This window comes from Melospiza georgiana, chromosome 2, assembly GCF_028018845.1.
Source record: "Melospiza georgiana isolate bMelGeo1 chromosome 2, bMelGeo1.pri, whole genome shotgun sequence".
Taxonomy (NCBI): domain Eukaryota; kingdom Metazoa; phylum Chordata; class Aves; order Passeriformes; family Passerellidae; genus Melospiza; species Melospiza georgiana.
The window spans coordinates 91,350,180-91,494,358 of NC_080431.1; the positions used below are offsets into that span (position 1 = coordinate 91,350,180).

Here is a 144,179-nt window from a genome sequence, read left to right on the forward strand (position 1 = left end):
GTGTTTTAATGAGTTAAAAGCAGCAGGGACCTAACTTAGGATCATCTGAGATGCTGGCCACCTTTTTTACTGCCAGGGCCACAAAACAATATAAACAAGACAAAAACCACCTACACTTCTAGAAGGACAACCTGGACCCCTCCTCACACAGCTCAGAATTTTGTGCACACTCATGTTGTCTCCACTCGTAGTTTTGCATGTAACATGCAGGGCTGTCAATATTTCTCCTCCAGAGTATTCGTTACACACTGAACTCATCACATGGTTGGGATCCTGTTCAAGACATCAAATCTTGGAGCTTGCCTCAGCCTCATAATTTCTCAAATTTCTTTCTCATAATAGTTTAAAGAATATATTTAACTCCAATTTCTCTTTGGGGGTGGATGTGAGGAGGTGAGGACATGACACATAACTGTATGTATATGATTTCAAATTAGTTAGAGATATTGCATTTTTCAATGGGTCTTCATACTACCCTGCATTTTCAGTGCAGCCCATCTCATGATGATTACAAAGAACTCCCAGACACAATCATAAGAGAAGCACTAAGAAGTGCTTTGCATTTGTAATGAATCCTAAGGGAGGAAACACGATTCATTCTGTAAAACACTGAACACATGGCAATAGTCACATGCTTGATCCCAAAGGACAAGGCATAGTTAGAAGCACCCAGCTCATAAGTGATATTCTTTACAGAATTATTTTTGGAGTTATTCCAAGGAGTAAAACAGTGGTCGTAAAAATCAAATTTTAAATAAAATGTTCTTATTGAAGTCCTGGTTGCTTTTTGATGGATAGACACTCATCTATATTGGAATAAAAACACTTTAGTCAGAACATTGTCTTTTATTTCTTTGTTCTTTGAATAGCTCCTGCTGGACACTGGAACAGTTTTTCCCAGCGCAGCAGCTCTGCCCGCACAGAGGAGAGGATCTGGAGAGCATGTGCATTTTGCTGTGCATTCAGTCTTATTTTAACACAGCCAAGTAAACATGCAAATTCCAGTTCTCTTTAAGCAATGTACATTACCAGTGTCTGCTATGAGCAACTTCCCACTAATGTGAATAAAGATCTGCCTTCCCTCATTCCCAGCCAAGGTGACAGGACTTGCACCTTCACTTGCTCTATATAGATTTAAATTAGAAGTATTAACTGAGCTTATACAAACATTGACCAAAGGAACAACTAAAATTCAAGGCCCCTGGTGACCTTTGATGACAGAAGGGGTGGTATTGATGACATTAAATATGAGTGGTTTATGTTTCCATTTGTAGAGGTCATTCATCTCCGTCTTCTCCCAAATGAGGGAGATACTCCTTTTTCTATAGGAATAGCTGGTTACCTTCCACTGTAGTCTTTTGTTCCCAAGAATTTTATTCTGTCTATATTTTTCTGGGTTTTGTGAGTTATATTTTTCTGTATTTTATTGCTTATTTCAAGTCTGCTCACAGGAAAGACAGCTTTAAACCCATTTATTCTTCCAATTTTTTCTAATTTGCATTTTTTTCCCTAAAGACCTACCACCTATACAAAACAGGCAAGTTAGCAGCAGGTAGGTTTATTTGCTATCAGACTTCATCTGCTCCCCTTTTCAGAGTTAAGCAAGGTACCCAGAAGTGGGAAGAAAACCAATAGCAACAAAAAAACCCTCTCTTGTTTGCTCTGCCCATTAGAAGGTGTTGTATTCCTCAGCCCCAGCTAGGCCAGCCATGACCACTGCAGTTCAGTTCCCTGCAAGCTTTGCTGACCATACAGCACTCTGTAAGGGCTCCCATCTCACCACCATGACACAGCAAGCAAACAAATAAATCCAGCTGTTTCCATTCCACATCTTCTCATATTCTAAAAATATCACTGAAATGTTTTGAAGTTTAAAGCGTGCTAACTGTCTCTGCTGGCCTTGATCACGTGTTATACCTACAATACAATTTAACTAACTATCATTTTACAGTTGTTCTCTCAAATACAAAGCTAAAATGCCCCTTTCATTTCAAAATCACTATGAAGAATGTAACAGTTTCTGAAATTCATTGTGTTTAAAACTAAAGATTCATTCTAGATGTAGATTAAGGTTTATGATTCATCCCATTATAGCTAGTACAGAGCCTCTTAAAGGAAGAAAACAATGTTCTGAACTAAAACATCCTTCCTTTATCCCTCTTGCTTTTGTAAGAGCCAGCATTTACACTGAGCTGAAGGCAAGAGCATCACTGTTCTTGCAGTTAAGTGCTCCCTGGGCCCCTTTATCTCCAGATAATAATCCAATTTGCCTGGATGTACTTGACTCCAGTAGGAGTGCAATTCACAGGGCAACTGCAGAAGGTAGTTCTTAAGGGAGTAATCATATTACTCAGAGACAGGCATTTTAAATTAGGAACATGTTCTGTCAGAGTGAGGTACACTCATGAAGCCTGCTTCAGTGACATGGCAGTACTATGACTTGCTTTATTTCACAACTCCCAGTTAAAAAGCAAGCAGCAAAAAAACTGTTTAATCATTCATGGATTAATTTTACAGAATGCAGAGGGTGTAAACAGTAATTTTGTTTTTCGATTCTCATCCTACACCAAGTATAAAGTGAAAAAGACAGAGGTAATAAAAAAAATAGCCACATCACAAAAATGATTTAAAAGCATCACTCTCTTTTTTCTACTTTGATTCAATGGGCTACAGGTGTCTCACATCCAGAAAGCACAGAAATACACCACAACAACAATCACTTTCACATAATGCTTCTCTTCATATTCTTTCTTGAAAGGCTATGGAAAAGCATGACTTATTAATGCATAACCCTTCCTGTTATGAACAAAAACTCGGTTAATATTTTTTTATGAGAAAAAGTTTCAAAAAGGCAGCCAGACCACTGGCCCTGCCCAAGTTCTATGTGTTTTGTTATTGTAATCACGGGTCGTTGTCGTTAATGGTTGTTTTTGTATTAGTAAAAGCCCTGGCTGGGGCGAGGTAATGGCCCTTCTCCCGGGTGGGGACCTTGCCCGAAGCTAAGTTGTACCTTTCCCAGAATAGTGAAGACACCTGAGAAGGTGGGGGGGGTTATGCAAAGTGACTCCCAAGACCAGAATGCTTTGTGGGACCCCCATCTCCAAACTCATGGAGAAACCCCAAAAACAACGAGCCACCTAAGAGTTGAGAGACTGGAGTGATGTCTGGACGTGAGGAACCGAGTGCTGAGCCTGCAGAGACGCGGAACACCTTCGGACCCTCTCGCCCTGACCACGGGAGTTGACCCCGGAGCTGAGACCAGGCCGACTGAGTGGGAGGGGCAACATCTGACGACACCATCTTATGGGATCAGGAGACCCAAAAGGCTCCCAAGAGGATCTGATCCCCAGCTCTGCCCCTGGTGGACAGAGCTGCGCATATCCTCCTCCTCTGAGTCACCCTGGGAGACGACGGACGCTGCAGACCCGTCGAGCCGCCCAATCCTGAGCTGATCACTTTTTAATAAAGGCATTACACAGGAGAAGAAGTCTCCTGGCCCTGTTTATTTCAGCTGGGGGCTCTCGTCCGGAATAGCCACGCCGCAAGAGGACTCAGGACTGGCCATCTTGGATCTTCAGAGGACAGCTGGCTACCAGGACCAGAGGGACCGGCTCAGGACAGCGACACAGACGAGCACCGGAGCACCGGACTGGTGAGAAACTCGGTGGCGGGAGCGGGAGACGTGCGCATGTGTGTGTGAGTGAGACGAGGGCCGGCAGCCGGACCTTCGAAGCGAGAGTGGACCCCTCATTACTGCGGTTCCGTCTTTTCGCGAGAAAAGCGGCCAGGAACAGGGGGACGCAAGTGCAATTAGTGTGAGTGAGTCGTCTCCCAAGGGGGAATAAAGGGCCCCCCCACTCCGGGCGTGCGGAGTGAATTACTGTGTATGAGTGGCACGCACCCCAAAGTCCTGACAAAGGGAGGTCAGGCACTTTTGTAAGTCTCGAGAAGGATTCGAGTAAGATTTGTCAGTCCCAAGAAGGATTCGGGTGGTTCACAAGCCCTGCAGGCAAAGTAAGTCCTGACAAAGGGAGGTCAGGCACTTTTGTAAGTCTCGAGAAGGATTCGAGTAAGATTTGTCAGTCCCGAGAAGGATTCGGGTGGTTCACAAGCCCTGCAGGCAAAGTAAGTCCTGACAAAGGAGTCAGGCACAAACCCCAGCGAAGGAGGCTGCGGTTTGCTTTTAAGTCCTGATACGGTGAAGCCTAAAAATTGTCAGGTTAGGCAAACTAAAAATCAGGCAGTTGTTTCTCCTGACTGAGGGTGTCAGACACGACCCGGATTCTTGGCCGTGGCTTCGTGTGTTTAAGTCCCGATAGATGTAAGACCTGACGCTGGGAAGTTGGGCAATCAAGAGATTGGGCAGTTGTTTCAGTATAAAGTCCTGAGCATCAGGCAGTAAATTTGAAGTTCAGTGGAGGAGGCTGGAGCTCCTCAAGGAAGGTTTTTTTTGAAATTCCCGGTCAGTAGAGGCACCTTCGGGATTTTTTTATTGAGACTTGAAAAATGGGAGGTTGTAGTAGTAAAAAGACTGGCAAGAGACTGAGGGATATACCTCCTAGTAGTCCCTTAGGAGAACTGTTAGTAAAATGGGATTCTATAGAGGCCACGAAGGGATTAGATAAAGTGAAAATGATCCATTATTGTATGGAAGCGTGGCCAGAATTAGAGCTGCAAGGAGGATGGCCTTGGTGTGGGACAAAGGATAAGTGGATGTGCCAACAATTAAATAATTATCTGACAGCTCGAGGGGATACTGATCCTGAGCAATTATTGTATGTGGCTTGCTGGTTAAAAAGTGCTGTTGGGGATGAAGGGGTGCGAATTTGTAAGGTACAGAGGAAGAAAGAGGGGAATGAAGGAGGGGATGATAGAACTAGTAAAAGATGGGACCCCCTGGATTATTTGCCTCCTTCTGCCCCTCCACCTTATAATCCTCTTCTTCAAGCACCTCAAATGGCAGGTCCGGTTCCTCCCCCGGCTGCCATCTCATTACCACCTGCTCAAACTCCTCCTTCTACCTCTTCAGCTTCTGCTATGATGAACCCAGTATCTCCTCCAGTTCCTTCTGCACCACCACAAGTGCCTACTCCACCTGCTGCATTCTCCACCCCTTCTCCAGCTCCGCTTAATATCTACTCAGGCTCTTCTCCCCCTCCTATTGCTGTCCCTTTACCTCCTTCTACCTGGGACACAAATGCCTCCTCGCCCGATAGACAGCTATCAGCAAATACACCTGCTGATGGGCAGAACATTCAGGGTAACCCAGAAAACCCTCAAAGTAGTTTGGCATCTGAAGATGGGCCATACTGTAGCACCAGATCCAAGACCTCCAAGGCAGAGAGACTCTTTCCCCTCAGAGAGGTTCCTATGGGAGGAGTGGCGGGAGGTGTTGGCTTTGTGAATGCTCCCCTAACTGCTTCTGAGGTGAGGGGATTCAAGAAAGAGTTGGGGCATTTAGTTGAGGACCCAGTGGGCATAGCCAACCAAGTGGATCAATTTCTAGGTCCAAATATCTACACTTGGGGGGAAATGAATTCCATCCTGAGTATATTATTTTCCCCAGAAGAGGTCCAGATGATAAGGGTGGCGGGCATAAAAATTTGGGAGAAAGATAACAGTCCAGGACCCCAGGTGCCATCAGGTGAACAGAAATTGCCACTAACGGAGCCCAACTGGAACCCTAATCAGGAGGAGGGTAGGAAGGCCATGAGGGAATATAGGTCTTTGATAATACAGGGGATCAAAGAGTCAGTTCCCAAAGGAACTAATACCCAATTGGCATTTGAGGGTGCACAGGAGAAAGATGAAGCTCCTGCTGCCTGGCTTAATCGCCTAAGGCGGAACTTTCAGTTGTACTCTAGAATAGACCCAGACACCCTGGAAGGTCAAATGCTACTAAAAGTCCAATTTGTTACCAAATCTTGGCCTGATATACGGAGAAAACTGGAAAAGATGGAAGATTGGCAAGAGAAGGACATTAATGAGTTATTAAAAGAGGCACTGAAGGTGTATTTAAGGAGGGAGGAAGATAAAGCAAAGGCCAAGGCTAAGATCATGGTTGCTGTAGCTAGAGAAAGTGCAGGGGGGGCGGGTCCACCACCAGGAGGAGGCAAGGATAGGTCAGTACTGTCAGGTGCAAGAGGGATGGAGACACCTCAAAGCCCTTTGAGAGAGCGACATTGCTCTTACTGTGGAAAGGCAGGACACGTCAGGAGGTTTTGTAGAAAACTCAGTCTTGATGAGGCAATAGCCAGGGAACAAGATAATTTAGGGAAGATCCTTAAAGGTGACGATTAGAGGGTCAGGGGCTTTACACTATAGGGGACCTGATGTAACATCTAGAAGAGCCCCTGGTAAACTTTGAAGTGGGACCCTAAATGAAGAAAATTAGAATTTTTGAGTAGATACAGGAGCAGATAAGTCCTGTCTCAACAAAGTACTAAGAAGTATAGTATAGTATAGTATAGTATAGTATAGTATAGTATAGTATAGTGAAAAACATCTGAAGTTAGAAAAAAACAGCTAGGTAGAAAGGATATCCAATAGCACCAAAAACTGGCCAGTAATACTTAACTTGTAATAAGTGATGTGAAAGTAAAAGGTACCTTATTGTTGTCTTGTTGTGTGCGTGAGAGTGAGTCACAAGCAAAGTCAGCCTCAACTTCCCGGGCACGTGGGAAGGGGGCAGTGGAAGTGTGTGTATGTGTGACCTGCAAACCAGGCTTGTGTCCCCCAGGTGGGTGGGGGCTGTGGCCAAAGAGTGTGTGTGACCTGCAAACCAGACTAGTGCTCCTCAGGTGTGTGAGGGAGCCGTAGCTGTGAGAGCGTGAGTGACACGCAGACAGCCTCACAGGTGAATGTGCACCAGAGGCAACCAGAGCCAGGGCCCTTCCAGGAGGCCCAGAGATGCTGAGACCTGTGGGCCAACCCCAAGGTGAGGGGAGCCACAGTGATTTTCTAGCAATAATGATCCAGTTTGTGTCTTGAGGGTGTGAAGGAATGTGTGAGAATAAATATAGACAAATTAGAATAGAGGTAATGTAGATTGTGCATTATAAGTTTTACCACATCTCCTTAGAGGGAAGTGTATTGTGTAGAAGAATGGCGTAAGAAAAAAAAAAAGAGAAAAAAATTCAAGTGTAAGGGGTTGAAAGAAGTATTTAAGCTGTAAGTGAAAGTGAGAAACAGAAGCAAGAGATAAATAGATAAGATCTTGAAAAATAGAACAGAAAAACTAGTGAATTAAATACACAGAAAAATAGGGGAATAAAAATACTTTGGGAGTTAAGTAAGCTGAGAAATACAACTCCTTGCAAAATACAGAGTATGTAGAAGTTGATGAGAGAAACATGCAAGCTATGGAAAAAGAGAAATTAACCAATAACATTAAACAGAGAAACTGAGTTTTAATAAAATCATTAAATTGCAGACCATTAATGCCTGTGTTTGAAAGCCCGTTTCAGGTACTCTTCATTACTAATTCGACTGTGCAGACCAAAAGAAAAAGGTTGGACTCACATCACTCTCACCTCCTGGCATTGGACCAGGATTCAACACCAGTTTTTTTTTCCCTCTGGCATTGGACCAGAGTCCACATCACTCTAACCCCCCCGGCGCTGGACAAGATTCATCTGCTTCACAAGTTAATACACCTGAGTATACTGTGATTTAAAGATGACTCTCAGAAGGAAGAGTCAAAAAGACTGAACTGTGTCGAAAAAAAAAATGGTATCAGAGTTCTAATATTGCTTAAAATGTTTTAAGACTGTTCTGTGTAAATTATGTTGGTAAAAAGTTTAGGACTGTAAATAAGTAATTCTGGTTAAGTTCCCCAATTTATTTCTAAAGACTCCAGGTTAATCCTCTACAGAACACTCCCCTGGGAGGGGAAACCAAAATTGGTAGGGAACAGACCAAGAGAGGTTTAACCAGAGAAACGGGTAGAAGGGACTCTAAAGAGCTTGGAAGCTTGTCCTCAGTAAAGTTCCCCAAGAGGCAAGGCCGGGTGGGCAGGCTGTGTGAGATGACCCATACCGGACTCTTGGGAAGGGTAGTGCTGATGGCTCTGATTGCTGGTGGTGCTCTGGGGAGCCCAGCTGAGCCGTGCAATGAATGCTACCAAGCCCGCTGTGAGGGGGAAGTGAGCTCCTTGTCGAGAGTCCACATCAGTTCTAACCCTGATTGTGTTAACCTCTCCCAATTGGTCTTTTATCAAAAAAATAAGAGAGTGTATTGGATAATATACAATACTGCCACTTTTAGGCAGCCACTCCTAGGAGAGTGCCCTATAGGGGAAGCCTGGTTGTGCTTTAAATGGGATGCTGCTGAAAGAAGCTCAGCAGATATAGTAAAAAGCAAAGAAATGGTGAAAATGGTAAGAAAAATTGTTTGTTACAAGTATTTATATGAGTGTACTGGAAAAGAGATAAACCCCTTTAGGAACACATTTCAGGGGAGCCTTAAACCCCTGGATTTGATCTCATCTGGCAGCTGCACCGCTAGAGTGATAAAACCAATTTTCTTGTTGCCCAAAGAAACTGGATCAAGTTTGGGAGTTCCTATATATAATGATTTGGGAGAAATTAAACAGAACAGGCACAGTGAAATAGAAATTGAGAAAATCCAAAATTGTAAAAGCCAAATTCGGATCCCAATATCTATGTTAAACAAAGTTATCCGGCTCCAGGCAGTATTAAAAATTAAGAATTCAATTATTAGGAACATTTCAAACGAAATAAAAAGGTTAGCATGTGTAAATAATGAAGATCAAACTCCTACACTTGATCCCAGTGGGTGGGAGAACCTGGAGATTTTCAAAAAGGATGTGTGGGTAAAGGTAGTTTTTCTCGCTGTGTGTGCACTTGGAGGATTGCTCTTTTTACTATGCTTATTTATCTGTTTCAGTAAAATAGTGTTTGCCGTGAAGACAAACCTGAAGAAACCAAGGAAAGTAACAAGGTTAAGTAACCGTGATTACCAAAGTGCACAAGAGATTTATAGTAGATTCAAAACAAAAATCGGGAGTTGATGCGAGCTTAGAGTTTAAGCTCGATCAAAGAAAAAGAGGGGGGACTGTTATGAACAAAAACTCGGTTAATATTTTTTTATGAGAAAAAGTTTCAAAAAGGCAGCCAGACCACTGGCCCTGCCCAAGTTCTATGTGTTTTGTTATTGTAATCACGGGTCGTTGTCGTTAATGGTTGTTTTTGTATTAGTAAAAGCCCTGGCTGGGGCGAGGTAATGGCCCTTCTCCCGGGTGGGGACCTTGCCCGAAGCTAAGTTGTACCTTTCCCAGAATAGTGAAGACACCTGAGAAGGTGGGGGGGGTTATGCAAAGTGACTCCCAAGACCAGAATGCTTTGTGGGACCCCCATCTCCAAACTCATGGAGAAACCCCAAAAACAACGAGCCACCTAAGAGTTGAGAGACTGGAATGATGTCTGGACGTGAGGAACCGAGTGCTGAGCCTGCAGAGACGCGGAACACCTTCGGACCCTCTCGCCCTGACCACGGGAGTCGACCCCGGCGGTGAGACCAGGCCGACTGAGTGGGAGGGGCAACATCTGACGACACCATCTTATGGGATCAGGAGACCCAAAAGGCTCCCAAGAGGATCTGATCCCCAGCTCTGCCCCTGGTGGACAGAGCTGTGCATATCCTCCTCCTCTGAGTCGCCCTGGGAGACGACAGACGCTGCAGACCCGTCGAGCCGCCCAATCCTGAGCTGATCACTTTTTAATAAAGGCATTACACAGGAGAAGAAGTCTCCTGGCCCTGTTTATTTCACTTCCCACAACCACCACCACAAAAATAAACAAACAAACAAAATCTTTCTGTTCTAGCCATTGTATTTGGCACCTCATTATCCAGCTCCCATTATGGCAATGCTTCTGGGGGAAGGATTTACATAATTAAACATGTCATAACACGAAAAGATTTATGCTTTTAAGCAAGACCTCAAGAGCCAAGTAAATTTCTTACAAAACACAGTAAGATTTCTGTGGATTTTTGGGACCCCAGCAGAAATGCTTTTTAATTGTAGTAAGAAGCCCTAAAGAGATCTCCAAGTAAAAAGGTAGAGAACGAAACTGAATGCGTAAGAGCCCCAAGAAAAAAATTCCCAGTACTCAGAAAATGCAGGTCTGGTCCCTAAAACTCACTGCACTGACCTTCATGGTGACAGGCTAGCACTGTGAGCAGGCTGGCCTGGTGCAAGGGAGCCAGCTCGGCCCTCAGGACTGACCCCTGGCACAGTCATCTGCAGGGCTCACCTTCAGCTGTGCTACTGCCCTGCTTAACAACAGCCCCATCGACATCCTGCTACAAACCACACTTGGTAACAAACAGCCAGGGAGGATTAGCAGCTGCTTTCTACAGTCCCAGCAGTGCCTGCCCCTGCTGAGCCCTTCTAGAGTTCCCTAGAGCAAAATTCCCCACAAAGTTCACTCCAGCTTACACACACGAGGCTGGGTGTTTACCTCACCTTCTCTCTGCTCAGGAAGGGCTGAACCTTCCACTGCAGGTCTTTCATGCACTCCAGCTACCAAATTCCCCTGGCTACAGCTCAAGCTCTTGCTTTTCAGTAGCAGAACCTTCTTCAGCTACAATTTGTGTGGGGACCCAGCTGTAGTTCATCTTCACAGAATCATACAATCATTTAGGTTGGAAAATACCCTAATATTGAAAATTTTAATGGAGTCTGACTACTATCTGTGTTCCAAAATACACTTCTGAGGTAGGAAAATTTAAGAAATACTACTTTGATTTAACACCACTGTCAGAGCTGTCATGGCAGATCTGGGGAAAAGGTCTTTTTAAGAATGCCAGGAGATGATGAACATTCTTGCCACATGCACAGAGTCCCTTGATCTCCCACTTGCACCTTCCAAACCAGATTTTTCCTCCTTGAATCAAAAGGTTTTGCTATTCTCCTGGAAAACTAATACTGCCTGAATTTATGTGACTATTCCTGAAGATGAGGAAGGGGATTTTCCCCCTTTAACCAAGAATGACACCAACAAAGAACACGTCCAGTGCTCAGCAGCCCTGGGAGTGCTGGGGCACACCCATGGGTGCAAGCATTCCACCAGCACATTTGAGAATCTGGTAAACAGTACTTGGGCTGAGTGCTGGAAAGAAGCAGAGTTACCCTTGTATTTACATTATGTGTAGGAGGTAATACAAAGACACTTAAAATGAAGTGTTGACTCATAATGACAGTAATGCAAAACCTGCTCCTAGAAACAAACCCTGTTCATTTTTGCTGGCCTTTCTGTGTCTTGACAAGAAATTAGAGAAACAGAGGATTTCATTGATTCTTGTGCAAACAAAAAAGCTTTCCTCCACCTCACATCTTTGCTGACAAGATAACAATGCATGCTCTTTCTTAAAATTCAGTTTGAAAGCACCCAGCAGTGATGCCTGAAGATTTTTGCTTTTCATATATTTTTCACATACTTGTAGTTTTGTAGACTGTTAATACATAGTCATACAGCTTCTAGTACTTTTCCTGCCCTTTCTCCCACATTTTAGAAAATAAGCTAACCCTGTCTAACTCATTCCTAAAATTCTGTTTAGTCTTATTTTCAATAAGAGGAATTCTAACAAGGACATGGTTTGCATTAGAACTTAGAAGATGTAACAAGAAAAAGGGCAAAGATGTCCCTGGACAACTCCAAGGTGCAGACCCCAAGGGTGGGTTACTGGGGCAACTGGTCTCTTATTGGATGTATCTGCTAGATATACTAATTAATTAACCTTACAAAATTTGTAATAATACAATTGTGCTTGTGTGCAGAGCCGTATTTGTGCATCGGAAAGCTTTCATTAAAGATCTCCTTTTAATATAGGCACTCTTAATATTGTTTGGAAATTTTTGTCTTTGATTTTAGGCAACAGCAGTCACCAGCCCGTCTCAGACATGGGCTGCTGCCAGTCCCCAAAAGCCTGAGGCTGCCTCCTCCTTCCCTCTAGCACTGCCTGTGACCTCACCAGGAAGCTGGGCCCTGCAGATCTCAGGAAAGCAGAACGCTCTCCTGAGTTTCTGGACATCACTTCTTCTGAACCTAGACATAAACATTGAAGCTGCCACATGGTCTGCAGAGCACTGGCTCACTGGAGCATAAGATTTACTGCTGCCCAATAACAGAGTAACACTTCGACCTAAGTGAGTCCTTTAACAGAAATTTCATTAGTGAGAAAGGTCACCTTTCTAATATCCCCTATAAACCCAATAGTATCACAGACAAATCTATTTCTACATCTGAGGAATGGCATTATAACTTCACTTGAATGTCACAGCAACACACACTGGGTGGTAGTGCAAACAATGCAAGTGAAAGCAGAATTTCCTTCAATCCAAGGCAGTGATTTTACCTCTGTAGTAACAGTTAATATTTTTTTGTCCCCCTCTGCCATTTTATCTCATTGTTTTGTACTGCTCAGCCTTAGTTGTAGAACTGTGGTGGTTTTATTTTGGAGATTCATGTGGGCAGAGCAACCTCAGCAAAGTTAAAATAGATACATAGATTTTTTAGGGTGTGGAGTAGTGGCTGCTTCTGAATGTTTTCCTGCTAGTGGCTTGTACTGTCTTCTTGCCGGCCCTTTTTGCAAGATGGCAAGCCCCATAGAAAAGGAAAATAGTTTGTTTCCTGTCATGAGCATACTGTGTGCAAAACTCATGTTGACAAAATTGTCTGTTACTCTGTTTGGTGACAGCCTTAAATTTATGGTGTTGCATATTGTTTCCTTTGGTAGCATGCATTAAAATGATCAGCTTTTATGTTTCTCCTAAAGTTTCTAGAAGACAAAATAGCTGTTTATAGAAGACAAAATAGCTGGAAGGTCTGTGTACACAGGCTTATCTGCAGCCTTGGTAACGCCTTGCTCTATTGCTCAGGACCTACTGCGGCAATCATAGAATCACAGGCTTAGAGTAAGTGACTGAATTTCTTTCCTCTAAACGTGCTCACTTCTCTTCTCAACATATTTAAAGCTTATTTCTAGTTAGGAGATATTACCATAACAGGGATGCTATTAATATCTGAGCTGTTCAAACAACCACTAGTGTTACTATTTCCCATTAGAGGAATGGAGGTAGCCAATCCCAACAATGCAGCCAGAGCCAAATGCAATCAATTGCAGACATATAAGTGAAACTTTTATGTCCTGAATTCTTATCCTTGCTCCTTGGGGGCTCTTTTGGACCTAAGAAGTCAGTAAAACAAGAAAGCTTGGTCTGAATGCATTGTGGCCTGTGAACAGCACACACAGACAGCTCCCAGGTGAAAGGGACGGGGCTGCTGCTGCCTGTTGCTGCAAGGAGCACCTTCCTTCTACTCTCATCCTTGCTGAGTGTGGGAGATGCTGCTTAGCACAGGCATCTTAGAAAGTGATGTTGGGGGCTCATTTACTGGAGAGCAAAGCATCGTCATGGTGTACACCCTCATTAGTTTTTATTTTAAACAGATATTTTTATGTTAGCCTGACAGCCCTCAAACTCCAACTTAATTGAACTGGCTGAACTTCGTACTGACTTTCTGTTCACTGTATTTTCTTTCTGCTCTTCTTATACATGGAGATAAACCTGGATCCCATACTCACATATGCAGTTCTTCCTCCCCCACAAAGCTGTTGAGCATCCTTTCATAGGGCCATTAGATGCCGACTTAATGTTAAAAAGAAGTTATTTAGGAATTGTCCATAATGAGATCATGGTCTCAAAACCTCTATAAAGGCAGATAAATGTCATTTACTTGTCTAGAATTATGGCAAAGTATGAAGCTCAAGGGTGACAGTATTTAAGATGTTTCTGGCCCAGCCTGCTCTGATGAGGCTTTCTCTAGCCATCGAAGGGCATGACATTACAATGTTTTTTATTTTTAATCACAAAAATATTCTATTCTATTCTATTCTATTCTATTCTATTCTATTCTATTCTATTCTATTCTATTCTATTCTATTCTATTCTATTCTATTCTATTCTATTCCTGGGATAGCTCATCAAGTTACAACCAGGCTTTAAACGGGATTATAGGCAGTGTGTGGGGGGTCTTGTTTTAGTTTGTCCTTGCTGTCAAACTGAGTCCAAAGTCTTCAGTGAGATGCTGTTCATCATCTGCAGGGGAAAGTCCCCCTAAGCATTAGAGAGCTAGGAGAGGAAACACAAAAACCCCTCCTCCCAAACACCACTCTGCCCCTCAGTGTTCAATGTATGTCTATATTCTAATGTATATCAAGGCTTTTAACTAGTAACAATACACAAGGTTGCCACATAAATTAAATAGCCTTCTGGGAGCTCTGCATAGGTGCTTTTGATGCAGTAGAACCAAATTTACAATGGCTTATTGCTAATATAAGAGAAGTGATGATGTTTTCTGTTAACTTGGTGGCAACTAACATGGTTTTAACTGTATTGATTTACGTCTTAGCTTAGTATGTTTCTAAACTTAGTAGTAAGGATATTTTAATGGAAGAACATTAGTAGGCCAGAGCATATTAGCATTTAATTAACAGTAACATTATTATTTCTATATCTGCTGTATGGGAATATTAAAGGATAAAGCTAACTCCTAGAATAAAGTATACTTTGCAGCATTGACTTCCAGGTACTAACAGCTAGATTAGTTTGATGGATTAAGGTAATGAAAGAATATGTTATGTTATGTTATGTTATGTTATGTTATGTTATGTTATGTTATGTTATGTTATGTTACATTACGTTACATTATGTTATATGTTATGTTATCTTATGCTATGTTTTGTTATGTTATGTTATGTTATATGTTACGTTACCCTGTGTCTGGAGCTACATGGAATAGATTTTCTTTCCTGGAGCATTTAGCTCTTTTTCCCTAATAAAGTTGGTTGCTTTTTTTTTTTTTTAATATGCAAGCACACAATGTTTCCTATAACTTCAATGAGGTTAGCATCAGAAATAGGGAAAGCAATATATCTTGGGAATTTAATTGTCATGTAGCTCTTAAAAATGGTGTTTTCAGGGAGGACATATAAATGGAAAATGGAATGAAAATTCTGCAGCCAGAGAAGGGAGGCCAAGGTCACCAAATTTGGGATTGATCCTTCAGGCTGTGTCCGCTGTGAGGGTGGTGTGGGGCAGAGGATCAGGTTAGGACCTCTCAGACCTCTTACCTGTCTGAAGGCAGTTTTTCCAGCTCCTCCCATCCAGCCATTTCACCCACTGTGGGTATGACTTTGTAGTTTCTATTAGAGGATGGTGGCTGCTGTTCACATTCACCAAGGTGAAATTTCTGGTGGCAGGCATTTGTCTTGCCATCAGCCCGGATTTCTTTATCAGAAATCAGCTTATTTGCTTTTAGTAAGAAAACCTGCTGGTCTCTTCATGCTACAAGTAATGTCATATCTAGGGGGAAGTTATGTACTATACTTTGCACTGAGCTACTGCCCTACCACGGCTGAAGTGTGAGTTCCTCTGTCTGAGATGCACCCTTTGGAGCTGTCATCTGCTCCTCTGCTGAGCTAATTCCCCTAAGTAACAGAAGAATAGTCCTGAACAGGTAGTAAATACAAACCAGTGTGACAGTAGGACAGTGGAGGAGCCAAGATGCTCTGGCAGCTGCAAGAGGAGGTACAAGTGGGGACAGGACCTTTTCAGTGGCAGATACTGCAGATCCACTCAGCCCCAATGATATAGCATGACCTTCTTATCACTTTCTATGCAGTCTTTGGCTGAAGCAGGGAGATGTTACTCTCTTCTCCTGACAGGAAAGATAGAGGTTCCCACAGGCTGAAGGAACCATCTTTTCAGTTTACTTGGTGGTAGAAATTTTTGAAGCCACACGAACCTGTGTGTGTGGCTGGCCCTAGGGCTACTTAGTAAACACCTAACTGTGTTAGTGCATGTCACTGGGTTCAAAGCCAGACAGAAATCACCCCATCTATATATGTAGGCACTTAGAGAGCTGTCAGAACAGATTAATCTTCATTTGTTATCTGCCTACATATTATGTTTTCAGGCCTTCTTGCAAGATTTTAATGAATTAAAAAGAAAAAAATCCAAAGGACCCATAGGATTCAATTATCATGTTTCCTTTCCCTCTTGCTTGTGGGCAAGAGGTGAATGGGCTTTGTGGGTGAAAGCCCAGAGACAGTCAATAGCAAGGAAACCTGGATAGAAAATAGTGTGCACCCCTCAAGTTTGTGTGGGGCACAGCCCCAAGGCAGTTGTACTGACTGGCTAGTCAAGTATTCAGAGAATGCTCTGGTAGCCTTTGGTGGCCAGGTGACTGTGTCAGCCACTTCTTCTATTGACACTGCAGAAAACTGTCTCCAAATGAACCATTAGCCATGTTTACAGCCCTTCACTGAGCATAACAGATTATTTGAATTTGAACTGTGGGTGTTTTGCAGGTCAGAAGCATTCTGGTACTTTTGTTCTATTTCTTGCTTTGCATTTAAAACACGATTTGTTTTGTGCTTTGCTTGGTATAGTAGCAACTATCACAAGATGAAGCCTGTTCTCACCTCTTTCTGACAGACTGTTCATTCACAGTGGAGAATTCCCTGAGTTTGGAGACCCACCTGCTGGTGGGTGTACCGAGTTTGGCTGAGTGCTGTGCTTTGGACTGGGGACTGAAGAAGTTGATAACTCACCAGTAGTGGCTACTGCTAAACTGCCTGCACAGTGCCAAGGTCTTTTCTCTTTCTCATTCTGTCCCCACAACTGTGAGTGGGCAAGAAGCTGGGAGATGCACAGCTGGAACAGCTGACAGCGCCTGCCCAAAGGATATCCCATACGTATTGTGTCACGGTCAGCGGCAAAAGCTCAGGGAAGAGGAGAAAGATAATGACTGTGGTGACAAGTAACCATCATGCATGCTGAGGCCATGCTTTCTAGGAAGCGGATAAATGTCTACCTGCCAATGGGAAATACTGAATTAATCCTTGCTTTGCTTTGTTTTCACATGTGGCCTTTGCTTTCCCTATAAAACTGATTTTAACTTGCTCCACAAGTTTATGGGCTGCAGATGACCCAGCATACTATGTCAAGAAAAATCTGAGCTAAATTGGCTGTGACTACATGAATCAGACTCAGTGGACAATAAATCTTCTTTTCAGGAAAATACTTTGGGTGTGCCTTTAGACAAACACTAAATTGAACATGTAACACAGACTGTAAACACTATGGCAGGGAGTCACTCAGAGAGCACTCTGGGTTAGAGATAAGAGAGATTGACCATTGAAAATATTTAACTCATCTGCACTGTACCATGTGGTTGTTGGTTTCAGCTTTTACCTCCTTCAAATAATGAGTCTTTGAGGTATCTTTATTTTGTCTTTATTCTTCAGTCAAACAATATCATCACTAATCGAAGAATGAGGTTATTGGTTCAAATACAAGTGCAGTGTGAGACAAATATGGAAGATAACACTTTGCAAATAAATTAATACAGAATAATTGCCTTTGCATAGTTCAGAAGTGAAAAGTAGGAGGCAGCAGAGCGCACGTGCTGTGAACTGACACATACCACCACAAAAACCCAAGTTCCTAGGTGAGCTCTTGCAGCTGCAAAGAAAACAAACCAAACCAAAAATACCCCAAACCTTAGAGAGCCTAACTTTTAAAAACCAGGCAGAAAACGAACTAATAAGCATTTTTTTCTTTTTCTTTTTTTTTTTTCCCTAATGGACCATGTTGCAGAAAGAGTGTTTTCTCCACAGCGAGAGATGCTTTTAGATAATCTGCCTTGGCATCCCATAGCCTGTCATACCCGACTGTGATGCTCCTTTGTTGCTCCCCATCTGAAGGCCTATTACATTCTGTCCCTGCCGAAGCTGCTCCTCTGAAAATCCTCGTCGATTCTGCTGTGCTTTCCTGTCCAGATACACACAAAAAAACCAACATACATACATATCATTCTGTGTAGGATCATGAAATCACAGAGATTGTGATCACGAAAATCAATCTGGAATTGGCTCATATCCCTTGTAATGCATTAAGTCATTTGCCCCATCCCATGTGCTGGACTGTACTGGCTGAGCTAATTGCTTTCCTGCAGAAGTAATGCTCTACTCAAAGCTACAGTACTTTAGACTTTTACTGTCCCTGTTATTGCAGAACCCCAAGGGACTTCCCCAGAAGCTGTCACAGGTAAAATATGTATACAGTTTTGTATATAAAACACAAAATAGGGTTAATTTATGTTGAGCACTATAGCTCTTAACAGCTGTAGTCCATGGGATCTGATCCATAAGACACTTACCTGTGCTGTACTACAAGTCGATACCCATCTAGAGCAACACTAAAAACTGGTGTAACTTAACTCAGTGGATTAAATAAAAGCTGAGTGTACCCAGAACAGCCGTGGGTTGGAGAAGGGACTTAATAATTTTTGCAGAGGGGACATTGGTTGTCAGCAGGACAGAATGTTTGCCTTGTTGCCATTTCCAGATCTCTCACCTCCTAAGCAATAGGCTTTGCCCCTTGAACTTGTGTCTTAACTGTATGACAGTTCTTTATCTTCTGCCAAAACCTACTGACCACTTTGTTCAGTGTCCCTGGTCTCAAAAGCTGTTTGGATCAATGAACCTTTGTTGGAGCATAAAAGAAGCCTTTTTCTCTCTGAAAATAGCACTGAAGGCCAAAGTGGGAGCTAAGCAGAAGGAGCAAAGTTTGCACTCTGCTGCCTCACAAGAAAATGTTCGTCTTGGATTCATCTTTCATTTCTACTAGGTGAGGAAAACAAGCAATTTAGGATGGAGAAGGACCAGGCTGTTGTTATCAAATGAGCCATATGAATCAGCAGAGTCCCAGACTGAGGGACTTCCAGACTCTACTCCCACATGTGTAGAATCTATTTCCCTGCTGTGTCTGTATGTCCTGTGATTAGGTTTCAGGTTACGCAGCAGTATGGCATCCAGTTACAGTTCCCCTTTTCTTTCCTATCCCTCCACTAGATGAGAATACTAGGTTAGATACCTGCTGTGGTTGAAAACCGTCAATATGATCCTCTCTATGAGGGTGAGATCCTGCACTGTGCTGACAACCCTGGCTCAAGTCTGAAAAAGCACTTAAACCCTCTGTTAGGCTCAGGGTGTTCAGGAAATTGCAGGAGATGAACTCACGCCCACGTGAAAGCCCATCAAAGTGGAAGGGGGAGAAAGATCCACAGAACACCAGGGCTGACCAGTCATTTTCCAGAATGAGCCCTCAAGGGGTGAAGTATAGGCTAATAAGAGAGCTTATAGAGGCCCACCACAGATCCCACAGCTCTTGCCAGAAAACTCACTGTTTTGGGGGAGGCACACAGAACTGTGGTGCCTCAGAAAGCAGACCCCTCTCACTGCTGCTTAATTTTTTTTTCCAGAACTCTTACACAGGCAGCAAACTACTGCCAGGATCTTCATGAGAGGATGTTTTTAGAACAACTCCTATTACCTAAGTGAATCTCAGGTTCACTGTGTCTGCCTCTATTTTAATTAAAAGAACAGGAAAGTATTCTACTGTTCTTTTCTCCTTCCTCCTAGAATTTTTTGCTATGTTGATGAGTACTTCCACAGAAAGTCAAAAAGTAATTAAACAGAGAAAAAAATAAGAACTGCAAAGAAGAAATAAAAGGAGAGACTAAAGGATAGCCTGGCTAGACTAATAAAAGTTGATTACATATATGGCTTGGATCATATAGTGTTATTTTTACCATCACAAGCCCCACCTTTAGTATATGATGGTCTTACAGATAACATGTATGAGATTTGTTTTTGGATGAGTGGAAATGGCCCAAACTGAGACTAAGAAAAGAGACGAAGGCAAGTCTACTCACCTTCCATGTCTCACACTATGTCAAGTTCTGTTTTGCCTGTCTGACATCACTCTTACCTAAAACTGAACCCACCAGATCTGTCAAATTTTTGTGCCAACTTTACACTAGTGCTTGTGTTTGCCAAGCCACAGAATAACAAACAGCTGTGGATCCAGGAATCTTGCTATGCAAGGACGGGGACGTCAGTTTGATGGCACTGGGAATGTGAGACACTGGCAATAGAAAGTTAAATGGCTTACCTCAAGTGCGGCATTATCCTAATCACTGTAGATCCCTGCATGGATATTCTTACTCTGTTTGATACTGGTCTCTCAATTGAACTTAAGGCGATTAAAAATCATCCTGAAAGCCCTGAATTATGAGTAATACTGGGTGGCAGTGAGAGGGTTTGGTCTGCTTGAAGGGATAGGGAAACTACTCAGGAAACAGCTCCTGACTGGCAACATGCCGTAACACTGGTTTTCCTTAAGGCAGCAATTATAACATGGTGCTTCACAGGGACTGTAATGGATATGGATTGGCTATCCAAGTAGCATGGGTTGGACAGACAGCTAGAAGAGAAGGGAGGTGATCACATCTTCATCCATGCCAAAAAAAAACTGTTCCCACCCACAATTAAGAGTCCAGATGAAAATTATTTTTTCTATGTGGGACTTCGTTTTAGTTACATAAAACAAATAAGCCTGTCTGGGTCATAGTGATTTCATGTCTGGTTTATATTAAAGAATGTAACTGGATTTGAAGTATATAAATTTTAAACCTAATTATATTCCATAAATATAAATCTATTTGTGCAGTGTATTAAGTTAATGTAACCTGATTTCATAAAATCAGGTTAAAGCAAAACTTACATAGGAGTTTGCATTTATTCACCTGAAATTCAAATCTCAGATTTAAACAGAGTTTAACCAGCTTGGTGTTTAAGAAAAAGTGAAGTTTGCTTTATTTTTGCTGAGCCTCACCTAGACATCAGAAAATTCAAGCAAAGAAAAGACAAGCAGTCAGAAGTCTTTTTGCTAACCTGCCTTCGACATTTCTGTGTAAGAGATACTCTTGGATGGCAGAAACTTATGTCAATAATATGCCTGTGGGAGGATTTCCTTTTCTTCCTGTCCCTGCTTTACAGCCTCCCCAGCCAAAATAAATAGAACTTCAGAACAAATAAACAGCTTTGCCAAGACAGAGACTTCTTCACAGATAAGCAGTGCTCCCCAAGAATTAAGAAGCTTAGGAAATTAAATCATTTTTGTCTGGATGAAAAAAGTATAGAGACTTCATGCTTATCTTTGCTAAGTGAGAGGGTTGCTACTTGAGGGTTTACAGACATCCTCAACAGCCTTGTCTTCCTTAGTCTTTCGGTCTGCTACCTGATGTGAGAGAGCAAACCTGATGACAAATGTACACTTTTCCTGCTTCCCGTCTGTAACCTCCAGAGAGAAAAACCTCACTATTACAAGGAAACTTGGGAAATATTCTTCCCTTCCTTTCTGAATAAATTTCCTGAAAGCCTAAAGGCAGATGATATTACTAGCTTCCCAGGGAAGACAGCTGTGGGCAGCTGAGATCTGGATTTTACCTGTGGAACCAGGACGGATCTCCTTTGTAGCAGCCATCATCCTTGGTGACTGCCAAACTGCCCAAAGCCATTAAGGTTCTCTGCACTGCTGCCATGTCCTTCCCTAGAAAGCCAGACAGTGAAATTAATGTAGGAAATCTTTGCTCAACAAATAGCTTGGCACATTGAAAACCAGTTTTATCTGATGTATTAACTAACTCTCCCAGGTTCCTGAAGATGCGCATTAATAGAATTATAAATGCTATTTTACCATTGCTGAAATGAAAATACTGACATGCAAGAGCTTATTAAAGTCAACAAAGGGATGGAGTTAAAGCAAAACTTACTTTTTCAGGCATTTCTAGATTTCCAAGCCTTTGATTATTTTAATGCCTTCCTCCATACCATTTTAAGTCTATAGAATCACTTCGACAAAATTTTCTCCTAAGGAGAGATTATTCTGGTATGCAAATAATGGTAATATAGTCAGTAAAATGTGGCTGAAGGAGAATAGTGTGTTAAATAGTGTGTGGTGTGTCTCAGTTTATTCAGAGTCAGTTTAATCCCTGTGGTAACAAAGCTCACAGCAGAGATCCTGTGCAGATAAATTCTATAAGTCCTTCCCAAATTAACCATCAAAGCACCTTCCTAAACCTTCCTGCTTACTATGATGCTATTCAGTTTCATACCTTTAATTTTTCCCATTTGGTCCACTATTTTCCCATGTTCTCCCTATGCTATCTTACGTCATTTCTCAGTTCACAAAGTCAGGGCTTGTCTCAGCTTTAGCCAAATAGAAGTTACATAACTCATTACCCAATCCAGACATGCTACCTTTTGGAATACTTTCTAGTGAAAATAAGTTGCAAGCAGGTATTTCCAATTTGTGTGAGGTATTAAGTTATTGGAAATCTGCCTTTTGCCTCTCCCTTATGAAATTCTTCCATAAGCATTTTTTTTACTCCCCTTGCCTCTTTCATTCCAGTTCTTTCTCTTTCCTAAAGTAATGTGTCTAGTTAACAGATCTGATTCTGGCTCTTCACATGTGAAAACAAGCAATTCAGAAAAGAAGAGACACCAGAGGCACGATGATAACAGAATTCAGAAATACCTCCAGTGGAACAATATTAATGGGCATCACTGTAGATGAGTTGGAGTGTAGAGGGAAGGGAGCAGTGAACACTCTGTGTTTCTGTGGTGCATCACCCTTATTACAGGCAGATGTAGTCCAGGGCTCTGTAACACAGTGGCTGAAGTAAGGACAGCACACTAAAGCTGAAAACATCTATCAGCTTCCAACTGTGGCTGTCATACAGACTACTAAAGTTTATAAAAATCCTATCTGCAGGGGACCATTTGTTCATAAAATAAGTTGTCAGCCCTCCAGAACTTATTTATTTTACTGTATTTAAGGCAAACTGCATCAGAAGGGTCCTTGCTGGGGAGGGCAGCCACAGAGCCGACATTCCCCACATGCACATCTGCAGGCGCACCCAGAGGAGCATGAGGCAGGAACCCCGAGAGCTCCCACAGCAGCAGATGTACCATATGCTGTAACAGATGCCACATACAATGTCCTTGGGATCCCTCCTGTATAGCAGGAGAGCAGTGACTGCCTGGGATAAAAAGAGATGTGGAGAAGGATTTAAAAGTGAATCAGCTGAATAATGATGGCAAGCTAAGGAAAAAAGCAAAAAGAACAAAAGACAGGGAGTGACATATGATGATCAGCCTTGCAGAGCCATCTGGCAGCCCCTCCATGCTCTGTGCTCAGCTCTGCTTTATTTGTCACATTTGAAAAGTGGGAGATGCTGCAGGGGGAAAACTGGGTAAATGGGAGCTGAATGACGTGTGACAAAACAAAGCCACAGCTCTGCTCTTCAGAGACTCCTTGCTACATAAGAGGAGTGCTGTGGGTGAGGGAAGACCTGAATCCAAGTGGTCTTGTGTTACTTGCCCTCCTCCAGCAAAGGATACAAAGGGCTTGATGGTCAGCATAATAAAAAAAAAAAAGCAGGGAAAAATTTTAAATTTTCAGTGCAGTTACCTGACAGAAGGGATCATACACCTTCCCTGAAGCCAAGTTCGACTCTGGTATTGCAGCAAATTGTAGTCAGTGCCTTCCCTCAGCTCCAGTACTTGTTTATTGACAGCCATGTGGGCCGCCCACCTAGCTCACAGCTTCAGCCTCTCTTCAGGGACCCACACTGATGACACTCCTGCATCTCAGTGTCCTCTGCAGTGTGCTTTGAATAGCACAGCGTTGTATAGGAATTTGGCACTGTTTTTAAAACAAGGAGGAAGGGGTCTCTGCTCAGTTCTTGCTCCAAGCCTTTCTCTTTAGGCGAAACCTATCTGGAAGGACCTCCTCTCCAAGTCCAGAAAGGAGAAAGTTCAAACAAAGATGGAGAACCGCTCTGCAGAGTACTCCTGAAATGCTTTTTTTGTAAATGTTGAAAAAATACCCAGTGGTTCAACTGCCTGTTTCCTGCCTGGAAGTATATCAAGGAGGGATCTGTAAAAGGCAGCAAACATGTCTTGGGTGTGGATCAGGGAAAGCTGCTCAGCACAGTACATTTATGCAAGATGGGGCCAAAAAAGAGGTGATACTTCCCCTGGATCAAGAAGCCAAAGAGATGAAGAAAAGTGCAACAGATGGACTGAGTGAACTTGAAACAGCCAACAGTAGATCATATCCTAAAATATTTTCATTAATCATTGCTAAGAATTTCAAAGCAAAATCTCATTGGAAACAATTAGTGCCAGGGGAAAGCTGTTTTTCAGTCGCCCACTTTTCTTTCCCTATAAACCTACATTGCCATTTCTCTTTCTAAAGAGATTATGGTGTGAAGTGTAGGAGTGCTGCAATTATGAAACAGTGAAATAGAGATTGTTCTTTCTGCCCAGCTAAGGCATCCCTGTCCAGACAATTCAGCCCTGAAGCAGCACAGATGCCAGAGGTCAGAGTTACATTGAGACACAAAGAGCTCTCCCTACTGGACAGGCATACTATGTCATCCCAGCACTGAAATGAGCAGCAGGAAGGATGAAAAGGGAGTGGGAAAGTGAGGAGTTACAGATTAGGTCTGGGAAGTCTTAAAATAACAGTGAAGAAAAACCTTGTATGTCTTCCTCCTAGGATGCAAGTTCTGTTTTGACTTCCTGTCCTCTAGAAGTTACTATTTTTTCACCTTATGTCTGTTGAGAAAAGGTGATGAGTGAAAGGAAATTAGGAGACAGCCACTAGCAGTAAGAGCATTATGTCTTCAAAACAAGTTCTTTTCCTCATAAGGATCAATGTACCATATTTTCATATGCATGGTGGGAAGCCATTATGAGTTGCAAAAGACTGTAAAGAACATCTGAAATGAGCAATTATCATCCCTTACAAGTTAGGAGCTTCTCTCTCAACAGTCTACTAGGCTGAGGGGTGGGAAGGTGCTACTTCAGAGAAGTGAAAATCCCTTCATTTAAGACATGTAAAGATAGATTGCATAAAACACTAAAGACTAAATTGGAAGAAACAATCCTGCCCTTGTGCCAAGGGTATGGATTTGCCGAGCAAATCTGGCACTCTGAGACATTTACAGATCCCAGTAACGCCATCTGTCAGTATGTCCTTTCCCTCTAACCCATTCATGAAGAGCTCCCTAGTCTTTCATTTCTCCAGCTGTCCTTCAGAGGAATGACCTCTTCCACATGTATTCCAACTGCCTGTGAAAACACACCCCACTTATTTCTCTTGATGTGTACTCCTACACAAACTATGCTGGCCAGCTTTCTCAGTGGATTGTTTTCCTCTTTCCACTGTTTGGTTCTCATGGAAGATTTTTGACCCTTTCATATGTGCCTTTCACTGCTCTGCAGCTGTCTTTGCTCTGAGTGCTTAGCCAAAGCATCGCATCACCCTGTCCAGGGAGATGCAGGATATACAGTGTGTTTGGTTTGAGCACCAGGATGGGATGTACCACCATAAAAGTGAGCAAAACCAGCTCCATGAATGCACAAATGACTCAGCTCTTCAGCAACTAGAAGCAGTTTCCATTTTCAGCCTGGGAGGGAGACTTCACCTGCCTTACTGTAAAACCACAGAAGCACGCCGAGGTTTTTTGCTCTTGCCAGTGACCTCTCCTAAAAGTCTCCTTAGAGAGAGAAGGTCAGCTAACATGGCATTAAGCAGTGAGTTTTGTTTCTCACGAGTCATAAATGAACCCTCATTAGCTTCATAGAGGCACATATGCTCCTGGGAATGCATTTCTTAGCTCCAATTTAAGCTTTGCTTATAATTTGAAGACTGCAATAAAATTTTGTCATCAGAAAATCAGGGTTTTCGATATTCTTATTAGGACCTATTTACTTTAAAATAATTAGCAGAGAGAACATTTTTTTTATTAGGCCTGTGAATTTCTATCAGAATGATGGGGTTTTGGATAACATGTGAGTTTGGAAGGGTTCTGTTATGCCCTCAGGGCAATATAAATCCCTCAGAAGAAATAATGCAGCACTGGAAGAACATGGAAATAAGGTAAGGCAAACAGAAAAAAAAGATAATTACATTAGAGAATATGCCAAGACAAAATGCACATCAAAGCAAAGTAAAATGAAAACTGTAAACTGACTTTCAATTTATTATTTTTACCTTCCCATAAATCCACTGTCTGGAAAATATCTGTTGTTCTTACTCCGTAGATTTCAGCAGCTTTTAAGAACTGAGATATTTGTTCCATCTGCTTGAAAGCCATTTTTGATTCAGAAATCTTTGCAATAGGCTCATTTCCCTTTGGATGCAAACTGTTTATTAACTTGCATAACAGCTGAGAGATAAAGACAGAAACAAAATTAGAAAGCAGGCACCAAACTAGAAGGCAATTTGTGCTTATTAAGTGATGTTGCAAAATGCTTTTGGCCTGGCCAGTTTCTGTTAGGGACATAATTTCTTCAGTTAAAAACAAAAAGTGAATTGATAATAATCAAAGTGTATTAGAAAAGCATTAAAGCTTTCATTAAATGAGGCAAAAGCATAACCATATAAATCCTAATCTGCTAGAAACAGCAAAGCAATCACTGGTAGAGGTTATATAACAACTGACAGAGAAGAAGCCGAATGCCCAAAAAATAAGCAATATCAATTGAAATGTTGTTAAAGTCACTTTGGCAGAGATTCAATGATTAGCATAGTCTTACAGCTGCTGCAAACAGCAGCATCTGCCTGTTGTTCAATAAACCAATGGAATACAATGTTTTAGCTACAGAATTATTCCCAAGAAGACAGTTATGACACAATCCTGTCCTTCAAATTTGCTATATCTCTTTGCCTTTCCTTGTCAACACTGATTATTTCTTTAAGATAAAAGTATACATCTTGTTTAAAAAAAAGATCTCATTTAACTGCATGAGAGAAAAAGCTGAAGGAATGAGTCATACTTATATATAAAACATGCATGACTCATAAGAATCATAAATATTGTACTGATCTCAGTGTACTAGTAGGATAATTTATATTCTGATATTAAGACTCTTGGTCAAAAGGAAATAAATCAGATCCTAAGATGTATATTTCTGCACTGACCATGAGCTCTGATCAATTTATCTAAATGAAGACAGAACACAGGAGCACTGTGCAGATAAAAACATTCAAGTGGGCAATTGGACAAAACACTCACTGTTCCATCCATCAACCAGGTCTGAAAATGTTGCCTTCCAGGAGGAGGGTGCTCTATCTGTTCTCCACACTGTACAATAATCCAGTTCACCAGTCTAGACTCTAATTCCGCGTCGTATTTCTGTTCAATCTTTTCCTGAACTTCTCGGCTTAAGCCATAGCTTGGTCCTCTGTTAGCCATCTCTGGAAACAAGGGAGAACTTACTCAGTGGGCAGAGTCACAGTCCACATCTTTGAAGTATGCACAGGAAAATTAAAGAATAAAAGATTGAGCAGCCTGCCCTAAATGTTAGACAGTTGAACAGATGTTCATCAGCACTGCAAGTAACTGTATATGCACCGGGTTATAGCTCCACAGAACAGGGGAGGGATCAACGAGGGAATGTCCTTTTCCAAAAGCACAAATTAGCTACATCTTTTTTAAAAGGAAGGAGTAAACAGCAGTCCTCCCTACCCAAACACAAAAACAGAAAAAAGCAAGATTTCAAACACAGTAGGTTTTAAAGAGAAGCTTCTACTATGTTTATAGAGAATACAATAGGGTTGTCAGATCAACATTACAGCTGCCTGCAAATCCAAAAGCACTTTAAAATTGCCTACCTAATACTTGCTAATAAGAAGAAGGTTGTGCATGGGAGCTCAAGCAATCCGATTAAAGATGCAGAGTCTTCCTCAGCAGAGATGCAAGGATGGATATCCAGAGATCAGCACACTGAAAAGCGAAGATGAATTTAAGAGATGCAGGCTGTCACAATGCCCTGCTGCTGCTGCAGCATTGTGGTTTGAAGAACAGTATATTGATTTGATTTTCCTCACATATAGGGAGGGTCAGAACAGGGGCGTTGCTAAGAGCCATTAAAGAGACCTGCCTCCTCAGTCACAGCCCAGGGAGCCTGTTTATCTCGCCCATCTGTGGTCTGTTTTCATGCATCTCTCCTCAGCCTTGCACTGCTCACCCCACTGGCTCAGATTTACTCCACCTAGTCTGCATCGACCCAAATTGCATCAAGCATCCCAGTAACAGATAGGCAGAAACACAAATATAGGCACTCTGTTAAATGCATGTGACAGAAATTACCACACATCTAGTTTTTTTTAGCCATAAGCCAGAAACAAACCTTTTTTCTCCCTGTTCTGCACCTCAATAATAGGCTGAGAGTGTGACAAATAATTTTTCCTATTCCCAGTTCAAATGCTGATAAAAAGTTTGAACAAGGGGATAATAGGATGGAAAGTGAAAGAAAAGAAGGCAGGTAGTAGAATATTATTATCGCCCTCTCATCAGTATATATTAGAAGGCTATCAAATAGTGGAATGGTGTCCTGAAAAACAACTCAAACCACTGAAACCAAGGGGAAATCATGGAAAAGTAGCAAACCTACTATAAAGCACAAGGATTTTACTTTCTGCTGCTATGAGTCAGCCTACCTCCAGCGATAGAAAAGCAGCTAGGCCCATGTACAGTCGTTTAAATTTTGATTATATCACTCATACAATGTAGAAGGGGAGAGAAGAGTTAAGATGAGACTTTTCTTGTGGTCTGATTTAATCCTATATTAAATAAAATCACTTTACCTCTTTCTGAGCTCTGCAAGACTGTCAAATATCTTTCATTCATGCTGCATTATCCACTGTAGTAGGAAATAGTTTCCTTTTAGCAAATGAATAATGTTCAGATTGATATGCAAGGAAGTTGATAAGCCCAAGATGGACACATAGTCAGTTTGGCAAACAAAAGTCCTGCTGCTGTATTCAGAAAGGAAAAAAAAGGGAGAAAAGCAATACAGCTCCGTGTATATCTGTTTCATAATGGGCTCTTCATCCATTACTTTCTCATTTTAAGATTCTGAATTCTCAGACATACTGCTTCTGATGCTGCTGGGCTTGAACAGACTCAAAAGATGAAAAATTTAATAGATGATCTAATTCATTGTTGTCCTCCACAGGCATTTCATTTAGTGCTTTCTCTTCTGTGCACTGGTAGCTCTAAACCCCTATGAAGCACTTGATTACATAACTCAGAGCATGCTACGTGACAGGGCCACCGCTTGGGCACTTTCTGTCTCAGTGAACATGGGGCTGAAGGCACAGCGGATGTGCAGGAACTAAGGCTGCAAGCCCAGCCTGGAGATCAGAGAAGGAACAGGCTGCAGCTGTAACAGGAATAGGTAGTATATTAATTTGACATCCTTTCCTTTCAAGCAGCTGTTAAGGGCTGGGCTTCACACCCTTTGGCCAGTGGCACAACCAATAACATTTATTTTGCACTTTCATTTCTTTTTGTGTTTGTCTGTTTAGAAGGGAGCTACTTAGGGTGCCTGGCAGTTTCTGGTCATCTGGTCACACCAGGGGGCTCAGTGCTCCTTGGCAACAAGATTTCGTGAAAGTCACGTACTTTTGCATCAGCCTCTGTTTCCTAACTTCGGGGTAGGGACGAGTAATTTAACTCTCTGAAGATACAGAGCAGAGGTCTCACCCTTCACAGATGTTGGCTGTGCAATCTGTTCTCGAAGGACCATTCCACACTGGGAAAGCTTGAAAACTTGCCCATCAATATCAATTTTTAATAAGCCTTTGAAAAACCCGGAAACAGCAGAGGATTGGAAAAATGCCAGCTCCCCACCAATATTTTCCGAAGTACCACTTAAACAAATCATAAGCCTGCTTTCTGTGCCATCAATCCTGGGGAAAACAATAGATTTTTTTTTTAAGTGATAATGTTGATGCAATTTACTAGATGCTCTAGTAATATATTAATAATATAGTAATAGATGCTCTAGTAATATATTAGAGTTGGCTACTCCATGACATGTTGATTAGGGAACTAAACCAATTCTGAAGCAACATGTCACATTAGAGAGATTAAAGCTGGCTAACTAGTAGATCCTGTAATATGACTGTAACTGAAAAATCATTAATGATGGTGGAAATTTTATTCAGTTTGTACAAGAATATGTTCCCAGGCCTGAATTAGTTAATGTCATTAGAAGTCAATAACCTCCCCCTCCGCCCCACCCCGGGCTCCTAAGAAGATCCCAGCTCATGTGAGTAAGCAAAAAAGATAAACTTCTTTGAAAGCAGTCTATGTGAAAGCAGACAAAAAGTGTTTTATTGCAGCCAAAGTCCAGCCATCATTGAAGAAGTACTTTTAAGAATGCAGCACTCTGTCCTATGACAAAACAGATGTAAAAAAAACGCAGAGGATGATGAAGATGTTGGGTAAGACCCTATGATTGAAGGGCTAGGCTGAATAAAACATGGGAGGTGCACCAACAAAAATGGGAATATCATATCAAGTTCTGACAATTACTTTTCATAAAAAGGAGTGGAAGAGTAAAGTAAATTTAAATAGTGATTGCAGTAACTGGAGGACAGAAAATTAGTTTATCTCACCAAAACCAGAAGTTAAGAAATGGCAAACACATGTTCCTACAAGTTAAAGAACAAATGAAGAATCTCAAGTTCCTCATGTCAGACACAGGCAGATTAAAGCCTGATGGTTAGAAATGTGATGTGGAAAAAAGAGGCAGGTTTACAACATGAAGGTAGTACCATTAGAACACTTCACCGACTGCTTCTAATGGATTTGTCCTCTTACTTTTCTTGGCAACACAACACTAGAATTTATGACTAAAACCTAGGGCTGAAGCTTGAATAATTGAAGAAGCATTTCATGCCTGTAAGCACCATGACTCCCCCCTTATGCTCCCAGATAATCACAATATTATGCTATAAATTGAAAAAAATCTTTGTGTGCCTATAAATAAATGCTGCCAAAACCAACAACTGACATTAACTAGCTCACTACTCACATGTAGATCCAGGGTAACTCAATAGCTTTCAATGTGTTCCAACTAGAATACATACGAAAATGTAAAACCTATCCTACCACAGAGCAATCATTAACCTTTGTCAGATTCACTGTTTGGCAATTAATTCCTTAGAAAGAGCCTGGTATTTCAGCTACCCCAAGCACAATCTCACAAAGTATGGTGGGTTGAATCCCCATCACATAAAGCTGTCCAGCAATAAGAATAACTGTGAAGCCCAGGCTCCATTTCCCTGGTATGCCACTGTACAATAATGGACCTCTCACTATTAAGTTTAAAAAAAATAAAAACAACCAAAACAAAAAGAGGGAGTTTTCCAAAACTTAACTTTTCCAAACCTCCCTTCAAAAGGAAACCCCCAAAGAGCTTTTAAAGACCCTCCCTGCATGAATGTCCATGTGTGATGTCAGGTTTTCTAGAGTTGCGGAGGGCATGCTCAGGCCCAGTACAAGCTCAGTTTAAGTACAGGGCCTTTTTCTGGGAGCTTCAAGGCAGGAAAGTGTTCTGCAGAGCCTTGGTTTTATGCATGGCCTTGCTTTGTCATAAGATAGCTGTAGATGTTCTACACAAAAGAACTAGTCAGACTAGGGGATAAAAGGTAATATTGGAATATTGCCCTCCTTTTAACTGTGCAAAAACAGGTGGCAGTCATCAGAACCAGGGGACAACATTAATTTTAGAAATACTAACTTCCTCATTACTTTGAAATCTACAGTCCAGATGCCCTTGAAGACAAAACATGCTAACTTAAGCAAGTATCTTCCCTTCCACCCACAAAAAGGTTTCTTTGCCAGCTCTGAAGATGTTAGGCTCCAAGCAACAGCATACTTGGAATACCTCAAATTTGGGTTTAAAAGAAAAGTAATTCAGTAAAGAAGGACATTTCTATTTGTCTGACAAAAGAGAATGCACCAATACTCCGGCCTGCAGAACAAGGCAGTTCCTAAGGCTGCGGCCTGCAGAACAAGGCAGTTCCTAAGGCTGCCATGAACAAAAGTGTTTCTGGAATTTTTAAGTCACTGACTGTTGTTGCAGGCCCCCAGACGGGTAATAATTAGCATTGACTCCATGATTGCAAAGGCTGATCAATCGCTTCATTCTACTATATTATACTATACTTCTTATTAAGAAACTTGTCACCCTTACAGACAGTCTGATACAGACTGATCCAATTGGTCAATCAATACAAACACCATCATGAGTGTCCAATTAAGAAACCACCCTCTGGTAAACAAATCTCCATAACACATTCCACATATGTACAACAACAGGTGCAGCAAGTGGACATAATAACTGTTTCTCATTCTTTTCTCTGATCTTCTCACAGCCTTCCCCAGGAAAATGCCTGGAAAATCATGCCATCTGCTCTCTATGAAGAGAGCTGTGGCTACAACTGACCACCTTCCAAGCAGCTCGCCAGCAGAAACAGTTACCACTTAGCACTGGAAACCAATTCCTATGGATATAATTGTCAACATTCCCAGTACTCAAGATGACCTTGGAGGTAAATTGTACATTTGAATTGTCAGGACCTCTTAAGTTTTGTGCTGGATTCTCCTTTGAAAGAAACCCAGAAGGTTTCATATCAATTGCTTATCCCTCCCCAACTAAAACAGTACCTCATGAGAACTACTTTGGTTTGAAAATGATACATTGCAATGTACATTCACAGTAGAACAGAAAGGAAGTAACATCTTCACTGAAATACAGGTCAAAACAGACAGCAGAATTTACAAACAAAAACCCCCTAAAAGATCAAATCCTCTAACTACATAAATGCTGCTTCCTATGGTTAAGGATTTAGCTTTGCTCCAAGGAACTTTTTCAAGAGATACTGTCCCAAGGACTAGCACATTCTGGCACACTTTCTGCTAGCAAGCCATGACCAATTAAGCCCCAAACCCAAGGATTCTTGTACAGTTGAGATTTGATCCTAGGAAGGCTTCAGGGAATGCTTTTCCCAGGCTACAGTCTGGGCAGCTTACTTGCATCACTCCAACCTCTAAGTATACTACTGTTCAGCAGATCTTTGCCACTGACATGAGCACCTGCTTCCATCCCAGCAGGCAGTAGTGACCTTCTCATGTTGCCAAGTGGGAGGCAAGTAGACAGCATGGTGCAGATCAGAAGGCCCAAAAAGAACACAACCTTTCATGTGCTAGCCTAGAAAGATTTCAAATATGTATTTTAATTTCAGAACCAAATGACTTGAAGTTTTAGGAATTGTCATTTGCTTTTCCTTCCAAACATAAATGCAGAGCTAGTTGAAGCTCCTTGCCAGACACAAATCAAGAGATTGTAGCAGGTTGAAAATGTGTCTACCTGTGAGCTGTAATTACTGCATCATAAGGAGGATGCCCATTTCTCTTTAATGGAAAAGAAGCACTGGACCACACAACATACATATGTAGGACTTGAAAGAGAAATACAAGGTCAAGCCTACAACCAGACTGCAGTAAGTCCAGTAAAAAAGTTTAGATTAATGTATTACATGACCAAAACTGTAACGTTTTTCTGTTTTAGGCAAATATATACTGAAGAGAGATGAGGTCACAAAGCAAATGTGAGCTATAAAAACTGACCAACATGCAGTAAGTCTATGAGCAGTGCATTTCTGAACTCTCTTAATTTCTGTCTCTCTTTCCCAACAGTAAAATCTTCCCTTAGAGAATACCTGCCAGAAGCAAAGTGCCATTGACAGGGGCATTAAAACCTCATGCTCAGCAAGCTGGCTGCTATTTAATGTAATGGCTGAGTTCCCTGCTGGGCTTGAGAACAAACTTAGAAGGGTGAGAGTGCACACTGATATTTGGTATTTCTGTCTGCATTCCTTACACAGCTGATGAATTTCCACCAAGCATTGGTGAAATTTTACATTCATACACATCTTAATGAATTTGGTCATCAACACAAAGCAGAGAGGTTGCTCATCTCAAAGACAGGTCAAACACAGAGCCCTCTTCTATCTCCTCAGAAGCCTTAATTATAATGTAACTATTCAGCATTTAAGAAAACCAAAAAAATGTGAAAGGGTAAGGTAGGTCTCTTTGTAACAGCACAACTGAGTAGCTTAGAAAACAAGTTCAAATCTCATTATTCCCCAGGACATGATTTTCCCTCCCATTTGTTTGGGTTTTTTTCCTGCCAGAGAAGAAATTACAAGCACAAACCTAATGTAGAAACTCTGACCACAGCACCAGTTCAGAAAATGTTACAACTCTGTATTGCATCATGACTGGAACACTGAAGATAGTTGAGCAGCTGCAGACAAGTTACCAGTTGAATGTTCCTCTCTAAGCACATTTTAATTTGGTATGAAAAGTATGGTACCATAAATCTTTTAGCCCCATTGAGTAACAGCATGTCCAAGAGAGCACATAACCAAAATTAACATAAAAATAAAACAGCAGGAGGTGGTTCTTCTAAGGCCTATCCAGCCAGGCTTTTGTTGTGAACACTGTCTTTTTTAAATTTAGTGTTGAAGCAAGAGAAAACAGCTTAGCTAAACTGAAACTACATGAAACACTTAACACCAATTAAGTTAAAAAACCCCCCAAAACCAAAAAGCTCAAATCAGATGGTGTGTAATACAAAACCAAACAAGAGGAGAGACAAAACAAGTAGAATATTTAACAAGATAAAAAATGCATGTATCTAAAACTGTGGAAGTACAGCTCAATATAAGCAAAATAAGAGCACTTGTTTATTAGGAAACAAGTTGAGTTAGCTTTAGAAACGGAATATTTCATGTGAATAAAGCTTAATGTACATTGTATGTTCACAAAATGCTTTGCATTTGCCAACAAATAAGCAGTCTGTTAAAAAAAAATCCCAAAACAGAACATAATTAATTACAAATTATTTTTTAAATCTGCATCATGCAGAGCTTTCCAAGTGTGTAACATCCTATTTTAATACAGTATCTCTACAGAGGAATGAAATACTAGTTTTTAAAGCATGATTAATACTGAAAATAATTACTATGTAGGCATCTAACAAAGAAAAAAGCCATGCCCCAGGCATTAATGCAGAAGACAAAACACTACCAATCTGGAATGACACAGTAATATGTGAATGCCACATTATTTGAGATTGTCAAAACTTCTGGTAGGTGAACAGCTGCTCAGAGGTAGGATGTAAATCTCCCTAGTTATCATTATCCCTTCTTTCAGGCACCTGAACATGCAAAGTTACCAACAGTCAAAACTATGGTAATTCCCAGCATGAACACAGGGAAAATGCTTATGTTTGCAAAGATAAATATCAAAGGAATTACTACACCAAAGTCAGAGAAAAAGGTCTGTCTGCATAAGGTCTACCTCTTCATATTTAAGCAAACCTAATTTACAAAAACAAAAAGTGAGCACAGAGAGAAGGACACTAGCATTCCCTGAATTTCAAAACACTACCTGGAATATTGTCTTTATGAAAAAAGTACAATCTCTGCCTTTGCATTTAGACTATATGTAACAAACTTTGGGTGTACCTGTACTGTAAATGCTACCACTGATCTCCATTTAGCCAGCAGAGAAGGAAAACGGGACTTTTCAGTAATGCTGTGGTTTCAGCAACCACTGTTACACTGAATTCTCCCACCTCATGTTATTACAGGAAAATAATGGAGGGGGCAACAACACAAAACACCAACAGCAAACAAGGAAAAAAGCCCTCCTGAAAACTCTTTATACAACTGCTCCACTTCACATTTGCTTTCACCTATCTTGCTCGAAGGCATTGCCACAGACATCTTACCTGTAAAATATCAATTATATAATAAAGGCTAACATGAAACATGAATACAATGCAACTCTTTCAAGACAAATAAACAGCTACAGTTTGTGCAGGCACACAAAGCCTTTACCTTGTCTGAAGTATTAAATTGAGTATTTACAGGTATAATTCCCTATTAAAAAAAAAGCTCAAAACTTTTCAGTCACTGAATTAACTTTAATATATGTGAAGAAAAAGCATACCTATTACAACTGGTAACTCTTGGCATTAATTAAAATTAATTACTTTGGAATTATTGCAGTCCACTTGTTTCAGCCTCTTCTTTCATTATGAGCCAAACTAATCCAAGATGCGAAAAAACTGGATTTAAAAACGTATCATGGCTTAGGGCAAAAAGTTTTAAAATAATTTTGATTTGACTGCATCTTTAAAACCCGCAAAATCTGTATTTTGGGTATTATCAGATGCAAGTCATACAAACACATACAAAGATGACAACTGCTTAACAGTATATAAACATGAACACAGCTCCAACTCCAGGAATGCCATTTGCATTAACTTTCTCAAAAGTTACAAACATATTTCAGAGGTTTCAAAGCTAAAGTGAATTGCATAGTGATACAAACAGAGGAACAGTCTATGCCAGAAATATTTGGGAACAAGATTTCATGAAATGTTCTAATTTCCTCAAGCAATTATCCCAATCTAGATCATCCTGAGCTGGATAGAGACTATTTATAAGAGCATGTTGTGACAGAACAAGGGGAAGAATGGGTTCAAACTTAGAGACTAGGTTTAGATCAGATAATTAGGGAAAAATTCTTTACTGTGAGGCACTGGAACAAGTTGCTCGTAGGAGTTGTGGATGCCCAGTCCCTAGAAGTGTTCAAGGCCAGGTTGGATGGGGCTCTGAGCAACCTGGTCTAGTGGAATATATCCCTGCCCATGGGATGGTGGTTGGAACCAGATGATGTTTAAGGTCCCTTCCAAACCAAATCATTCACTAAGTTAGGGAATTGGTACATTTGAAGTAGAAAATTTGTATCTGAACAAGAGCCATCTTTTTTTACTTATACCAAATTCAGATTTTTTCCATCACAGCTTGTTTTTGCAAGCCTAAACAGAACTGTAGTTCACAGGAACTCATCCAAAATTTTGGTTTTGTTGTTGCTGTGTTTTTGGTTTCTTTTTAATTTAGTTATCTGTTTGTGGTGGTTTTTTTAAATTAAAACCCATTGCCTCAGCAAAGCCCTGTTCAGCACACTTCTACTGACATAGCTAAAACTGGAAATGACAAACTCTCTAGAAATGCCTTACCCCCAGCAGCTCTAGTCTTTTAAGGTAATAATAGTGATGCCATTTACTACTTCAAATAATAAACCCAGAAAGAATTATATGCTTTTGACTGATGTTACACATTAAGGCCAGCCTGAACTATTTCCAGCCTCTCTCTCAAGTGTACGGATGGTACTGTATTTCTGTACAAAACCCAGGTAACAGTCATATTTGCAATTAAATCAATTTCCTAATAAATCCCATGGATTTACATTTTAAGACTTATTCAACTATCAAGTTCCATTTACAGCTTCTCAGGGTTGGACTCATGCAGCTGAAGAAGACACTGTGCCCAGCAATCCTCTCTCAAGTCGTGGGAAAGAGGCAACGGTGCTCTGTGGCACTGTACTCCCTACTTTGAAGAAGTTACTATTAAAGTCATCTTATTGATCCAGTTTCAGTTCACATCAAGATTATTTATTGTTTCCTTAACAGTAGGCCCACAAATGAACGACAAATGGCAGCCTGGAGAAGATCACAGACACCCTCCTGACAAGCACAGATAAAGAGCTCTTAATGCTTTGAGGCCCTGCTTTCTTCGAAGTCAAATTCTTCCCTATGCAGTACCACAAGTACATCATCAGGGTGTGCTTTCCACTTTTTAAAAGCATTTCAGAACAAAATAACTATTTATCTGAAATCTGTTTATTGTGTTTCATGGTACTAACTAGTCTAATAACTAACTTCAGTAAACACTCAAGTTGTAGTTTGCCTTGCACAGATGGTTTAGACATAAGATACAATGATGTTACAGTGGAAAGACAGTAAGAGGTGTCAAAGATGTGAAAATAAAGTTTTACTGTACAGGCCAATAGCAACAAAAAGTAATCAACATGTCAGTACAAAATTATAGGAAATTTGTGAAAAAAAAGTGGGTAAAATGGTGAAGGAGAGGTTCTGAACACAATAGCAGCACCCCTTCACACTTTGGGCTGTGTGCAAATGCAGCAATAATACAATTCCTGTATTTATGAAACAGAGGTAAGGAAACAGCAGATAAAGCTCAGTTCCTACTGTGACAGTCATAAGCTTGCCACCATCTGGGTAAGAACAAGGCTTCTGTTATTCAAGGAAAAGAGTCAGGTGTAGAGTTCATGCACTAATGCTACTCTTCAGCTTATGCTACTGTTGACAGCTTGTCAATTAGATCATCAACAGTATTCACAAGGAGCTTTGTATCCTCCTTGTCACTCATCCGATGCTGGCCGATTTTGCGGAGGATAACATCCACGTCCTTGCTCAAAACACGGTCAGCAACTTGCATAGAGATCTCCCAAGGGACATCCCCATCCTTCATGCCGTGAATAAGGCGTATGGGACATGTCACAGGAATAGGACTATTCAGCACGCAGTGATTTTCTGCTTCTCTGATAAAGTCATAGGTCAAGGAGTAATAGCCTTCTTCATTTTGCTTTGTTTGATACTTCCATTCACCCTTTTCTTCTATTTCTTTTTGTGCCTATATAAAAAGAGAGCAAAGAATGGACAAAACACATGTTAGGAGTGCTTAAGAGTACCTCATCTTATTTCTGTTCTAAAAGCAGTAAGACTCCCCCAAGCATAAAATTTCACCTTGTTGATTTTTATTATCATGGGTGTATTCCTGTTCTCCTCACAGCATCTGAGAGGACAAATCCCCTACCATGTCACAAAATCTCCTCTCCAAACTTGTCCTGCAAATTAACCTTGTTAAAATTCACCAATGAAATTAAGTTTCTTAGCCAGGCTCAATCAGAAAAGAAAAATATGTATTGCCACCATGAACAGTAAATCTCCTTGGCTTCAATCAGTTCACTGATCCACAAACAAGGGGAAATCCTAGGGAAAAGACATTGTCCAGTGATCAGTCTTTGCCACAGTAGGTGTCTCTAAATACTCCATTTCCAGATTCTTATGTATTTTCAGATTCTGAATCCTAAGTAGTAATACTGACACTACAAAGTACCTTAGAAAAAACCCAAATAAATTGGGAAAATATTTTCTTTATTCTAAGGCACACACTTCCTGAAGACTAGATATTATTACCATCAAGGAAGAATCTCAAAAGGGCAGTTCCTACTATCTAAATCTCACAGTCTTTACAAACACACTAATCTGAAGAATTACCTTTCTATGCACACTCTGTGTCATATGCATCTCATCCAGTGAAACCTCAACTACCTCAACTTTAATGGCTACTTCTCCATCCTTCCAAGCACAAGGATCCAATTCCAATGCAAATATAAGATATTCAAAACTGAAATCTAATGAACTGCAAACAGTAGGGATCTGACTTCACATCCTCTAAACCACAGTAATATAAGTACACTCTGGTTAGTGCTCACACTAGTCTCATACTGTAAGCTTACATTGATCAAACACAGAAAACTTACCCTAAAATTTGCAGGAAAAGTACAGTTTAAATAACATCATTTCTTAAATTCTTGGTAAGATTTTTAGACTGCACAAAAGTCAACCATCAACATTTACCTCAATAGGAAGCCTCTTAAAAGTTGTTACAACGTGATCTGCTGCTACAGCAACTCCAACCAGAGCAGCTACTTTATCTGGACGTGCTATTGCAGCATGAAGCATCAGCCATCCACCCATGCTGGAGCCCACGAGAATCTGGAAAACAAAAGTAAAAAAAGAGAAGAAAATATAGTGTTTTACAGGAAATGGCTAATAGATTTTTTTCTTCTTGCACAAAATACCCGTTTTCACTTGGTTTAACTATATAAACCTTGGGCATAATCCTGCTGTCCTTACCCAGGCAGAACTGCTGTCACCTCCAATGGAAATTTTGCCTGAGTAAGCACCACAAGATCTGGTATTTATTATTCTGTTTGTCATGGCTGGTTATTGCTGTCTGAGACTGAAACACTGTAAACAAAATGAGAGTTGAAACAATTCAGTATCATATGCATACTTTTATATTTCCTTCTCAAGATAAATGCACCATGGTAAAGACTCAGTGCAGTGAAAGAAGTAAACAAAAGCAATTCATAATACAAAATTGTTTTGAACACAATATTAGGTATTTCTAGGTTGTAGGAGATTCCAAGTTTCTCACAGCAATTTCTAAAGTAACTGAAGAAATTAAAAAACAGGCAGGAGAAGCAGCATTTGAAGCTATTTGATTACATGGAGCATCTTGTAATCTTCCTGCAAATCCTTTAATGAATGCATCAGCAGGGGACAGTAACACACTTTTTCATTAACAGGGCCACACTGCACAGAAACAATTCCTTGTCTCCTGTCAGGTGGCACCTCCACCATGAGGCTTTCTCAGACTCTCTGGGACAACAGACCCACTCTGAGCAGGAGATTCTAATAAACAGCCTCCAGGAGGTCCTGCCAATGCATGCTTCCATGATTTCATGACCTACCTGCCTGCAAAAGAGCTCCTATGAATGTGACTGCTCAAATGATTCAGCTTGGAAGTGAGCAGGTGTCAGCTGTTCAGCAAAAGCTACTGCTGACCAGAGCTATTATGGCATATTTTTGATGAAGATTCTACCCTGAGGGAAAAACAGCATTCTATATTTAAAAATAAAATATAACCTGTGGTCCATCTGTAAGTTCATCCAGTATAGACAGAACATCTTTTCTCCACTTCCCAATTGTACACTCTTCAAATTTACCATCTGAACTTCCACATCCTGTATAGTCAAATCTGAAAAAATAACCATCAACAGGAAAGTCATAGTACTGTCTATGACTGTGTCTAGCAATACAGACACTAAATAAATACTACTGTATAATCAAATCAGCAGGGAACAAAATACCACAGTGAGTATTTTCTTACTTGGTCCTGTTTATCACTAGGAGCAGAAATCACACAAAGGCAGTCTAAATACAACAAACACAATTAAGTTATGCAATGCAGCATTCTCTATCATTTGATAAAGCATCATAATTTACAAGAATAGGCAAAAAATTTCCCTTACAGACAAAAAAACCCCTCAGACACTTGAATTTTAAAGGTACTTTTAAAATGTACAAACTCTTTCAAACACTGAACCCAAACATGAAGAATTATGACACATTCAGACAGACAGCATTCAACCTCGTCTATCAAAGGACAGCATCACCAAGCAGGGGCATGTTCTTCTAAACCCACAGAAGACACAGGGTACCTTAATCGGACTTGGCACAAAAAGACAGTGCTTATAGTGGTAACTTAAAAAAACAGAACTCCAGGTCCTTAATGTTAAACTTTTAGGCCTACAGCCTGATTGTAACAGGTAGCACTGGTTATACTAAAGAAAATTAGAGAATTTTCTCAGTTACTTTCAGAATACATTCTCCTGATTTACCCCAGTCTCTGTACTGACAGAAATACTACATTTGGAAACAGGAGAAAGAATTCTTGTCTTGTATATGAGCTCCCTTAGCACAGGGAGCACACGAATCCAAATGCCAAAGTTTATGTATTTATGCTATAAGCCTTCCCACAACTCATGAGACTAGTTTAATTTTCATAGATATTCCTCTGTGTACCTGATGAAGGCATGACCTAACGATTTGCAGAAATCTTCAAGGGCAGTTGCTTTCTGACCGTTCATATTTGAATTGAAGCCTGGAAGGAAAATAACCCCTGGATTTCTTCCTTTTAGTTTCTGATAAGCAATATTTGGTCGATCCGGTCGAGTGAGAAAGCTGACTGATGACTTCAGCCTGCAAACTAGTAAGAGGAGCTATTTAATACAATCATCATGATAACCTAGGCAGAAAAACAAGTTTTTATGAAACCAGGGTTTGGAAAATATGGACACATTATGTGAAAAAAACGTATTTTGGCTCAAGAGAGATGAAAAAAAGCATCTCCTACGTTCTTTAATGACTGACAAGTATTGATGAACCTGAAAAACAAAGTTTATTGCAATTCATTCTCCAATCATTAAATGCCAAAGTGGTTGACTGAAAACAAACTCTCAGGCTTCCTAGACTTCATCAGTCCTCATGTTTCATCTTGAACACATTTACTCGTTTCACCAAAAAATCTTCTCATTTAATATCTGCTTAGTTTAAACTTTTATTTTCAAAAAGCATAATTTTGAGATTAGTGTACTCTGTGCAATGGAAGTTTAAGAGTACAGGAGGTGACAAATTTTTCATTAGAATTAAAACTGAAGGATAAAATTTCACCTTTATCAAAGCCCTGGATCCACACAATATGTGGGGTATAGAGGCAAGTTCATAATCAAGAAATGGGAAAGAATCTTGTGCCTAACTTCTTCATCATGACAAGCATAAAACAACATTAGCATTGTTTAAACCAAATGAAATAAATAACATCAAACAAGGAAATTACCAGAGGAAATGCAAACTAATTAATAATTCTGCTGAATCTCAACAGCTGCTACAGGATTTAATCTAACTTTAGCAGTCAATTGTACCTCTACTGCAGGTGAGGAAAAGTAATTCCTGGAAAGCTATTAAGGAGACTTAATCCACTCTATTATCCAACGCAGCAAGGCAATTTGTTAAACTGAAAGCTTGGTCAAGTATTCTAAGACTTTGACATTCTTAATTCTTAGATTAGAACCTCACAGGCTCTTCAACAGGAGGGCACAGAAATGATGCAACCCAAAATGAAGCGTCAGGTGTGGATAAATAGTACAAAACCCAAGCCCTGACCGTATCACACCACTTAGCTGTCTTGCAGCCTTGAGTTCTGTCACTATCAGAGAGATTACATTCAAGGGGTTTTGGGGGGTTAGCTTGTTGTTAAACTTGGATGTGCATGAGTAAGTGTGGATACATAACAGATACAGGGTGCAGCTAGCATTCAGAACTCTCTTACAGTCCAACAGAAATGGCATCATATGAACTACAGATTTAAACCATTAAATTGCTCCTCAAACAATGAGATAGTTCTTTATCCTACTGAGGAATGAGTTGTTTATAAAGGTGAATGACCTCCACAGTAAAGGTATTCAGATGCATCCACACTGTGGCTTTTGATTTGTGTGTGTCTCTCACTGAGCCAGTCACTTCTTCAGGGCCAGTAGAGTGCAAGTGCCAATAAGAGATGAACTAAGAAGTGCTAAATTTAATAGAAAAATAACTGGGAATATTTTTCTCCCCCTTAAGCCCTGATAGCCATCTCTGAAGCCACTGTCTTCCATGCTACAGCACCCTGGAGGTGTCCTCAAATTACTTTGATATTGGGCAGGGTTCCAACTGCAGCTGCAAGACACAAACACTATCTAAGCGATTTCACAAACTATTCTTCCATTTAACAAATTAATGGAAGCAGCAATTCCAACCCGAATAAACGCAAACCCCAAAAGCAACCACTGCAGCCAACCCAAAAGCAAAACTCAATGCTGTCACCCTCTCAGATTTCTCTTCAGACAAACAAAACCATCAGCAACTACCCAGTAATTTCTCCTCCTGATTTTAGGAAAGACCTTATTAAGAGCAGGGAAACACTTCTCAAGGGTGCAAGGCAGGTATTAGTGTTTATAAATGCAAGTTACAGACAGAAGGTGATAGCTGTAGTAAGACCACAGGACCCTTGCCTGATGGTATCTATGGAATTCTCTTAATATTGGAGTCACTGTGAACTTTTATGAACATCAGAAACTGTGACTGAGACCAGTGTTACATTACGCTTCAAAGCCAAAGAAGTTCCCTGAACTCTGCGAATATTCCTGCACAAAGATCTCCCCACTCCCAGCAGCAGCAGATTAATGTTAATGTGACAGGTAAATGGACTCAACTCCGTCCACACTCGGTTTCATGCAACCATCCACATTCCAGCAGGAACTGCTGCTTGGCCTGGTCCCAGAGCACCTAAAGACACACTCAAATAAACAGATACTCTGAAAATATTACTGTTATAAACACGCAGAAAGGGAGAAGAACACAGAAACAAAATCCCACTGTATTCAAGCTTTTATGAAGCTAGAAAATGTGCACCCGTAGTAGCAATAAAGTTTTACTCATTGAGCAACCTTAGATGAGATCCACCTGTCCAATTAAAGGCAATGAATAAACTCAACAGCTCAGACAAGGACACATAAGGAAGGGACACTGCGTGTTTGGGCAGATCCACCTGTCCAATTAAAGGCAATGAATAAACTCAACAGCTCAGACAAGGACACATAAGGAAGGGACACTGCGTGTTTGGGCAGAGGCCGAGCTCAGTCAGAAGTGGACGCCAGCAAAGCTTTTCAGGTGCCTGACGGAGCTTTACAGGCAGGCACGTTTCACAACCGATCAAGCGCTGGCGCACGATTCCCAGCTCCTCAAAACCCACCGGGGCAAGAGCTTAGAGCCAACCAAACACACGTAAGAAAGCACTTGCCCTGCCCTCTGCACAGTTACCGAGCTCCCCCGCGGGCTAGGTGGGGAGAAGCCTGTCAGGAACCCCGTGCGAAGGGGATCAAGTTTAAGATGCTCATTCCCACCAGAGAGCCGCGCCACGGCCCTTCCCGATGGCGGAGGCCCTGAAGGGGAGGAAAGGGTGCCACCCGCAGCTGCCCAAGAGCCGCACGGTGGCTGTCACAGTCGACACCGAAACAGATCCTCTCCGCTCCGACTGGCAACCCTTCTGCTCCGAGCTCCCCGCGGCCATTCCCTTACCCAGGAATGCCCGAGCTGCCCTCGGCGGTGACAGCGATCCCCGCAGGGCCGAGGCACGGCCGGCCCGCATCAGCACTCCCGCCATGGCCGCCGCGCGCGCACGCGCCGACCGCCTCCCGCGGGAGTGAAGCGACGGCAGGGGCGGGGCGGGAGCGGGTCTGCGGTCAGGGCGGAACCTCCCTGGGAAAGTGCAAAGTTTTATCAATAAAAAGAGCCACAACATTGATCGTGCATTTCACAGCGTGCGTGTTTTCCCCGAGCTAGCTGTGCCTTGTAGCCAAGAAGGCCAAAGGTGTGCATTGGGAAGAGCACTGCCAGCAGGTCGAGGGAGGTGATCCAGCCCCTGTGCTCAGCCCTGGTGAGGCAGCTCTGCAGTCTTGTGTCCAGGTCTTGGCTCCTCAGTACAGGAGGGACACGGAGATCCTGGAGTGGGTTGAGTGGCAGGCTGTGAGGGCGATTGAAGCACCTCTCTTAGGAGGAGAGGCCGAGGGAAAGGCTTGGGCCTGTTTGGCCTCGAGAAGAGACGGCTGAGAAGGGACCTCATTAATGGGTTCACATCTCCTCATCTTCTCTCAGCTTTACATATACGAGCACAGGAGCCAAAACGACATCTTTATGCACATACATCTTTCATATACAGGCCATGGCAGCCACAAAGAAAATAATCATAGAATCTCCAAATAATTTATTTAGATTGGAAACGATCTCAAATATCATTGAGTCCAACTGTTGACAAATACCACCACATCAACTAGACCTGTGGACACACCCAGTCATTTCTTGAATGCCTTCAGGGATGTCCCTCCACAACCTCCGTAGGTAGCCCATTCCTATTCTTGACAAGCCCTCCTGATGTCCAACCTCCCTTGGCGCATGAAAATTAATGCTAGGAAAGGCCAGTGCCTGCCAAGGGAAGGGTGTTTTCTCATTCAAGTACCAGGCCAGCACCTGTAGGTCATGGGACACAGCTGAGGAGGTTTTTAAGACTCAGACTCCACGGTTTGCAATTGCCCGAGAACCTTCAAGGTAAACAGGTATTTGACTCCCAGGCGGATAAGCTTGAAGGACTTCTATGATCAGTGCAGACTGATCATAAAGGGGGTGCCTACCACCATGCTCTATTTACGTTGTCTTGATATACACCCCTAAGAACCCACCCCACATGATGATGATGATGGCAAACTTAGTGAAGACAAGTCAATCATAAAACCACACTTATTTTCATTTCCACGTGAGTTAATCCCATTCAGATCATGTCTAAGTCAAATATTGGAAAAACTGAAATCCTTAAAGTCAAGCAGTTTCTGGTTTGCAGTTAAACAAATAAAATTGTCAATATCCAAAGCTGGTAATAAATTTTTCAAACAGTTTCACAAAAAATAAAAAAGGTATTATATTATGTATATGCAGAAAACAGACTACACTCCTAATTTCACTGACCTCCGAAAGATTATGTTCCATAGCTCTTTTCTGGAAAATACATGGAATAGTTCAATTAAGTGTTACTGAGAAATGCAGTGTTGTTTGCATGACTGTATACAACTATTTAAAAGACAAGAATAAATGTCTCAGGATAATGCAGAAAGAAAATATTTGAAACAAGTGTATTTTTAAAAATGTTTATTGAAATGCCTTCATTGCATCATGCAGGATACAAAAATCAGTATTAGAAAACCTTTATAACTATACTTGGGAATAAAATCAAAAAACATCAGGAAAAATAATAACTGTATAAACAAAAGCAATTTATTTGATAGTGTTTTAAATTATAGATTACAAGCTGTGATCTGCACAGATGAAAACAATTATCTTGCAACAACAGTCTCTTCTATGATTCAAGTAGAAACTGATGTTTGTCATGCCAGAACAACCACATCACCTGTACATACCACAAACCTGTTCATTACAGCTACAGGGTTTAAAAAGTATAACAAAAATATTCTGCCAGCATATTTCTATTCTGGTTTCAGTTTATTTGTTCAATTAAAAGCCATTAACTTTTTCATCAAAGAAAAAAAAGGTGAATGTGCTTTCTTCTAGTACACAAACCACAGAGTGTGTAAGTTTCAATCTTTAAAGTCATAATATGACACTTTCTTGAAGTTAATTTCAATTAAATACTTTATCTTTTTGCAATATTACTCAAGGACTTGGAGGTGATTTTAAAATGGGAGACTGCTGCACCCTCAGTATTTTTGCTGTTTTAGGAATCTCAATCCCTACTACTTCAAACTTTCAGTTTTTTATTCATACACTGCTTAGTGTAAACTCTTGGAACTCACCTCTCCTCTTAATTCTATTTGACAGCATTTTTCTGTGCAGATGTACATTAAACAACAAAACAATTCTCTGGGACTGAAAGCTTGGCTCCAAAGAATTCAGACAGGTAGAGATTTTGGTGCTGGCTTCAAGGCAGACAATATTTGAGAGATTTCAACAGAGCGTTCACTTGGCACTGAGTAACATTAGAAAGATACTGGGACCTTATATATAAAAGAAAAGTGCTGTAGAGTCCAGAATCAGCTTATTCTGTTCAACAGGGAAGATTTTAAAAATCTCTCTTTATGAGGAAGTTAATACATGTGTTTCCATTTCTCATCCTTGTGGAAAAAAATGCATCTTTATAAAGCTATCCCTCTCAGGGTTTTTTTGTTTTTTACTTGTTGAGCTCCATAGATGCGAACTTTAAACAGAGTTGTTGCCACAAAGTGTTTGAACACAAAGAATATAATAATTTAATTACATTAAAAATCATTAAGAGTTTTGGCACTGTCCCTTCACAGAAAGTTAGGTACAAGTAACAATATGAAAATGTAAGGGACTCATGTAACTCTTTGGCTCTGTTGTAACATTTAACTACTAAGGCAAGAACTGTGTGTACCTTAGGGCTTCTTTTTTGTTTGTATTTCTATAAAATACTCGACTAAAGGTTTTAAAAACTCACCTAATCATCTATAAATGTCAAATGTTGTATATTAAAATATATGCTTATTACACCTTTTTGTTTCACTACTAGAATTTTTGCATACCAGTAGGAACACACACACTTGTAAACTGTTCTGTATAAATTTATGAAGACATTCTCTGTATACGAGAATTTGTAGAAACTTATCATTCAACCAAGATTCTGTAATTAAAATTGCCTGATTATCCATTTTGGAGCACTATGATTCTCTCAACAGCTTTAGCTCGTTCATTCCTATAAAGATCAATTACAACAGATAACCCCCCTTTTTCCATGCATTTGTAACCCCCTCTCAATCTGAGTTTTTAGGGTGTACATCATAAGGAGGACATTTCAGGGTATTCACTGGCTTTTCAGCTGTCACTAGCTATGGCTAACTTAATTATTTATGTTATTGCAGGATGCCCTATTGCTCCCTTTTATTATAACATGAAGTGGGTGTAGCCTTCTGCGCCTGTAACAATGACATCCATCCATATCCTCATGGCTTCTGGAGAAGGAGCAACCATGTAGTAGATGCGGTCATGGGTCTTAACACTGAAAGTCAGCAGCGGGTTGGGACTCTCGAATAAAATGCAAAGAAGATATCAGAAGAGTGAAATCAAAGCCATTTATTGGTATCAGAAGTGGATTTGCTTACAGGGATATTTATGAATAGGGTTAATAAGAAAGATAAAGTGCTGTACCACTGAATCTTATATTGCAGCAGAGATGCATTTAAAGTGTTTGTAGCTACCATAAACACCTTTTACAGTATTTTTCCAGTAGACTATTATACAGTACTACAGGGCTCCAAGCTGTTGTTTCATGCCCAAATAAGTAACTCCCCCACTCTGTCCAGTGGCTTCCACAAATTGTTCATAGCTCATTTAAATTAAAAATGAGAGGCAGGGTGTGCCATGAACTGCTGGCACAGTTAACTCCCTTCCTGGGACTGAGGTGTGCAGCCAGCCCTTGACTTGTCCAAGCCACCGATTTCAGTGGTCTTGCCACTGGACTAGGGAACTCCTTGCAGCAAAACTACTTTGCAGGTAGACACTTATCTCTACTTCCATCAGGATAAAAAAAGCCACCAAAACAGTGCTAATCACTGATAAGCTTCCTCTTCCTTTTCCTCCACTCCAGGGTTTCTTTTTAAGTATTTGTTAAGGTTTTTTCCCCTCCAATAATGTTAGTTCTCCCTTTAATTTTACAGCTGCTACATACTTTGGGTACCCTGTGTGATAAATGGTTAAAACAACAATAACAAAGTTTACCTTATATGCATTCTTTAGATGATCATAATAGACTTCTTCAATAGCTTGAAAATATATTACACCTTTTAATTTAGTTTCGTGTTTGTCTAAAACAGAAAAGAGAGAAATTACCTCAGAACTGAAATGACCACTAAGAAGCAAAAGCTTAATTTGCATTTCCATATATATTCAGCTGATAAGTAACTGAATTAACAGTTCTGCTTCTGAAATCCCATGGATACCTTCAAATTTTCTTACTAGTTTGTTGGTTTTATTGAGAGATGCATTTTTGACTTTAATATGTCTTCTTCTTCACCTAGTTTCCAAGGATAAAAGCTTTTGTAATTTCCTCATCTATTTGCAAGTCACTCCCTTCACTGAGTTGGCTAAATGTTATGGAGGGTATTAGCCCACAGAAGGACAAATGTCTCTCAGATATAGCCACTCTTCCAATTCCATGAAAACCAGCCAGAATTCACACAGTTCACAGGCTAAGACCTCCACTTTGCCTTGAAGAGAAAACTGCAATGATAATCAAATTTTCAATACAATCTGACAGCAAAATCTTTATATTAGAACATAGTTTGTGTATGTACTTAAAAAAAATGCTTCTTCGCATGTGAATTCAAGAGTCACCACTAAAATTTTTCACAAGGAAAAGGAGCAGGGCAGGGTAGCATCTTCCTGCCATTTTCACTCCATTTTCCTGCAGTGGAGAGAGAAATTGTTAAGAAGCATCCCAATTGCATGTGGACACTGAAAGGCCAACTTCCTTTTGCTCCCAGCACTTTTGTATTAGGGGAATATAATGTTTTCTGCCCCCAAGTCATAGTATCATCTCAACACTGAACAGTCATGCAAAACATCTTCATCAGTCCCAGGAGGGATTCTGCTGTCATTCAAACACTTGGGGAACTCAGCTTACATCCTATGTGTAGCTGCAAGCAATTCTTAAAGCTTCATATGATGGCAAAATAAAATCCCAGAGAGCAAACAATGCAGCTTTGGGAATCTTCCTGCCAGCCCACAGAGAAGCAGCGCTGAAGCACTGAGATACAGGATTATGAGATCACAGCACACATTATACTGAGATAAACAGAGCACTATACAAAGTGTGCTGTCTGTGCACCACTAGTAAGCAGGGGACCCACTCTCTTTTCAAGCCCCACCTGGGGCCTTGGTTACCAGACTATTTCAGGTACCCACAAGCTCCCATTGAAAGTGTCTTGGTAGAGTTCCCCGAATGCTTCAGTTCAGAAAGTGCAGATGCTTCAGTCACCACACTAAGCTGTCAGACTTCAGGCTAAGTTCTTGGTTCAGTGCACTGGCAGAACTAAAGCATTATCTCAGGACATTCACTCAGAGTTCAAATACTCTGAATTTGCAGCACCAATATTTATTTTGGAAATCTACTATGTATTTAAAGATCTAAAGATCCTCACTCATAAGCAGCATTTTAGTGCAGCTGAGACTCCTCATAAAACTATGCTTGTTGGCTGGAGTCCTTGAGACATTAGCAAAAGTTTTCTTTGGTAATTGAGATTACATTATGGCAACTATGATGAACTCAAAAGTGAAACCATTAAATGTTAACATAACTACTAAAAAAAGACAAAAAAAGATCAGTACCAAATGGGAACACTACTGTATGTTACAAGCCTTCCTAACCAATAAACCAGATGTTTAGAACAAAATAAAGAATGTTTGTTGCATTCCTCACTGTATTACTGCAAACTAGTAATAAATATTCAGTGGGTATGTAATGAATGAATGTAATGAATTCAATTTTATGTTCCTTAGAAGTTGCTGGAAAGGAGTTATGTCAATAAAGTAAATGAAACTGTTTGGTGGTTTTTGTACTTGGTGTTTTCTCCTGCATCTTAGCAATAAGCTGTCCTGCATATGCCTATTTCTGGCCTCTCTGAACAATAAATATTCAGAGTACAATGCTATTTTTGTAGCTTCCTCAGAACTGAAACTTCAAAGTCAAACCACTGCGTATATTTGCACAGCATTTAGAGAAATAAGTATGTTCTTAAATTCCCCATTTCTAGGTTTACCCTAAGATAAGAAAGTAATGCAATGCTTATAATGGCTTGAGATATTGTGTTACACAACTTCATGAACAGAAACACTTTTGGACTATTGCGCATTCTTAATCTGAAATTCCTTACACTTTCAAAATAAGGCAAACTCAAAAAGTCTACCCTTGTATGTTTAATTTCCTGAAAACCTTTTCTTCACATTAAGCACAGGACTGTGAAAACATTCACTTCAATTTTCATGGTAAGTATAAATTATATTCTTGTATGAAGGGTACAAGAAATCATTCAGTCATTGAGGGAAGTATATACTATTTAAAAATAAAATACGTGGAACCATTATTCTGTGTACTTGTAACTTGACCATCTTCCATTTCTTCTCTTGCCCATCTGCATCTCCTCCTTTATTTTGTTTTGTATGCTCAATTCTGCCTCACCTGGCATGAGAATTAAATGCTATAGGCAAGGGTTCACGTGACCTCTAAAGGAATGGATGAAATGGAAATCTAAGTTTTATCTGGATTCCCTACGTGTTCATAACTCAGCTGAGTTTGATAAAAAAATAGAAGAACAGATGTACCCAAGTAGCAATCCTGAAACTTACCTGCATAATAAGTAAAAGTTCTCTTGTTTCTGTCAAAAACAAACCACCGTTTTTTCCATGTTTTAATTTTCCCTCCCATTTTAATCAGAAAGCCTCGGCAGGTTTTCTCAGTGAGAGAAATGTGGTAACAGGTCTCTATGTTGTGCCCAGCTGTTTCAATGTGACTTCGTAGGTCAAAGTCTTCCTTTCTAATGGGCAAATAGCGAGTCAAGGGACGGGCCTAGAGGAAAGAAAAGAAAATCATATTATTTTTAAGAGAAGCCTTATCATCTCCTACTCTTTCTGCTGGGAAGACATAACTGAAAACTGCTTATTAAAGTTTAAGAATAAATGTAAGAAAAATAAAGAGCTTTTACTGCAGCTCTAATTTTCTTGAAAAGAAAAATCCATTAAACTTCTAACTTTACAGTGTTGGACAACTTTGTAAAAGCCAGATATAGTATAGAAGTTTCTTGAAATCAACAGCTGATAAGCCGGTAAAACAGAGGCCAAAGCACAGAAAAGCTGTCACAGAATTAAGACATTAATTAAATGTAAGGGTGTGTCGCTGCCTTAGATGAAGTCCAAGAACTTCATATGTAGGATGTTAATCAAACTCTTTATTTCTCTAAGTACTCACTGCACAGATGTCACTCTTTAAGTTACTGCTACAGGCATTTTTATGCAGAGTATAATATATAAATAAGAACATGCTATTGCAAGAAACATTAATAATAGAAATGAACTGTAATTGCCAGTTAGTTTCACAGAGATTGCAGTGAACAAAAGAGAATTATTTTCTGTTGAACAAATTAACTGTGATAACTAGTTCACACCCCTCTGCAAAAGACAGCAAAGCAGCGCAGAAGACAGTGCCTCCTTCTTGATTGCAGTTCAAGACCCTGCACCAAGCCCGGATAGTGTCAGCTGGGAGAACAAGCAAGAGGAGATAATGATTTAGAAGCTCTGCCAACTGAGGGAATATTCCTGTTTTCTGTGCCGGAAGGGTCTATGCACGATCATTACCCCATCATTTTAAACACAGAAGACAGGTCTCCCAGAGGAGCCTCCTGCTGCAGCTGAGGCAGAGGGTACTTTGGAACAGAAGCTAATTTTAGATGCTTTCAAGGATCTGTGAAAGGACCATCTCCCTCTCTCTCTCCCCCTGGACTCCAGAGAAATCGGTGACCTGAAGAAACTAATCTGCCCCTGCTCCATTCCTCAAGTTAGCCTGTTAAATCCCACTGTGAGTCTTAAATCAAAGGGATTTTCCCTCATTGCATTCTTAAGAGTCCCTTGGTTCAACAGGAGCTGTGTTGCTCACAAGCACCCTTCTAAAATTATGTATGTTCTGTATGATACGAGCTGGCACCGGCTCTGGCAAATGCAGAGATTGCCTTCTTTTCATTTACATTTCTAAGTGTCAAAAGGTGCTGGGGAAAAAATTGGTCTCACTGTACAAAAGAAAGAAAAAATAAAAAAAGTCTGTCATTTTTGACAGATAAGTTTTTGTCTTCCTGCCAATTCAGTCTTCTTCTCTCTGCCAATTAGCAGTAACTGATAGGACATTCTATTACAACACATGCATGCTCTAGTTTGGGTTAAAGATATCAGCATTGCATTGTTGTTTATGCCATACTTGAATTGTCAACAAATTTCTTAGAAAAAAAGGAGAGAAGCAAGTAAAATTTAGCATTCCTGATTACATTTTATATGAAAACAAATGAATGAATATATTTAACTAGAAACAGCTGGTGAAACATCAGCAAAGGCAGCACAGATAAAACCAGAAAGATATTCCAATATGATATGGAATCTTCTGCACTCAAACACGTCTATTAAGATGGAGACATTGTCTTGCTCTGGTATACAAGCAATGACTGCCTAGTCATTTGCTGTACCTTATAGATACTACTGGTTTTGAAGAAATAAACAAATAGTTAAGACACTAAGCCTAAAGAAAACTCAAGGTACCTCTAAGCACAAAGAAGAAGCAAAAATATGTAGGAGGTAACACTTGTTAAATTAAGTAATGTTTCTCATGTTGTACAATCCCATTAACTTCAGAAAAAATAATATTTACTCTGTACTTAGGTGTGGAGCTGAAAAAAACTTCCTTATTTGTCTTTTCTGTCAAATGTTTGAAAGTAATAATTCACATTTCAAGACATTTTATGTATTAAAAGAAAAAGCAGAACAAAAGAACCCCCCTCCCCAACTCCACACCAATGGTTTATAAAATTAACACATTCACAAATTTCTGTTCTGGCCAAAAAATTCTGCTCTGCCTATATTCAGTAACAAACTTTATAGGATTAATATTCATACTTTTTATATAAAATGCTAAATAGATGCCTATGCTGTTATCTAACTTTAAATGAATACTTGGCTCCAAGAGCCCAAATATACTTTTAGCAAAACAATTTCACCTCAGAAATACTAAATCTATCTGTTCAGCTGTTTACCATTGGCAGAAATACACTAAGTCCTTTCCCGTATATGAAGGGGAAGTCTTGCACTTCAAAACCATTTCACATCCCCATATCTGACCTGTGCTCTTTGTTTCTCACGTATTTTGACTTCTTTTTCAATTAATTTTTGCCTCTGGCTCGTTTCTTCCTCCAATCTTTTCTCCAGTTGCTCCCTGCGGCGTTTTTCTTCTTCCAGAGCTCGTTTCTTAGCTTCCATCTCCCGTTCCTAAATACCACAGCACACAGAGAACTTCCATTATATGCAAAACTATAGTGGGCAATGTCATTTCTAAGCTAGGGCTAAATACCTTTTTGTCCCTAAACTAGGCAGAAATATATATCCAGCACACTGGACTGAAATTTGGAATAAGAATTGCAAATAGAAATGAAGTTTCTTCTTAAGCAAGTCCCCCAGAAGGTGTCAAACCAATGCTGAACAAATTTCTGGGGATTTTGCCATCAGCTTGTCCTTTGAGACAGCAGATATTGCATATGGGCTCAAGGCTGTAGTGTGAGGTGAAGCCATGGAGGAGGAAGAGGTGTTTTTTAAGTGTTTATTAGGTGTAAGTGGGGTGGGTTTCTAAGTTGCATTAGGAGGATATTATCCAAACTTACTTGCCTCCTCTTAGTTACTCAAAATTACACTTACTCTGGTCTCAAGCAGCCGAGTCTTTTCAGCATGTGCTTGTTTGAGAAGTCTCTCCATCTCCTCTATTCTTGCAACATTTGAAGTGCTAGCACTGCAAAAGACCCCATTATTTCTTATTTAAAATAATAGCTGGTATTTAAAGAAATATTTCGCAGTCCAACATAATTTAAGAATGGAGTTGACAGTGTTCAGATCCAATTCAGTGCAGTAGCCACTAACAAAAAAAGAGGTATCTTTGGTGAGTTGATAAATGACTATAGCAGTTCTGTTTCTTCTGTACTTTGAGCACCCACCAATTTTATGCATTTCTACAAAAAAGTTTCTCTTGCCTTAAACATGGTAAAATATAACTTATCCATTTTAAATTGGTCAGAACAAAGCATCATAAATTGTTTTCCTTTAAAGTCTGATAAGGCTCGAAAATATGTTCAAACACCATCTAAAACAGTATGAATTAATTTTACTTAAAGGAAATTTTGTCAAGGAAAATTAACTGGCTATCTTCCAGAATTTATCAACAAAATCAGCTCACGCTCTTTTCTTCTTTCACCAAAGTGAAAGAAGAGAAACAGAAAGATCTGTGAGAAACAGAAAGATCTGTTGTAAAGGATCCTTTTATGGTTTTTGTATTGATTCGGGCTATTCTTTTCTTTGTGTTGCTTTCTTTTGTTTTCCTTCTGGCATTGCCTGCAAGAGTCAGAGGGAAGCAGAAGAGCAAACAGTACCAGTGAAATTCAACAGCTCTTGGGGTTTCCCATTCCTGGGCTGGAGCCTGGACTTACAGGATAGTAAGATCAGACACACCATCCTCCTTCCAAATGGTCAGAGCCAGAAGTCAGAGAGAGAAAATTTTCATATCACTGGCACATTAGCTCTATGCACAGAGTTAGTTCCCAGCCTGTCTCCAGCTATCAGAGACTTGTTGATTACCTATTTAAAACAGAAATCCTCAAAACCCAAGTCCTAATGTTTTTCCTTTAAGAAAACCAAAACCAACGTCAACCAATGCAAAAAAGCCCAAGCAAACCAGCCGGCAGAATGACTGCCAGTGGTATTTTCTAAAACTTAACGCTGCAGTGATAATGACATTAAAGGGTAAATCAGGGGCTTCCCAGCCACAGCAAAAAGATGCTAAATAAAACACTACATGCTAGCCAAAAAAGCTGTCCTTGTGTTCACAAAGTATTCATAGTGACAAATCTGTACTTAATCATCAGCCTCTAGTTATGCTTGTGAAACTGCTGGGGCTGGACTGTGAGCAGGAATGGAAGCACTACTAATGTCAGATATAAAAAATGGACTGTCAGGAGAGAATATTTGCACACATTTTTGAGACTCATCTGGATTTTTAACACAGATCATGGAAATTCATTTCGTCTGAGAAATGGTGTCTGAGCTGACAGCCTCTGAAGATGAGTAAAGCAAGCCTTTCAGTGTCATCTCTTCATTTTTACTGACCCAGAAAAGGGAGAGGAAAGGGCAATAAGATTTTTGGAGGAAGCCTGAGTGTTTCAGCTTAAGCACCTAGTTGGTTAACATGCTGGACTCGTGGAACAGTGTAGGTCATCAATGGCACATGTCCCTGAAAAGTTTCCTATCAGAGGAAATTCCTTCCCTGCAGTGATCAGGTGAGGAAGCACTGATTGCTCTTCAGTAAACTTCAGCATTATCACTAAGTTTTGCATAGTTTTATTTTCATCTTTCTATTAACAGGTGAGATGTAGTTAAACCCGATTATGAGGAACTAGACAAATATGATGTCTGTCTAATGACCTTACATTTTCTCAACCAATCAGCAGCATTCACACTATCACAGTGTACATGTACATACTCTCTTTTTTCATATGACCCTATAACAATTGCAGGATCAGGAGGAAAGAAGATTTACCTGGAAATGTTATCTGGTGAGCATGCTGATATGCTTGTCTCCATACTGTCAGAGCTGTCTAAGCTTAACGTGTCAAAGGCATGGTCCTTGTAACTACGATCTGGGTAACGGAAACTGTTCAAGTAGACATTGGATTCTGATGCTGTTCTGCTGTAAAATTCCGGAGACTTCTGCCTTTGGTTTTCACAGATACGCTGATGGTTATACCCTATAAAGTACAGAAGAAACACTGATTTCACACAAAAATAATGTCACAGAAGCATAACTTGTTAGCAGCACAAGCATTTTTAATATCACCTCAGAATTAACTGCACTGTGACCAAGGTACTACAAGATTACAGTTAATTTTACAAGTTAATCACACTGAAATAAAAGCTTTAAATACCTGATTTATCTATGATGGATTCAAATATATGCACATTAGTACAAGTGACTTTTCAATATATGTTCTTCTATGGGTATTATGAAACTCTAATTTGAAAAAATTATATTTACATTTTAAAATAACAATTAGGCCTAATCTGGAAAGTAATGCAGTTAAATCCAGGAATTTAGAAGAAATTGACACTGACTAAATTACAAAAAAAAAAGAAAAAAGTCCTGATATTCAGTATTCAGTATTCTTAAGTACTTGTCTGGTTGACTTTATTTAATATTAATTTTTTTTTTTGTCTCTTTGGGAAACTTTGCCTTCTGGTAACTGCAATAGGACTTTTAGTTCAGCTGAAATAATACAGGCTGCTTCTTACAGAATCATAGTTACTAGTATAGAGGTACTTTACTGGAGTTTTGAAATTGCAGTTCATCCTATGGAATTGAAGCAGATCCTTATAGCTCAATGATTCTGAAGAAAAATAAGGTTCATGCAAAGGTTCTTTTGTTATTTTTCCACAAAAACATTTTTTTCTGAAAAGTCATCCTCCTTGAACACAGAGAACTTTGGCAATGTGTCCTTTAAAAATGTCTCTTCACAATTATTTTTATCTCATGTCTCCATTGCTCTTTAAAGTAATGCAGACTTTGAGAGAGGTTGTTGAGCTTGCCTGATGAGGAAGAGTTGTCATTTTAACTGCTGAAGTATTTTACAGTGCCCTTTAAGATTGTTTCATCTATTGATTACAAATGCAACTGCACTGCTCATCTTTTCCTTCAATGAATGCAAGTAGTGAGACTTTCTAATAGTTCTGATCGTTAGGTTTGTAATATTGTCTGCACATTTCTGACCCAAATTCTGAGCTGCTGGCAGAGCTGGAGATTAAGAAGGATTAACAGACTACACAAAAACCTCACATTCTTACAGGAAGGCAGCCACTGACATTCCACATATTTAAGATAAACAGACATGGAAAAAATGCAGACAAATGTACAAATGCAGCAAGGTCCAGATACAAATTTTTACTAGACACCATTAAGACACTGATGCATGAAATCATGAAGGCATGCTTAAAGTGCAGTGTTCTTCTGCCTCATTCTCATTCCCTATCTGTGCATACCAAGTTACTCTCTGGTATTTTTTGCCAAGCCAGAGCTGGGAGAGTCCCAGTTCAGAGAGCCAACAACTGCAGCTATCTGAAAAGTGTGTCTTCAGCTGAATAATTAAAGCATGTCATTGAAGAAACTGTGCCCTACAAGCATTTCCAAGGTAGTTTTCTCCTCACTTCCCTCTGTACTATACAAGGCTTTCTTGGAGATAGTTAAAGCTGGTTTCTAAGGAAACTAATAAGACTCACTTGCCATTTAAAAGAACTCTGAATTTAAATCAAAAATTCAGTTGCATTGATTAGTAAAAGAGACAAAAGGGACACAAATACACCTCAGCAGTCATAAATAATAACATCACACAACACAGGTGTTACTGATTCACATATGTGGTTTGCTTTTTCCCCCTTATTTTGACAAATGCTTCCGTTATTGCAGATAAGCAATTACTTTTCATACATGAACTTTGGAATGACTAATTGCTCCTGTGAAATGGTTATCAATGATTCATTAATGAAAGAGAGAAAAAAATAAATTACTGAAAAATTTAATTCAAATGCATGTTTTTCTGATGAGCCCTCTACAAATCCTTGCCTACTCAGAAATTTTAATTCCGTATTTTATATTTCACTGCAAAATAAACCCATCTAAAAGACATAGAGCCGCATAGCAATGCTACAAACACTCTACCGCTTAAGATAAAGAACCCATTTTTGAAGAAAACATTTATTAGTCAAATTTATGCAATCATGCAAATATAACTAGACAGTGGAAGAAATCAACATTTCTTAGGTTGCAAAATGAGATGCATTCACAGAAACAAAGCATAATTCAGTGTTCGTCTTTTATCTTCATGCTGTAAGCAGCACGAACCTCAAAGCCGAGGATCAGCTGTGAACCAACACCACAAGGCTTCACAACTGACCTACCTCCATTACAGCCACATGCACATACTAGGCAGCTACAATCTGTTGTTTAAGGAATTTATAGCTGCTCAGGTGCCTCTTCACTCAACATGCACTTAAAAATATTCGACTCCTTGTAAGATCCAGTACTTAACTAAAATTTCCCACAAGCCAAGATTTTATCAGTGAAGTCTAACCTGATACAAGAGCAAAAATATTTGTTGTTGCATTGGTTTTACTATAGAGTTCCACTGCTCTGCAGCAAACCTGTAAACAGTGTTAACCTTAACAATGTTAACAGCCATACCGTTGAGAAAAATATTGCAAAAACCCATAAAGCCGTGTCATCAAAGAAAAATACTCCAAAGAAGTTACTGCAGAATTACAAAATCCAGATATACACCACAAAATTATAGTGAGGGTAGAACTAAAAGTGAAAGCTGTTATTAAAAGTTGCACTGTCAAGTATGTAAAAAACCCACTAGTATTTTATGAAAATGATCCCATTACATTTTTCTTTTATTTTTCTTTTATTCGTATTCTTTCTTCTTTCTCTTTTTTTTCTTCCCATTTGTAAAGACTGACATTAACATGTCAAGATACATTTGTTGTGTGGAAACATGCCAAAGTAGGAAGCTCAAGTCTGTCTACCTTGTCACTGTCACTCACAGAGCTGCAAAGATTTTTGAATTTTCTGCTCTACTTGTGTGGCTATGAGCAAAGAAGCGAAAAATTAGGCCTGTGCAAAGCCATAGCTCTGCAGAAATTAGCATGAGTCAGAAGTTTTTGTTGTGGCAGGTTATTTGACAGCAGGAAAAAAGAATTTTTGAAATGCTGTCATTATTTAACAATTATTTACAAGTTTTTCAAGAGTCTAGGAACTGCTTGATAGTGCTGATGCAACTGGTACTTTTGCAAAAATATCACATGAAGAATACAGCCAGGGAAGGGGATATTTTCATACCTCTTCTGTTTTTTCCTGATTTTGACAAGAAAAAGACTGAAAAACAAACAAAAAAGGCTGACTCCTTTAAAAAGTTTCTAGATTGTTTGTACAAATATCCCTTGCTTGCAGTATATTTTTTTTTTAATACAGAGCTTAGAAAGGACACAAATAATCATCTTATTGGTACGTAAGTTCTCTGTCCCAACAGCTTTGTTCCCAGCACTGTGTCTGGTCTTACACCTTAACTCCCAGCTAACCATTTCTTCTTTCCTTCTGGAGTCCATCCTACAGTCAGGGGGACTGCATTGGCTAACCCTCCCTCCTTGTGCAAGCTTCTGGCACCCAGCACTCCCTGGGAGCTCCAGGCATCCACCTGTGCAGGGTGAGGTCTCGAGTTGGTACCAAACAGCAGTTTCTTCACTCTGTTTTTGCATATGGTTTGGTTACAAAGACATGTCCACAGGAGGTCAGTTTATAAATACAATCTGTCAAAAATACCTCATGAATGACTGCTAAGAAATACCTTTTCCACTAATGATTTACAACAAATATGTGTCCTCTAAAACATTTAAGTTGCCCTTAACTCAGGCTGTGATTACGGACTGTGACTGTTTCTTTCAGTAACAATTCTTGAACTCCTATGACTGAACATGGTTTGGTAATCCTAGAATAAGGACTGTTTATTACTTTGAAATCCATGAAAATGTTTATTACTGCATCCAGCCTAAAATTTATTCATAGATATTGCTTGTTCCTGCATAAAGAAAATGAGAATGAACTCCATGTTAAAACCCAAGAGGCTGTTCTTAATTTCCTGATTTCACTTTTAACTGTCCTTTTTTTTCAGCTCAGACTTTTACAGTTATCTTCTTGGACTGAAATAAGAAAAACCAGAGAAAGCATATTGGAGAAAACTCACTTTGGACCATGACTAGTTTTGTGATAACACTCGGATAATATCTTTAAACCAGCTGAGCTGCTACTGCCTCCAGCCAGCCTTGAATATACTTGTTTTCAGATCTACATGCACACACCAGAACATCTGGTCTAGAAATTTGCTCGATGCTGTTGAGCTCTAAGGAGCACAGGAAGGTACTAACACCACATCTGGAGCACATCATCCTCTTTGGATAGCAGTGTGTGGGTCACTGCTTGATAGCCAGGGCTCCAGACTGAGTGGATAAAGTGGCATTTGTTGTGTGAGACCCTGTCTTCCCACTGAACCCAGTTCCAGTGCACTGGGTGCAGCTCTATGCCCAAGGTATCAGGAAGCCAAGACACCCATGTTGTTTGCAATAGATCACCTTGGAAAACTGACAGAGTGAAAACTGATGGAGTGAAAGACCTGTCAAGTGTGGAAAGAAACACAAGGAAAGCAAGTGCTGACTCACTACACATGACAGGTAGAGAACACTTTTTATCTATTCATCGCCTTTTTTTAGGTGAATAACTAACTTTTGGAGCAGGAAGATTAGAAAGCTCATATTTATCACTATAATCAGTCTCTATACATTTACAAAGTTCCATTGATTTGTCAGCATATCTTCTGAAAAGTATTCAGTTATCCTGAAAAGGCAAACCTGATCTACCTGATCTACAGGACTGCTGACATAGCAGTCTGACTTGATTTTACAGAAGTATTTCCAATTTTAAATACTTGATCTCTTGTTAGAGTTTAGCCAAAACATCCCTCTTGATTTTCAGACTGAAGTAACATCACAATGATGACTCTGAACATAACTGCCAGCTATTCCACCTTCGCACACACATTACATCGAAGACACTTTCCAAGCCGAGCATGAAGCTCCTTTTTTATTGCACCTGAAATATGTAAAGATAAGTTAGCCACAACACTGCAGGTTTCTGTAAGGCCTGCTGCATAGCTAAAGCTCAAAACCAACAAATCACAACAGGATCAGCTCTGAAAAGGAGCATGTCATGATCCTTTTCCAGCTTGCTTGTTCCATCCCTGTGTTGAGTCATCTTTGTGCATATGACTGACCTCAGTCACTGCGACCTTTAACAGCTGCAAGCTCTGACAAGTCCTGTAACAATGAGATGGATCTAGCTCAGCTCAGGCTCAGTTAGTGTAGCTCTACACAAGGACCTCTTGCACTGGTATTGACAATGGTGATGCAGATGCTGGAAAGAAAATAAACTGACAGATGGCACTGAGGAGTGCCTCTTTTCGAAGATGGGATACTTATGAATGATTATGTCTCACTAAAGCAAAAAAAATGTATGTACCAACTCAAGTCAACACACAGCAGACACAGAATCCCATAGCCTACAAGATCATGTTTCAGAGGTGTAGTTTTTTTTGGATCCAGAATTGCTGAGTTCCTATTAACAAACCCAGCCATCTATCAACAACAGAACAGCCCTCTCCCTTTCTGTTTTGTAGCCTAAATATTTAAGATGACTTATAATATCACAGTCACAGCTTCTCAAAGTTATCTCTCTCTGCGGAATTTATCCAGACAAAAACATGTGCCTGTGAAAAACAATTTTTAAGATCCCAACATTAAAAAAAAGGGAAGAATAAGAAAGAACATGTAATATAGTGCTTCAAAATCACTTGCAGAAATTACCCAGTTAACATAATGTGTATTTTCAATATAGTTTTCTTATTTACGAGATTATATTTGGTGACCATGCACTTAAAAACTACACATGTACCTACATCATAATATTAACCTCTTATTATGCCAATATAAAAAAATGAGTTACATTTGGAGCTTGTTTTTGTCACCAAGAAGTAAACTTTTATTTTGCAGACCTGTTGATCATAGCAACACTAGTTTCAGGCTTATTTTTGAAAAATAGAACACTAAGTTTAAAAAGAAATGCAACAATTAAAAGGTCTTACCTTTGTGCATCCTTCTTGACTCTGACTCTTTGGTCATGGTTGCCAGGCAGTGAGGAAGTACACTGCCACAGCTGTTGCTCTGTCCTAATGGTAAATGTCCCTGCAGGAAATTTTGTAAATATGTGCTTAAAATTGTATTTCAAGATTTTTTTTTATCAGCAATGGCAAAATAATGTGCTTTTTCATGGATATTAGTGTCATGTCATATCAATCAGCCAGCTGTGTACAGTGTCTATTAGGCCAAAATGTTTTCAAAGCAGTACCTCCACCCTCCTGTTTGCTGACTGACCACATCAAAAATAAAGAGTATTTCTCCTTTATATATCACTTTATCTTTACCATTTAGAGGCCTTCAGTAGGAAAGAAAACAACAAGTTGTGTCTCTAGAATCAATTTAAACCAGTGAAAAAATATAATCCTTGATATAGAAATTGTGTATTTATGATTAATGTTCTACAGCTCAGCATTTCCAGAGGTCAGAAGAATGGCCGAAAGTACAGATGCTTTCACATACATTCCCATTTGTTAATGACCCTCCAGTCATTTCATAGTCAACTTCAGGTGTGAATTTGGGGGGGTTACATAATGCTTAGGGCGCTACCCAGCCTTCCCTGTAACCCAATGCAGGAGGCTGGAAGGCTGTAAATAGCAGCAGGCACGTACTTTGTTTGCAATGTTGCGTCCCAGCGTGGCGCTGTTGAAGTGGGGAGACATGGATGGGGTTGTTTTCTTGCGGGGCAGAGTATCGCTCAGGTACGTGCCCTCCCTGTGCTGCTTCTTGCGCTCCTCCAGGCTTCTGAAATGCTTAATGGGGAATTTGTTACAGTTTTGATAAAAAGAATTGATGCACTTGCTCAGTTATACTCTATACGGACAATACTGATAGTCTGGAAAAAACAAAATCCAACATACAGAGCATCTCCTGCTTCACAGTGCTTCCCATCACATTAAAATCATACTGATTTTAAAAACGCGTTAAATTCATGTGCACATTGTATGTACATGTCCCTGTACCTTTTCTTTTGTGTTAAATATTCAAGTCTAGTGTACAAGTGGAACCCAATTATAAAGGAAAACTTTTCCTTAGAAGTTATTCTAATGAATTGGTGGCTTAAAAACAATACGACTTTTGAAAGGCATTGTTCAAATGTATATGAAAAATTAATTTAGGATTTCACACATACATTATTGCTGCAAGTCCTCTGAAAGTTACAATGAGTCCTGAATATTAATATTTGCCTCTGCATTATAAGGTGAATTTTTTTCAGACACATTCTATAATAGATCATGTTAATTTTTAAATGAGCAGTCCATCAACTTAGAGTATCACACTAAAGTCCTCATGTATAAATCAAATTTGTGGCCATCATATCAAAAGCAAACAAAAGAAAATAATCACAATTTATCAGCTTTGAATCTGTTACCTGTTGTTCTCTGCAGTGTTTCTTAGCTGGCAGAGGTGGAGGTGTATCAGATAAAGGAATAGGATCTACATGAGTAGCCATGACCTCAGGCCAATGGACTGATGGAAGTTGAGCAATAGAGCGAGGAGAAAGAGAGTGAGGAAATACAAATCCAGAACAGAGAGGTGATCTTAGCTTTATAGAAAAAAGAGAAATTACACACAGAGTTTTCTTTTTGGAATTTTTCAAAAGATATGGCACATAAAAGCTGCAGTTTTAGCACTGTATTTGTTGGACTGTTTAGCAGGAAGGAGGTGTACTCTATTGCAACTGTCATGGCATACTGAGCTACCAGAAGCAGCAAACAAATGCCAAATTCTAAATCAGTTTCTGACTTTTTGCAATGCAAAAGTAAATGGATTTACAATTATAAGGTTATTCCATTCCTTTAAAAGGGGATTTATTTAAAATTTCACAAAGAATGAGGAAGAGAAAGTAAGCTACAAAACAGACTGGACAGACTCCATGGAATAGCTAAAATGGGTTGAAGCTATTAATCTCCCACAACTATTCAAGATATTCTTCTACCACCTTACAGGGGGAAAAGAAAAAGAAGCTACAAAACAAAACAAACACCTGAACACCACTAATCAAGTTGTCATAAGCTTGTCCACAGATGGTTTCCCAAAGGTGCAATACATTGTAGTGTTGGGCAGGCAAAGTTTGTTGCTTACTGCTGCTTGGGTCATAAGAGTTCACGTTTTTTGGCCTTCAGGGTCCCATCTACCTCATCAAAGACGCCTTAAAGCTGGAGCAGTCCTTCAGCTTTACTATTAACCTGTTATCTAACTTGGTAACTTGCAGAGGCAGTTTGCTTTAGGGTCAGTTTGTTACATGTTGAATTACCAAAAAAAAAAAAAAAAAAAAAAAAAAAGGCAGCATGAAAGAACAAAGCAAACAAAGGGAAATGTCTCTCAAACAAACCTCTTTATTTTGTGGCTGGCTCGTCAGCACAGCCGTGGAAGGCTCAGTGGCCACTGCTTCAACATCTGAGGGGGTCTGAGTGGAAGGGGATATATTCGTGGAATTGCCATACAGCTCACTAATTTCACTTACACAGATATAGCCCTAAAAGGAGGAATTCAGAAATTAAAAGCAGCAAAAGCCAAAAAAGACATGCAAGAGTATTAATGTTCCCAGTAAAATGAAAGTTAGTTTAGAGTGATTCAGCCAAATCTTTATTATCATTGAAATACTTAATCATAAATAAAATAAAATTAGCATCAAGATTTTTGAATGTTAAATACTTGGATTCTGAAAATTGTTCTTAATTTAATTCCAGAAACATTTGTCTAATCAAAATGCAAATGAACATTAAATGTCCAAAAGATTTTACTAAAAGGCAAATACCGTTTAGAAATTATATAGCTCTTTCTCAGGAAAGCAGACTGGGTAAAATGGAAGAATAAATCTTAGTCTGAGATCTTAATTTTTTTGTTTCTGATTAAATAACCTGATTTGTTTCTTGCCTAAATATTAGGCTAATTTGAGTAAATCAAATTACTAACAGAATTGAGAAGAACTTCTATAAGGATAAGCTGTTCTCAGAAATTACACTAACACATCTTCCATTTGCATTGCCTGGAAGACACTTCTAACTTTTGTTACCAGAAGAACCAGGTAAGATGCTGTTAGTGTTATCCCACAGCCATCACTATTTGCTATTTTTTTTTTTTTTTAATTAAGCAGTCATACAGAAAGTGATAGACTGAGGCATGGCATGAACATCAGTGTGCTGCTGACTGCTGAGATTTATGCAAGCAGATTTAAGATATGAGGGCGAAATGTGGTTATTGCATGTATTTCGGTGTTAACTGCACAAATGTTTTTTAAAAAGTAAAATATGGATTCTAATCCATTGTGCATAGGATACCAGGTTTTAAAAAGTAAAATGTCCTAATTTCTAATCCATAGAAAACAAGGCTATACAAAAGTAAGAGTAAATCACTCTTGAAGCAATGCCATAAAGGAGAGCTAGAAATATGATTATTTTTAAATCAAGATGTAAAGCTGCTTTCACACTGATAGTGTCTGGCAAGGGCTGTGTTTCTATTACTGCACCAACATATACTTCAGAAATTCTGTAAGAGAAGGCACAGACTGCTATACTACTACTTCTTTTTAGAAATGCCTAAATTTACCAATGATCATAGAAGACAACTTGAAAAGTAATATCAAGATTATCTACGAGCATAATTTTCAATGTATGATATCAGTTAGTTCAGTCATAGAAGACAATCCTGTAAAATTATGTATCATACAGTGAACAAAGCACTCTACAAATAGGAGGCAAATCTTAACTCTCATATTATTTGACGAGCCATTAATTGAGGAAACTGGCTAAGATACTAAAGTTTATCTCTCAAAGCATATGACTACAGTACAGTAAAATAGAATCCAGAATGAATTAACATAAAAATTGCTTAACCATCTTGTAGTGGCAGTTTATCAGTAACCAAAACTCAGCAATTCTGCAATGCAATATTGTGTTAATTATAAAGATATAAACACTTTCACCTTTATATGAAGAGCATTCAGTTCTGACTCACAATGCCAGTGAGGACTTAGAAGGGGAATAAAAATCTAAGTAAGGAACAAATGACTGCGCTTTGCACTAGCTCAGACCCCTGCTACATTTAATTAAATAAATGGTTTCAAGTCAGATTAGTCATCCAAGTAGTTTTTTCAATGCTGAACTTTTAAACAGCATTAATTTTCCTTGCTTATTTAAGTAGTGGGATAAGCATCCTGCTTCTTTACCTAAGGCAGCGTTACTTTTGCTGTGCAGGCTGTGAGCCAGCTCACAATGGATGGCAGAGGCAAATGTCTGCTTTGGTGAAGAGGGCTGGCAAACGTTGGACCACAGACTCAACTGATGCATAGCAACCCTATGGTGAAATGAACTGCTGTTTCAGCAGTCTCTGTAAGCCTGTCTTTGGTGCCTGATTTTCAAAAGTGCCAGCGCAGACAGAGAAGAATTAAACTGGACCAAGACAAACATGACATCTGGCAAAGGTGTTTTTTTGTAGGACAGAGCCTATGGAAACACTGAGAATGAAACAGATAACTCTTGCTGTTCCTTCTCTTATTTGCCTTGGAGTAAGTCCTGACTGACTTCACTGCGGTGATCAGACTGACACCATTAAATTATCCGTTTCTTTTTAAAAAGAGTGTAACCTCACTTAATGTAGTTGCAGTTTGAAGTATGTGAGTAAACAAGCCATGAACTGTGTGTGAGAAAAACCAACCAGACAGCACCCACTCTCTAGTGAGAGAATGGGCAGATCCATCTCAAAAGGAAAAAATTGAAACTTAGACTTGCCAGATGTTCTGGTGGGAGGACAGATGTCCAGGTCAGAACACAACCTAGGACACTGAAAGTCTAAGCAAGAAAGGAAGGGTGCTCAATCCCACTGACAAGTGAAATTGCACACTGGGAACTTGGAGATCATATAAGCAAGACCCCAGTTCCCAGGTACTGAAAGGTTGTGGTTGCTTTAGACTTCGAGAGCCCAACTTCCCAGAGTGGCACCTACATCATTATATGTAGCAGACCTTGGTCAGGGCTTCAAGACAAGCAGATCCAGCAAGTTCAGTCAGAACTCTTAAGAAGAAGTTAATGAAGCAGCCACATATGCCTGACAGTGTATTTTAAATGCTAAATTTTCTGCTTCCTTTAACTGTTCAAAAAAAGTGAAATAAATAGCTCAATACATATCTTAGAACCACAATAGCTAGAAGTCTTCAAATCAATGCTTTTAAAAAGAACAAAATGTACATTTGTCATGCTTTAGTAAAGGGTCTTAGAATGAGGAAGGGAGGCAATAATAAAATCTACAGTGCAAAAATAAGACCAAATTGTATTTGTACTTGAACAGTTATTCCCAGATCTAATTCTTCTTTACTTCAATGAGGTTTGATTGTCTATTTTGAGAAAATTAGACATACACGCACACTCCACACACATAAAACCAATAATTTCTCCACAGCAAGAGATTAAAACGATACCAGTTACATTTGGAAGAATGTCAAGAGAAGCTATTTTTGCTCACTAGTGAATCTATCCTTCTATGAATAAGTGTAAAAAATGGTATGAAATTATTTTGCAAAGATTTGATGACTAGGACTTCACTCAATACTACATACTGAAGTGCTTTTGTATGAGGCATTATTAAAAGTTAGTTATTGTAACGTCAAAAGCAGAGAAGCTCTTTACCTCTTTCAAACTATTGGGACTGACAGGAAATCCTTTTTCTCCAGAAAGTGTGGAATATTTCTTTTCCAGATTACAGAGATTTTCTTTTTCCTGTTAAAACCAGACATTTTATATTAAATAACAAAAGCCAAGTAGTGAAAATAAATGTTAGCCATTTCCTTTACTATGTGAAGAAGCACACTGGGACACAAGACTGAAACTACATAGCACATAGCAGAGCTTCAGCTTCATCCTTTTAGAACAGAACTGAACAAAATTGGAGGTACAGAACAACAAACAAATAAAATGCTTTATTTAACAACCACAGCCAAACCAGGTAAGTGCTCCTTCAACGTTCTGAAAATGATGGTTCTGCTTAGTGAGCTAAACATGGTTTCTCTCATGATTAAAAGCAAAATATAAAATGGACATGAAGGGTTTATGACAGCTTCTTATTAACCAGACGTTAGCTGATGAGCAGTAGCTCATCTCATGGCCTCACAGGGGCTATTAAAGCCAAAAATCTGAGCACTCTGTGCAGAGTCCCACTAGCCACAAAGGGAACACAGGCGTCCAGCTTTAGCATGTGGGCGGGTGCCTCTGCTTGAGTCCTTGGGAAAGAGAGCACCTCTAAAACACTCTTGATTATCAAATAACAGCAGTGTTTCTCTTAAGAACACCTGCTGACTGACTGCAAAAGATTTCCTTTTTTTTTTTGAAGGTGAATGTCTGTCACATTATTACCAACTTGCTGTCTTTTGCACAACTGATGTTCTTCTTCTGCTCTACATTCTTTTATTCTATGAAATGCTCTTTTATTGCCAAAAATGTTTGAAAGACAAAAAATACTTACCCTTTGCAGCATCATTATTAAGTTGTTTTTCTCTTTTACAAAATGATCTTGTTCTCTTTGTGCTTGTTGGACAATATGATTGGCTTGTTTTTTGAGAGCAGAAACCTTTTCCTAATATAAGAAAATCACAAATTACATTATTTATTTTCAAATCTCAAGACAACCTGCAGCAAAAATCCTACTCCTGAAAGTTCACTTCATATGCATGGCTAAGCAGCAGGAAAATAAGTTTGTACAAGACAGCTCACTGCTCTGAAGGAGATAAATAAGAATTAGACAGTAAAGAGAAAACTTATTCAAGAGACAAAGGAATAATTGCATGTATTCTTTGATAATATAGTGACAAGCATCCATATACTGAACAGAACTGGTTATTAATCCAACCTGTGATTTCTGAAAAAAGTGGTATTAATTGATTGAGATAATACCTTTCAAACTGATTTTTAAAATGACTGTCTTTCCTTAATCTGGTGTTCTACTATTATTTTAACAAAACCATTTAACAGAAAAATCATTAACAAGCCTAAAATAACTGCAGTTTCGTCCAGAGAGAACAAATCTCCTTTCTTAAAGACAAAAAAAGAAAAAACCAACGCTTTGGTACTTTTTTTGAGCAAATTAAGGGCTTTGATTTTCATATGAAATATGTAAACAGGGCATGAAATGTTACTTATTTCTTTCTTCTTGGATAAGGATATTATTTGATCTATGTGGGATGCCACTGGGCCATTCTCCGCTTCAAAAATTCATTCAGAGTGGAATGTTTTGCATTATTTCTTGCAGATAGGCAGGTTGTAGATCCCTTTCCTTGCCCTTATGCTCAACAACAAAGAACAAATTAATCCAGTGCTGATGTTGTTACCTTTCTACCGACAATGCTGCGCTGATATTCAGCGACTTCATGCAGGAGCTGTTGTGTCAGATTTTCCTTCTCTTCATCTAACCTGCTTTCATGTTCAAGCTGCTGAAATTCTAAATCTTCAAAGTGTTTGCTTTCTATGTCCAGAATATCAGCATCCTTAAGGAAAAAAAGAAAAAGGTAATATAAAAAAACATAATAATGCTTTTGCTGACACCACAGTAGAGGTACTTACAAACACAAACATCAACCTAAAATTATATTTATCTATTTCCAACAACATGTCTCACCAGGATCTCAATACTTTTAATGACCTTCTTGCATAATAAGAGAATAAACAGGGCTAATTATTGTTTTGATATTGCTTTCTCCATCAACTCCTACTGTGCCTCTTGCTAAGAAGCATCTGCACTATGAGGGAGCTGTTTTGCAGCAGTCAGAGCAAGTGCAGCCTCCCGAGCTGGCTGGGCTCTGCTGTAGCCTGGCTGGGACACCACCAAAGCCTGAACCCACCTGGTGAGGTTGTCAGATGCCAAACTCAGAGGACATCTGCTTTCCAACCAAAAAGGACAAAGTATTGCACCAGTAACCTAGAGAACTGCACATGGAATTAACTGCTGAAAATTGCTCTCTGTGCAATTAGGGACTCTAGTCATCCCCTCTAGCCAATAGGTACAGACAGTACTTCAGAAAATGTACCAGCAAATTTTTACGCATTCCCCTGAACTGATACCATGTGTTGTCAGAAAAAGAAGTCGAATGCTGCAGAAATGAACCAAGAAATAAGAACACACCTGCTTTCCGCTTAGGGATGATGAGATAAAACGCATGGTGCTTTTCAGCACGAGAAATGAATGCTAATCTTCCCTCCTGCAACATCTGTGCATTCATAATATGAATTCCTGCTTACAAGTTTCAGAGTGTTGAAGAAAAGGGTGTATTCAATAATTGCAGCATTAGTAAATGGAAAGGCTCTCTAAAACAGACACATGACTTGCTACACAAGAAAACCTACATCCTGGAAGAATGCAAACTTGTTCCTTTTCTTATTTCAACCTAAGGCAAAGATTAGTGGCCAAGATAAGCTACTACTAAAACAGGTCTCTATAAAAGGAATTCAAAAGCAGATTCCAGTGTAGCAGAGAAAGACACAGGATGCAGAAACTGAAGAATCCAAGTTCATACATGGAATACAAATATTTTCCCCTTACTCTCCAAAGACGTGCTCTTCACTTGTAGGAGATCGTGAAGAGATCAAAAGCAAAGGTGTTGGGTAAAATTTACAGGAAAGCAGTTACCTACAATACAGAACTAACCAGACATCTTCAGCATCCCCAAAAATACCAAAAGGCTTTGCCTGGGCCATGAGAGTCAATAAATTTAGCCTATTGTACACAAGAGTAATTGCTACTAAGGCAATAGAACAGACTTCAGAGAAGGCAACTGATGATGAAAAAGCCAACTGGGGGCCTTTAAAATACACTTCCTGCCCAACAGGGAGAGTATATTTGTGTTTCAGGTACAAGGAAGCAAGAATTCGGAATTCGTTATCTGCCCACTACAACCCCAACTCCAGCCCCACCCTGCAGCCAACTGCTACAGTGAAATTGGCTGCCCACTCCCCCGGGCAAAAATTACTGAAGCCCCAGAGAACCATCAGGGAATTAGTCTCATTCATGCCTTCTTTGTTGTCAGTAAAGTAGCACAACAGAACATGATGCAGACTAAGGTATTTCACATGATGGTTTGGGTTGGAAGGGACTTTAAAGATCACTTCATTCCAAACCCCTGCCATGGGCAGGGAACTTTACATTAGACTAAGTTGCTCAAAGTCCCATCCAAAGTCCTTAACTTTTAACATTTTCACGGATGATGAGCCTACAAGTTTTCTGGCCACCTGTTCCAGAGCCTTACCAACCTCCGTGTAAAAAATTTCTGCCTAACATCTTATATGAGCCTCCCCTCTTTCAGTTTAATGTGATTGGGTTATCACTACCTGCTCTTTTAAAAGGTGCCTCTCCAATTCTGTAGAAGACCCCTCTAGGTACTGGAAGGAGCTGTAAGGACTCCCTGGAGCCTTCCTTTTCCAGGCTGAACGCAGCTCTCTCAGCCATTCCTCACAAGAGCAATGCTCTAGCCCTCTGGTCATCTTTGTGGCCTCCTCTGAACTCACAAAGGTCCATGTCCTTCTTTTGTTGGGCGTCCCAGTTATTTTTCAGGAAGATATTTTCTCTATTTTGGGTAAAATACTTACAATCATTTCACGACTGCTCTCACATTTTGAGATCAGTTTGAAGCTACTGGGCACTAATTCAGTGATAACTTTCACTGCATTGACCACAGCAGCCACAGCAAACTCCCATTGCAACTGGTCTACAACAATATGCAATAGAACTAACTGGACACAACCATACCCCCACATTTCAAGTTTTGTCCCACTTTCAAATCCAAAATCATTATTAAGATGACTTGCAAGGAACAAAAATCATTAAAAAAATAATTTAAAAAATTTAACCAAACAGACTTCTAGAAGCATCTTGGTGGTCAGTAGTGAAAAGAGATTTACTACCATCCCACAGCAACATGACTGTAGCATCTCATGAATCAGTACATTCAAGCATGCGACTTCAGAGGAAAAGCTTCCTTTCCTTTTAATATGTATGAGACATTACATAATACTCTTCCTTTTTTTAAGATAATACACAAAAGTTTTAAGTGTCTCAAAACAAGCAAACTTTCTGTAGCAACTGAGAATTTAACATTGTTCTTTCCAAAGCTGGGCTTTTTTTTTGCTCTTCAAAAAAACAAAATAGAATTCTGTGAATAAAACATCTAAAGAGTATTTCCTATAAAGCAGAAAAAGTCCTTTTTTCATTATTGCTATTACACCCTTTATTCCCAAGACAGAAAAAAAGATTTAACTTTTAGATGGCATCTTGAGCGTCCCATACTGATGCTTCTAAAATTTTCCCCACCTACTAAAGCTAACTATATGTGCTGTATAACCTACTTAAGGCTAATGAATATTAAGACTTTTTCACCGAAACTAAGGGTGCTTTCACTGCCAATATTCTATTTTTTTTGCTTACAAATAATACAAACTAAAATCAAGTTGCAATTAGACTTTATGAAAAGTTAATTTATACCAATGTGAAGCTGTTGAAAATATAGAACAAAATAAAGCTATTTTAGCAAGTGGTAAAATCTTCAAAATTAACTTTTCAAACTACAGTTAAGGCTAACAGCTAAGTTATATATTGAAAAAAAAAGAAGTTATCCATAGCTTCACTGAAATGGTAATTTACTGGCCAATTTTCTTCTTTGCTCACACAGATAAAGAATGATGTTCCACCATCCATCTAAACATCACAACAGTTTCCAAATAACCCAGCAGGCCTAAAGGGCTAATTACAGGCAAGTGATGCAAAGCTTTAGAAACGTTCAACACCAAATAATTTCTAATCCACACATTTGCATGTTACTTGTTTGCAACCACGCGTATAATCTATTACAAGCATTCCACAAAAAATCCACAAGCCATAACCCTCATGACTGTTACAATTCTAAGTTGCAAATATGTTCAGACACTGGATACTTGAAAGAGAAAATGTTACACTTAGCTAAAAAAAAAAAAATTGAAAATCAACAAAATTAAAAAAAAATAGTGCAATCTTGAAACTTGCTACTGACCCTCTTCAGCTGTTGCTGTAAGTGTTCCCTCATGGATTCAGGGCAATTATCAAGCTGCGTCTTCTGCTCGGAGTAAAGCTCCTGAAGCCTCTCTAGTTTTTCCCTCTCAGCATCAAGTTTTAACTTTTCCTGAAGCATGAACCAGAAAATAAAGACAATTACCTTCAAACCCAAGCAGTTGTTAGTGATTTGACAGTGTATGGCAAAACCTTACTAAGCAGTTGAACCATGCAGGTCAGAAACAGAAACCTTGTTAGTTGAAATGCAGTGGTGGGATGCAAAATCAAAGCAAAACATTCATCATTTTAGTGGGGGTGATTATTTCTCTCCCTCATCACTGTGCTGTTAAAGGCCCCTTGCCCAAACACTTGTCTCACTTAATGTAAGAAAAAAAAACAAATAAGGGAACTGTAGCCATGTCAGTGAGGTAACTGATGAAGCTGAGAAAGAGCAGTTTTTAGAAAGCAAAGTAGATGGAAAATGACTGTAGTTTGGTAGTGAGAGAGAAATGGACCTTCCTAGGAGAATCAATTTCATGCCTGTGTGGCTCTGTAGAGATAAATACATTTAGCAGTGACAAGCCAGAATGAGACAGAGCATTATAAAGAAATAACTCTTGGCCAGGAAATCCTGTTGCAGCAGAAATATCAAGTGATTGAGCAAATTTGCTTCAGGATATAGGAACTGCAACCTGTCCATGGGGATCACAGGGGACAGCTTTCCTGGTCTCCTTCAACTAGTTCAACTTTCCTTTTGTTCCACTCAAGCAACAGTACTCAGAACACTGCTTCTCACCCTCCAAAGCCTTTGGCCTTTTAATCTTTGTAATCAAATACTACATGATTTACTGTGCAAAATAGCTCCAAAGACTGGCTGCACATCACTTAAAGCTTGGCTGTAGACTGTTATTTATCTATGGACCAAAGTTTGGGAACCAATAAATCAGAGCACAGAGCATTTTTTCAATGTCTTTCACTAGCTGACATGGCAGATGCATTTTCTCAAATTCAGCAATTAATAACTGAAAAAAACAATTTATGCCTGATATGCCAGGCAAAAATAATCAAGTAAGTTTCTGAAGCCAGGCTCTCTGCTATCTTGTAGCATCGCACCTGTAGAGCTCTCTTTTCCTACTTGTTGTTCGGTGGTAATGCATCTCCTTCCAGATGGTCTCTAGCTCTCCTTAATACTCAAAAATTAGTAGTATTCTGATTACTCCAAGAACAGTTGAGTTCTGTCACAGCATATACTCATTTCCACTCTTTCCAGTCCCAACTATTATTTAATTTTGAAATCAAATGTGTGGTACAGCAGGTACTGTATGATTGGACATTGCACCACCCTTTGCCATAGAGAAGCAATGTCTTTCAGTATACAGCACTTGCCATTTCAAACTGTGGGAAAACTTTCTCTTTGCTATGCCTGACATGTTTATCAAACCCCCATGCATGGCAGAGGTATACAAATAAACATTTATTAGCTGCCTGCTTTCTTTATGGTTTTATCTCTGAGTGGGACCAGGAGCTGGAATTCAGTTCTCCCAGTATATAAAAACAATGGGAAGAATTTTTATACAAGTCCAATATCAACCAGAGTCCCAGCTCAATTATGTTCATTTACACGTGCAGCTTCTCAGTTCATACAATCAGATGAACATTATGCTGAACACAAGTAGATTTTATTAAGCTTGTGAAAACAGCAACTGAGCCAGCATATTTTATGACCTGAACTTCCTGTAGTAGCCTCTGTCTTACAACAGCAGGCATCAGAAATACAGAGGATGTAGCACAAGGGAGCTGCACAATGAGGGAGAAGCATGCAACTCCTGTGATGTCACCTCCAGAGTGCTGTTCCCAAGAAGCCCCATTTGCTGAATCCTCCTTACTTCCAATACAGAAGGAAAGCTATGAATAAACTGATAGTTCCCCTCCTCACAAACTTGACTGTCCATTTAACATTCAGCCCTCAGTCTTCCACCTTGTTTCACACTTGCCTTTTCTGCCCACCTAGCCATCCAAAGCAGCAAGGACTTCTCTGACCTTAGCTGCAGTGCCTCCGAAGCTATAAATAGCTCTCTAAATGTCTATGCACAGCTATAAGCATGCTCATTCATCAACAAGCAAGTCCAACCTCGAGTGTGAGCAGACATCATCAAGGATAAAACTCCCTGAGTATCTCCCTGCCGGAGATACTGTTACATGCCTCAAGAAATTAGAAACTTATTCCTTTGAGATTGAAAGCGATACTCATCTGGTCTATTTATAGCATAGGAAGTGCTAAGATTCCACCAAACTGGCTCCCTTCAAAATGTGCAGTCTTAACAGGAAATATCACTTTCAGCAATGAGAGGCATTACATGTTTTGCAGCTGTGGAGTTAAGTTCACTGATGTCTCAGGCTGTGCAAAGTCCATTTGATTTACAAAAAGCATTTAAATGAGAATGAGAAGAGAGAAGTGAATGAGAAATTTTTCATGCAGTGTTTTCTATAAGTGAATCAAGACAAGTTTGTCTAGAAGGGGAAATATTTGTGACCTTGCAAGCCAAATCTAAGATGCAGCTGAGAAAGGTCTATGGCTGACTCCACATCTGTTTGCTCCAGAGCAACTGGCAGCACAGCTGAAACAGAACCCATGCTCCTGCTGCTCATGCTCATTTAACCGCAGGAGCTGGGACTTGGTTAATACCTCTCTGCAGAAAGCCGCAGTGTGAATGCCAGAGGCGCATCAGCTGTAGTCTGGCTGATGTGATGAATTCTTAACATCCTATTTCCGGAGAAAACAAGTGCAACATCTGGTCTTAGCCTACTGCCCAACTTGGCCTATGGTCTGCCTCTACATGAACATTATGAACAAATGTGGGGTCAGCCCAAATACAAAGCAGGACTGATCAAACTTGGGATTTGATCATGCTTGGAGCAATGCTTGGATCAGTTTTGGAGGACTTCAGGGAATTGTGGAGGATAGCAGTAAAAAGAATTGACGTGTGACACTGTCCCCAAAGGCAGCGATGGGATGTCAGCAGAGGATACACAGTATGAACACCAACCATAGGTGATCAACACAGGTCAGAAAAGGAAACCAATCTTTAGATCTGGTAAAATTGATTTAAGGGCAAAGAAAGAGCAAAAGAACCCAAACTGTATATACACAATACAACTCATAGATGATCATGATGGAGAGGAGAGAAAAGGATGGTATTAAAGGCAATCACAGCCCCTACAGGAATGGGAACAGGAAGAAGGAGAAACAAAATTGCTTGGGTGCTGTCTCCAGTGGTTGACAATACCCTATACCTGATCAATGCTGCTACTTTAAGCCTTAGTGGTTTTCCACACCCTTTCTGCAGAGAGCTGCTGCTATTGCATGCAGGCTGGCTGGCTAAAACCGTAGACCAACATGTGGCTGCACGGACATATTCCCTGTGAACCAACCTTTCTGCATAAACTCATGGAAACTCTGAAGAAATTAAAGTAAATTGGACAAAATAGAGAAAACTTCTTGAAAATCTAGCTAAAAACTGGGCAAAACCTCCCTAAACAAGTAAGAACCCTATCATTTTATCAGCTCACTGTGATATGCATTGTATGGCTAGGTGATTTGAGCTTACTTACCAATGTTCCAAATCTCCCTGTCCTCCAAAATAACAAAAAAAAAAACCCAAGACCCCCCCAAACAAACAAAAAAATCCCCCTCCAAACCCCAAGGTATGTGTTAATTTCAGAGAGAAATTGTAAAGAAGCCTACAAGGCAAATGAAATAAAAATCCCAACAAGCGGAATGATTCATTTTTCATACTTTCCATGATCTAGGTCTGAAATACTCCAGGATCTTCCTCAGTCCAACTCACCTATAAATCATCATGTTTTAAGGTAGCAACATCTCATAAACCACACTAGACTTCAGACATGCACATTCAAGTCCCTCTTACTATGGAATCAGCTAGTCTCACAAGTCTCACAGGTTTCTGAGAAATGTAATTACATATAACTGACCAGAAAACTCCACTGAAATAAAACAGTGTCTCCTGTGCAAACTGTACATGCTCCTTTTCTGTATTTTCTGACTACTCTTTCTTGCATTCCTCCATCTCTTTAAGGACAGATGCATGAAACTTGCCACAATTTTATTCTTTGTCACTAAATTCCAGTCAGTTTCACGGCAAAAGCTATTAAGAGAAGAAAATAACAGCTATGCCAGGCATATGAAAAGGAGCATAAGAAGCAGGTTGATAAGACAGAAGAAGGTGGTTCATAATAATTCTTTTTTCTGTATGAATGGTAACTAACTTATTACATACTGCCCAGCTCAACTCCCTCTTGAGCAAGCTGTGCTCAAAGTAATTTTGTCAAGATCTATAACTAAGCTCTTTCCCAGAGAGCTTCAAGCTGTATCTGTCAAATTGTGTTAGTAAGGACTTATCAGGGCTCTCTATACATAAATGGAACTTGTGATTAATAGCTTAATAGCTGATATTCACATATGTAGGTCATCATCTTTTTCTGTAGAGAAGAAAGGAAGAAGAAAGGAAGCTGTTCTCAAGAAGACCAGACAAGGAGGGAAAGTTGGACTTTTCTCCATATGCTAGCATGTTTTCCAGCACAGCTGAAAGCACAGGCCATGTGAAACAGCTCTGGAAGTAGCTACTCCAGCCAGGACAACTGAGTCCTGACAGCACTGGTAGGTCGTAGATGGGCCAGGTACCACATGAGAACTGTCCCAAGTCCACAGGGGTCCTGAAAGGTTTTGTCATCTTTTAGAAACTCAATCACCCATAGCTCTGATTTTCCAAACCCAAGAAAACCATTACAAGGTGCTTCACTCCTTCTAATGTGTGTGGTGGCAGAATCACAAAGGCAATGGAAAAGATTTCAACTACCCTGAGGGTGTGCACTACATCATCTTCCCCACTCTTTCATTTGTCCTCTTCCCGTATTAGTCCTGCCTCATGATCTGAGAGGGTTGAGCATGGGACTCGGATGAGACCAGCATGCAGCTTAACACATAATGTACAAACCCACTCACAAAATACATCCCTGGTTTACAAGCAAAGGGCTGGGACACAGAGAGATTGCATCACAGCAAAGAGCACACCGACAGCCCAATCCTGAACTCACTCCTGCCTTCTGACTCCCAGTATGTTTTCTAGTCAATTCTTTTTCTTGCAAGGACTAAAAATTGTGGCTTTAATACTCTGAAAAAGTTGTCAAAATTTGTGTTATCACCTAAATGAAACGTGCACAGGCATTAAAAAAAAATCCTAAATAGTTAGGTAGAAGGTAGTATAAGAGCTTCTACAAACAGTTCATTTCAAGTACATAACATGGCCAAAAAATTAGATTGTAGTTTATTATCTCTCTTTTTAAGAATTTCACAGTTTTTCGAACAGGTGTATGGGTAAGGATAAGACTCAAGAAGGCAGGAGTTTCCTGTCAATAGGTGTCAAGATCAGTAGCAAATTTCATGAGATGCTCAAGCTGCTCCAGAGACAAATGTCATCATATACAGCACTGTTGCAGTGCATTTTTATACTCTGTAATACTTTGAAGTAGTTTTGTTTTGTATCCCTATATTTTTCTCAAATGGTTTATCCCAGACTGTACTCCCCTCCCTTTACCTGTGTTATCCCTCTCTCAGGATGAGATCATCTGCAAACCCCCACCCTGGCTCTCTGTCAATCGCTCACCATCCCATCCCTCCATCTAGAAGTTTCAGTCCAGGTCGTCGAGTGATTAGCCAGAGGCTAGGGATCAGGCCCCCAAGCCTTGCCCCATATGCTGTCCTAAATATCTATCCCCCGGTACCCATCTCTTAGGGTCACTTATTGGTCAGTAAAATGTTATCTACTTTTGGTTTCCACCTCCCTTTAAATGTAACCTTTGCACATCTCCTGGGGCTCTTGGCAGGAGGCCCCCTGAGGAGCTCCTTTTTGGACTCCCAATAAATCTTGGATTTACCCCTGCTAAGAGTGGGCCCTTTATCTTCTACCAATGCCTCTAGTGTCTCTGCCCTCAGCTGCAAAGGTGACCAGCCTGGGTGCCCTTGGCTGCAAGGCGAGCAGCCTAGGTGCCCTCGGGGCACAGAGAGTGTCTCCCCACTGTTGGCCGTGTCGGGGCTGCCCCCTCGGTGTCTGCCGACTCGGGACTGGCCAAGGGTTCCTGAGAGGCTCGCAGAGGGACCGAGACACAGCACTAATGCCCCTGCCATCAAATGAACTCTCCCTCTCACCTCCAGATAACGAACACCATGTGGTGTATTCAGATATCACTCCCTTACCCTGGCAGAAATGTAACCACTGTTCAAGATATGGGACCCCAACAGCTTCTTGCCTTGAAGCCCCACCAAAAACCAAGACCCCAGCTATCAGTAGGGGTGAAATATTAAGGCAACTAATAGAAACTGTGACCAACCAGTGGACACTGGGACACTTGTTTTAGCAAGACATAACACAAAAAGTACCATCAGCAGAGTGGAAACTCCTGGTCAAAACCCAAGCCTTAATTCTGACCTAAGTATCAAATTATTTCAGCAAAAAAGACTACCTATCACCTCCACCTGAGCTCCCTTTTTGTGGGTGGGGGCTGATTCTGTATTACTGCAGAGCCAAGATGTTGACTATCTTGCAGCAGATCTGCATTGCTTGAACTTCAACATAGATACAACAATCAAGCTTTAAAAAACGCTACTGTTTCAAGCCTGCCAGAACTTTTATTTGTTGACAGGATCAGTGCCATCTGTTTTTCTGGCTGACACTACTTTCCCCAGAACACTTACACTGTCACTTTATACTTTACTCCCTTTGTAGAAGCCCATCTCCCATTTCTATTTTCAACTTTCACTTTTTTTGCAATGCTTCCAGACATATTCCCAAAAAAAAAAAACCAAAAAAAAAAAACCAACTGTGAGTGTATTCCTGCAAAGATAATTTCAGTATTAACTGAGCCATGCTCAGCCATGGCTTGACATTTAGAGCACACACTCACAACTGGGTTTCTTTGTCTGTTTAAAACAAAGAGGAACACAAAAGAAAACACAACTAAATTTTGCAGCTGATCTGAATAGTGCCATGCCTCATACTGAAAAAAATGTTTTGAGTGAACTTGCCTTTTAAACAAAAAGTGCTTTTTATAGGCTGCTTTCCATGTTTCATTTCACCTGAAAATTTAATCTAGACCTGTCATTTGCTACCTACACACTAACAGGTGGCTGCAAGGAAATTTAAATTTTGTCTATATTTTCCAATAACTTCCATTAGTTTAACTGAACTTTCAGGCTACTGGAAAGCCAATACAAAAGATCTCTTGAATTTCCGAACGTGTTATTTATTACCGCTTACCAACTAAAACTTCCAGCAGCATTCTTTTGAAGGGCATCTGGTTGCACACCCTGTCTGCTGATATCCACTTTAAACTCATCTTTCTGCTAAAATCAAGTATGAAACATGTCCCGTAGGCAACTTAAAATGTGACCAGAGGCCACACTGAAAGCTGAAGGATCAGTGAGGGGTACACAAGCACAAAGAAAAGTGCAGACAGGGAAGTTCAGGGAGGTCCAAACTCAAACTGGATGTGCACTGTCCCCACACAGAGTGGAAATGTGGGACCACCATTCTCCTTTTCAAACACAAGCTTGATAAGCAGAGCCAAAAACCAGCAGCCAGGTTCCTGACAGGGCAAGCAGAAATTGAGGACAGAAAGCTCAGAATAAAACAATGCAAGCTATAAAATGTGAATTGAATGGGAACTGTGGACGTGCTAAAAACATGCAGCTTTTCTAAGCAAAAAATGCAGAACTTACAGATATTTCTGGAAAGCTTAAGAAAAGAAGAGAGACTAGCTAGAGCAATTCCACAAGTGACAGGCCTAAATTATGAGGCAGAGGATAAAATTTTAAAAGCAAACAACACTGGCTGAAATCCCTGGAAAAACTTCCTGACCTTGGCGTATTATTGGCCGTGGCAGATCCCCTGTGGAGAAGGGAATTGCATGCCTGAAGAGGCCAGCAAAAAGCCTGCTGGAGGGAACCAGCACTCCCTGCCTTGAGTGATGCAACTTCATCTTGCAGGCCCTTTCCATTTCTGCACTTAAAACTTCTTACCCTGTTATCTTATTTTGGAAATATGTGCCTATCTATTTCTTGTGTAGCTGAGAGTATGTGACTGTATATCAAAACTAATTAATTTCTGAGACTTAATTACAGAGGGAATAGTCTTCAGTACTTAAATTTTCAGTCAGCAAACAAAACAATATAATGACTTTAAAATTACATACTTGATGGATGTCTTATATTATGTATTCTATATGATATTAGATAAAAACTGTCCCCTTTTTCATTTTGCTCGTTTGCTGAGAAAATAATTTTTTTTTTTTCCCTCCAAATTATATAAAGGAGGGAACAGTTCAATTAATACTGTTCTTTTAAACAACAGGTAGCCCAAGTACAAGCCTATATGGGGTGTTTTTATTAATAAAAGTATCTTCACAGTAGGTCAGGTCTTTCTATTTTAGCTTACTATCTTCTGCTTGTCAATCATACCTTGGAAAACAATACTGTGAAAGGGAAATGACAGGGAAAATAAATTTTTCTTCCATATTTATGAAGAAAACTTACTTACAGGCAGTATTTCATCAAATAAGCTCCATTAATATTACCCATATAAAAATATTTTGAAAATCGAGGGTAACAGAGAACACAGCAGGCTACAATAACTGAATTACCTTTGTCTTTTCACCAATAACATTTCTCTCCAGTTCAGCTATTTTCCTGTTTAGATGATCCAATATTTCCTTTTCTTTCAGCAGCTCTGTTGTTTCAGATTTCTGCTCCCCATCCAAAAGGGCACATTCCATATCCAACTAGGAACACAAAACATCTTTCAGAAGCAGTCCAGATTCAGAAGAAATCTCGATACACATTATTTTCAGGAGGAGGGGAATGAGTTGGTTCACAAGAGAGAAATATTTTTTAAAAAGGAGAGGATAAAAAAAAGCATAGGTTTTTCTGGAACAAAAGTTAAGAAGAGGTCACAAATTTGAGAAAAAGTAAAATTGCACATAAAATAGTGCAAAATAAAGTCCAAACCAACTTTAGCTTGAAGATTCTTTTTTCCAAAATTTTTTGTTTTCTAACTCTTCTCTGTGCTATCTCCTGTTATGATACTGTCTCTGTGCCCAGGCTCCATAGGAAACCCTTCTGGAACAGCTGTTTCTTTCCCGTTGCTGATAATTGGAGCAGGCAGAACACAAATGCCTGGCTAGCTTAGTTTGCAACTGTGAGATTCCAGAACTCAACAGGCTGCCAACCTATCCTTGCCACTGTAAAGCTGAGGAGGATTGATAGGAAGTTGTCTCACTTCCTTTTTCTTTAAACAGTCACAGGAGATACCAACGTAAAACTCCCAAGTGACCCAAGGTATTTGGATTAACTGAGTGGCCATTAAATAAGCAAGACTGTTCCAATTCCATTTCAGAGTGTAATGGTTACAGCTGGGAAAAGCTAATCCAAACATTATAAGCATCCCCCCGCTGGAGAAAAAACACCCTTTACAGCAGGAGACTGCCAGGTTTGTGATTCTGGTGAAAAAGCACAGAATATGAAGACTACACACATCCACGAGTTCCCTCATGTTGTACTTGCTGAACCCATCAGACTTCTGCTATGGAAGCACACGTAACAGCCAAGACATTGAAAACCAAAACCATATTTTCATACCTCTCTTGAGGATTCATCCATCTGGTCATTTAAATCTTTGATCTTCTGCTCAAGTTCTTCCAAGTTATTCAGTATTACTATGCGTTCCTCCTCCAGTTGACCAAGCTCCTGCCTTCTCTGCTCTTCACTGGTGCATTCTGGTATCTGCAACTGCACATCATAAGAGGTTCATTAGAAAAAGAGGCAAATGCTGCCTTTTCTGCCCCCTTCCATATGGTTTTCACTTTAGACAAGTATGGCACTGTTGGTTTTGAACCCATTACATATTTCCTATCTACTATATTGCTATTTCTATATTTAGGAGGTGTACAACAGAAACAAACATGATACTTTACTTCCAGGCATTGGAAGTAAATACTATACTTAGCAGTAAATACTATTCATTCTAAAGGAATTACTAAAACTTAACCTTTGAGAATAATTAACATGCTGTGCTATTCAGGTTGTCAAAATCCAATTTTTTCCTTATAAAAAAAAACACAGACAGATGAAGACACTTTTTAGGTAAATTTCAGCTCTTCATTTAATGCAGGCCAGGAGGCAGGATAGGACATTTTTGTAACCAGCCATGAAGATGGGTGGCTTCTGTAAAATAAGGACAAAAGTTGGTCCTATCTCCCCAGGTAGCACTAAGGAAGTAGCACCCTTAATGCTCCACTTTTCATTGATATTTCCTTACTAGATGCCTGTGTCAAGAATTAAACAAGATTAGGAAGAAAATACATGGGATCTTACACCATCCAATACTAAATCAAACAGGACTGAGTTTGAAATGCATTCTTCATGTTCACCTGACCCCAGGGACTTGCAGTCCACTTCCTCTGGGAAGGCTGCTTGTTCATTATCCCCAAGCAGGATTAGAGTTGGGCTGCCTGCAGGTCTTCGCAGTCACCTCTGGGCCACACAGCCTTGCTCAAGAGAGGCTCAGTTCAGCTAATGAATGGCTACTGTGAGAGTAGGCATTTTATCCTGAACAAATCTGAGCTCAGTATTTAAAGATGAGCTGCACATCATTAATGCAATTGCTTGCTGGTGCTTTTCTCAGGGCTTAGCAGAACTCCCTTTACAATGAATGAATGAACACTATTCCTTGATTTAGCAATAGTAGTCCCAGCAGCAAAGCCTCTTTTTGTTCTGTCTCCTGTTTGGATAATGCTGACATAACATCTTTGATTGCAACTTCCTAATAAGGATTTTAAATAGGATCTCTGACTTGCATGAACGAAACAACAAATGGGAAAGAAATAAAAGACCACAACAACTTGTAAGTGACATGTGTTACCATCTTTTCAATGTGGAAAGAGCAAGTCAAGCCATAATAGCATGTTCCTGTTCAACACAATTTTACACCAGAAGATTTGGCAGACAGATTTCCACAGAGATCACCCTTTGGAAATGAAAATCTGTTACTGTCACACCTCTCTCATCTTCTACATACACACTACTGACTCTCAAGTTGTGAGTATAGCAGGGGTTAAATACAATTCACCTGACGCATATAACCACGCTTAAGATCATACTGTGTGTAAATAACAGTAAATAGAAGAGCCAAAGTATTTTGAAGGTGAGAACTTGTTAAACAGAAACCTACTTTTATGGCTTTGCTTGATCTCATTTCACTCCTGACTCCAGCTCTTCAGTCCAGTTATTTAACACACTGCCCGCCGCTGGGATTTGCTACACTGCTGCTCTAGCACAGCTGGGAGGAGGCTGCTGCTGCACGAGCACAGAAATAGTTAGGAATGCTGTTCGCTCCTTTATTAAAGGACAACTTCCTTTTGGTAATGAAACAGCAGTGAGAAGCACACAGGAAAGGAGGTACAGCTTATTAAAGGCAGCAGTTGGGTTGGAGGGGCAGAAGGCTTGCTGCCACTGCATCATTCTCAAGAGACAACAGCTGATCTGGCAAGAGGCTCAGGTCCAACCCCAGGAAAGAGACAGGAAGTAAATTTGGCTCAGGCAACTCATCTTCACTTCCCATGTGAGTGTGAGAAAACATACTCCTCTTACAAGAGCCTCAGGTTGGGAAAAACCAGCAGACTGTCTCTTCCCTCCTACATCTCAGCAGGATGATAAGCAGGGTTCTGGAAACCTTTATTTAAGTAGCTATAATTGTTCAAGCAAATCTTTCTCCCTTGGAAGGTCTTAAAACTCTTCCTGAACAGTACATCCCACGAAACAAACAAACCAACTTCCAGTACCATTAGCTTCCACAAGATACGGAATAATAATTTGCCGGCTGCTATATTTTGCTGGCTATATCTTCTATATTTGATGGCTTATAAAGCTGTACAAGTTCTGAGATTAATTCCCCTACCTAAGCCAGTCTAATTGTGGCCCTTGCCAGGACAGATAACTCCTAGAGGTGGATTTCAAGTCTGGATTACGCTGTCTCCTTCTACAAAGCATTACCTTTGGTGTGATGCTTAGGTAGGATGACTCAGTGGCGTCCTTGAGGAAGCTGTGAGCAGCGAAAGGTGGAGGCTTGGTGCTCTCACTGAAGTGCTCCTCAGCCCTCAGCCCCCTCAAGGGCAGGTAAGCAGCAGTGCCACGGCTGTGGCTGCTCAGCTCTGAGAAATCAGAGTCACTCGCAGATGATTTCAAGTGGCTTCTGAACCTCATTTCCAGATTCATCTGTGAGTCTTCAAACACGGAATCCTCATCAGAAAGTTGAAGTTTTTCGAGCTCTTTGTTAATTTTCTGAACGTCAGCAACTGTAGTGGCTGCAGCAGGATCGCTGTCAGATTTGGAATATTCTGCACACAGATTGAGGATGGTCTCAAGCCGCTGTCGTTCCTGGTTCAGAAAAAGATAATAGCATTGAGTGTCACTTGTGAGCTAAAGTAAAGATGAAGTCAAAATTTGTTTGCTTGTATTTTGTTTTGTTTGGGTTAGTGTTCTGTTTGTTGCTTTGGGTCTTTTTTTTTTTTTTTTTTTTTGGAGTGAAGGATTAAAGTCCATTTACCACTTCTAGATAATAAACTGTAAGAAATAAATTACAGTGCAAGATGAAGAATCAAAATTAATGTGAAAGAAGATTTTAAGAATATTAAAACTTTCTACATTGGAAAGATAAATTAATGTTAGGACATCTTATTTAACTAGCTATTAATTTCTGTGAAATGTGCTTTTAAATTTTTTATTGAGGTGTCTGTGTTTACATCCCATTTGTATGTACACATGTCCAGTGATCTCACTACGTAAATCACTAATTGTTCCATTTCACACTTACGCTATATTCCTACCAAGCTGCAAAATATTGCACAGATTTCCCATGAACTCACGCATTCCTGACTTATTCAGATTTTCCATTTTGTTAACTGTGATTCCTCCTTTTGAGAGAATTAGTCCACATTTTGAAAAACACAGTTTTAGGAGCATTAACAGAAAAAAGAGGCATCACATCTAAAATACAGCATCTGTCAAATGCACAGAAGTGGAGGGAATCTTTATTTACCAGTTTACTCAAATTCTCTATGGATTCATACCAACATTTCAAACTTGAGATTCAGAGTAGCTGTGCCATTTTAACTTGATATGCTTCAGGTTTTGATAAACATTTAATTTCTGAAGAATTTATAGATCTTTATGACACCTTTTATCAACTATTAGCAAGTTATATTTGTTTTATCATACTGTATGCATAGCTTCTGGTAACTTCTATTTAAGACGGATTTTTTTTATACCTTTTCATTTTTACGAGGTAAAACATTTATGTAATTTCATGTTACTTTTGTTAAAGAAAAAAGGAAAAGAAAAATTGCTTACCATAAGTCTATTGAAAATTTTGCTGGAAAAAAGACCACTGTGAGAGTTCCATGCGTGGCATTAGTATCTGCACTAATGATCTAATTTCTGATTTCTAAGAAATCCTTCTACAGTATTATTTAAAAAGATAGCCAAAAAAGCAACATACTCACCCTCCATCCCCAGAAACCACCACAGACAGACTTGCTTTCCCAGCTCTACCTGGCACTACATTTGCAAGCAGAATTTGCACAGCAGCTACTTCTGCCAGCCCCAACACTTCCTATGCCCAACAGCAAGTGATAACGAGGATCAAGCAAAACAGGGCAGGCAACGCACTGCCTCAACTTTCCCTGCAGCAAGCCACTACACTGTATGAAAATGCAACACTGGTTACATGCACCCCAAGTAACCCCAGGGATACTAAGAGATCACCTGGCTGTAGGCACCACACATCCACATCACCTGCAATTCAGACCTCTGAGCAGGAGAACCTGTCTGAACCCACCCCTTTCCAAGCACTACCCAAACAAGACAGCGCTCTTGCCTTTGGGGGGCTTATTCCCAGATTCCCACTGCAGCTTTCCTCAGAATCCTCCTGTATCGAGATGAGCTGCTGAAATAACAGAGAGCCCAGGGCAGCAACTGAAAACTTCTGTTTTCCATTAAATAGGTCCTCTGCTAGTCCATTAATAGCAGATTTTCAGACATCCTTCAACCCCAAATGGTCGACATAATTACAACTCTCCAAAGCCTTCTTCCCTCCAGGCAACTACTGCCAGACCATATAAGCCTCTTACCCTTCCAACACCACTATCCTCCCTCTTACTAAGAGTTTGGCCAGGCAACCCAATTCCTAAAGCCCTGTGCAAGTGCTGGCTGGGACAGTCAGTAATTATGCAGCTCTCCCGTTGTGACGGCATCAGGCCTGTCGTAATGATTATAGACGATTATAGACAGGAAACATGGACATCAGGATATAAGGGAAGTCCCATCCCTCCTGCAAAAACAGGCTGTATCGGGTTACCCCATGCCAAGCTTCCATCCCTTGGGCAATAATAGGAAACAGCAAATTTCAAAGCAGGCCACTGCTCATTCCAGCCTAAGTGCTCAGGTGAGGGGCTCTGGCAGCAAACCAGCCATTTGCCAGCAGTCAGGAAAAAAGGGATTCTTCCCCCTGCCCCCACCCCCTTGTCAAGTCTCAGTTGCTCAGAAGAAGCTTAAAAATTGCAGGAAAGCCAGTCTTCAAAAAATTCCTGATGAGTTTTCAGACACATTACAGAAATACTGATATTTCTCACTTCTATTTTGACATGTGCTGAGAGGCTTATGGACAGGAAGCTCTGTGGTTATTTATACACCCTATTCTCATCATTTCATCTCAGCCAGCTCGTTCCAGTTCCAGCACACCTGCATGTAACTGTTTCCAGAATTAATTTCTCAGTGAAGAAGCAAGCTAGGAAAGCACCCTTGCAATGAAGAACACCGAATGAGTAGGACATGGAAAATCCAGTCAATAATTTTGCAAGAGATACCACACAAGTTATTTGCGACTGAACACAGCAGAGGGGAAAAAACATAGGTACGTCAAGAGCAGGAAATGGATTTAAAATTGGCTCTGGTGGGAGGGGGGAATGTTGAATCAAGCCTTGTAAGCTGGTCAGTGTGTTTCCCTATAAAATGTCTTTTCTAACTGATTTAAACATCTCTGTTTATTTTCTTTTAACATTTAAACATTTCTGTGTAATTCTCTTGCCCACTACAAAAAGGGGTAACAAGTCTTGTGCCGTTTCTGCCTGAGCAGCTTCACTACTCCTGGCTTTGAGAAAGCTACATATCACCTGTGGTTGGCTGCAAATTTAAGTGCTGAGGGACAAGGATAAGGAGCTAATAACCTTCTTCTGCTATTGATTATCAATGACATTAAGAGACATCCCTGGTACCCTGTAAAAAAAATTTCCAAAATAGCAAAGATAAATATCCCACTTTTTTAACAGCAACCATGTGGTGATTCCTAGATTTGTTCATCTGCTACATATCACATTTATGAATTTTACAAATGTGTAGAAGTGCCTGATATCTGGATATCAATGCAAGCCTCTGTTAATTGGCTGTGGCAAACAGGAAGCTTTTCAGGTAAGTGCTACTAGGAACTAGATAACCTCAAATTTCATTAAAAATACATATGCAGTCTATCCCTTGTGACAAAGACTAACATGAAGTATGGCTAGTCCATCCAGCCAGGTTCCCTTTGCCTGGAGAAGCTGTTGCACTTTTCAGCTGCCAAAGAAAAATTTTCCTACAGTTGCTCAGACAAACCACCACTTTCTCAGCAAAAGCTGGGAACAGGAGCAAGTAAAAAAGGATGGTGGGCAGAGAGGCAGAAAGACTGGAGAAGACAGCTGCAGAAAACCCCCAAACTTTCTTTCTCACATGTACATTCACTACCTCATGAAGGAGAGGCTGGAGAAAGCTTTCTTCTTCTGTGCTACATTTCTGAGGAGCTTATTTCAATGATAAACTTGAACTGGGACTGAGAACAATTTGCAAGTGTTCTTTCCCTTCCCTCCAGTTTGCACCATTTTCTCACTCCAGATTAGTTTGTTTTCTCACTGCCAGTCCTTGTTTTGCTATAGCTAGTGCTTCAGCTCCAAAGTTACCAGCAGTAGCACAGCTTTCAGAAGCAGCACCTGTATTTCATGTCCCACTCTCAGAGGCAGCTGTGACAGCAGAGACACCTGCACAGAGAAGCAGTGTGGAGAGGCCCAGGTCACAGCAGAGGAGCAGGTGTGCCTCGTCCTTTCCTTCCCAGATCAGGCACAGGAGAAACGGACTGGTAAAAGCAGGAGAGAGCAGTGGCACAGAGCAGAGACAGCCTGCAGGGAAGAGCTGAGCAGATGACTTTCCAAGAATTAGCTCTTGTACCCAAAGCATGTGTTCTGCTCCTGAGGGAATGCCACTGGCTGCCAAAATAACAGCATTGTTATCCCTTTTGTCACTATAGTACCTATGCAGATGCTCCTTTTCGAACCACACTGAGGGCAGGAGCCTGAAGACCAGAGTTACAGAGCAGTACTTACGTTCTGTAAATGAGAACAGGTCTCCTGTAATTGATTTCTTCCTGGACCTGAGTGTTAATTTACATAATACATATAGCTGCAAAAATTAGGCATATGTAATCCAGATTTTGGCTTATTAAAGACCCCACAGAAATGTTTTATAACACAATTGAAACTGAATGTTCCAGGAAAGTTATGGAGTCATCAATATTAGTTATATTCTGCAGGGGTTTTTATCCTGTTATACAGCACTTATTCAATTACAAAACTAAATGATATTAAGTAGCTATTCTGTAAAACTATAGAGACTGTCAAATACTAGTGGTGGGAAAAATTACCTTGAAGCTACCTTTGTCTACTTGGCTCGGACTCCTTTAAGAGCTTATCACTTACAGTTTTACATACAGCTTGGGTACTTTATGCTTTAAGGGTCTATAGAAAGACACAGTGCCAATATAGATTTATAAAACATGTATATGAGGTTTTCCACAAACCATATGAAGATTTACATAAGCTCCATTAACCATGATTTTAAAGCAGTACCATCTTAAAAACCCCAAAACAGTTTCATTTCATTTTCCCTTTGCATAAGAACATCTTACTAAATTGCAAGGCATCAATGCAAACCAGGCATAGTGATATTCTGTATTATTCCCTACATCTGAATACACTAATGAAATTCAGTGCTCTTCTGACTGTGACAAAGTGGACTATGGAATAAGCCCCTTGAATTTTATTACTGCTCATTCAAGCACTGATAACTTCAAACCTCTCCCAGTACAAATCCTGGGTCTACTAAAACTTCATTAACAATTTTTATGTATGTTCACAGATTCCTATGGACAGCTGGGCTATGGAAGGCATCATGAACCTACTGCACATCTAATTTTTAGGTACCTACCACCATCTAGAGGAAATACACTGTACTGCCTAAAAACCAGTACTGAAAACTTTAGTGCTATTTAAACCAGTAGCTATCAAAGAAACCAGATGACCCTTACTATCTACTAAACTATGTTGCCTGTGCAGTTCCACTCCCAAGCCCCATATCAGCTGAAGAAAAAGAGCCCCTTATAGTTCCAGCAGCTACAACTGGGCTTTCATCTCAGGGAAAAAAAAAAAAGAGTGAGATTTCCTCTTTAAATAATAATAATAATAATTTAAAAAAAAAAAAAAAAAGCTAACTGAATCACATGGAATATTATTAGATCACAGCAGTAACTTTCTCCTTGTTTATAAGGCTCCTGGGCTAGTGTCAGCAATAGCTACTCCAACTTCTACTTGTGTACAGCTCGTATAAACATCCCATGGTGGGACGCAATGTCCGGTCAGCTGGACTGCAGAGGAAGCAGAAGCAGGTCGTAACCCTGCTGGCTGTGCCAGGGGCAGCTGTGGCTGCCCCACCTGCTCCCACAGCCCATCAGCCCCCAGCACCAGCACCAGCGGGGATGGCAGGACTCAGAATGCCAGCTTCCCCTGCTCTTCAAGCCACAAAGGAACAGGCTGGCAAAGCAGAAGGGGCACCAGTCTTCAGCTAATTTATGTGAATCCAGCCACAGACAGCAGATCTAAAGAAACAGATATGGAAAAACACCAAATCCTACACAACTACTTACGTGTCTTTTGTATTTGGTGCACAGAAACAAATTAAAACTTGGACTTTTAAATAATTAAAGAAAAACCAACCTGCATATTTTTACTATTTCTACTTTTTCTTTTTTTTTTTTTTTTTTAATCTTTGGTTATTTATTTGGGCAATGACGGCAGATAATTTGTTTTCGTATGCAGGCTGCAGCAGCAGCTCTAAATGCAAACTTCCAGAAGAGCCTCTGACACTTAAAAGCAAACTAAAAACAAGTAAATAGAATAATTTATATGGAAAAGAAAAAGTAAACAAGTGAAAGTAAACAGAAGAGTTCAAGGGCAGATACTAGGTCAAATTGCAATGAGTGCAGGGATTTTACTACCAAAAAAAATCCGGAAGTGAATATCAGCTATCAATTAGCATACTTTCAAGCCACTCTGTGCCAGCAGAATAGCTACAGAGGCAGTGCTGGTGCAAAGAAAGACAGTCTCCACTTCTTATGTGGGCCACAGGGCAGTCTAGTCCTCTAAAAAAGTGTTATTTTTTCTGATGGACTTATTTGAGTATTCCTACACTTTTGTTCTCCCTACTGTGCTTCAAAAACCCAGTAGGGAAAATCCTAACACTTGTGCACAGAGAGACTACATTTCCCCTGCCATTTACCTACCAGCTACTCAGCCTGGGCTTTTACATAGTACTGCAAGCTCAGAGCACAGAGTTTTGATATCCATGAGTGCTTCTTTAGTTGGGGTTTTTTATTCATACCTTCCCCAACCCCATAAAAAAAGAGAGACCTGAGCAGACATGGATCCTTTGCCCATGTCAGTACACAATGGCAAACAAAACTGTTCTTTAGAAGCTCTGGTTGGATATATCAAGACCCTGCTTGGACAGATCCTTGACTATCCTTGGACAGAGATCCATACAGAAGGACAAAGTAAAATAACACTAGAACAGGACAGACTCTAATATACAAAGAACTGATGTGTGGATTTTTTAATATATATCTTTCTGCTTCGCAGAGATCTACAAATCTGCTTATGGCATTTTTCAGACTCTCAAACCAGTGGAAGGACGCACTGTCCTGATATTTCGCTCTTCTATCAGATAGCTCTAGTAAATAGAGAATGGAGCAGATATGGGATCTTGAGTATAAGATGACCTCAAGCAGGAGGAAAATCCTTCATGCTCAAATATGCAACACACAGAACATCATCTTATTTTCAAAAGCTTTGGAAAAACAGTAAGCAAATTCTCTTTTTGAAGAATTGGGACTTGAAGGAAGTCTTGGTGAGCAAGACGAAATACTGAGGGGTGGGAATGTAGCCATTTCATCCAAATATAAAAACAGAATGATTATCAGCATCACTGAATATTGAAACAACCCAGTATCTTTCATCCCTCAACACAAATAATAATTAAAACAAAAAAGAAGGCTGTTCTCTTTGAAATACAAATACGTTGCTTTTATGACTGATTATCTCAGGTTTTACAGCATGACTGCCTGCAAAACCTTCTGATAAGAAGCAAAGAAGCAATCACCACTGCACACACAACACACCAGGATGGGAGAAGATTACTGAAAGGAGCAGAGGGTTGGCAGCACAAAGGCAGCAAGAAGAGGGAGAAACATGTTTCCCAAAACCTTTGTCCTGAGCCCCCCAGCCATTTCACTCACAGCCAGTCCTTCTTGCCCTGGGGAGCCCAGTCCCTGCTCCTGAGAAGCTGCAGCTTCAAGGGGAGCCAGCAGAGGTTTTGGGGAGCAAAGCAGAGCAGGGGTGGACTTGCCCTGACACTCATGGAGTGGGGAGGGGGCAGTGACTGCCTGCCTCTCACACCTGAGCCTCAACACTCCAGTCTTTGAGCAGGCAAAGACTTTTTCACATCTTGCAAACAACAGTGGTTATCTTACAAACTACAGTGATCAGTGGAATGGGGAGGAAAAGGCAGACTTCTGTCTGCATATTAGGCTCCTCACCAGCTTGCATCAAGGACACAGGTGAGATGGGGGAAGGGGAAACATCTCACTGGGTTACAGTTCTTTAGCCTAAACCTGCTCCCTCGTGTGGTTCAAGATGGGAACTGTGGCCCTGCATAGGCACCAGCCCTGCATCCATCTTCCCAATGGCTTTTCACCTCCACCCTGCCCAGAAAGTGACTTTTCCTGCAGGCTTGCTGTCTGTATGCAAACTAGACAGGTTCAAGAGAATCCTATTGCCATTTTGCTCAAATTCATAAGATGTGAATTAAGGCACACAAACATAACATTAGTGTCTCAAATTTAAGACTCAGGAATACCAACTGGCCCATCTAATGACCTCTGCTTCTATGTGGATGATAAAATATGAACACATGTTAATAGGGTCAGAGAGTCCAAAAGCCACTTTGAAAACCCTTTGGAGGAACTGTTATGTGTTCTTCTAGAGACAGTTTCAATACAAAACTGTTTCAAATACCTCTGTAGGTTCTGAAGACGTTTTTATTTTTCCTACACACAAGTTGTTTCAGTAAACTTAAATTATATTTTACTATCTAGATAATCCCAAGCTGAGGCAGTATGCACTGCTTTACACTGACTGAGACAAGGAGAGAAACTGCTCCCCTCTGCTACTCTCCATCTTGGGAGGGGGAGAAGCAAGGAGGCCTCTATTTTAATGAACATGTTCAGAAAGAAAAAATGAAAACTAAGAAGAAAAAACTCTGCTGATGGCCGTTTAGCCCACACCAATGTACACCTGACTCTGCAGCACACAAGGCTGAGCAGAATCTCTTCTTCTTTGCCCACTTATCACAAAACAGTGCCAACATCTAAAACAAAAAGTCCTGCAGGATCTCTGCAATGTAGTTTTTGGCTTTTATGTACACAGACATTTTAACACAGCCTGCAGGATAACAGAACACAATTTACATGGGTTCCAGCATTTTTCCAGGGTGGCTGAATGGTACTGTCTATCCAAGCAGCATGCTTTGTAAGTGTCAGCTTCATGGACTGTGATAATAAACAAGGTGTCTGGAGGGGGCTGCATTTGAATTTCAAAACAGAGCAGCTTATTCTTTGCTGTACCTTCCTGATGGCTAGACCTGGGATGGGTGTTTTGCAAATGTTAAGTATCACAGATAATTAAGAGGAAGAGAAAAAATTACCAGCCGTTCCATCTCCTGCTCCCGAAGTCGCTCTTCTCTCTGCCTCCTGTGATAGTCCATGAGGTCTTCCCTTCCTGAAATCGAGCTAATGCTGTTCTTCCGCTCACGCATGGATGTTTGCACAGAATTTGGTGTCTGTCTGTAACTTTCCAGATCTGGGTCATCAAGTTCCATGGAACTGGTGGAAAGGTTTCTTCGGACAGAGAATGACCTCTCAAAATCCACTGGGGAGAAAGAACTACTGGGACTTGTTCCTGAGAGTCCAAGTCTGTCAAAATCATCAGGGAGATATGGGGAAGAAGGTGCTAAAAGCATTTTTTTAGCAATACGAGGGCTTGCAGGAACACTGAGAGTTGAACTGACATAAGGATTACTCCTGGAGACAGAGTTTACATGTGGTGAAACCCCTGAGCTGCAAGAAGAAAAATTCAGGTAATTATCAGCATCAAAAGCATTCTGAGGTAGATCTTTTTCTCCAAGTTTTTTCCTTTTACTATTACCCAGAGAGCTTCTGGGGGGCAAACTTAATGGCACCAGCTGGTTTTCTGTTGATTTATAAAGTCTGGGTAGGGAACGACTGTACATTCCCATATGACTTAGAGATCCACCAGAGTATTTCCTTGGCCGTGAACCCAGAGTTTCCATCAGCTCATCCTTGTACTTCACTGGTTTTATGTGAAGGGCCAGACTGTTTTCAGCATTCATCCTCCTGCCTTGCTTTGGGCTGGAAGGCATGCTGGCTGCCCCAGAATTGCTACCAGGTGAAAGCATCAGCTCATTCCCCGAGCTTCCATTCCACATAGTCAGAAGAGAGCCTGAGATCTTCTTAGATTCCAGCATTCCTGGGAAGTAGATGTTGTCATAAGATTTATTTCTCTGACTGTACTTTGAGTAGTGAAACTTTTCCATGTGTCCAAGGGATTTTTCATTTTCTCTGCTGGCATAAATGTCAAAATCTGCCCTTCCAGAACTATACCCACTGAGGGAAGGAGACATGCCTGATATGGAACTCAAATGCTTTGCAGAGATGCTTTTATCTGGAAGATATGGGCTTTCACAGGGGAACTGCTTCCCTCCTTGAATTTTGTTAATAGAGTGCATATTTTTAACACTGGTGGAAGGATTAGGCTTAATTGGCATAGGTTGTGAAAGGGTTAAATAAGAGCCAGCATAGTCCCCATTTGTTTTAAATTTAAGAGTTGATGAATATTTCCTTGTGTTGAGGTTTTCCGTAATATCTTGGAGACTACTTTCAGGGGAATTTGCCACAGAACCCTTTCCCAAATTAGCATTTTGTAATTCCATCTGGTTCTGTGAGTGGCTATAGTCTGCCATAATCTTGCTAGAATCTGTAAAGAAGACCAAACGAGGAAAAAAAAATTAGCAAGTAAATAGCCTCTTGCATGCGCATGCCTGCAAAATAATGTGAACACTTTTTGCAATAATTACTGTGTGTAGAAGTTGCGGGGGGTCACATGGTTGGGACGGACGGAGACGAGATCTCTTTGAAGCCAAGTCGTATAATGTGCAGTTTATTGCAAAGGGCGTGGGTGAAGGGCCCTGCTGGGAGCTGCCAGCCGCAGCTCGGAACAGGCCCGAGAGAAGAGAGGCTTAAAGTGTAAAGCAAAGGGTTAAGAGTGGAGAGCATGTAGAAAGGAGGGGGTGAAGAAGTGTAGAGAAGAAGACAAAGAGACAAAAGAGAGCAAAGAAGAGAGAGAGCAGAGACAAAGCAAAGAGAGATAAGAGAGAAGAGATATAAGAGAGCAGGAAAAGAGACCAAAGTTCTCGTTACAATACAATAAATCATCTTCAGTGTTGAATATTCAGATTCTCATTGACTAATCTACTACAGCATGCATATCCTATAACATTCCTATACAACCTATAAGAATCACTACTGTGATTACACTTTAAACCCTAAATCTTACTCTTTGGGCCCTATCTGCCAAGCTGCAAGGCCTGCTCTGACTCTTAGGCCTGCCTGCTTGTAGAGGGAATTGTTTCCTCCAGGGGGGATTACATTCAGCTGGTCACATCATTGTTTTCCCGTTGTTCAACTACAACTAAGGGATCTCTTTCATTTCAATCTCACTTATAGTTTCTATATTCTCAAAATCTTTTGCCAGGCAGTCATATTTATAAGGCTTTCTTGTTTCATCCTCCCCAACAACTGTGCTCGTAGTAAATGTGCCTCAGATCACTAAGCAAAGGAGGAGATGCACAATTTTCCCATGTGTTTCCGCAAAAGATGGGAGACTGAAAAAGAAGGGGTAGAGGCACAAAACCATACAAAAATCAGCAAAACAATTGGAGAGAGGCTAGACTCTTTCTTCGCTGTCCAATCCTTTGCAGGAGCCTGTGGCTAAGCCTTTATATTCCTGAGCCTCTTGAGATATCCATGAAGTAAGGAAGAATTATTGCCCCGATGTTTTACAGCTGAGGAACGGAGGCACAGGAAAAATATACAACACAGACAGCAGAGTAAAGAATCCAATTCAGGTCTCCCAGGGCCAAAGACATAGGACACTGCTGTGGATCACCTCTCCCTTTAATCTGGGCTGCTAGAGCATCTGAGCCCAAACAAACTAGCGAGCTCAGTTTAAAGCTCAGTAGGAATTTGTTACCTTTTTGCTTAGTGGATGGTCCTGCAAAGCTTAATGGGAAAGTACAAAATCAAGTCACATTTTTCAAGGTGTTTCAGCTTATTGCTCTAAAAATATAAGGCTGCAACTACCTCTGCAAAGAACACTTTGGTTAAAAGACAACCTTAAGGAAGCAGAATGCTAGGTTGCATGACTTTATTCAAAACAACAAAACCACATGACTATTAAAAATACTGCTGAGGGAAAGGTTCCAGATCCTAATGATTTTGCAAAAATCTAATTTATACTCAGGAAGAGAGCACAGACCAAAAAAGCCTTCGCTCTGCTGGATGTTATTGTTCAACAATGTATCAAGCTCTAGCATATAGTTCTGAGCTCCACTTTGCCAAAAGCAAAGAAAAGAATTCAGCTCCTGACAGTGCCAGTCACTGCAGGAGATAAACTGGACCCCCAGCAGATTTGCACTTAGACCTCAGCTGATGTAGAAATGACATCATTAATATTTACAGCAGCTCCTGATTTGTGCTAGTCTACACCTGCAACTCATAAAGCACTCCTGAGTGTCAGTTACTGAAGTGCCAGCAAGAGTTTCTGAAAACAAGGGTCAAATCTGGGATTTACTCTTGGCTCAGTCACATTTCAGCTATGACTTCAGCTTCCTCATGAGAAATTGAATTTCAGCTTGTCCTCAGAGGGAAAAACTAATGTGTAAAGTGCCCTTAACATCCTCAGAGGCAGTACTTTAGTCCAAGTACTGCTTCATGCAATTACATGAACTAAGAGACAGAATTTGGGACTTCTGTCCGCCACCAGAGCTCATATGACCTGGTTTCATTGAGAATCACTAGGTTCAGATCTTGTGGAAGGTGGCAATGGGTTCTTCACAGGGGTTTCTGGGACCTTCCTTGCTGATAAGGCACAATGCTTTGGAATTCACCACTGTCCAGGGCATCAGCAGTGCTCTGCTGCCCAGGCCTCCCCTGCACCACCAGGCATGCAACAACAGCTTCTCCTCGGTTATTAAGGAAAAAAGCCATAAGTTTGAGAACAAAGGTAACCATCACTACTAATGGAATAGAGTAGGCAGAAGATAAAAGGAGCCAGCATTAGGGAACACAAACACAAAACTCAAAGTAAAATATGACACCTTCTTGACCACAGTGGACCCGGTTAAGCTGTTGTTAATTACAAGCTCTGGTAGTGGCCAAAAGCATTAACTTCCATCTTCAAAACTAAACCTCAAGTCTACCACTACACAGGATTTAATATTTTATGCTGGCTGTAATTATGGGATTTATACTATATTTATAATTTTAACACACTCATTATGATGATACAACTATTGAAGCTGCCTTTGAACCAGAGAGCTCACAGAGTTCTCCATCACACCATAACCACCTTGAGCACTGAAACTGCCATTTCTTATATTGCAATATTTTACTTGGCATTTTTTAGCTATTTTCATAAATTTTGATAACAGCAACGATGAATTTCAAATGAACAAAAGGATAAATGTGACCCAAATTCAAAAGAACTCTTCACAGGACAAGAAAACATCATCTGTATAAATCAAGTATTCATGGTATTAGTGGTGTTTTGTGGAAAAAGATGTAGAATTTATTTAAGAGCCCAGATGTAAAACACAATTTATATGCCTTTTATACTTAACCTTTCATTGTGGAATGGACCCTAATTTCCATCTCAGTCTCTCTTTCTCCTCGCCTCTTCCAAATCTCTCTTAAAACTGAAATCTAATTTCATATGAAAATTTTACTGTCCAAACCTTAACTAACACAGCTAAGTTCAAATATTTTTGCAGAAATTTCACTGGCTCCTCTATAAATAGCTTGGCAGACATATTAATAGGATATTAATAATTGTTCATTACTCCCTTGCAACAGCAGTAGGACACATTTAATCCTTCAAAGACTGAATGCTTTAGCCAAAAAACAAGTTAGCTCATGGAAACTTTCATGCCTGTTCACCACAGTGAAGCAGTGAAGGGTTCATTGTACTTGAAATCCAAGCAAGTACAGTAAGAAAAGGTCACAATACCTTCATGTAGCCACTCCAGTTCAGCTTTTCTCTACTATCCCTTATGCCAGTTCTTCTTTTTGCTTCCAGTGCCACAGAGCCCACAGTCACACAGTTAAATCCCAAATGGACAACAGCACACGTTTAAGTAAAACATAGCTGCTTCCCACCAACCATATCTTGTTTGTTTTGCTTATCTTTAGGGTAATGTTTGAGTAGAGACTTGGTAAATATGCCAGGATGTGTTACACATCCTGGCTGATGCTGTCTTGGCATGCATCTATAGAGACTGAGGATGGGAGCTTCAGCTTGTGACATGTCCTGAACCCATCCTGCATCCAGGTCAGACCCAGTTTTCATGCTCAGCTCAAGGGTCCTCTGTTTAGCAAAGTATTTGCTGCCTGGAGCTACAGAAGGAATTTTTTTTTTTTTTTAATTTTTATTTTCCCTCTCTCGTTCCTTTTCTTCCTTTCCTGAGTTGTTTAGCTGGGAGTCACTGATATCTATTACAGACAGGCATTAAAGTGATGGGGGAGGGCTGGCTGTCTGTAGCATATCCAGATGTGCCTAGTTCTGCCTGGTAAATGGAGTTAGACATGGAATAAGAACAGAGCACTGATCTTATCCATGTGTCAAGAGAATAAAAGGACCAAAGTAAATTAGAAATTCTGAAAGTTCTCAGTGCATTACAAATAAACTTCAGTTTAATTGATTACCTGATCCAACATTCTGGAAGGAGGAGAGGTTTTTTCTGTTTTGCATCATATTTCTCTTCTATTGGATGGTTAAAATGACACTAATTTGAGTGAAACAGATAAATTTTGACCTGCAAATAAAGTAAAAAAGGAAAAAAATAGCATTCTGTTAAGAAGTGTATCCTGGGAACATTTTTCAAGTGCATAATATAGAACACAATTAGCTTTTCTTACGGTAAAATTTCCAGAAACAACTCAAAGAGAAATATGTTAAAAGATATTTAGAAAGGACAGTTCACATTTAATATGGTGACTGTGGAAAAAAAAGTGCCAAAACCTGTCTGCAGCTGGTTTATGCTTTTAAAAGTATATATAATTACTTTTCATAACAAGCCATTATCTATGATCCTGACTCTGTACAGGCAGTTAATAATCACACCTCTTGAGTTTTGTCTGTAATACTGTGGCTTCCTTAAGAAATCACTAACAAGGTTTCACTTTGCTGCTGAAGACGTTATTTGGAAAGCCCATAGCCCAAGTTCAGCCCACGCAACACCAGCATCCTGCAATCATGAATAAACCCATACAAAACAAAGAAAATGTATGTAATGATTTTTGAGTTTCCAAAGAAGCCAGACTAGGGATGCAAAGGGAAACTTAAAAGTTTATTTAAGATCAAATTTTAAAATTGATATGGCTACAAGAGAGATTTGGTTTAAAAGAAATGTCAAAATTGAATCCCAGCCACTAAAAACTAAAATTAAATCTAAATCCAAATAGAGGACCTCTAGTGAGTTACTTATTAACAGATTTATTTATTTTTTATACACATCTGTTTTTAAAAGTTTGAGAAAAAAACCATTTAATTGCATCAAGTGACAAAATTAATGATGACCATCTGTAAGTCCTCTGAGCTTAGCTCTGGACAAGCAAATATAAATGTGTCAGAAAAACAAGTAAAGAATGGAGACAGATGTCTGGGCTGTCTAGAGACAAGCCACCTATTTAATTAACTGCAGTCATCACAGCGCCAAGGTTGCAGGTCTGTGGTGCACAGACTTTCTGTGCCATGCTTTTTCATGTTATTCTCTTGGGAAGACAGGCCTGGGAGAAGGGAGCTGGCTGCTGATCCTTGTGGAGGGAAGCTCCTTCTCTCTGACCTCTGCCTTTTGCCTCTCCTGCTCCCCACAAGCTGCTCTCCCAAGAGAGGCCAGACCTTTCCCTCTGTTCATCAGGAATCCCCCTGTGCTGGCCTCACTTTGCAGTGCTTTTTCTTTCTCTATAGAGGTCATTTCTCAGTCCTAAGGAAAGTTTTAACCCCACTGTGCATATTCTGCCCCTCATAGCAAGATGCAGGTTCCTTTAACATCACATAATCCACTGTTCCCAGAAAATGGCACTACTGTCCAAGGAACCAGAGAACAGGAAGCCCCCCAGAGCACTGCAGCTCCTGAAGGGACTCACCCACATGTCCAGGCCTTCCAGCACAACAGGACTGAAATTCTCCAGAGCAGCTGATGGGGAAGAACCTGGCCAGCAGAGAGCTTTACAACCCAAGTTTCATCCTCAGAAGGTTATTTTATTGACATGTGACATTTACCATGATTTTTACCTCATTTGTCTTCCAATCCATTGACAGACCCCTTTGCTAGCTCTTTCCAGCTTGCCACAGATCCTCCAAACTCAAAGCCTGCACAGCATCCCAGGCACCCAGCTTTGCTGGAGCGGGGCTGGGGACTGCCCCTGGACCCCAAGCACAGCTGCAGCCACAGGCAGCTGACCCCAGCAAGAGGTGACAGTGGCTCTCCCACTTGTCTGCAGACCAAACACTGAAGGATCACAACACAAATCCAGTTAATACTGCCACTATGTTGACACCTTGGCATATTGCTTGTGTTATCTCTATCAAAAATACTGTACTTTGTGCCCAGAGGTGCCCAGAAAAGAACCAAAAATTTAATTTTTCAGGCCATGTTCAACTTAACACAGAAAATTACTGACACTCAACATTTCACAGATGTCTGCAACAAAGATGTCACCGTATCATTGAAGAGAAAAATGAAACAGGGAAAACTTGGAATTAGAAAACAGAACAAAGGGTTGGTTAAAAAAACAGGAAGATTCATTGCATTTCCCATATCTCTGATTTATGTCTTGTGATTTATGGTAAAAACCACCAAAAACCTCATCCTTCCTACCTTGTGAGATGACAGCTACCACTTAATCAATGTGACAAACTCTCCCAGCTTTATATGCTGATTAAGGAGAGCACATCTCAAAGGGAAGGGTTTCTGTGCAATTAAAAATACAATTTTTTATTCAGTTTGGTGAATACTTGGGTTTTCTAATAACCTTTTTTAAGGTTAAATATTTATATGGTTTCATTTCATGTTTGAGAACTCATCACACATTATAGCATCCCACAAACTCCCTCCCCTTGGTCAAACCCCAAGCCCTCAGCTCTAGAAACATCAGTAACCACTCACCTTAAGAGTTAGTCCTCCTGCAGGGGAAAAACTGACTCCCAAACGGACCTTTTGTGTCACAATTTCCTCTGGTTACTCCTTCCCCTGTCCCATTACTGGCCTGGCATCCCTGGGGGCCATCCCACTTCCCCTGAAGGCGGGTCAGTCCCATCTGCCCAGCCCTTAGCTCTGCCCCCCACCCCTTCCCCTTGATAAGCTGCCTGCTCCACGTGGTTCGCTCTCTTTCCCGTCGGGTTTCCCTTCAGCGACTGTATTACTCTGCTGGAATAAAACCTTGCCAAAGAGCCTTTCTTGCCTCTATTGCTGAGCCACTTGCAGTAAGTGTTGAGTGGAGGTTTGACTGCATTGCCTGAATGTTAACTCAGTCTGCTTTTTGACAGGAGAAGTTTGTTGGGGACAAGAGTTAGGCAGTAGCACCTACCATTCTAACGCCTGTATTTTTTAACACATCTCCTTCCCTAGAGGATGAGAGATCAGAGAAGTCATCACTTAGTAATAATTGGATTTGAAGGAGAAAAGAACTTTTTAAAAAACTTTCCATTGTGAGCAAAACCAAGAAACAATGAGTGAATTAATGAGCTAATGTAACAAATCGCTCAAAATCCACAGTATATCTACTCTCATGAAATCATACTCTTCTAGATAAGGTTATGCAGGGCCTCCAGCAAGGCTGACTCTTGTAACAGAGCACATGCCACGCTCTGCCTTGTCTGGAATGAAGCAAAATTATTTCATCTGGGATTTATAAAGTCATCTGAAGTGAATGTATACAGCATTACCAATCATGTTTCATCTCTACAGTGCTCAGGCCAAATTAAGTTTTGTTTCACTAACAACCAGAAGAAACAATGATTCACAACTCAAGCAGAGAGTCAAACAAAGGATTCCAATTTTAAGATATTATAACACTGGGTGGCTTTACAGTAAGAACTCCTTTCCCTTGTGCAGTGGTTTAAGCCCAGCTGGCAACTCAGACCCTGCAGCTGCTTGCTAATACCCACCCAGGATGGGGGAGAGAATCATAAAAGAGTGAAAACATGTATTAAAATAATGACAGTTTGATATATAAAGCAAAAGTCATGTACAAAGCAAAGCAAAATAAGGAATTGAACCCCTAGGAAACCCTTCTCGTCCCAGCTTTATATGCTGATTATGATGCCACAGGATGTGGGATATCCCTTGGGCCAGCTGTCCCAGCTATGAACTTCCCATGCCCCCTCAGCCTCCTCACTGGTGTGGCATGAGTTGAACAGTCCTTGACTCAACAGAAACACTACATAGCAACAACTGAAAACACCAGTGTGTCATCAACATTATTCTCATACTAAATCCAAAACACAATGCTGTAGCAGCTAGCAGAAAGAAATGAACTGTACCCCAGCCAAAACGAGGACACTATTGTAGGGGCCAAAAGCTGCAGTTCAACCAAGCCACAAGTACACTACCTGTATACCCAGCACTTCCCAGCATTTCATCCATAGATTTAGGGAGAAGTTTTCCCAGCACATAAGCTTCTCACCTATTCTTTACTTCTGCCTGGGCTACCTACCTCCCTTTAGCAGACTCTGCTCTGGCACCCACTTTGCTCTTACGTTACCAATCAAGAGGGTTGCAGTGCCACAGACATCATCAATGCCCTTCTGTGACTGATAATAAACAGCTCTAAAGCAAATTCTCAAACTTGGCCATCTATCCGATTGAATATGAGCCAGCAGTGTGCCCAGGTAGCCAAGAGGGCCAATGCCATCCTGGCCAGTATCAGAAATGGAGTGGCCAGCAGGAACAGAGAGGTCATTCTTCCCCTGTACTCGGCACTGGTGAAGCCTCACTTGGAGTATTGTATCCAGTTCTGGGCCCCTCACTTTAGGAGGGACGTCGAGTTACTTGAGCGTGTCCAGAGGAGAGCAACGAAACTAATAAAGGGCTTGGAACACAAGTCATATGAAGAGCGACTGGGGAGCTGGGGTTGTTCAGCCTGGAGAAAAGGAGACTCAGGGGTGACCTCATCACTCTCTACAACTTCCTAAAGGGTAGCTGTAGTGAGCTGGGGGTCGGCCTCTTTCTCCGGGCAACAACAGACAGAACAAGAGGACACAGTCTCAAGCTGCGTCAAGCTAGATGTAAGTTAGAAGTAAGAAGGAAATACTTCACAGAAAGAGTGGTCAGATACTGGAATCATTTACCCAGTGAGGTGGTAGAGGCATCATCCCTTGAAGAATTCAAAAAAAGACTGGATGTGGCACTTGCTGCCATGATCTAGTTAAACAGTTAGAACATCGGCTGGACTAGATGATCTTATAGGTCTCTTCCAGTCTTGAAATTCTGTGATTCTGTGATTCTGTGATCTTTTAAGGCTTTTTTGATCTCCATTGTTTTTTCATTTTCAGTTTCTCACTGAACATTAACAGCGTCTCCCTGCAGCTCTTGGCACTTCTACTATCTCTGACATTTCTATTCAGAAACTCCTACAGCAGTGTATTGCCACTCTTGGAAAACAGATGAAACCCCAACTGAAGCAGGGTGGGGACAAAAGCCCATCACTGGCACTGCCTGCACATCATTAGAGTTTCATTTGTTCTGCACAAGATCTTCAAATGATTAGGGTCTGTTTCAACTATTCCAATGAAAGACACATTGTTTTGGAAGCAAGAAGGCCTCTTGAATTTTCACACTCTGAACAAAATTTGGTGAGTGAGTGCTGATGGCTTCAGCATCTGGAGATTTCATTTTCCCACAGTATAGCACGCCTACGTGCATAAACAGACTGTTCCATCACCAAGCTCATTTACCTTTTCCCTGTGTAATCTGAGGACAATGTACTTACTCCTGATTAAATCAAACCTGGTTTTATTCCTGATTAAATCAAACTTGGTTTTATTCCTGATTTATTCTGCTTATTTACAAATAAAAGTCTTGATAGGCTCAATGGCAAAGTAAAACTCACTGGAATCTACTGTTTACCTCTGAAACACTTATATGGAAATTCACCTTTCCTCAAGCCCACTGTCATACTAAAACGATATATTCACAGAAAGGCACCTGCATAATTTGGTGGAGACTCTGTACCCATGAATGGACACATCTTTATGAGACAGCAAAGTCATCTCTGCCAAAAACTGGACAACTCAGCAAGGCTGTGATCTAAAGGTTGCCCTAAACATCCTTCTCAATTTCCTCCTCCTCCTACCCCACAACATAATACACTAGACCCCAAACTACACCTAACTTCTTGCCAGCATAGTCCTGAAATCTGTTCAGTCCCTGTCTTTTCAAGATATAAATCCTGCAACACATAGGTCTTTGCATGCAAGTGAGCATAAGGCCTGCTTATAGGCAGATTGTTTTAGTTCCTAAAACTCACAGCTTGGCACCTTCAGCAAAACTAAATGAATTAAAAATCAAATATCTGTGAATCATATTTGACTAAGTCACTCCCTTTCAACCCTGCAGGTTTCCGATGTGGAAAAGGGAGTGGCAGAGGAAGTCGCTCTTATGGCTTACCTCTTTCTCTGAGAAATTATCATGTTGATACTGGAGAAGAAGAAGAAATAAAATAATGCAACAGGAAACACCTGAGTAACATTATCCCACTCATAAACCACATATGTTTTACTGTAACAACCCACATGACTACTCCAAAAATTGCACTTAAATATGACATTTTTAATTATCCTTATTGTTATAACATGATTCTCTCCTATTTGATACAGATTGATGTTGCAGGCATTGCCCATCAATTGCTCTTTCCAATAGATGGACATAATTTTAATCAGGTCACGACAGCTGACAATTTTAAATATGCATCAAAAATGAAAACATTCATTACCATGTAAACATTATGGCTAGGTGACTACAAACTGAGGGTAGAGCCATTGACATACGAGACACAAATAAAAATGCTGGGGAAAATGCTGAAGCTTTCTAACTTTTGTGCCTTAACATAGCTACTCTTACCTGAAACTGAAACTGTCAAAGCACTAAGCACTGATTTCAATGAATCTAAACTAATTCACATGCATTTGGTAAGACAAGATATTAGACCGCCTACTCAAACAGCATTACTTTAGTAGACATCACTGCCCCTCCTTACCTTAGAGTCACACTAACCACCGTTTCATCTGGAGTAGCTCACTGAGATAAGTTAAAGGAAGAAGGAGGGTTAATCCTTTTCTGCTGGAACAAAAGCCTCAGACAGGTAGAAACATACTAGAAGAAATTTCTGTTAAAACTGAACTCCTTTCATCATGCAGAAAGATATGGTTGACAGAGGACAAGCCAAACTCCAGCTATACTCATTTTTTCTATTTTGGTACTACCTTTCTGGTAGTTAAGTTCCAGAGTCAGTTATCTGACCCAATGACTGTATCATCTCATGACAGTAGTGACAAGCTCCCTGGTATCATTCCGATGCTATTTCATTAACTCCTTTGCTATTGAAAAGTTGAATATGCTTAAAAGATTTGCAAACTGAAACTTTAAAGTTTCACACAGAGTTGGCAAATCGAAAGCTCTGCTGTTGGGCTGCGACTGCTTACTGTGCAGACTAAGAAAACCCAAACCAAACAACATAGCTGGTGTACAAATAAATACATTTAAATACTCTAGACCAATTTCTCATTCCTGAAGCTCAATAAAACAGATTTTCTTAATCTAAAATTTCAGGAAGGGTACTGAGTGCAAAACAATTATGTATCCAAATTCATATCAAGCAGGAGCAGAATTTCTGTCTGTACAAGAGCAGAAAGACCTTAAAGAGAAGTTTCTCTGTTCCCACCCTATTTGACATGACAAATTTGCCCCTAGGGCACCCCTGACAAATACAATGAGAACAGGTAGGTAAGGCCCAGAAAATCTAAGCAGATAGAAAAACTAATTAAAACAGCTTCATCCACCCTTATTCTTTTTTCTTCTTGCATGTCCTTACCATTTTTCTCCCATCTATTGCATTTTCCCACTCTCAGGCAACCTTTGCCCGTGATCTGCTTTCCTCTGTGCTGACTTCTTTCACTGCCACTTTGTGCCTGTCACTTCCTTCTGTTAATCAGCTCTCTCTAGTGCCCATTTACTCTGACAGCTTCTGTCTCTCCTGTTTTGCTCATCCTTTTCTCCTCAATTTGTCTCCTTCCCGGGATGTTTGCCCCATATTTCCAAATGTCCCCTCTAGCTCTTTAACGCTTCTTCATTTCCCAGCAGTCTCAGGGCAGCAAGCATGCCTCCAGACTAAATGCTTCTCATCACACATGCTTGGCAAACCCCACCATGGCAGTGACAGCTTGAATGGCACCGCTGTGGCTGCTGTGCTGCCAAGCCATGGGTCTGCCTGTGCCAACACGGGACAGCATTTATCAGCAGGTCCCAGGACGGTGTTCCCTCAGGTGAGGCACAGAGGTGCTACACCTGCAGTTACACAATTTACTATATAACAAAGGAAGTTAAATGAAGTGGTTCACTTAAAAACTGACCCCACCTGCACAAGACCCGAGCAAGAAAAAAAACCTCAATCTTGGTCATATTTACACAGTTCACTCTACACTGTAGTCTCTGGAGGACCTTCTTTCTACAGGGGAAAAATTCCCTTGGATTTCTGTGGCATCTTGGATGTGCTCCACCAGTCTAAAACAAATCCTAAATGAACAGCACCTGCTCAAAACACCCAGAACATAATTTTATAGCTGCTTGTTTAATTCAGTGGAAAACACTGTTTGCCTTGCTAGCAGTTATTACACACCAGATTTAACCATTCATTTTAACAAATTAAAACAGAAGTAATACACAGTGAATACAGCATTAATCTCTTCATTAACAATCACCAGCGCTTGCCCATACCTACTTTGATTAATTCAGCTTTTCTCTGGATCTTCAAGTGCAAAAGACAAAGAAGATCTTAAATATCTTCTGTCCTTCTTATCCAGCTCCAGCCTCAAGATGGATCAGCTACCTTTACCTCACCCAATCTCCACTTCCTATCTAAACCCAAAATACTTTTAAATTTTTCATTATGGGCTTTGTTGCTTCTCAACAATAGTCAAATGATGCCTTTGACTACTTCCAAGGATATGGTTGATAATTGTATCTGATAAGCATAGACAGTAACTGATATGGAAAAAAAATGGCCACTCTTCCTGCCCTGGCTGATGGCAAAGATTTCCATTTCCTCAGTAAAAACAGACACACTAATGAGCTGATTTAGCATTTGTCAAAATGGAAGCAGAATAAATTACTGGTGTGTTAAAGGAACTGTGTAAAATGAACTATATAGAAAGGGTAGGATGTCACTACTTGACAGCCCTAAAAGCATCTCTTTTTCTGTAACCCGGTTAGTTCAGACTACCCCTCCCCATGACAGCAAAGGTAGCTCACTGAGATTAGTTAACCCTCCTTCTTCCTTTAACTTATCTCAGTGAGCTCTCCCATCTTCTCATCACTTAATCTCCTTTCTTTACTACACTGCTTCCTTCTGCTGTGGGAAAGCAAGACCATCTTCATTCACCCTTTCCAATTCCATTCTATCATGCCTTACTTCCTCCCATCTCTGATCCTTTCCCATGTTAATAACTTATTTTTGAGAACATTATCCACAAGAATATGGAGAATGCAAAAACCAGAAAGTTCACTAAACATGAAAATCTGCAAAAAAGGTTGTTCTTGTGTCCTTCTTCCTCCAAAAGAGAGTGAAGGTGTGGCACAAAAATGAATATTCTCCATGTTCTGACTGGCAACATGTTCACCCAGATGCCCTGAAGATGCAGACACAGGACTCGGGCACGTGCAGAGTCAAGGCACAGAGACAAGATGACAGGTTGACAAGATAAGCATTTGGGGGAAAAAGGAACTGGTGACAAAAGCCGTGTGTGTGAGATCAAGAAAGCACTCAGTGGCAGGAGCAGAAAGCCATCTCTTGAGTCTTTATGTAAGCGCAGATAGTCTATTTACACTTCTGGACATGGGTAAAATTCCTCAGCAGCTTTGGGGCAGGAGAAGGAGCGGAGACCGTAGTTTTCAACCCGCTGCTCCCTCTGATTGTGGGCAGATATCTTCCCAAGAAAAGCTCTGATCTCCAACTGAACTCATCACCGAGCGCGGGGCTCCGGGTGCCGCCGAATCCCACCCGGCTGCTGACAGGGCTACACGAGGGGGAACTTAGGAGCTCTGAATCTATCAGGGGAGATGGAGCCCAAACCCCCGATTTCCGTCCGCAAGCCGATCCGCCGTAACGCCGGGTTCCTGTCGCTAAACTCCAGCGATGCCGAGACGGCACCCATCGCCGGCTCAGCGCAGGGAACCCATGCCCGCCGGCACGGCAGCCCTCGCACAGCCGCAGGAGCCCTTATAGACCACCAGCCAAACAAAGGATCGCGGACAAAGAGCCTTGTCCCACGTCTTCCCCTCCACCAGGTAGATTATTTACGATGGAAAACCAAACCAAGCAAAGCCAAGCCCGGCCGTTCCTCCCTAGCTTCCTCGGACCTCGGACGGACGTCCCCGGCGCCCCCGGAACAGAGGCTTTGTTCGCCAGCGGGGACGCGGCAGAACCGGGGGAAACACCCGGACAAAGAGGGAGAAGCGTCTGGCGACGAAAGGGATAAGGAGGAAGGGAGCCCCGTCTCTATCAGCTGCGGGGTCCATGCAGAGCCGGGCGGCAAGGGGAGACTCCACCGCCCTCACCCGTCAGACGTGCGAAGGAACGGGAGGCGGGGGAGTGGATGGGGGTGATGGTGACACAAACTGCCTTAAAAGTAGCCCAAAAAACGGAGACTGCTGCAAGCAGCTGAGCCGGCGTCAGCTCAGGCTCCTGTGTATCCGAGAGGGACCCTCTCCCCATCCCCGCGGGGCCCCGCCGCCTCCTTCCATCCTGGCGGCCCGAGAGGGCGTCACCCACCCCGCGGGACAGCGCTTCCCCCGCACTCACCGCCGCCTCCCGCCGCCGCTCCCAACACATCCCGCTCTCCGTCGCCCGCCCGGCTGCAGGAGCGCCGCCGCCCCCGGGAGCCGCCCCCTGCCGCAGCGCCCGCCCCCCGGCGGGGCCGGAGCACCCCCGCGGGCTGAATGGTTCGCTCCCCTCAGGCCAGGGTCGCGGGAGCGGGGCAGGCAAAGGGCAGCCGCGATGGGGGGGAAGGGACGGAGCAGGGGGTGGGCGGACGAGAACGGGAAACGGGCACAGGGATGTCCCCGGAGGGGCCACCGTGGAGCTCTTCACGATCCATAAATATGAGTCGCCTGCCAATTTCCTGCCCGCGAGATTAGCTGAGCAAACAGGGCGGCGCTGGCAGGGCGCGGGCCCTGTTTTCCGTGCCTGGGGCGCGCTTTACCTGCGCCTGCCCTCCACCTCATCTTCCTCCTCCTCATCCCCGGGAAAGCCGTGTTTCAGAGGGGTCTGCCCTCCGCTCTCCCGATCCTTGAGCGGAGCCGGGTTGCCTCCGTTCCCTGACTGGGGCGACCCTGCTACTCACCCAGCCCGGGATCACACCCTGCTGTTGCTTCTGCCTGAGGGGTCCTGAAATTGAAGATTTTCTCTTACCTGAGAAAAACACACCCATGAAAGTATGTGTGTAATACATAGACACCCTCGTGTGTATACACACACACGGGGCTCCCAAAAGACCCCTGTCCAGTCCCCATGCATCACTGAAGGATGTAGCTGCCACCACCAGCTCTTTGCTGTTTCCAAAGCAGGGAACGGGCTGGTGAGACTGGCCGGTCCTTGCTGGAGGGATTTTCACACCAGCACCAGCTCGGCAAAAAGTGTTTGCAAGAGCAGCGCGTCTGGCCCGTCCCGTGTTTGGCAAGCGGCTGGAGGTGCTAGGACCCACCTTCAGGAGTCCTGGCTCAGGAGACTGCTCAGTGGCAGAGGCAGCATCCTGCGGGCTTGGAGCTGTTGCAAAGGGGAAAGAAAAGGGGATAAAGCTTCCGGGGAGGGGTCGTCCCTCGCCCGGGATCACTGGGTGCTGGCAGCCCAGGGCGTATAACCAAGCTTTGCTTTCCGAGCGCCTGTGCAGTGTCAGGCTTGGTAAGGAAACCCCGGCGGTGAGAGATGCGAGCCAGCCTGGAGGACTCAGGGCAGTGAGCCAGAGTATCCTGCACAGAGATCTTGTTTCATGCTGTGTGGCCTCGTCACTTTACCTTTCCCCATTTGTTTCCCAAAGCGGGAATTCGGGGATAGCAGCACTTACCTGCTGTGCAGGGGTCCGGCAGGATGGGTCAAAGCTCACCCAGCACTCAGCCGGGTAAGCCACTGCCGCGGCTGCTGCCTGTTCCGGTGTACCACGAGCAAACGGAGTTTGCTGTGATACACTTCCTGCCTTATGTATTCCAGGAGATATTTTACTTGGCTAGAACCATAACTTCACTACAATATAAACTTGGTAATAACTCATTAGTACCTGAAATCTACATAGTGATACCCACAATACTAGAGAATATTTTAAAAAATATGCCCTTGACTGTCCTAGTGTCTCCTCTGGTTTACTATAAAAAGACAAGCATTGAGACTAATTACTCTAAAAGACCAGAACCTAGATGGTCTCTTCTATGATGCCTCTACAAATATCCCAGTGTTTCATTTTCCACTAGCATTGAACCTGGCTCTTCTGTTTTGTTCGCTGAGCAAGCAAGGCACTTAAAAAACAAAGGCATATGTGTGTAATAAATGCAGTTACAGGCATGCTCACAGTTGGTAGAACTGAAAATTGCTTTTAATCCTGCCACAGCCAGAACCAAAAGCAGCCAGCCTTCCCGTCATCTCACATGATCTTCCTTCCTTTTTAAGTGGGAAAAAACTGTAAGTAATAGTCTGCAAAAACCTCCCTAGGGACCGTGAAGCCTAGAAATATGGAAAGCTGCAACTTTGCTCTTGCGGTCAAACTGTTACTCTGAAGGACTTGTGATATATCAGCTGAAATATTCCTTCACTTAGTTCCTACCCAGTAGGTGTGGAGGCAGCAAAGCCGGGTAAGGTAGACCATATGTTTCCCCTGCTACCTGTATGCAGTGAAAACTTTGCCTTAATCAGTGATCTGTTTATTTTCAGCAAAAGAAATACAAATACAGAATAGGACTTATTTCTAAAATAATAAGTACTCAAAATAATAATAAGTACTCAGCCATAGCTGAGGTTCTGAAATAACTTGGTAAGTTGTAATGTTCAACAGGCAAGAGTCTGGCAATATAAAACAACAACAAAAACTCCATCTTACATTTTATTTGTAGAAAATACTTAAAAATTAGGAAACAAGAGAACTTCCATAAACTAAAGAGCTGAAAACTCTTGTTGGAGCAAAAGAAGCAATGCTACTATTTTAAAAAATGTCAGGAAAAAGTATATGGAAACTTGCCTGAGAGCTACGAGTCGTAGATGGGTTCAACAGTCTATCTAGCTAGCATTAACAGTTTTCATGGCAATTATACTTCAACATCAATGGTACTGCATATCACAGAGGCTTTTAAAATTCTCCACCCTTCAGTATGCAAGCATGCCCGATAAAAGTTTGGTTTCCATGGTAATCCATATAAGTAGAAATTGAATGTGGAAATATTTACAAAAAGCATGCTTTAATCAGGAGCACTGCAAATGGTAATAAAATGCCATTTTGTTACCATCCTTCAATGCCATGCTTCTGTAAAACAGGTGAAATCACTTCAGCTGCTTCAGAACTGAAGTAATCTCTGAGCAGGCACCCGCAGTCACAACCTCTGCATTACCTGGTCCCTTACCTTCACAGATTTTATCCACATCAGGTGTGGACAAGACTGCATTTCTGCCAAATGAGCCAGAGCCCACAGCTGGGAGTTGGTTTGGCCTTTTGTTACTTGTAGGAGGAGAGGCCATTCCTAGTCAGACAAAGCTGCTTGAGATAAAGCTTCCCATTGATGACTGGGTGTTGCTATACCCAGCCTTTTCTTTGGTGGCAAAACTGGCCTGGTGTCTTCCATTTTGTGCCTTAACTACTCATCTGGATTCATAGTCTATGATTTGTTACATTCTTTGGGTGGGGTGATGCAATTATTTATTAAAACCAGATCAAGAAAATTATGCAGGTGAAAGCTATTCCTTCCCAACACCTCTATGTCTTCTGAAAAAGGTCCAGAAATTACTTGTATTAGAGTGATTGATGAGAACAGAAACAGCTAGATCTGAGCAGTTGTGCTTCAGACTGAACCTTTGTTTCTTAAACCAGCATCACCAACACACCAATGGATTATTAAGTTGCACACTTTTTGAACAAACCTGTTACAACAATTGAAGTAATAAGGATTCAGTTTTCCAGGATGTAACCAGAGCATTTGAAACCACCTGTCTATAGCCTGAAAAGCAGAACTTTGGGTGCAACTTCAAAGTAAGCAGTCATTCCTCTGCTGTAACTTCCTCAATGACATTTTGAGGCAGTGTAGCAGGCTGGATTCTAGGTTATGAAAGAATCTTGATTTTTAAGGCTTGTTGGGAATCTGCAAAATCAAAAAGCAGTGTGGAGGATGACTGCATTCATCAGTACCATTCTGGTGGAAAAAAAAATCACAACCTGCACTTACACTGGTCATCCTAGTTAAAAATCTAAAAAGGTCTTAATTTAGCACTCAACAGAAATGTATATCAGTAATAAAATAAGTTGGGGTTCAACCAGTGGAGTGTTCTTTTGACTTGTCCTGGAACTTTCTTGAACTATCACACAAGAGCTATCAAGAAGAAACTCCCTGGGGAAAATAAGTTACATGAGTAATCAAATCTCATGCTTCAGGGCACAAGTCAATTGCTGGAAGTCTCAAGAAAGGAATTTCCTTACACTCTTCCTTTGCACAGTTGTACATAATTAACTAGGTTGTAATTTCAAGGCAAAAAAAGCGATTATATTTTTTACGTTTTCTGAATCATCAGGCCCTGGCTGCTTTTGCAGTTGAATTCAGAGCTTAAGGGACAGGTCTGGTACATGAGTTTTGTTGCACTTCTGTGAGTTTTTGTCTAGATTTACAATACATTTGGGAGGTTTGCTTTTCCTTTATGCTGACTGCCCAGCCCACAGTATAACTCTGCTGCAGAACTACCATTAAAGGAAGACTAATTTAGACAGTTAATTTTCTGTAAATAATCAGTAGTTACCTTAAAAAAAATCTCTCTATAATTGCACAACTCATAATGATTCATTTAAGTAGCAGCAGTGTTGCATCCATAATGGCCTAAAGATATAAACAAGACAAGATTTGTCCGAGAGGTAACTATTTTTATTAAGCAACTTGACCATTTAATGCAATAAAAGAGCATGCTTTTTCTTCATTAAATAGGGTATTTTAGTAATCAAAAGAATTTTTGCTACCACAGTATGGACATTGCTTCAAATCACAAGAGCACTCCCCTATTAGCTTGTGTATGGTTCTCTGTCTTCACAGCTGATTAATTGCTTCCCTTTCCTAGAATCAGTGTGTGCACTGGTCAGTGAGGGTGGCTTAGGGCTTCATCAGCCAGCTCTGCTAAGCTCTCTGCAGTACTATTCCTGTACACAAGTACATTTTGAATACACGATCTGTGAGAAAACACAGTGAAAACTACAAGCACTAGCAAAACCTTGGCCAGTGCTCCTCATAGATGCCAAAGCAGTAGGAAAGCAGTTGGCACAAGACATGGTGCAAATTCTGTAGCTACACTGGTTTACAATTATAGTCACAGATTAGGACAGCTAATAGTTTTGTACTCAGTGGTTGGATACATTGGTACCTTCATTCCATAGTTGCCTTCATTCCCCTTCTAGTCTTATATTTTACCCAGCAAGCAATAAGCTGATTCATAAGTCCTTACATGCACCGAAGTTTGGTACCTTATAATTTCCTTCTGATTCCAAGCCAGGGAAGTTTTCTATTCTCCTTTGAGCTCTCTTTATCAAATCTGGATGCATATATAACAGTACTATGGGTCGTGTCAGTAGGACAGTACTTCCTTTAGTTGGAAGTGAGATGAACTCTAAAGCAATTTAAGCTATTTGCCCAAGGTTACACAAGAAATCTCAGTGGGGACACGGTATGGAACAGAAGAACCAAAGTTACTACTTTAATTTCACAGTTAATCTGTGTAAAGATGGATCTCTTTGGGCTGAAATAAATTCTCATTTGTTTTCTTCCTCCTGCAAAAAAGTATTCTTTCCCTTCAAGTGAAATTAAATTAATTAATATGGAGTCAAAAGAGGTGAAACAATGTGTTTGTACCAAAAAGAAAGATGGTTGCCAAAGCTTATTTCATTCTGTTTGGAGACATTTGGGCTTTTGTAAAGGAAAAAGCTTTGTCTAATAAAGTTTAGATAAAATATATTCCCACAACTTATTCATGAAGCTGTTTTTGCTGACAAGTTTTTATATGTGCATTCAGAAGGGTTGTAGAGGTTTTCTTTTCAGCAGATGGCCCCCAAATGTAGAATTATGTCCCATTAGCAGCACAAAGGATGACACAATATTGCTACTACTTTCTCACACTGGTAGAGGCAGAATAAGATGCAGAGATAGATTCTAGCCTCAGATTTCTGGATTTTTTTCTCCTAGCAGAAGCAGGATTAAAAGCATCTAAAAAATGTAAATTATAACAATTCTCTCCCTGCACAGCCCTTACGTAAGTATGCCTTAAATGCTTAGACAAAATATGCTAAACCCAAAGACAAACATCCTGAAGATGTGCTAATACCCAAGGTAAAATCAGCCTAAATCAAAATAGAAGTCAAACGACAAGCCACCACCACATGGCTTTCCCACTGCACTTCTGCCCCCTTCAACCCTAAAAGTATATCGGGATAGTGGAGAATGTTACAGAATGCAATACATTCCAAACAGAATAAGCAAGGGAAAGGGAACATTTTCCAGTGCTTCCCCGCAGGTATGGGTGCTGTACAAGCCTGGCTCCTGAGGCCAGGATATATATGCCCTGTGCCAGATTATTCTATATTCTGTTCTTCCCTTTCCTCCTTGTGTCAGCCCAAGTTTGAGTTACCCTGGGGAATAGTGGAGGACCATGCCCAGCCATCCTACAGGTAACACTGTTCCCTGTGCCTGCTGTTGGATGTGCCACCTGCCTCACAGGGTCTGTCACAGGCCAGTAACAGGACTGGGTTATGGCAGGCTGGGCAAGGGATGAAACTGTGGGAGGGCTCTGGATCACCTTGCTCTTTGTGCAGGCTGCAAACTGCTGGAAGAGCTTTTGGTACCTGAGTTTAGTGTAAATAAAGTAAAGCACTTGGGTACTTCAGATTCAGAACTCTGCATCTCTCCATCTGCCCAGCCAGTGGTCAGTGGGAACTCAGCTCTTTAACCAGAAGCCAAAGCTTTAAATGGCAGCACACCAGCTAATGGTACAAGGTAAACTGAAAAGCAAATAAACACAGATATTTTGGGAATATGAGTAGTTTGAAAATGCTGCTTTACAGGAGCTGAGCCATGAAAAGTCTGCTGTCTTATGCACATGTCCTTGTCTACACTGGTCCCCACAGAACGCCTGTCCCTGTCCTACCGTGCTGCTCCTGGAGCTCGGGCACCCCTTTTCCACAGAGCCTCATATATGCTCTTTGCTCTGGGTTGCACTGCTGTGGCCATGACATCACACATTTCCCATGAAATTCCCACTGACTGATGTAGGATTAGGCCTGCAGGAAGCAATAAAATATGCTTGCTGATCCCACAGTATCATAAGAAATTAACATATGACAATATTTAGCACATTGTTTAAATAAATTCTAATTTTGTACTGTAGTTTAAAGACCACTGTAAAATCTGAGATAGGAAGCTGGGGGTAGTCTGGCTTCTTTGTCATAATGCCTTGTCTACATGTTCCTTTTTTTTTTCTTCTTTGTACTACTGAAACCTTAAAGCACTCAAGGGGAGGCATCTCAGTGTTGGTGAGCAACAACCTTCTTTTAGGTTGCAAGCTCCTCAGACCATCCTGTAAACTAGAAACCCATTTTAAACAAAAAGAGAAATGTCAGTGATACGCTTTGCCAACAGGACATAAATTACTAAGCAATATGAAATGGTGACCCAAAAGTAGCCCATAGGAGCTGGGCGATTAATACATAAAGAGAGAAGAGGAATGACAGCAGTTCCTCATTAGACTTAGAAACAGTTTGTCATTAGTGCATTTTTTTAAACTTCAGAATTTTAATGGGAGAAAAATGTATATTTATGCCTCCAATCTCCTCTTTAGTTAACGGAGGCTTCAGGTTCCCCCTCCCCCTTCATTTCTGGAGAGGCTGCCAAGTTTTCCCAGAGCTAAAAGCAACAACTTTCTGTTAAACATTACTTCATGCTTCTGGTATTAATCTAACAGGGGGCTGGATGAGGAGGAGGGGAAGTTGCAATGAAAGCTGATTTCCTGCCATGCAGTGGGAAATCCATAGAAAAATTCAGATCTAACACTAATTTTAACAGCTGGATGACTGCTTTGCCTTTTACTTGCCATAGGAACATACAACTGCATAGGGTTTTTTTGGTTATAAAAACAAACCAGATGTCAAGCAAAAGGCAAAATGAAAAGGAGGTATGCATTTGTAAATGCCCCAGTTAAAGCATTCTTTTTCCGCTACTCTAGAAATATCAACAAATTTTGCAAATTGTCTCTTATTTCTATTAACATTTCTAATATGAATATTCATGGAAAGAGAAAACATCCAAGAAAATTGTCTTGCTAATAAGCATTTCAACAAATATTTACTTGGGATGTGCTCCAGCCACCACTTTGCAAAGGGCATTAGTGAATTTGAGAATCACACAATAGAGACATTTAAATAAATCTTTTTGAGGGAGATGAAAAAATCATCACAAAACTAGTAGATTGTGAACACTCAAAATATATGTGAGAGAAAACTGTCCTGTAGCAGTCCTGGCTGTAGACAACATACAGCACAGAACTGTTAGCACATCTTTCAGGCTTGACTATTCTGTTAATAATTGTTTGGAGAGTGATGCCCACAAACGTAATCCTTTATCTTGACTATTTAAAATAATGGCTGTTTTCTTCTTTCAATGCTTGTTGCTTCACCTGTTTCTTACACACCATGTGGCTCCAATCATGACATATTGTAGAAGATTTTTTACATTGAAGCAAAGAAACCTTCATACAGTACGCATACTGAAACTGAATGCTGTTTTGCAGACGAAGCAGGGCTATATATTGTGTGTGTATACAAGGAAGGACCTTTACCACAGATTATATTGATTATAAAGCTTTACCTGCCCGCTGATGCATGCAATCAACAGAACATGGCAGCTGTTTTTTATGTTCCTAACTGCAGCCAGCTGTTAGGCTGAAAGTGTTAGGTGACCCTTTTCATCAGTCCCAGGCTTGCATTAGGCAAACTGGAGGACTCTCAGGAGCAGTGATGCCTGAGAAACCCCAGAAGCTAACACCCGAAATATGAAGTTATGCTATGTGAGCAGTGAGGCTTCTCAAGGGGCAGATAAGCACAGGGCTGGAACATTTGATAGTCTGAAGTACTGATGGGCAGGAGAGACTAGGAATGAAGGCCTGGAAAACGAGGGAATGAGAAAAGTTCCTGTGGATATCACATTAGAAAGACGTTTTAACAGATGAAGCTGCTTAGGGTGTTGAAAAGGCAGAGACCTCTAAAAAGAAAATTGTTTCCAGTTTTTTTTATTTTGTGCTCCTAAACCCCAGGATGTTATGCATAGTTTTTAAGTCAACGGGACTATTGCCATTGCTCTCTCTGTAGTCCAAAAATTCCAGCTGGTATCAGGTTTTCCTTGTAATGGAAACAAGCTGGCAGAACTTCAAAGTCTTGATAATAGTTTATACAGAGAAAGGACAGGAACAGTTAGTTATACTTCCCTATTTAAAATGTTGTTTTCACCTCTCAATTTTTTTGTAGAAGTTGGATAGAATTTGGCAATGAAATGGTGCCACTTGTATCTGGTCAAAACTTAGGAAGAGAAAATGTAGCTGTACTGGAATTTGTTTGGGAAAGGTTATCTGAGAGCTCAACTTTTGTTAAATATGCCATGACCAGGGGCTATGAGCACCATTTCATGGTGCTCATAACCCAAGTCATGGCATGTTTAACCATATGCTCACCAGCCTTGATCACAGTCGGACAGCATTTCAATGGCTAAGAAACTGAAATGGAAGTTTGAAAAATAAGGATATATGAGTATCCTATTTCTTTATTGGAAAGCACATGCAATCCTGATAAACACTAAGACAGTATGAACTCTCCAAAGAACATAGGAAACTGAGTGAAAAAATGAATGAATGAATGAATGAAAAAATGTTGAGTAAGTGAAAATAACACTTCAAAATAAATTAGCCTTTCATTAACAAATCCAGTTCAAACAATTCCATCAGAGTCTTAATCTTTTCTAAGTTTTTACCACAGTAGGATTGTAGTCTCAGTTTCAAAGCTGTCCTAACTTTATATTTTTACTTCTTTGAAAAAAATGTTTCTCTTTTAAAAGTACTACAGTCCCTCATTTATTTTCTTCCTTCTTTTCTTCTTCCCTGATCATATGCAACAGCAGAAATGGCCTTTGTTAGCTTTTTCTGGGCTGGCAAGAAGCCCAAAGATCCAGCTGACAAAAACATCAAGTCAGCAATTCCAGTGTGAAAAATGTCCTATTCAGAGCCCCTGTTTACAGGATCCCTGTCACGAAGCACCTCAGCAGCTCCACACAGAAGAGCCTTGCATTGTCCTTCCTCCCAAGGTGAATTATCCTTGCTCTGTTCCTTGTGTTTCAGCACTGAGCTCTCAGTTCCCCACCGACTGCTGCCCGGCGTTTGTGCGCTGAGCTCTGGGGGAGGCTGATGCGACAGCAAAACGAAGCTCCCATCACTGGGTTCAAGAAGTGACTGCAAGGCTCAGTGGGCCAGCTCCTGTGCCTCCCAGCCCTCATTACATCTGAAACAGAGCACCCTGTACTCAGAGGGAAGCAGCTTGACAGGCTGTGTGAGCCTAGACACAGTAGGGTCAGCAAAAGGTCCCCGAGTCACCCACTACTGGATCACTTGAGTTTGCACCAGAATTTCTAACACAAAAGGGTCAAGATCTTCACAAAAGTTGCTCATTCACAGTGGGCAGCCCTCAGAAAAACAAATGCTGTGAACAAACTTAAGGGTCTCTCTCATGCTTTAGTTGAATAAGGTGAATTTTGATTTATTTTTTCCCCCCAAGGGAATTCAATGATTTTTGAGGAAACAACACAGTAAATAAAGATTTCACTGGGCTGTGCACTGATCTGAACTACAGCTTTGGAAGTGGTTCATCCTGCAATCATAGCTTCATTTAATATCAAAATAAGCACTTCATTTAATATCAAAATAAGCACTTATTTCTCATGCAGTTTTCTTTCCTGAGCCTTTTTTTAGTGGACACAAGCGAACACTGTGCTTTTTGTTCTTACTCCTCCCCTTTCCTCAGTGATCCTTTGGTATTTACCTCCTCTCGTTTTGGATTTCCTGTCTGTACCCTAGGGAAAGGATTTTCCTGTGAGAAACAAATGTCATGTTGCTGATCTGTTTGGATGCCTAGAGTTCAAGCATAGCCTCCATATGAAGCAAAGCTCTCATCTACCTGCTACCAGAAGAGTACTGCTCTCAGATTTTATTTTTTTTTTCTGAACCATTTCATTTGGAACTAGCTTTATAGAATCAATTTTCTGGTCCCTAGCAGAGCTGCTGTTTCCAATTTTTAAATTAAGGTCGATACAACTGTTTTGGGTAAGTGAAGATGTAAACTGGATTAAATCTCAAAATTCAAGCCAAACATAATTTTGAAAACATATGTACATACATACTTTCTGTAGGGTACTGTGTAGCACATATGTTTTAGTTACTGTATTTGATGTTTTGCTCTGAGAGGGGGAGAAAAGCAAGTGGGAGTACTCCGCATTTCTTCCACACATATACAGAGAGCGGGCCGCAGTGACTCTAGTAGAAGCATCCAGATATGGTGATATTAAACACACACAGCTGTTCCTGAAATTGCAGAAGGTGGCTCTGCATAAGAGAAGAAATATTCCTGGCAATTCACACCTAATTATTCATGGAAATAAAAGTCACCAGCAGGACAAGAGAAGGAAAGAAAGTTCTGCATTTGAGCAGCAGAAGTCCCAGAAGATGTTTGCTCAGATAGTTGAGACTCAAAACTTTCTTCCCCTCAAAGACAGAGCAGAGTTTTTCATTTTTTCCAGTGATCAGAGACCAAAAATCCTTTAGCCTCTGGGCTGAATTGTGTCCAAGGCTGTTGAGCCTTGGGTGACTTGCTGACAGGCCTTGGAAGTGCTTGGGAAGAGAGGTGCCCACCTCTCCTCTGGCTCTGAAGAGGCAAGAAGACATACCACAATCATGCTATGAAGACAGAAAAGTAGTTTTTGGAAGCTCCCTGGGGATTATGTTTACGTACATGCATGCTCAAGTGCAAGGTACAAGTCCTATACTGAGCATGTGTCATACCAACAGAGTGCAAAAGTAGGGCTAAGGAGTGGGGTATATTGCTTAGTGCATTTTCATTTAGAGGTCTTCAGGGTGTTTGGTGCTTAGGATGTTGAAAATGCCTTAGATTTCTTTGCTATCCTCTTGTAGTGTGTGATAAGAGCTGCTGGATTGCCATGATTGCAACTGTGGCAAACAACAATCTGTGTCTTTGAATGGTTATGCTGTATAACTTCAAGCTGTTACAGAGCACTGGGGAGGGTTTTGTGGCTTGTGGTGTATGCAGAATGGGTGATTTGTAGGCCTTCTGAGTCTGACCCCTGTGCTTGTGAGGCATTGGATTGGATAACCGTGGTGGCTTATTCCATGTACAGTATATCATACCTCACACTGCTCACTATTTTAAGAGAAATAAATAATTGCCTTTGTATTCTCACTATGAAAATTGACTAAAAACTTCTTTAATGCACATGAAAGAATGTCTAGATATTGAACTGTGGGTAATGCATTCTGGAAAGCTCAAAAAAGCCAGTATTCCTGCCAGTGCATCACCAGAGAGCTAGCTGGAGTTCAGAAGAATGCAGCAGGATCATGTGCAACCTTGCTTCAGTCCTATCTTGAAACCATTTGCTTCTCATTTTCTTCAGTGTCAGTATAAGAAGAATCTAAATCTACACTTAGTGATCATTCATGGGACTAATGAAAGGCAGATGCAGACAGTGCTTTAATAAAAGTCAGACTGGGTTGCAGGGGAAATTGCGTGGAGCTTGCAGACACTTTCAAACCAGAGGAACTATCTGTGAAAGGCACAGTTCAGAAAGTCTTGAACTTTGTCTCAAAAACCCATAATGTTAGAAATCTCTTGAGGTCAGGCATATAAATAGAATTGTCAAAAGCCTTGTTTTTTCAAATAAAGACACAAGGGACAACCTTTCTGTCACAGCAGACAACTCATTCACATGCTAAATCTAGTCAACAAAACAAACACTGCGCAAAAAACCTTCTAGGCAGTGAGGCAGGGGAATAACCAAGAAAAGTTCATTCAAGGGAGAGACCATGCTGGACACTCTAGTAATCAAAGAGTAAAACTGAACTGTGATCATGCTGACTGTACAGTAAAGAAAAAAAAGCAAAGCTCCAAGTGCAGCTCTCACTTTGCTAGTTCAACACTGTAACAAGTAAATATTGCTATGTGGAAAGCTCCAGTAGAATTGATTTAGGCTAGGTGGGTCTGGTTTGTGTTTTGTTCTGACCTGGCCTTTTCCTTCTAATTGATGATAATTTATATTTTCCACACTGGAATCTGGATTGCATTCCAAATAAAAGGTTCACTTGCTTAACTACAGTTAAAAGCTGAGATACCCGCTTCTTTGCCACTGCAATAATGAGGAGATCTATCAGAGCATTGCCATCTAATACTTTTGCATAACTTATCTCTTGCAGGTGGACAAGAGTTGGAATTTGGCACTGCATTTTTCTGATACAAAGCCTCCTGATTTCGGAGCAACTCATTAAACACAAGTTCTCACATATCAGTGAGTACTTCAGAAGAGATAACACCTACCCTTCCTGAAGCTCCAGGTGCCTGACTTCTGAAAACTCAGCTTTTATTCAGTCAGCGAGAAAGTATTTTTTTGGCTGTGAGTTTCTTCTGCATGCTGCCCTGTTGTCTTTCTGGTTTCTCTTCCACATGAACAGCATTCTGGCACCTGCATGTTAATTCAGCCTGTTGTCAAACCCTCCACCTACACAACATTTTTTAAACAGCTTTGTACATACCCTTATTTTTGGGGTGGCGGCTCCTATTGTTTCCGCTATCTATTCTTTAAAGCCTAATTGCACTCTGCAGTTGATTCAAATGAACGGTGGTTGTTACACCCACTACCCTCAGCAAGTGCCAGCATCACAAGATAGGCATTTTTAGTTCCAAGGCAAGCCACTGTGTTTATGTCCCTCAGAAATACTCAACAGGACACTAACCACGGATTACAAGTTTGCTCAGATACACAGATCTCTTCTCAGGGAACTTGCAGACAATCTTCCTCTACATTCCTACAGTAGTGAAACCTCTTATGTAAATGCAGTGGCTCCCTTTTTTTTTTTACAAAACTAGACTCTGAGTACTATGAAAAAATGGCCTGTTCCACTCTACCTCTTGCTCTACAAATCATTTTCCTATCCCCAGCTAAATCTATTTTCCAGTTAAGTATGCCAACAGGCTGTTCTCTTTGCTGAAAGATCTGGATTTTGTCATAACTGTAGATTCATAACTTTGTGAAATGCAACTCTACACATTTCAAAACTAACCTGTATTGTCAGCTAGCCTTAATGTGGTAGAGATACAGCACAGCCAGAATAAAGAGATTTTTACCTTTCAGTCAAAACTGTCTTTTATGGCAATGAGTAGAAGCTGGCTTCATTCTCTGGAAAGCTCTTGACATTGGGACACCCACATTCAAGTTCTTGCTTTGTTTATCTTAGTGGGTCTGGAGTAAAAACTTCTGGTCCAACTTGGGCAGAACTTTAAAGTGGGATCCTGTATCAGGGCAGTGCCTGGTACCACAAAACAAATATTCAGGAATTAAAATATCCAATTAGCATCCAAAAGCAAACGTTAGTGCAACTGAGTTAACAAGAAAAATATATGTGTAAAAAAGAACATTTCAGACTGTTCTCTTTTCACTCCAGCTTTGAATAAACAAATTCCAAACTTCCAATACTGCTGAGGAGCAACCATTGTACTCCAGCAGTAACAGAACTGCAGCACTGATAGCAATGGGGTTTGGGGAGAAACCTTTAAAATTCCACTGCTCATAGGGTGTTTCAGACTTTTCGATGATTCTTCAGATACAAGTCTTCTAGAAGCCAAATGTACCAACTTTTTTCTCTTCCCAACTTGTTCAGGTTTCTTTACTGCCTTTGCTTCCTGGGCAAAAGCCGACACCTGATGGAACAAAGACTGCTGCCCCTTGCAGAGCTTCACAAAGCACAGGATGGTGCTCTGTGTGCAGCAGCAAGCTCTCTTCCCTGAAATGCTGCAGATCCTCCACCCTGATCCTGCCCTTTGTGATCATCCCCTTTAGCATAGCTCAGCTCTATGTTGGACCACTTCCAAGGCTAAGGAAGAACCATCGTATACCTAATGACACCAGCCTGGGCTAGAGCAGTGATGTCCTTTCTCTGACCCATTTGACAGAGGAAATTTATCAGCTTTGGAGCTTTTCCACTTTAAACAGAGACTTGCTTCAATGCTGCTTGCCAGGACCTGCTCCATGGACCACACAAAGGAGCACAGTGTCATGGAAATAAATGAGCCACCTCCTTGGAATTCTCCAGCCTGGGAGTCATGCCCTGGCAGGAGCCTCACTTGGCACCTATTTTTGTCAACCAACAGGTCATAACCTAGAGGCAACGTGCTGCTGTGAACAAGCTGTTCATAGGAACAAAGAAAAGTGAATGCATGGGCAGGCTTTGGAAATCCCATGGAAGTTTTACCTGATGAATTACAAGCAGATTGCAAAAACACTTCAGATACTTCTGGGAAGTACCCGGTCCCATAACTGCTCCATCCCAGGAAATTGCCTCATCACTAGGCAGAGCAGTCATGCTACCTCTAGCTTTTTGCTCTGTGGCTTGATGAGTCTCCTTTTTCTGGCAAAATCATGAGTTCACATCCACAGGTGAGGTGAAGAGCCTCTGTGGGTCAATTATTTAACTGGAAAAGCCAATTGTCCTGCACAGGAGGTGTAAGTTTGAGTTGCCTCAGGAAGGGGAGGAAGCTCATGCTGAACTGATTCTTCTGCTTACTGGATGAGAGATGGGCACACAACTCTGAAGAGAACAGCAAATCCCCTAGGTGATAATGCAAGCGCCTGAGCCCAGGCCATGAATCTTGATTTCAGATAATCCCTCATTTCAAAGTTCTGAGCATGGGAGAGCACAGGAATTTTTGGCACATTTTTGTTCTTGTCAACAGCCCCTTTCCTGGGTTGTTTGCTCTCTCCAGTAGGGTATGGCTAGTAGCCCCATTTTGGACACTTGGACCAGGACTTGGAAATGCAGCCCAAGCCCTCCGTTTATAAAAGTTAGACATGTTGCAATTTCATGTTCCCATTCTGCTGTTCTCCAAAATGGCATGTGCTGCAGAGAAGACCCACAGAGGAATCACACAGGTGACTGATAGCTGGGAATTTTCTAACTTTCAAGCACTCCATTCTCTTTTAATGAGATTCTAAAAACACACCTCAATATGTTTCTAAAAGAAAGTTTTAAAAATTGTGGAAATTATATCACATAGAAATTTCAGAATTTAGTGTAAATCCTTGATCTCCGGGGTTAATGGCAAAGTACATGCCACATCTCTTCCTTAAAGCATGAAGTACTAATATTCCTCTCTGAAAAGGTATGTACATTTCACAAGCTAAGTTAAGAGACTCTCAGTGATATTCATTCTAAAATATTCAGCATAAGCCATATATCCACTTACTGAATAGTCCATGTTTGACTTTTGGAATTCATAACATCCTAACAGTTAAATGGAACCCTGAATGTATATATTTTTTAAATAGCCTTGAATGCACATATTTGTATCTGCTCTTTCTGTAACAATACTGTGCTCCTCAAGGGATGGCTGACAGAGCACGGATACTTACTATGCTTCAACAATGGGCAGTCTGGGAGAGAGTGAGCTTTTGCAATGCTTAAGAGGAGACAACAAAACCGGCTGTTCAACTTAGCTGGCTTGTCAACACGTTGTCCCCATAATTAGCTGTGCCCTCTGCAACCTCTTATTACACCAGCTGACCTAAGAAACATCAACATCTCCTCAGACCTGAAAAGTGTAGAGTTGCGGTCGAGAAGTGGCATGAGCTCACCTTCACAGAGACGTGGTAATCCTCAGTGTGAATAACTCCTCAAGTTAGGCTGTCACTCTCCAAAAGCCGGGGTCAGGACCCAGGACTTCATTGATGAAGACATATTAAACCCTGTCCAGATCAGAGCACACACAGAGGCAGCTGAAGGCAGAATAACCATACAGTCAGAGCCAAGTCACACTGATATTGTATGGAGCCTATTTGGAGGCCTGGCCTCAATTAACATATAAATGAAGTGGTACACGCAGTCGCAGCTTGCCAGAAAATGAGACAAAATAATCTCCCCAGTTTGGCAGCTCTCTAGAGCATTTAGCTTGTGAAGGAAGAGCCAGGCACACTTTGAAGACAAGCTGGGTCCACAGCTTATAGCCAGTTGACTTTATGTGGCAAAAACACATCTTGAGAAGTCACGAAGGAGACCAATGCTTTTCCTGCTCTTAAACTAAGTTCTATTATAGGAAAGTGACTTTACAGATAGTCATCACCGTTCCAGAAGACTGATAGCATTTCACCTATTGCATCCACAAGCCCAGATGAGCTGTGGTATGGCCCTCTCAGTGCAGGCTTCTGGCCATTAACAGAATGCTTGATTTTATTCCAAGTAAAGGAGAAGGAATAGAAAGTTCACAGGAAAAATGATACAGAGAGATGTGACCACGTAGCTGCTGAGCTTAGAAACAGACAGAAATTTTACTTAGGGATCTTTATTAGGTAAAGAATAAGGACACCAAAACAGTTTCAAGGACCTTCAAAACTGGTGCAAAACAGCATAGAGGGAATGAGTAGCCATGTTTACTTTTATAGCCTATACAAGCCTTTTAATATATTTGAATTGAGACAGAAGAAAGAAGGCTTGTGTTTTTGTGCAGATGCCTTTCACATTCATCACGGTTTAGTTTTTCTTCTTTAAATATATTCAGTTGTCAGGGGCTCAGCTCAAATGCAAAAGCAGGGGAATGTAAGCACAAAGGTAAGCAGATGTTTCCAAGAGGAGTGCAGTCTGATAAATGCATAGTCTACTTTGGGGAGAATTGGATTTCTAGGAGAGAAACAAAATAGATTTAAATGTAGGTAAAATTCATAGGGAAGATCAGCGCTGGGCAAGAATGGTATTTTTCTTCATACTCTAAACTCTGTTTTAAATATAGTGCCTTGAAAAAAAAAATCCATTCTCCATTTGCATTAACAACCATGGTCGAGCCTACTTTGACTATACACATAGCTGCATCTTGTTCCCTATCCTGAGAAAAATGCTTCTCTTCATTAAAGGATAGAAGTCACAAGAAAATCTTAGAAATCTCTATTAAAATCCTCTTGGCACCCCTTCAACTAACTTACAGTTTCTTTCTTCACTGAGTTTGTTCCTTCCTCTAGTTTTCAAGCTTCAGTTTAGTGCTTTCCCATGGTGCTGTAGCAGCTGCACTCTGTAGTTGCACAGATGACTCACACTTTCACAGTGCCCTGAGCCTCCTCCTCGGCGGGGTGAGATGGGTGCTGTGATGCTGCTTTTCTACCTGTTTGGCCTCGTAGGCACCTGAACACGTGGGTTCCTATGAAAATCCAGAGTCATGATCTGGTCCTGGACTTGCTCTGGCAGTCAGGTAGATAGTGCTAGAGGTCCCATCTGCTCCTCACAACCAGGAAAGCTATGATGTGAATAACCTCTTTTTCCATGGCATGAAAATAATTAAATAACCTTAATGAAAAGCAGAAATGACAGTGTGCTCAAGCAAGAGCTGAGAATTTTACCAGCTTGGATTAAAGAAATATGTGACATCCAACTTGATTCAGTGCAAAAAAAAAAAAAAATTAGATTAATATCACAAGACAAGAAACATCAAAATATAAGTCCCTCTTGAAAAGCCACCCCGTGCCCCTCTCATTCACATTACTTACCCCTCGGCAATCTGCTTTCCTGGTGAGCCATTTCTGGCACAGCTATTGTGTGAAGGGTGGTTTCTGATCTTGCACTCTGTAATATCCCATTCAAGTTCCAACAGGGGAGAAATATTTCACTGAGGAATTAGCATTTGTTTAACCCACCCTCACAAAACAAAGCAAAACAAGGGAGCAAAGTGGTTCATCAAAAATGAGTATAGCAGAATGAAATAATCCACATGACTCAGGGTTGAACCAAAGTGATGACGTAGATCTACTAGTAACTTCAACTTGCATCTGTTCAAATTAAAGGGTAAAACTACTGTAATTTTGTTAGGTCTTGTATATTCTGACAACACCACCTGAACTGGAACAGCAACATAATTTTCCAGTTGTCTGCATTCTTTGCTTTCTTGTGGTCAGGAACCTAAATGGAGCACTGGCAGAAAGAGAGGGCTGCTTCCAAAAATTTTTGCTCTGTAAATACATTTCTTATTCATGCTTCTAGGCACATAACATCACCTCCAGGATCATGAACCTTTTATGACTGTGACCTCTAGCTTAGAAACTACAGTCTGTTACAAAATGAAGATGCTAGCTCTGTCCTGAACTCACCCACAAAAGGTCCTGCACAGATTAATTTGTAACTCTTGTCTCTGTCTCTCTTCTCCCATCTCAAAAATACAAAAAAGCAAAGCAGCATATCTTAGTACAGCAAGAATAATGTTAATTACGTAGAGCTTTTTCTTTGTCTTTTTATTTTAGCACACAGTCACATTAGCCACCTTCCTCTGCTTCATCACCTTGATGGCTGCTAGAGCTGCATCCAGCCCTGACACCAGCTCCTGCCTCTGGTGCAACTTCCAATTAGGAAAGTGTACATGGTGAATACCTTTTAAGTATTCACAAAGTACTGAGCCTCTATGTACCTATTGATTGTAGAATTTAGCATTAAGAAGGTCAGGAGGAAGGTTGATTTCTCATTTTAAATGAACTGACATGTAATACAAAGATCTCAGAGAAGACAACTTTTTGTGTGCTTCAACATAAACTACAGAGACCAGCTGCAAAATAACAGTTGGATTTCAGCTGTAAACAGACTGAGTTCTACAGTGAGTTTATATATCTATTTTGGTTAAGTTATTTATTCTAGAGGAAAAATGCCCGTTTTAAGGCCCCAGGAAGGTAGGGGGATGAGGCAAGAAAAGGAAGTCCTGCTTATGTTGTTAGAAGAAGCTTCACTTCTAGACTCAGAAAGGGACTCTAAAATAAACATTTCACAAAGGCACAAATTTGGAGTCTTCAAGAAAATGATACCTTTTAATAAATAAATAAATAAAGGAAGGAAGAAACCTCACAGCTCTTCCATCAGGATATTTAAAGCCACTTTCCTGCCCTTAAAAGCACACCGTGTCTTTTGTTTCCTGTCTGGGTGGGGGGAAAAAACCCCACGGAGGTACAAAATTACAGCCCAAGGTAAACAAGAACACTATGTGTTTCAGTATCTGAATGAGACAGCGAGGTAAATGGAATGGACATTGGATTGAATATAAAGAAGAAGAAAGAGATCGATTGCTCAGAGCAAAGACTCTTGAAGATCCAGGTGAAAAACTGTCCTCTGGCCTTAATACAAACAATGCCTTAAATTAATTAATTTTACTCAGTTAATTGCTGCATAAGGGCAAAGCCCATGCTGAAAGAAGGGCAGCTCTAGCTAAAAGAAGCTTCTAAATGAAAACAGGTGATATCTGTCGTCTTCATCTAGTGTAAAACACACAAGTTCTAAAACATGCCATTTCTCATGCTATCCTGTTTTGTCCCTTAGAGAAGTCCAGTTTCTTCCATAGCTAAAACTGAAAAGCAGGCTCTTTTGGTTTCTATTAAAAAAAAAATCAAGTGGAAAAGAACCAAAAGATGACGTTTTTGCTTTTTATTCTCCAATTTCTGCAAAACACCAAAGTGTTGTGAAAACCCAATTAAGAATAACAGACACCCAAATGGCACCAAAGCAGGAAACATTTCCAGAAGGCTGCATGCCAGTAGGACCCTGTGAAACCAGCACAGCTTCACTGAAGGGCCCAACTTGTTCCTTCCAAAAATGAGTTTTGGGAGCCAGGAGCTCAGATTCTAAGTCTTAAGACTACATCAGCCACTGATTTGTCATCGCTTAGTTTCTTCTCCCACCTATCTTACAGATATTTGGGTGTTTAATCATTAACTTAAACTAATATTTAAAAACCTAGCCTTATGTCCTTTTTGCTTCTGTTTTCTGATTTTGTTCTCTGTATTAATAATGGCAGAAGTGTTCTTTTCTTGTTTAGTATACAATAAATACTATATTTAAATATATATATACACTCTGTTGGTTTTGTCACTTATAATATACATTATATTTAATAATTTAATCCAAGAGCATGCTCTACACTCCTATTTAATGAAATTTGATACATAAATAAAATTATTTTATTATTCAGTATTAGCAAGAGAAGAAGTATTAGCACAATATAGTGAGAAATTTATTCAAACCAAATGTACAAATACAGATCAAATTTGCTAAACCATTTTAGGCCAAATAGGCCAACAAGTTAGCTTTGTGTGCTCTTCTTGGTGGACAGCAAATGCATTCTGTTGGAAAAAAAATCAAACCATTGAAATTTTTTAGAAGACAAATTAATGACATTTTTACTACCTAGCTCATTCAGAGCCTGTTACTGTTGCATTTCAGAAGGATGGAGTTCTCCATCAGTGTCTCTAGCAGCCAGCCTCTGTGATTTTTGTTATCTCTAAGCAGGAACCATTTGGACAAGAGCATTGTCACATTGTCATGTGGCACCCAGGCAGCTGTGCCAAAAGGCAAGGCACCCAGCAGGGATTCTGCCAGGAAGGATGGCCCCAAGGCCCAGGGAAACAATGACATGGGCACAGGACCTGCAGTTTGGCTGAGTGACAAGGTTTAGGGGAATTTCAAATGTTAGCTTTTATCTCAGCAGGTGAGCTCAAGGTGTATCCTGCTGGGCCTGCGAAGCTTGGTAAAGTATTAACATGGGTATTTGAAGCAAATAACTCACATTTTCTAGGAACCATTGTAAGGATTCTAAGGGGACAGACATCCAGTATTCTGTTTTTAACTAGCAGGTTGTCCTTTCAGAGATTAATGCAAAATGAAATTTCACTATTGCCATTTTAAGGTTGGTTATCAGTCCTAATTCTCAATTCCTGCAACCAGACTTAAAATTTAATTCACAGTATATTACACATCCATATAACTCTAAATAAGCAGCTTTTCCTTAAGTACATAGTTCCACTTATTATTACATTTCTAAAATACTTTAACAGGATGTAATCAGTATCATTTAAAACATGGCTTTATTTTCCACAATCAGAATGCTCTGTACTTTCAGTTTGAAGTTATGAAAATATAAATATACATTTTAAGACCTATGCAAACATTTTAAAAGTTTAATCTGAGGTGATTTATTTGAGAAAACTGGAATCTTTATCAAAGTTGCAGAAGTTACCTGGGCAATATTCCATTCAATGGCCTGTAAATACATAAATTTGAGCTATGCGTTGCTTTTGGAAGAATTATTATAGATCTGCATCAGTCGGAGTAGGGAATTTAGACCTTGTCATCCAGTGTAATGGAAAGAAGTCAGAATAATTTTCAATAGCTGCAAATGCTTTCTTTTTCCTATTTAGTTTTTGGCAACTAACAAAATTTATTTTAATTCATCATAAATATCATTGACATTTTGGTAGAAAGCCAAAGGCTTTTTCTTTTAACGTCTTTTGCTCACATGCCACGTCTGGAAAAACTAATATTTTTGAAGTCTTGCTACACTTCACTTAGGTTTTGATCTGTGATATACAAGAAAATCTAGATTTGAAAAAAAAAAAAAGAAAAATCTACAAAAATTTAGTGCCAGGATCTAGTTCATGTGGTGGTGCTCAGCCAAAGCTTGGACTCTTTCTCAGAGGTCTTTTCCCACCTAAACGGTTCTGTGATTGATTCTGTGAAAAAGACTGCCAAAAGTCACCATGCGTCCTGGTTTGAAAAGGAAGTGAGTTTTTTGGGATGCTGTGGTCAAACCAATGGGTGCTCAGATTTGAATATTGGCACCTGGTGTGGCCACTGGGGACATGGATACACCTCGGAGAACACAGAGGGTTAAACGCCGAGAACTCCCTCGAAAACTCTCTCTGGGGTTCCGGTCAGTGAAAGGTTCACGCCTCCCCTGATGAGCTGCTGCAGCTGGGCTGGGGAGGGGAGGCCATGTGGCCGGGTGAGGTAGGCTGGGCCTTGGACAGAGAAGGGAGGTGAAGGCCTCTGCAGGGAAGAAAGAAGAAGATCTCTGTTCTCGAGACCCCTCGGCCCCAGGGGGTGAATTTGGGGGGGACAGGTGTCCCGAAAATGAGAGACTGTGCTTTTTTTGAAACTGGGCAAAGCATCCTTAAAAAGGGAACCCTAGAAGCAGCTCTGGTCCATGCACAGTAGTGAGAGCACTGGGCACGGAAGGAAGATGTCACGATGACAAATGATTTCCGGGTGGTGCCACGTGTGACATGGAAACGCAAGAGGTCTCAACTGTGTTTCCAGGGGAAGCCTATGGCACAAGAGGGACTCCTCACTCAATGATGAACTGAGAATTGGTTATCTAAAGGGTGGTGCAGGACTAAGAGTTGATGATCTGAGAGGTAGATGTATTAGAAATTTGGTGGGGGGAGGAGGAATGTTTTTAGAAGGTTTTCATTCTGAGTTCTCTGTGTGTTTCTTTCTATATATAGTTGCAGGTTAATAAAGTTGGGTTTTTTTATTTCTAAATTGGAGCCTGCTTTGTTCTGTTCCTGGTCACACCTCACAGCAGACACCAGGGAGCATATATTTTCATGGGGGCACTAGCATTGTGCCAGCATCAAACCATGACACCATGTAACCAAACTTTTAAACCAAAGACAATGGATTTTTCTCTGCATTCAATCAGAACAAAGAAACCTTATTTGAAAAGGCTGGGATTTTCTTTGCACTACAAGAATTTGAAGTCTTACAACACTTCCATTGCTTAGGTACCCACAGCAACAGAAATGAAATTGAAAGACTGACAGCATCCATGTCAGTGGTGATCTCAGGAGAATTAACCCTGGAAATAAAATGATGAAGAATAAATTTTCCTATATTTTAGTCCATATTTTCTAAAGTATCTCTGAGTTTAGATCTCTGATTTGCCATATGCAACGCACAGAACTGCTCAGATGTTTTTGTTTTTCAGACAGCATTGAAGACTTTCCCTCTGAAAACCCAGATCCTACAGTCTATTTCAAGAAGGCACCACCAATTGTCACTTCAGAAAGTTACGCCATGCAATTTTAGCCCATGACTTCATTGCAGTAGTGATTTCATTGTGGATTACACATAATCCATGTGCAGTTTTCAGTCACAATACTCAAATTAAATTGTAAACAGCTATTTTCATTTGCCAAGGGAAGGACAGGATAATTTCACTGTCTAGGTTACACTACAGGACCACTCTCCTCATGCATCCCCCTTTCATCTTTGATCTTTCTATCCAGGATATGTTAGGGACCAGTGACACTAATACATCTTTGAAGAAGAGACAATACAGTATGCAGGACATGTGTCAGGAGAATCCCTTTTTGTTTCCTTTGTGAACTGACAGATACCCCTGCCATATAATGGAATAACTTTGGTCCAAGGGGGATTTTAATTCCCTGTGGGAAGTGACAGCATGAAATAATTACTTCTGCAGATCCTTCCTGGCACAGGTTGCTTTGACAGTAATGGCCTGAGCCTTACATGTGAGCCCCCACATGGCTGCCATGGGCAAACAAAGCCCTGCTGCACTGTACAGCACCCACTGATGGCCCCTGACATCTCAGATGTAAGGAATGGCCAAGAGCTTCTCTGAGGCAATGTTCCTGCTCCAAGCTGTCTGCCCGAGGGAGGCTTTCTCAGCCTTGTCCCACTGTTTAAGTGCACCAGGTGGTCTTGGCACTTACTGGGGAGAAACAAACATCTGCAGATGTCCAGCCTGAGCCCTGGCATTTTTGGCAGCTGACATTCACCTTCAGGAGTGTAGTCACTGACCTTGACAGCATCCAAAGTGCACAGGGGGTTACAACGTGCCTCAGCCTCTCCCACCACTCCCTCATGTCTGTTCTGCTTTTCTGTCCTCACATCTGACTCTTGCATGCTCATGTCCTTAAAGTGACAGAGGTACTATAGAGAACCCAGGAAAAGCAATGGGTGTGCACATACATTTGCCGCCTTCTCCCAGCTTCTGGGCCATACCTCTCCTCTAAACTGTGAAAGGGGTGTTTAACCACCTCCCTTTCTACTTCCCAAGTGTACCAAAGCTGTCCATGTTCACAGACATCATTAATGAGTCTAAATAATATAGTCAGAGATGTTGGAATATCTTCTAGAGGTGCAGAGCAAAGAAGGTGGAGCAAGAAGACTCATATTAAGATAAATGTGTTAGAAGTGTCAGTGTTAAAGCTGGCTAAAAAAAAATATTCAAAACTGGAAACCTGAAAAAAAAACAACTGAAAACCTGAAATTTTCTACAAGTTAAGAAGTTCCTATACAAAATTCATCTATCAACAGAAATAGCCTAAGGAATGTTCCTAAGGATTCAAACCCTAAGTTGTCTGCAGGCTTTACGCAGGTATATCTCCAGTTGAAAACTGAAAAGACGGGTTATCTAACTGACTCTTTAATAATGACTAAAACATATTTTTTAATTGATCAGAAGCAGCCATCCCTAGAGGCTGGGAGGCACTGGGCAGGGGTTCTGATAGATAGCCTAAGCAGGCAATACCTCTCAGGTCCAGAACAAATGCAGCCATACTAAGGTCCATCCTCAATCTTTTCTTTAGATTTTGGTCTATTAATGAAGAATGATGACAGATTAAATACCCTCCTCCAGATTATTTATTCCCTTCACCGATGAAAGGAATGTTTAAATTCACAAGCCAAATAGTCTCAAAAAAACATCTGTAAATACTATCTAACAAGGTAAAGTAATCAAGTATCTATACCAAATAAGTCAGCAAATACACATAATCCTTTCTAAGGAGAAGAAATGGCTTGCCAAAAGCTGAGTCTGTTTAGGCAAGTTCTACTGCTTCTTACAGACACTCTCATATCAGAAGTGATGACACTGGAAAGACTGAGACAGTGAATTATTTGCTTATGTATATCAGTGACTCAGTGATAGGAAGACTTCTTTTTTCTTCAGTGCTAATATTTTCTCCCTCAGCAACATCATATGCCCTTATGGAAACACTGCTACTGCCCATATATCCCTTTGCCCTATATATCACCGATGGCTGCAGCAGTATTAGCACAAGACTGCAGCATGTGAACCTCTGTGCTCCATGGATCATCAGGATTTGTTTGCAAAATGGCCTATTAAGACAAAGCATCACTTTACAAGATGAAGAATCACATGCTTAATTGCCTTCTCTGAACAATAAGAGGTAATTGCAATATCTAGCATTGATGTCTCCTCCATAGGTAGGCTCAAAAGGAGAAATTAATGTAAGATGTTTTCACTAAGGGACTACAGGAAGGGGTGACTGTGCAATCAGAGCTGTTTTTCTCATATGAAAAAATGATTACTCAACCAGTGCTGACTGTTTAAGAAGGAAAAATGAACTACAAGGAACAAATGAGCAAAACAACCAGCTGAGTATTGCTGCACTCCACTGGAGAAGAGCAAAGTTTTTACTATTAATTGCCTAATCATACAATTTACCCCTCAAATATAGAAAAGCACTTGCATGGACCATTCAGAGATGGAGCCATTTGCCTACAGCTGAGACACTGCAGGAGGTTTATTATGTTTGCATACATCAAACATTTCTAAGACATCATGCAAAGTTGTAGAAATAACCAAAGAGGGTTAAAGTTTAATTTCATTGCCTAATATTATAAAGCTATATTTTCCTCTTGAAGTTCATGGGATCTAGCAGCAAAATGATTTTTATTTCCAAAGGATGCTAAGGGACTTACATAATTATGTATCCTGCTTAGTTTGTATTTAAAATAATTAATCCTAAAATTTAGGAGCCATACAAATAAAACTGACATCCCAAGGAGCTAGACAGTTAAAATCTTTACAAAGTGTTGAGCCTGTGCCTCTCTATTGCCTGTTCCACTCAAGGTCTCCTTTGGTAGTCATTAGATCTACTACTCACATGTGAAGAGATGTGCAAGACATATGTTAGTTGTCTCTTAACTTTCTTTCATGGATTCAAGAAAAGCAGAAAATGTAAGTCTGATACCAAAAATGAGAGGCTCACAGCTGAGACTCCAGGTAGGTCCATGATATCTTCTCATTTCTACATCCAGCTGTAGATGAACAATGGAATTCATTAGGGTTTTCTAGATAAGCTGCATGTTAGATATAAGCTCTGGCTGAACCAACAACCATCTCTTACTGTTTATGCACAAACCACAGAGTCCAAAGCTGCTGCTGTTACCAGCTTCAATAATGGTGTAAACTAATTTTAAGAACCATACTTCTAAATGAAGATGTGCAAACAATCTAAATTAAGATCAGCAAACAACTAGGAGATGCTGGAGGGCAGAAGGAGATAAGGATTTATGTGGGAAGGTGGTACTTGCCGATTCCAGTCATGAGAGCTGCCTGGAGGCACAGGTCAGGAGCTTTCTGTGCCTTGTGCACCGGCCAGTTGGTGCAAGGACCATGAGTGACTGCCAGTGCCAAAAAATGTATTTCTTGAACTAGGTTGATGTGGTGGGTTGAATCTTGCATGGATACCAGGTGCCCATTAAAGCTGCTCTATCACTCCCCTCCTCAGCTGGGCAGGAGAGAGAAATACAGCAAAAGGTACAGGCTTGCCATAGGGTTTGCCTGCTTTGGGCATCCACCCACTCTGGTATGGCCTGCTCTATGGGCTGCAGGGGAATATCTGCTCCACCATGGACCTTCATGGGCTGCAGGGGCACAACCTGCCTCACCATGGTCTGCATAGAAACCTCTGCTCTGGTGTCTGGAGCACCTCCTGCCCTTCCTTCTCCACTGACCTTTGTGTCTCAGAGATGTTTCTCTCACATATTCTCACTCTGCTTTTCTCTGGCTGCAATTTGCTACTGCACAATAATTTTTTCCCTTTCTTACACATGTTGTAACAGAGTCATTACTATTACCACTGATGGTGATGCCTCAGGTTTTAGCTTTTATATTTTTCAGATTCTGTACTGCTTTAGTGTGTAGTTCTGAGCTTCATATTAAGGGATGGTAAGCTCTTTTCACAGAGTAAGTAACAAAACAATTCCTTCTCTAACCAGGGACCCAAGGACAACTGATCCAAATTTCAAGCCCAAGAGCACAAACAACATTAGACTGAAGTGAGAAAAACAAGAAAGATGGGACTTCATGGGCTGGAGCTGTAATTGGACAATTAGTTCCAATATGCTAATGAATCAGAACTTATAAAAGTGTGAGACCCCATGACCAGTTGTCCATTTTGTGACCATTTTGGGCTCACCTGGGCTGTAGCCCTGGCTGGGCTCTTGTGTTGCCAAAGGTCTCCTAATAAATACCTACTTTATTCTTTAGCTTCATCTAGTCTCTGTTCTAGGTCAGCCTTCACAAGGCATCAATAGGTTCAGCCTTGACCCATGGCAGGTCCATTCTGGGGGCATGTGGTTTTGAGTCCATCAGACATGGGGGAGGCTTCTGGCAGCTTCTCAGAGAAGCCCCACGTGTAGCCCCCCGCTACTAAACCCTTGCCATGCAAACCCAATACAATTGAGTTCCTGCCACAAGAAAGAGAAAAGCAGCCAGGGCAGCAGTGGTGAGTGCAGCCATATGCATGGCAGAGACCCCAGGAACAAAGCACAGCAAAGTAGCAAGAGAGTTCCCAGCCTCAGGAACCCAAAGGCCCCTGGCTTCCTATGGAAAATGATAGCCTGTGACAAACGTCTGTGGCTAGCAGCAATTTCATCAAATACAGTAGGATGGGAAAAGAAAACTTAAAATAAAGCATGGCTTTAAAAAGAAATGAAACCCATAGCTTAATTTTTGTTCATTTACCAGACCAGAATATTAAAGGCTTGAAAATGTTTGGAGATTACCAAGTATTTGTAAAACAGTTCATGGCTCCTAAAACAGTGATCAATATTAATTGAGATTATGAATTTTAGGATGTCTAAGTGTCTTTCCTTTCTTTCTCTAATGTTCTTCTGCCAGTGCATTTTGGTCACGTAGTGAGGAAATAGAAATTGCATAATCGGGATTACTAAACCAAGACCAGAGTACAAATAGCAAATAATCTGAAAAAAAATTAAGCAAACCATATATACACACCATACAAAAATGACTAATGAATGCCACATACATCTGGAAGAAATTAGAGCTAATTGGAAATAGTGAACAAACTAAGCAGGGCCAGCTTTATAGTCACTATTATTTGTGGTGGCTAGAACTAGCAATAGTCAAAAGATACATCCATATTTGTATGCTCAGTTTTTTAGCTGTCACTGCAGCTCTACATAATTAATTCTATCACATCCCCCATCATCCAGACATATTGCCTAATACGTAAAAATAAATTGCTACATTTCTTCTCATCTCTATCCTATCCAAAGCACAGATATCTCCTGTATGCAGCTTATTATTAAAACTTTGAGGAAGGCAAAAGTTAATAACTGGTTTTTCCATAGGAAAATATTTTATGCTATGAAGGTATTTATTATCTGAAGTCAGACAGGCTGCAAAGTCTGCTGATGAGAAATAACCCCTCTGCCATATTCAACTGTTTTGACAGCTGTTAAATACAAGTGATGACACAGTGGAAATACCTGGTCTGAAACAAGATAAGATGAATACCTCACATTAAATACTTTCTCGTATTAATGCCTGGTTTTGCATGTATTAGCACCAATAGCAGAACAGCACTTGATACAGATGAAGGGAGAATTGGACTTGTAACCTTTAGTGACTCAGATGTGATTTCATAGCTCAAGCTATAACAGTCCCATCTGTACTTGCTTATTTTGCAATAAACAATGGATCTTTTATATTCTAATTAGCATGGGATCCACAGCCTGGGCCACATGCTGGCCGTTCAAGCCTAGGACAGGGAATGAATAAAGGAAACACTTTTGCTGAATAGGGAGGCTCACTAAAAGACATCCCAAAACCCCAGCCAAATCCCCAGCAGGCCAAACACAGGCATCTTCCAACCTTTCCTGCCTCCCAGTCCAAAGCCACTCTGTTTCTCCCAATATCTTTTCTTATTGAGCAGCTAAGTCACGGAACTGGGTCAAGGAGACAGGTCTGAGGTTCCATCTCATGAGTGAAAATCCCTGTGCTCAGCAGTGAGACTCACCCAGCATGACAACAGCTCTCCAGCATTCCTCCAGAATTTCCTCAAGGACACAGCAGACTGGGGAAAAATGCCTTGAATGAAAAAAAAATCTCAGTGCGCAGACTTATGCTTGGAAAGATATTAATACATCAATAATATGACAGAAAAGGCAACAGGCAACCAGACTGGAATTTCTTTGTAGGTAGCTTGCCAATAGTCTACACAATAGCTTTCATGGAGTGAATACTGAAATGTTGAAAATAAGTTTGTTTTCAAAGGCCAGTAGAAAGCCCCTAAGAGAGAATAAGCATAAAGACTACTTTACTGTTCTAATGTATTTGCTGTGTAGCATTTTATAGGCAGGTGAAGAATTCTGTTCTCAGATAAACCAATCATGTATTTGCAGCCCACCAAACTAAAGCTGAGATTTTTGTACTGTGTGGATTTCCTTAAGTCTAGTTTCCAGACTTGGCTAGCAGAATGAATTCTTTTCCTTTGATACATACCATCAATATCTCATGAATATTATAACGTGTCCAAGCCCAAGCAACTGCAGAGTCAAGTACTTGCAAGCAGGTGATTACAGTGCAGAGCTACGACGGGATTTGTCTCTCAAAATGCAGTCATGGGATGCCAGTGCACTAAGATGAAGCCACGCTTAAAACCAAAGCATTTCACACAGCTACTTACAGAGCAGGGCAGTGACTTTTCTGATTCTAGAAGCTACCATAACTATTTAAAAACCATGGAAATTCAGTCCACAAAAGTGAAGCAAGTGAAGAAGCAACAGAAAATTACACTAAGTGTTTCAATAAAAAACACCACTGGTTTTCAGCTGTTCTCATTTACACATTCTAGATTTACATACACTATAGTGGGATTTCTCTACAGAGCTGACAGCTCCAATGGCAGCACAGATTCAAAAGAATATTATGCAACCGTAAAAGGAATTTCTCAACCTTTCTCAGTGTGAAAAGTACCAGTGTTAGATCAACAGCAAAGCACACTAACTTTTCTATTAGAAAACCTTTTAGGATAGGGTAGGAGAAAGAGCTCCAAATCAGTGCATTGCATCTGCATGGCAGATCTGTATTAAACACCTACTGGGTGGTGGGAGGGAATGTTATCTATTTCACCATCCTTGAATCTCAAGGAATAAATGGAAGAGTAATTTTTCTGCCCTGCCTCACAAAGACATGTAGAAGCTCAGTCTCTGTGCCTGTTCTCTCCTTCTTCATGCAATCCGGAGCAATGAGCCTTTCCTTGCAGCCCCCTAATTCAAACCCTGGACAAGGGTAATCACATTTCACACTTCATGGTTTAAACTGATCATCATATGGATTAGGAAAGAAACTTTATCTTACTGCATATGAAACGATCACACATGTTCATAGCTCTGTAAGTGGTTTGTTTGCTGTAGATTCAAAAATTGGGTATTTGCCCCAGAGGAAGATATAGATGCTGGACATGCATATATTCTTGCTGCTTTAATTTTCTAGCTCTGTGTCACTGTGTTTCTAAAACTTGTCCAGAGCAGAAATTAAGACAAGTTTCCTTGCTCTGAGCTGAGCATACCTTTTAGATATTCAACACATTGCACTTTCACATACCAATAATGACTTGCTAGGAAATTCCCTTGCTCTGCTAGTTAGAATACACTGGAAGAATGGCTTTGATCATCTTCAGATGGATTCAGTCCTCAGGGCAGATTTATAATTTCAGATTAAGATTTTATTTATAGTATCCATAAAGACCTTTAGTCATTTTGGGGTGTTTTGATTGGCACAAAAAGGCACATATTTTGCATTTTAAAGCTCTTTTAGAAAAATAAAAACTTTATAAAGGTGGGGGTTTTTGTTGATTTTTTTGTTTGTTTGGGGTTTTTTGTTTGTTTGCTTTTGGTTTTTTGGGTTTTTTTTGCGTAGTGCACCTCCAGTCTGCCTGCCCAGGTGACTGTCCTTTACAGTTCTGAGAAACCAAGCTGAGGACCTTAGCAATTTCCACAATTTTAGTGGGGAATATAAAAGCAGTTTCCAGGGCCTGAATCCCCATTCAAGACATGTTGTACCTTCAGCAGCAAAGCCCTCTGAAATAGGGCAGATGATAGGAGTAACTTTTTCCAGTTTCTCCCCATCAACCAAAAATCAAGCAGAATATGGCAGGAACATTCATCAGAGGTAGAAAGCAGGAGGGCAGAGAAATGGGAAAAGAAAAATGGGCTTTTGGCCCATTTCAAACAGCTCTGGATTCTTCAGTGCTTTGTTTTATCAGCTCTCGAGCAACAGAGCTGCCATTCCTTCAGAGACCATGTCCAACGGGAGTCACTTGGCTTCATACCCTGCATCTTTGGCCCCTATACCTCACTCCCTCCCCAACAACTATTGTTCATATCATCTCACTTTGGAAACTCCAAAGACTTTCTTTTCATCATCCGCTTTCCAAACAAATGGGCTCTTTCAGCTATCTTTCCCATGGCTGGAGTTTTTTCTCTTTAGGAAGGCTGCACATACATTTCACACAATAGGTGCCATCTCCATGACACCATGTGCTGCACAAGGAAGAGCCACAAGTTTGTCACATAAATCCTACCATGTAATCAATTTCTGTGCCAACATTTCTGGGTCACAGCAAGCAGTAATGCTCTGGGGAGCTTTTCATAACCAAATGACTTCAGATTGCTCTGCTCTGAATAATCTACTCTGACAATGGTTATTGTTTATGCTTGGAGTGCCAATCAACACTGCAGCCCCATTGATGCCAGATAAATAGGCAGGTAAACACAGCCCCTGCCTGAAAGGACTGGCTGCATAGTTTATGTCAACAAGCAGGCAGAGCAGAGTCTGAGTTCAGGAATTGGAAGCATGAGGTTGAAGAAAGGCAGAAGCAAACACTGGCCAAAAAGTTAGACCACCACAGGTTAAGGGTTCCTCCCTTCCCCACCACCTCCCAGCATGATCAGAAGCACAAGACCAAGCAGGACCTTAAATTCACATCACACAGTCATGTTCCCAGGCAGAACCAGCTGAGTACACACCACCCCTGATAGATGTCACCTACATGGTTTGAACAAAGAATCTGCAACTTGCCTATTCCAGCCACTGTTACTTTCAGCAAAGCCATCTTAATGCCTATTTTGGCCACCATGGACCAGAGAACAGAGCATTGCTTTTGTCTTTGCAAACAACTCATTTGGTTTCTTTCAGCCTTGCTTTCCTTGCAACCCATGTCTTTCTCTTCCCTGTATAGGGCCCCAGTTTTTCTTCTTATTCTTTTCAAGCCTCTCCAGCTGAGTTTTAGAGGGAGCAGGATCCCTTTGCATGTATTATCACTTCTGTCAGTTTAACCTTGTGGAATAACTGACAATATATATTACTGATAAATATAAATATATTACTGAGAAAAAAATACTATATATATAATCTCACTGACATTTTAAGATCTTTTTCTGCAGAACTGCTATCCATTCATTTGTTTCCCACCTTGTGACCAACTGAACAATTATTGCTTGTTACAGTGAAGAAATTCACATTTGTCTTCCCTGGCCTACATAATCTGTTTTCAAATATTTTTTTCAATTTCTTTCAGTTACTTTGTACAGAAACTCATGGCCTAGAAATCCCGAGCCCCACTTCCAGCCCAAATATTACTTTATCAAACATATTTAATCATGAGTCACTGTTATATCATCCAAGGAACACTGTTCTATCATCCATTTAAGAAAAATGCTGACTTCAGACCTCTCTGATGAATATTTTCATTTGGATGATGATCCCAGCTAGTACTTGAAGAGCACTTCTCTGATCTGTTGTTTGATTAGATTGTAGTTCCCTAGACTTATCAAGCAAGATATTTAGATAGAACAGAACATTTGATTAACAAAGGATACATCCACATTTGGTTGTATCATTTAAAGACTGATGTAAACTACTATCATGTTGAAAAAGGACAATCAAAGGCCTTTTTCTGGCAGAATTCTGACAGAAAACTTGCAGATTAAAACGACTTCGGCAAGAATGAATTTACC

General features: G+C 40.6%; 3 protein-coding genes across 5 annotated transcripts; all 3 read right to left on the reverse strand.

Annotated features, from left to right (window-relative positions):
- Positions 1–17,304: 17,304 nt before the first annotated feature.
- On the reverse strand, positions 17,305–27,829 carry TAGLN3 (transgelin 3). Its single transcript, XM_058045407.1, has 5 exons — positions 27,620–27,829; positions 27,021–27,202; positions 25,997–26,171; positions 21,379–21,481; positions 17,305–17,857 (listed from the first exon to the last, which is right to left on the reverse strand). The coding sequence occupies exons 2-5, from the start codon at positions 27,198–27,200 to the stop codon at positions 17,716–17,718; spliced, it is 600 nt and encodes a 199-aa protein (XP_057901390.1). The 5' UTR covers positions 27,201–27,202; positions 27,620–27,829; the 3' UTR covers positions 17,305–17,715.
- Positions 27,830–35,775: 7,946 nt separating this feature from the next.
- On the reverse strand, positions 35,776–44,579 carry ABHD10 (abhydrolase domain containing 10, depalmitoylase). Its single transcript, XM_058018342.1, has 5 exons — positions 44,491–44,579; positions 41,398–41,581; positions 40,459–40,570; positions 39,385–39,522; positions 35,776–38,374 (listed from the first exon to the last, which is right to left on the reverse strand). Exons 1-5 carry the CDS (start codon positions 44,573–44,575, stop codon positions 38,033–38,035), a joined length of 861 nt encoding a protein of 286 aa, XP_057874325.1. The 5' UTR covers positions 44,576–44,579; the 3' UTR covers positions 35,776–38,032.
- A 1,514-nt stretch (positions 44,580–46,093) lies between these two features.
- Positions 46,094–110,578, reverse strand: PHLDB2 (pleckstrin homology like domain family B member 2). 3 transcript variants are annotated; one of them, XM_058018385.1, is made up of 20 exons: positions 110,553–110,578; positions 100,179–100,288; positions 94,826–96,174; positions 85,703–86,086; positions 83,291–83,440; positions 82,297–82,434; positions 73,583–73,711; positions 69,896–70,051; positions 69,034–69,144; positions 68,202–68,291; positions 64,910–65,053; positions 63,947–64,120; positions 63,186–63,326; positions 62,523–62,622; positions 56,324–56,531; positions 54,436–54,526; positions 53,866–54,012; positions 51,337–51,556; positions 48,712–48,797; positions 46,094–48,018 (listed from the first exon to the last, which is right to left on the reverse strand). In XM_058018385.1, the coding sequence occupies exons 2-20, from the start codon at positions 100,225–100,227 to the stop codon at positions 47,878–47,880; spliced, it is 4,008 nt and encodes a 1,335-aa protein (XP_057874368.1). In that variant the 5' UTR covers positions 100,228–100,288; positions 110,553–110,578; the 3' UTR covers positions 46,094–47,877. The 3 variants fall into 3 exon arrangements, with proteins under 3 accessions (XP_057874368.1, XP_057874369.1, XP_057874370.1); XM_058018386.1 differs by lacking the exon at positions 63,947–64,120; XM_058018387.1 differs by lacking the exons at positions 63,947–64,120; positions 64,910–65,053.
- Positions 110,579–144,179: the final 33,601 nt, after the last annotated feature.

Coding starts and splice junctions, on each gene's coding strand:
- PHLDB2 (XM_058018385.1), bottom strand. CDS start 100,227: ATGATGCAAAACAGAAAAAACCTCTCCTCCTTCCAGAATGTTGGATCA. Junction 86,087..94,825: donor AGCAGGAGATGGAACGGCTG/GTAATTTTTTCT, acceptor TTTCTGAACCAG/GAACGACAGCGGCTTGAGAC. Junction 48,019..48,711: donor ATCTAAAGAATGCATATAAG/GTAAACTTTGTT, acceptor ATTTTATTCGAG/AGTCCCAACCCGCTGCTGAC.
- ABHD10 (XM_058018342.1), bottom strand. CDS start 44,575: ATGGCGGGAGTGCTGATGCGGGCCGGCCGTGCCTCGGCCCTGCGGGGA. Junction 39,523..40,458: donor AACTTACAGATGGACCACAG/GTTATATTTTAT, acceptor TTTGTTTTCCAG/ATTCTCGTGGGCTCCAGCAT. Junction 38,375..39,384: donor TTAAGAGGCTTCCTATTGAG/GTAAATGTTGAT, acceptor CTTTTTATATAG/GCACAAAAAGAAATAGAAGA.
- TAGLN3 (XM_058045407.1), bottom strand. CDS start 27,200: ATGGCTAACAGAGGACCAAGCTATGGCTTAAGCCGAGAAGTTCAGGAA. Junction 26,172..27,020: donor CCTGGTTGATGGATGGAACA/GTGAGTGTTTTG, acceptor TTTATCTCTCAG/CTGTTATGCAAGTTAATAAA. Junction 17,858..21,378: donor GATCCGTCCTGGTTCCACAG/GTAAAATCCAGA, acceptor GTATCTGGACAG/GAAAGCACAGCAGAATCGAC.